General features: G+C 32.6%; 1 protein-coding gene and 1 long non-coding RNA gene across 2 annotated transcripts; one reads left to right on the plus strand and one right to left on the minus strand.

The window, feature by feature from the left end:
- Positions 1–22,759: 22,759 nt before the first annotated feature.
- LOC132721035 (A disintegrin and metalloproteinase with thrombospondin motifs 19-like) lies at positions 22,760–108,584 on the plus strand (the record flags this gene model as incomplete). The annotated part of the gene is given in 13 exon segments (XM_060705284.1): positions 22,760–22,880; positions 30,063–30,237; positions 40,588–40,790; positions 43,663–43,746; positions 69,210–69,342; positions 69,903–70,029; positions 96,172–96,259; positions 99,185–99,262; positions 101,596–101,738; positions 102,761–102,810; positions 103,214–103,352; positions 104,865–105,029; positions 108,446–108,584. Coding segments are annotated over 12 exon segments (1,473 nt in total), but the record flags the coding sequence as incomplete, so codon positions are not given.
- Positions 84,380–92,707, minus strand: LOC132721036 (uncharacterized). Its single transcript, XR_009624417.1, has 4 exons — positions 90,389–92,707; positions 89,201–89,311; positions 85,484–85,582; positions 84,380–84,871 (listed from the first exon to the last, which is right to left on the minus strand). It is a non-coding gene; the product is annotated as an uncharacterized LOC132721036 (long non-coding RNA).
- Positions 108,585–112,304: the final 3,720 nt, after the last annotated feature.

Consider the following 112,304-nt stretch of genomic DNA (forward strand, 5'->3'; position numbering starts at 1 on the left):
AAAATTTATCAAAACTTCATTTTCCTTAATATTCTTATGCTTATCTATAGTATAGCACATTATTATTTCTTATCTGTAGAAGAATTGCAGACCTAGAATATGATTGACATAAACTTGAACACAATTTGGTATTTATTACCAAATTCCTTTCAGACAGGACTCCCTACTCAGAAAAAAAGTATGCATCCAAAAGATGCACATTATTTGAAACTTTGCATCCACAGTAAATTTAATGAGTCCTGGACTCAGGATGCAGAGGTATAAAAATCACTGAAATTTCTTCCTTTTCTAGAAATTTCCGGTCTATGGATGTCATTGTTTGTAATCTTATCCGAAAAAACGGCATTTACAGAATTTATAAGAAGGGTCGATAGGCATATAATTGTATCATCATTAATTTTCCTATTTTTTGTATTGGTTATGATGCAAATAAACCTTTAATATGAATGTTATGAACATTTAACCTTGAGTTTTTCTCAATCATAAGACGCACAACAATTGTACAAGGGTGTCGAAATTGAACGATACTTATCTTCTCTGTTGGCCAATTTCGACACATAGTCATAGAAATATTAAAACTCTAAATTGACAAATTGACAACAGTCTTTGCTCTAAATACATTAATAAATAATCCAAATACGTTAATTAAAAAAAACAACAACAAATATTATGTGTAACAGTTGCCAAACTGCCGATTAATACAAAATACAATAGACTGTATTATCTGGCTAAAGTTAGATAAGTTTTTTTTCAATATTGAAGACGATTATTATTAATATATGTTTTACTTATATTGCTCCGGAATCATCTACGGTTCATAACGTGTAAAATGTTGATATTTTCACTCAACTTGAACAAGATATAATATTTTTTAGTGAACGTGGGAAAATATTTTTGTCTGGTGACCTAAATTGTAGAATTGGTAGTAAAGCAGATTTCATTCAATTTGATCGTAATATAGAGGCGAATGACGTAATTACCGTCGACACTTCGATCCCCTGCCTCGTTCCACGCATGCAAGATAGGTCATCAAATCGTTTGAGGGTTAGCTTGCTAGACATTTGCAAAGCAACCAATCAACGCATAGTTAGCGGTAGATGGCCAGGTGATCGTGCGAAGTTTACCTGCGTGACCTACAACGGGGCTGGTGTAGTTGATTATTTATTGGCAAGTCAAAATAACTTTGACCTCATTGCAAATTTCGCGGTAAACGAATTCACTACTTATTCAAATCATGCACCCCTATCTTTCTCTTTTAAAATAAACTCAAAATTAAGTTATGACAGCTGTAGTTATAAGGAAAAGTCATACAATAAGTTTGATGATAAATACAGGGAATTGTTTACACTCGATTTAACTAATAACATACAGTCTTTATTAAATATTTTAAATACAGAAATAAGCGGAGACGGAGATGTTGATACGCTTACTTCTATATTTACGAATTTTCTGTGTATTCTAAAATATGACAAGTATTTTAAAAGATCATCTCACGAAACGTCATATATCTGTTATCAAGTACGTAAAAAGAATGAAGAATGGTTTGATCATGTATGTCGGACTAAATATGACACATATAAAAAAGCAGTTACGCAATTTAACCTAACGTTTTCTGACGCGGATAGGGTTTCAATGTATAACGCAAAAAAAGGATTATCAATACCAATGCCGTAAATCTAAAAAATCTTTTAATTATTCACAAGGCCAAAAAATGAACCAATTACGAAGAAAATCTCCCAGGGAATTCTGGAAAATGTTTCAACATAATAAAACAAGTAAATCTGGGGAAAATATATCTAATCAAGAATTTAATGACCACTTTAGAAATCTTATGGGCGGGGATGTTCAGTGTGATGATGAAGGATGAAATTTTAAAAGCAATAAACAAGTTAAGGTCAAATAAATCACCTTCAATTGATAATATTTTATATGAGTATTTTAAGGTAGCTGCCCCTCTTTTAGTTAATCCTCTGAATTTATTTTTTAATCAAATTTTAAATTCTGGCAAGTTCCCTCGTGCTTGGTCCACTGGAGTAATTATACCTATATATAAAAAAGGGAACCAGTTTGATCCAAATAACTATAGGGGCATCGCTATAACCAGTTGTTTTGCAAAACTATTTACTGTTTTACTAAATGAAAGATTAAAAACATGGGTAGAAGTGAACAACGTTTTAACTGATGCCCAATTTGGCTTAAGAAATAAATATAGTACTGTAGATCCTGTTTTTATTTTAAACACATTAATTCAAAAGCAACTTCTGAACAAAAATAAACTGTGCTGTTGTTTTGTAGATTATAAAAAGGCTTATGACTCTATCGAGAGAAGTAGGTTATGGTATAAATTTATAAAACTAGGAATAAATGGTAAATTCCGGTCGGTAACAGCGAAGTGAAACTTTGTGTAAAACATTTAGGGAGCCTATTTGACTTTTTCAATAGTAATTTAGGTTTGTTCCAAGGAGGAATAACTTGGCCGATTTGCTTTTCTTTATTTTTAAATGATATAGAAATGCAATTACAGGAAAATATTGACGCTGGAATAAATATTGATCAAATTGCGATTTATTTGCTCCTATTCGCTGATGACGCGGTAATCGTCTCCGAAACAAGTACTTCATGGGTTACAGAAATCTCTAGATAGTTTACATTCTTATTATTGTAAATGTAACCTAACAGTTAACATTGAAAAAAACTAAAGTTGTAGTAATTAGCAAAGGAGGGAAGTTAAGAAGAAACGACAATTGGTATTATAATAATCATGAAATAGAAATAGTCAAGTCTTTTAATTACATAGGGGTTGTATTCTCCAGTGGAGGGTCTTTTATGCAAGCAGCAAACACATTAGCCGGGAAAGGGTTGCGATCCCTACATTCTTTGTGGGTTATTGTTCGTAGTATGACAGTTCCAATAAATATAATGTTTAATCTTTTTCATTCGTGTGTACTTTCTGTTTTTAAATTATGGCGCAGGGGTATGGGGTTATATAAATTCAGAGGTAATAGAAAGAGTACATAAGAAATGTTGTAAATGGGATACTAAATGTTAAGCAATCTACAAATACATTAGCTCTCTATAGTGGGTTAGGTAGATTTCCACTCTATAATGAAAGACATGTTCAAATGGTTAAATATTCTCTGATGATTAATACTGTCAAGTCTGAAAATTGCATACATAAGGCAGTTTTACAAGATCAAATCAAAAATCTAGAGCTAAACGAATCAATAAAAAATAGGTCTCATATATACGCGATATCCTTCAGTCTTCTGGTCTAAGTGAAGTCTGGTTATATCCAAAATCCGTAAAAAATAAATGTATTTGTTCCAGTCTTACGTTGTAGGCTTAGAGATATATACATAAGTAATTGGAGAACGGGGATAAAGGGTACGTTTGAGCAGTCAAATTATATCAGACTATTAGAAAAAAAAAATTAGAAACCCACTGGCTAAATTACATTTCTCTTCACATAAACTAAACATTGAAGTCAGCCGACACTACAATATTCCGCGCGATGAACGAAAATGTACACTATGTAATTTAAACGACCTAAAGGACGAATTTCACTTTGTTTTAAAATGTACAGCTTATGTCGATTTAAGAAGGCTCTATATACCCAGGTATTATTATACCCACACAAATGTAATTAAGTATATAATTATCATAAATGCAAAGTAGTAATAAGAAGATTAAAAAAAAGGGTTCTATGTTGTTTTAAAGCTTTCAAATTAAGGGATTCACTATTGTAATAATATAAATGTCGTTCTCAATCTGAAATCATTCCTTTTTTTGATATATATATAATTATATGTTCTTTTCTTTTCATTGTTAATGACGATGGGCTTGTAATGCTTAAGTCAAATAAAATAAATATTTATTCTGTTCTGTTCTGAATATACTCTATATTGTATGCATTTTACTATATCTTCTATACTGTTAATGAAAGAAATACAAGTCTAAAAAAATTCATTTTCACTATATGGGCCGCGTCATGACAAAACCAACATAATGGGTTTGCGACCAGCATGGATCCAGATCAGCATGCGCATCCGCGCAGTCTGATCAGGATCCATGCTGTTCGCTTACAGACCCTATTACAAGTAGAGAAATTGATAGCTAACAGCATGGATCCTGATCAGACAGCGCGGATGCGCAGGCTGGTCTGGATCCATGCTGGTCGCACCCCCATTACAATGTATGTTGGTTTTGTCATGACGCGGCTCTTATATCTATAATTATTGTCTGCGTTTCTTTGCAAGTACTATATATACTCTATATTGTGTGCACTTTACTAAATGTTATAAACTGTTAATAAAAGAAAAACATGTCTGCAAAAACGCAAAATACAGTATAGATATATTTAGTGAAAATGAGTATTGCAGACATGTATTTCTTTTATTAACAGTGTAGAACATATAGTAAAATGCAGACGATATAGAGTATATAGTACTTGTGAGAAATGAAGACAATATAGATATAGTGAAAATAAATTTTGCAGACATGTATTTCTTTTATTAACAGTATAAAACATTTAGTAAAGTGCACACAATATAGAGTATATATAAATATATATAGTAAAATGCAGACAATACTGTATATAGATTCTAGTACTTTCAAAAGAAACGCAGACAATATAGATATATAGTGAAAATGATTTTGCAGACATGTATTTCTTTTATCAACAATATAGAACATATAGTAAAATGCAGACGATATAGAGTATATATAGTTCTTGCAAAGAAACGCAGACAATATAGATATATACTGATTAGTACGCTCCATTCGCAGCTCACTGCTTTAAAATGCGTCGTTTTATGATATTGACCTTTACAGTGAACTTTGAACGACCAATGAAAGTTTTCCAAATTCCAAATCACTCAAAAAATCTTTATACGCATTTTCATTGGTTGAAACAGATGACGTGTGTACAGTACAGAATTATAAATAGACGGGTGTTTTCCTCACAATTTTGTAAACAAAAGTATCCGGCCAGACAACTCTACAGAAGTTTGTTTTTCGTTCAACCAGTGAACAAAATTAGGATACATTTGCTTGTTCTAAACATAGTCATTAAAGTAACTGTGTTTTTCAAGGAAAAGCACACCTGCATCGAGAGAAAACAATTTCCGCGATCTAGATCAAACATTGATAGGATGTATACTGTACTCTGAGTCTGATTCAGACAACTCTAGATCATGTGTGGGGAAGAATAAGATGCATCTGTAAGTGATGTTGAAGAGAATTGAGATTGTACTGTATTTGATAAAGTAGGGCTCCAACAGTACACCAGTCTGATCTGCGAATTTTAATTTATTGCAGTTTGTTTAAACATTTGAGTTGCGATAATGTGTTAGTAATGTGACATTATTTTTCACAGTCCAGAGAGGAAAGTTATATATTAGTCTAGTCAATCTGGCAAAAAAATAGCTGAACCTAGAAGTAATTGCAAAAGAAATGAAACTTATATTTTTATTTTCTTGAATCCTTTATTGGTGTGTGCGAAAAAGTTTCAAATGCTGTTTAAAGGGGAAAATTCTGAAAAATGGATAAAAAGAAGGTGTCTCGTTTCAAATTATTATATTTTCTTTATTTTCTTAGTTTTACAACTTTAACATAATCGTTAATGATATCATTTCAGTATACATAATACACATAGAAAATATAGTAGTGGTGATTCTAAAACACTTTTATTAAATAAAAGAACACAAATAGTCTTTATCATTTTTAAGTTTAAAATGAGGGGTCAAAAAATTTACCCCACCCACTTTTTTACAATATAGATCTTAAGTTTTGCCAGTTAACATTTTTTTTTCATGTGAAAAATTTATAGCTAAACTTTTTAGTAAACACATTATTAGGCAGTACTTATATAAGTGAATAACTGCTAATTAACATTAAAAGCAGAGGAAGTTTAATATTTTTTTCATTTATATCATGGTCCTTAAATCATATACATGTATTAACTTTCAGTCTCAACATTATTCTTAATCAAATATCATAGTTTATTTCCACCTTCCACATGTGAAGTAAAATTGTTAAATAAAGAGTTTAAGTTGTATTTTACCGTAAAAATCTAAACGATTTTAGATAACAAAACATTAATAGTAACTTGAGGGGTGGCGTTACCCCACCCACTCTGGTTCAGAGTAAGACTTCTAAATAAACATCCGATGAACCAAAGTAATGCATACACAAACTTAACAAATTTACCTCATATGATAAACATGTGCTTTAATTATAACAACAGAACTATAAAGTAGTTGTTCAACATAAAAATGTTTATCACACACCGGTGCCGATTTTGCGACTCCGTAAATATGGTATTGCACGGCCGTGCATATATTTTGACGTGACGTCATGAGCGTTATACAAACATAGTGTAAATAGAGGATATTAAATGAGTGTAGTTTAATACTAAATTTATTGAACGAGTTGAATAAAATCATATTATGCGAGCCTCTGGCGAGCATAATATTGTTTTATTCAACGAGTTCAATAAATTTAGTATTGAATCTACACGAATTTAATATTCTATTTATCACATATATAAATTAAGAACAGTAAACTGTTGAAATGAGTTATTTTTCAATGGCGCGTTTATAGTGTAACTCTAACATTATCGCGCTTTAACGCTATGTTTCTATATAGCGCAAATGACGTCACGTCAAAGTGTTATTACACTAGTGTAATATCGTTTTTATTAAATGGCTTTATTACACTGCGCCACGGTTTCCATAGACAGACTATTTGAATTGAGATTGAACAATGATTGTTGATCAGTTAATATTAAATAATAAAAAGACTGCCACACTCCTTTAATAAAATGACAGCCACACTCCTTTAATAAAATGACATCCACACTCCTTTAATAAAATGACAGTTTATGAAGGATATTTACAAATATTTTTGTGGATAATGGGATTAATACATTACTCAGTTAACATTTATTTTAATTTAAATTATCACAGAATCATGACAAATGCATACACGTACCTACCCAGGAAAACATGATTCAGCACCCTTAGCATTACTAGAGTGTCTACATCTCAGATTATCTTTCAATAAGGACTAAAGTATTTATCAATTTGAAAGAAACATCACACTTTGTAGTGACTGAAAAGTGAATAGTGCAGACCATGATCATATCTTACAACACAGATGTGCCTCTGCAATAGTTTTTAAAATTCTATAAAGTGTTAAAATTGTATAAAATATGTAACCATGCATGCAGCTAAACAGAAATTTAATCAATGTGTGCATGGAATATAGAAAATTAAGTAGCCATCATTTCATACAGTGTTTGATTTCTCTTAAACTCTTTTGCAATTGTTGTTGGTTTATTTTTTTCATTAACACAAATACAAATGTACATTTTTGTAATTATATTTAGAAAATCTAAAATATTCACTATATTGATATTCATTTCATTTGTAACAAGAATATGTTAAGCTGTAGAGGATATGTTTTGAAATTGTTACATAATATAAACATTTACAAGATAGCTTCCAGATTGAACACAATTATAGAGTAATTTATGTGGCTTTTAAATAAAAAAAATCTTGTAACAGTTATCATAATTGATTTCTTAATACACATGTCAGGGTTATGCAGGAGATTTAAGTGCTTTTCATGTATTAAACAAGAAATATCTTTAAAAAAGATAATCGGCGTAAATTCAGTGCAAAATGTCTCATAGCTTTAGAATATTGTCAAAATAATGATATTAATACTTTATAACAATATAAATGTCTAAAGTGAAATATATTTGGTGGTTACTAGTATAATCTATGAGAGTTGTCTAAACTTAGCTGAAACATGTATGCTCCTATAATGTCAACAAATTAGTCATGTTATTATAGATGCTAGCCGTGACTTTTGACTACAAAGTCAATACCAGATAATAACCAACCACACTACCAAATTTAGAAACTGCAAAGGCCACAATCAGCTGACAACTTGAATTTTATTGTTAAATAATATTAACTTATATGTATCTGACCTTCATTTTGTAAAAGCACTTATGTGCATAAAATGCTGCAATTATTAGGTCATGATAATAACACCAAAATCTTTTGTTGTTTATATCTTTTATTCATGAAAGAACGAATACAAACTTTAATAAACAATCAATGGAACATATCAACTCTGAACTATACTATTTATAATGCCTTCTTATCTATCTGGCAATGAAAATGAATAATTGAAGACTTAAATCAAAAGTTAAACATAACCTTACTAGTAAAAGTTATAATTATGTATTTTATAAAAAAAGGATTTCTCTGAAAAATTGCACAGCTTGACAAGTATTTTGATTTAACATTAACGAAGAAGAAATATGAAACCAATAGACATAGTCTTAGAAGTATTAATAAGCAGAAACTTCAATACGTTGAAATTCTCTATATTAACTAGAAATGTGTCCATAGGACACGGATGCCCCCACACGCCACTGTTCTGTCAATCTTATGACTGTAGGTCAAATATTTTTGGACTACATGTGCCACAAGTTGAAAACTAAAAATCAACAAAAGGCCATAATTTTGTTAAATTTGGTCGCAGCAAAAATTCCTTCCTTTACTACCATCTACACATTAAGGTTGTTCATCTCTGGAAGTTTAAGCAAAATTTGCCATCCGGTTTAAGAGGAGTTGCGTTCACAAGATGGCAGACGTATCTGACGTAAATCTATTTTTGGTGGTTTCAATTTACCCCAAGTTACTTTCAACCACCAAAACCATGTCTTAAGTAAATCAGTGCCCGACAAGTGTACGGAGCTAGCCAGGTCAGTAACTAGTCCCTCACCTAGATCCCACTACGATCCAAAAAATATATATGAATAAAACTATTTAAAACATAATAAATATTATTAAAATATCACAGATCATTTATACTATACTGGTTATCCGTAAAAAACATACATGTAAAAACGTGTTATAATATAGTATATTTTTACGGATAGATCTGTGTTTTTTTTAATATTTATTATGCTTTAAATTATTTTATTCAAATAGATATTTTTTGGGCGGGGGTTGTAGAGGGGTATGAGGTGGAGGTACTAGCTAGATAAGCCTTCTGGCATGGCTACGTACGTGTCGTACACCTACACAGGTTATATTTTACAATGTATTTTAAATGTGGAATGTAAAATATAAATGTTGTTCCATATATACAGAAATATATCTATTTATAAGTACTAAACTCAATTTTGTATAACCCATCAATGACACTGATTATCAAGTGAGACAGCTTCAGATTGAGGTAGTCAATTGGGGTGTATTTCGGTAAATTTACTTACCGGTGTAAACAAACGCCGAATAACTAGGAATAAATTAATTTGTTATTATTACGCATAAAAAATAATTATTTATACTTAAACTTTTGCGATTCTTTATGATAATGTTGCATTTTAAATATATTAATTTTCGCAATTCATATCAGCTCAGGAGAATCTGTTTGTTGATCAAAAATATCGTTCATTTTCATAGAAAACAGAAAAGCTACGGCAAATAAAGTACAAGTGAGTAGTATGCATCTGCGCATGCTGGTCTGGATCCATGCTGATCGCAAACCCATTATGTTTGTTTTGTCGTGACGCGGCTCATATGTATTGGTGCTGCAAGTTGTGACCTTTGTCAAGACGTAATGATGAAAATTGTAGAAATTTATTTTTACTGGTAATATGAAATACATGTGCATGTGCAATTTAAATTTTAAACAGTTATATATTCAGAATCTTTAGTTTCCTATCAACACTCACATCAAATGGCTGTACATAGGTTTAAAATTCTGGCATTATTTACCATGAAATTTAGATCTTTTCTTATACAATTTTGTAATTTTTGATAAATTTTAAAATTAGCTGTTTCTGAAACTTTAAAATTTACTGTGTGAGATATTGTGTAATGCGTTAAGGATGTAACAAGTTGAATTTTGTTGACCTAATTTCCTGCCCACATCAGGCACCAGTATTTTGTGAATGATATCCTCATTATAAATTTGAATATTAAGGGTATTTTTTTTATCTAACTTTATACTGCTGGCAAAGGCTAAATTTTGTGTCCTAAGACTTAAAGCAGCATGGCTCCGGGCTCATGCTAATTTTCATTAAAATTTTCAAAATGTATTTAATAATATCAAAATATTGTTAAGTGAACAAAGAAAGTAATTTACACATTGCAAAAATGGCACTTACATTCCACTTAAATAACCAAAAACAAGTGAAATATGCAAAAATAGTCCTTATAAGTCACGCTGAGAGAATATTGTGATTATAATGGAAAATCGAAAAGTATCTTTTTACTTTCCTAAAATTCTAAGTACAGTTTTTTTTTTATTTAAATAATTTGATTCATCTGCATGCATGAATTTTTAAAACTTATTGAACATTTTCTTTGATATGCTGGTATAGCTTATTTACAATCAATCATGAAAATAGCCAATTACACTGTCCTAAGGATAATGCTAAATTACGACCAAATAATATGACCAATTTTGAGTTTTAGCCTCATAAACCAGAAACTGTTCCGGCCTTCTTTTGGCAATTGTCAAAATATTTATATATATATATATAATTAGCTCACCTGTCACAAAGTGACATGATGAGCTTTTTTGATCGCTTTACATCGGACTGTCGTCCGCAAACTTTTACTTTAAACGACATCTTCTCATAAACAGCTTAGCCAATTTCATCCAAACTTCACAGGAATGTTCCTTTGGTAGTCAACTTCAAAAATTGTTCACAGAATTTAATTCCATGCAGAACTCTTGTGGCCATGGCAACCGAAAGAAAAAACTTAAAAAAATCTTCTTTAAAAAAGGGAAAGAGCTCGAGCTTAAATATTTGGCATGAAACATCGTCTAGTCAGTGTCTACCAAGTTTGTTCAAATAAAAGCCCTTTGGTCAAAATTGGCCCGGCCTGGGTGGGGGGGTCATTGATGTTCCTTATTTGTATATAGTAAAACATTTAAGAATTCTTCTACTAAAAAACCCAAAAAGCTAGAGCTTAGATATTTGGCATGAAACATCTTCTAGTAGGAGTCTACCAAGTTTGTTCAAATAAAAGCCCTGGGGTCAAAATTAGCCCCGCTCGAGGAGGTCATTGTTTTTTGCCTGTATGTATATAGGAAAAACTTAAAAATCATCTTTTAAAAAACCCTAAGAGCTAGAGCTAAAATATTTAGCATGAAACATCTTCTAATGGGTGTATACAATTTTTGTTCAAATAAGGGCCCTAGGGTTAAAATTGGCCCCGCCCCGGGGGTCATTGATTTTCCTTATATGTGTATAGTAAAAACTAAAATCTTCTTTTAAAAAACCCAACGAGCTAGAGTTAAGATACTAATCATGAAATATCTTCTAGTGAGTGTCTACCAAGTTTGTTCAAATAAAAGCCCTGGGGACAAAATTGGCCTCGCCCAGAGGGGCGGGGAGGGTCATTGTTTGTCCCTACATGTATATGTGTATAGTAAAAACTTAAAAAATCTTCTTAGAGCTAGAGCTTAGATATTTATCATAAAACATCTTCAAATGTGTGTCTACCATGTTTATTCAAATAAAAGCCCCTTGGTTAAAATTGGCCCCTCCCCGGGGTCTGTATACAGGTGAGCGTCTTCAGGGCCAGCATGGCCCTCTTGTTTTTTTTCTTGTGAATGATTTTCTATGTCATTATTTGAGAAAGTATCATTTGTTAGCTTGCATACCTGCTGATAAAGCTTAGAAATCCTAAAACAGTTTAAAAGAAAAAGAGGTTTTTGTTTACTTGTGTACAAGTAGATGGAATTGAAATACCATTAGTGTCTAAGTTACTCCAAGTAATGCTGGTCACATGACTATTGTGGTTTAATTAAAAACAAATTTGAAAGTAATTTGTTAAATCATTACCATAAGATAATAATATGTAGGTCCTTGCTTTGATTTAATGCATATTTAGTAAACATTATACAATGTAACAATGTGAATTGGTATCATGATTTCACTGAAAATAGTAACAATATGACTGGTTATCTGACTCAGACAGTTAAGTATTAAACCAGTGCTGAAGGCACAAATTGTACTTTAAAACCTGAAATATCCAAACTACCTTAAATATGCATTACCTACTTAATAGCTAGCTTATCCCAGCCTATATATATATATACATGTATATATATATAGTGTTTGTCAAGTTTGATAATGCTGTTTTTCTATTGCTACTATTGACTTAGGATGTTAATTAACTTCATAGGAAGAGAAATATTTGTCAATTTATCCCTGTGATTGTGAGTGACCTTACAGCCAACTTATGTACTCTTATTTTTTTATGTTTATGTGATCAAACCTTGATACATTATATTTAGGGCTGTGGTTATACATGTATGTTAAATCAATAAAATACAGCATTTGTAATTTCATATTACACATTGTTTTGAAAATCAAGACTTAGAGGTATGAAATAAATTATTGATGATCTAAAGTACAGTTATTTGTTTAATAGATTAACTATTTGAAGAAATATGGGGCTATCTTTTACACCTGGAATTCTTCATCAGTGTAACATTTTAATATTTTTCGTGCAACTAATGGCTTGCACTTCACCTTGGTTTGAAATCCGCAAGGAACATTGGACTCTTTAAATGTGTAAAAGACTTTGCACACTTTTAAGGATCATAAAAATGGTCACTTTCCAAGGCCAGTAACTCTAGCATGGATTTTGACTAACTCTAGCATGGTTTTTGACAGACGTATGACCCTCTAAACTTCTGATTCAATACAGGTTAAAGTTTTGCCTGCAAAATTAATCTTGAAACTTAATAATACTTTACCTTTGAGGTCACTGTCAAAGGCTCTTAACTAATGTGAATTTTAAATGAAATATGGCCTCATGCGAACATAAAAAAATGCAAGACTTGATCATATGTATATAAATGAAATATTTCTAAGTTAATTCAAACATTTTCCATCATGTTCTTTAATAGTTGAATAGAACAACTGTTCTATTGACAGCCTTTATTGATATTAATGGACAAGCTTGTGGCTCCTGCATGATTTGACTACAATATTATTAAATAGAAAAGCTGAATTTCAACTGAGTGCAGTTTTACTATACATGTAATTGATGTTTAAAATAGTGTTGATTAAGTCTGCAGATATCTGTATGTATAGTATGTATGTCACTTTGCACATACATGTACATGTACAGTACATGTATATCATGACTGTACAAAACCTGCCCATCCATGAAAAAACACAGGGTTAGAAAGTAGTAAGTACGGCCAATATGATCTTGGATATTATTAAAGACCATCATTAAAGCTAGATGATACTGAATTTGTATGTACTGTTCTATATAAGATCAGTCAAATTAATATTTTATTACTTTTTGTGCATAGTGTACACCTGCATGGTGTATGTAATATGTTGCAATATTAATAGCATGTGATAACTTCTTCCACTTTATTCATACATGTATTAATAATTAAACAATGTATATAAGAATTCGTCGGTCTTTCGATGGAGGGGTTGAGTTATTGTCGAAATGCTACTGATCATCTGAGAAAATATAAGAAAAATAATTTTAACGGCCTGACGGACCAATTTTTTGTATTGAGCTACCGTTTACGTAAACTCCATTACAATTGACTATCCGTAAATAATATATCATCGCGAATTTACCATTTTGGTAGCTTTATTGGGTCATTTTTAAAATAGAAACGTTTAATACAAACAATTTTAAGTAAAGTACAAATGAACACGCATTGTTTACATTACGGTGCGTCAAATTCAGGTATGTGACAATTTGTTACAAGTTTACAAGCTAGTCACTGATTGGCTGAAGTGTAGACACGGATTTTCCTGTCTAAAAATAGAAATACATTTGTGTATCGGTAAAGGGAGCGATAGTGGAACATTCGACCGATGCGCAGGAGAGTAAGTAATCTGATATGATAAACACCTGTTTTTTTAATGATATTTATATTTATATCTTTTCATCACATTGGTTTTTGGGTTTTTTTTTGGTTTTTTTTTGTGTGTAATAATTATAAATGCTTTATAACATTGCTTAAAAAAACTATTTGATGATTACTTTGTATATATAGATGGACTAAGTATAAAAACCAAATAAAATATATCGTCGTGCTAGTATAATAAGGTCCTAAGTGCCATTATGTAACATTGCGGGAAATCGAGCTTTAAAATTTAGTTAACAGAAAAATGTTACTGGACTATGTAATGGTGGAGATTTTTTGAATGAATCATTAATATGTTCTATCATAACTTGCAAACAAAGATTTTACACAATATCTTAAGAGATATTTTCTAAAACCGGATTTTTCATTTTGAGATAGAGCTTTTTGCTTATTTGTACTTAACAGAAGCTTAGAATTATGTTGCACCCGGAGATAGAGCGTTTTTAAACTGCCCAGGATAGTATGAACTAGGATATAGGATATTTTAAAACTAATAAATATGTTCAATTCTAATGAAAGCAAATAGGATTATTATGGTATTTGTATAAACAAACTTAAAATTCTGGTCAATAATTGTATTTTTATCTTTCAGATACACATTTTGATATAACTTGTGACAAAGAAATAAATTTGAATAAATTATTTCATCTGTTTGCATCAGTTACATACAGGTTTTGTAATAGATCGCAATAAACTACTTGTACTTTACCTGCATTGTGAATTTTTACAAAACTGAAACAAAAGATTTCAACACAATTGCTTTAAATATTTATCATATAACTATAAGGCAATAGTTTTTCCAACCTAAAAAAATTCTGCAATGTTAACGAACAAAAACACTTTATTCAATTAGTTACAAACAAAAACTGAATATAAAATCAACTCTCTGATAAAATGGAAATTTTAACATGTTTATCTGTTACTTTGTCTTGAATTAATAATTCTTGATTTTATCTCTTTCTGTTAAAAAGACCAAAATGTTTAAAAAAATGCCCTCGATAGATTTACAATAAAAATGCAACAACTCCTGTCACAATTTAATAGGCAGCACATACTACAAAAACATAATTATAGATTGGAGGATTTGCAAAAACTTATTTCACCTGAGAAAAAAACTTTACTCAATTTGAAAACTATGAAAGGAACAGTCAATGTAAGCATTTGCAATAAGTTCTTTAAACTATATGTGATCCTCCTTATTTGCCAATAAGAGTGAAATAAAACAAAGTTTTAAAGGAACTTGATTGTTCACCTGATAACATTTGCATGAGAAAAAATATATACTAGTAATTGACAGTAGTTGATGACAAAATCTAATCGCAGGAAAATCGAAGTCGTTTAAGTTTCTGCAATGTGAGACATTAAGTTTTATTCTAGATGTGACAATTATAAAATTGGATTGCCTGAAATATCTAACCAATATATGTTGATTTACAGTGACTGAGCGAACTAAAATCATTGGTAAAGTTTAAATGTTGAACAGGATGAATATTCATGGAATTAAAAATAGTTTAGCCCAAGCATGTTGGAAAATATTGTGGATGCCTCTATCGTTTAAGCTAAATGGAAAAGAAAATTCAAAATTTCTCATAAACGGCAAAAACATTTAATGCGCTGTTGTGGAGTCTTTAACATGTTAGTGAAACATTGTCAAGTAAAATTCTAATGGAAGAAATCACAAAATAAACACTAGTATATGTTCTGGCATATGCATTCAATAAAACACACTCTAATCTCTGAAACAATTAAAGTATCTTATACCACAACAACAGTTGGTTATATAGACGACAGTATATTAAAACAAGAAACAACAACTATAACCGAAATTCAATCATCCGAATATATCCATAGTTCAAAAGTCATATTTTATAAAATATACAACGAGTTTTTTCACGATACCTTATTATTATCTTTTTTGATAACTCAAATAGATGATTAAAAATGTTTAAGAATAAGTACATTAGCCTTAAACAACACTGCCTTCTTTTTATTGCCATGTTTTTGAAAATATTAAAACAAAATAAAAAATTTCTCTTTAGAATTACAATACCCTATCTCCAGGAGTAGTGTTTATAACCATTTATATTTTAAAGGCGGTAATCATATATAATGACATTATCTCTTTTAAAAGAATTAAAGGTTTTGCTTTGACTTGCTGGTAATATTTCCTAGCAATTTATCAAATATGATACTGAAAAACTAACTTACTTCTGTCAGCCAGTTTAAGCAATGGTGTCAATGCTTTTTGACAAAGCAAAATCTGTCACATGACCTCGCACACAATCACTGATTGGCTCATGGACATAGAGCAACATAATAATTAATTCAACTATTATTTTCGAAAATGGAAAATGATATACATGCTATTATATCAAGCAGGGTAACCTTATACATAAATGGAAACCACCTGGAGATAGATCTTTTAATTCTGAATCCAGTGGTATATCATACTCAATTTTCATGAAAATGGAGATAGGACCTTATAATACTAGCACGACGATATGTTCTATTCTTTAAATTCATTTTGAAATTTACTTTATTGTCCTATTAAAATTCTCCCTATTGAAGTTAACAAAACGTATATTAGACATTTATCTTAAAATAATCAAAGTTTATTCAAATCAAGCAAAGAATGTCAAAAAAGAAGAAAAAACTTTTTATATCAATATTTACTATATTCCACTAAATTATCATAAAATAAATTTCTATTCTTTAAAATTCTAATTCATTATTTTAATATCAATACCTATAAATCTCTAATATCTGAATTTTTTTATCTTAAAACTACAAATCTAAACAGCTTTGAAGGGTGTTATTTACTCCTTCTTGTTCTATATTGTCTGCATGCGTTTTGTGAAAACACTCTATATCTATATTGTCTGCGTTTTACTATATATCATATATTGTCTACATAAGCGTCTGCGTTTTAGCCTGTGCCGCAAAAAATCCTTTGTTCTCCAAGCCAGTTTGTAAACTAGGTCATCTAGTCATTCTAAATTATAGCTAACACGAACTGCCAATGTAAAATCAAGCAGATCATTAAAGAAATAGTTATCTACAATATAAATAAAGCATAAACAATCAATACTACAGTTTAAACTTGTTGGTATATATAAATTATCTGAAAAAAAAACCCCTCTCTCTTCGTTAATGGCTGTCTGTTTGTTGATGTTTTTTCATCGGCTTACATTGTCACATGATTAAATCAACGAAGGTGTGGACTAAGTTTATTTCCATTACAGTTATGCCTTTAATCGTTTTTATCACACCTTAATTCCTAAAAAAAATATGTTTAAACAACTCCAGAATTATAACAAATATTAAAATTATCGGAAACATAAAATGTCATATAAATTGTAAATTTAAGTTGCACATTTCACCCCTAAACAAAAGATAATGGACTCAACCATAAACAAGCGTCTAATTCTTTACCTAATTATTTATTTACACGACCATGATCAACAAAAGCAAACCTTCTTTAAGAGTAAAACTATTGTAAAATAATACTATGACAACAGCAGATTTCGTACAAAAAACTTCTCACTTCTCATGTGTAATGGTTTTAGAATAAGAACTTAGAACTGCGCAGGCTCGTTGTTTGTATGTGTATTTGCATTTATTTATACTCGCCACCGGTTACCTATATAGGCGAGTCCTCCAGAAGAGTGTTAGTCATTTTATTTTTTTGGAGGATAGTGCAATTACAGATACAGAAAGATGCCCCAATTCCAGAAGCTTCTCCTGGTTCTTTAGCGTGCCAAGTGTTTAAGCACCCATACACGGGACCTAGATTTAAAGTCTCATCCGAAAGACTGAATAGTAATTTTAGTTGGCCAGCCCGGGAATCGAACCCACAATGTCGAGATAACAAGTCTCGCGCTCTAACCGATTGAGCTATGCGGGCTGGCTCTTGGCTCGTTGTTGTTGTTACTGTTGTTATTTATAAATGTAAACTTCCGGAAGAAGGAGGAGTGACATTTGCATTGACCAATGAAAACATTTTACACATCCCGCTCGTTCGATATAAATATTAATGAAGCTAATGACGGAAAATTCCTCAGTGGCCGAGTGGTTAAGGTCGCTGACTTGAGATAACAGGTCCCTCACCGCTGTAGGTTCGATCCTCACTCGGGTCGAAATCTTTCATGTGAGGAAGCCATCCAACTGGCCTACGGAAGGTCGGTGGTTCTGCAGGTGCCCGCTCGTGCCTGAATAATGCCCGGAGGGGCGACTGGGGTCTTCCTCCACCAATAAAGCTGGAAAAAAAAATCTCGGCGGGACGCTCTAGGATGGCCCGACTTGAGTGTACGGTCGCCCATATGGGCTTTCCGGCGGCGACCTTAAATAAACGCAATTAAAAAAAAAAAAAAAAAAAAACAAAAAAAAAAACGGAAAATTGTTCAAATTCAGTTCAATTCTTTCGTTCCTTTTTTTAAAGTAATTTCTGTGTCCAATTTTTAACTCAATGATTTTTTTTTTGCAATTCACAATTTTGTTTTCTTTTTTTTTTTTAAATCATCTTATGACATTTTTAAAGGCCCATTATATGCCTAAGAAATTCTATTTTTTTTATTTACAAAATTTTAAGTTTTGCAAAGGGTATAATCATATTGCATTATCATTTTGTATAATATGGAAGTCAAAATACTACATTGTTAACATTTTAACCATCGATCATAAGACATTACTATACGTTAAGTGCAACTTTATCTTTTTTTTATATAAAAAGATATTTTTCTAAAGAATTAAAATAGAATTTAACCAGACTGTTTTATTTAAATCTTTGTCGTTGGTATTTGCAAATATAGAATCTTAATCTATTAAATTTCTTGAACCAAATTCAATGATTTTGTACATAATATTCCCCCAAAAATCAAAAACAAAAACAAACAAACAAACACAACAACCCCTGTTTGACTGTGATGCTGGAATACCCGTAAAACATTATACGGCTGTTATTAAAGTTACAAACTGGATCTTAGTAATGAAACACCATACTCGTTTACTAAAGTGTATTTTACATAAAACATGCTAAACAAATGTTCAAGATATTGTTTTGCTACTTGGATTTTGATTTTCTTTTTTTAATTAAATTACTCAGACGTCATCAACGTTAACTTTTTGCCGTGGTTATTCATGACGCCATGAATTTTTTGTCTGCCATGTTTTCTTTGAAATCTTTAAAAATATGGATTAGCCAAAATTCAACAGTGTGGTATGACTTGTATCTAACTGTTATTTTTAATATTTTTTAAACAAAACAATTAATACTTATAACTAAATGGTATTTGTTAAAAACATAAATATTTACATGGGCCTATATTTAGACGCATACGACAATCATCCGAGGACTTGAGTCCTGAATCATAGACAGTCACATTGACAAACACAGGAACAGCATTTTTACTACTTGTATCATCCCGGGTATAAAATATGAACACTCCTTTGAAAATTTAAATTTCTGATAAATTTAACTTCTGACATAAATTTTATGGGATCATCTCTAACAATTTTCAGCATTTATTTCCTCTCAAAATACTGTCAGTCCGCGTTTATGATGCAGTTAATTGTATTGATGGGACAAAATTAATTCAAAATCAATACTCAAAACTAAGTGGTATTCAGTATTATTTTATTGAGGACACCTCCAGTTAGCCCCTCCTAATCTCAAAGATTCTCAACGTTCCTGAGTTTACTTAACACTTACATTTTAACCTGAATACAACTTCACTGAAAGGTTAGGACCGTCTTGACTATGGGATTTACGCAATGAATGTGAGTGAAAGTATCGTTCTGAGTACGGGCCTTAGATTCGGTATAATATAACAAATAAAATATGGCCTTTCGGGCAAAATTCAAGTTTACGGACTGAGTGGTCAGATCTCGAAAGGTTTATTGCCCGAAGCGCATTTACCTTTCTTATTCTGACCAACCAGTCCGTACCCGAAAGGCCATGGTTTATTTGTTAAACAATGCACTCAGAATTGGTATCTATTTCCCATAGGAACTTGAAATTGTATCAATATTAATGATAATATGCAAAATATACCCCCTATATAGTATAAATAAACGTTTATTTATACTGTATAGGGGGTATATTTTGCATATTTTCATTAATATTGATAGAATTTAAGTTCCTGTGCTATTTCCTAAGTATAGACAGCTGCATACGGTGGCACAGATGTGACATGTGCGTGTTTTTATTTATCTCTTTGGCCCGAAATACTATGTCGTGGTGCGCACGAGAAACTATGTCGTGGCCACGAGATACTCTGTCGCGGCCACGAGTTACTAAATCGTGGCCACGAGGTAATAAAGGGATGCGCACTTGTGGTCATGAGTTACTCAGTGGTGGGAAGGAGATAACTAAGTCGTGCACGTGCACGAGATAATAAACCAATCAGATTATACTATATATACGTATACGTATATATGAATTTTTTAAACTTTAACTTTAAATTCCTGTTTAAAGTTTAACATGCATCATTCATCTTTGAAATTACTGAAGATATTCACTTTAAACTTGATACATGTCTTTATGATTATATTAGAAAGTCACCTTCCAAGGCCCATAAATCAGATATTAATTTTGACAAAGTTATAGCCCTTTCTTAGACAATCCTGTGATAGAATTGGTCAGTTTGTAATTCAACGGTCTGATAACCTTGTTTATACGATAACTTGAGAATGAATAAGTTCTGGTTTATTTTATTTGGCAGGGACATTGCCCATGGCCAGTAAATAGCTTTTAAGGATGTGTGAGGTCAATGCACTTCATGTAAAATCCTTGTCTGATGAATTATTTTGAAGAAAAAAGCCAGATTTCAGTAGATGACAACCTAATCATTTTTGAGGTCATTGGGTCAAAGATCAGGGCCACACTAACGCTAAAAGCAAAATCATTGTCCAATTAAAAACTTGTATAAATGGCACTTTGACAGACAGAGTTGAAGTTGGGGCATCATTGTTCTATAGCACATGTCTAGATAACCAGGAAAATTCATGCTAATAGTTTAATCTGATTTGTCAATTATCTCGTTCGCACGACTTAATTATCTCGTTCCCATGACTTAGTAACTCTTGGGCACGACATAGTATCTCGTGCGCAGAACTGAATTATCTCATTGCCATAACTAAGTAACTCGTTTCCACGACATAGTATCTCGTGGCCACGAAATAGTTTCTCGTGCACACCACTTAATTATCTCGTGGCCACGACTTAGTAACTCGTGACTACGACATAGTATCTCGTGCACGCCACTGAATTATCTCGTGGCCACGACTTAGTATCTCGTGCACACGGTATAAATAAAAAATAAAAAACAAACCCATGTGATATCTGTGTCCCTGTCAACACAATATTAGAAAAAAGAATTAGACAAAAAAATGTACCATTGCGTAATTTAGATCAAGTCATACCGGATAAAATTTTTTATAGATCTAGGAACTTCAAAAGTTTCAGAACATGGCTCACTCGGTCATATCTACACCTGTAGATCTAATATTGTAGCTAGATCTATATATTGAGTTATGTTCACTATTATATTATCTACTACTTTTCGGAAACGCCAAAACAAAGACGCTTAAATATATAGATCTATAAAAAAATAAATCAAGCGAAAAACAAAAACAAAAAATTTGCAAATGTCACTTTTATGCCACCGTCCGACCGTACAATTCCGAAAGCGGAATTATCTATAAACAGCGCGATACATTTTTGTTACGTCATATGTTAACAAAATTGCTTTCGTCATTATTCCATTTCCGAGAATAAACATTGTGATTTTAGAACAGAAACTGATGGGCAGTTCTTGAAATATGAATTATGATGTGTTTCATTAACATATTTCATTTGCTTACACAGATATAACTTCGCATATGGAGCAATTTTTCATCTGGATTAAAGTTCCGAAGATTAGGAGTCATCATGATTGTCATTCAGAAGTTTTAAAAGTTAGAAATAGGATTTACGGAACTGGATGGAGACTGGCAATGAAGGAATCTTCCGAATGTGGATTTGTCGTAGAAAGATCTGTTTCGAAATTCAACGGGATTCTATAACGCTTAAAACATAAAAGTAAGTGCAATTACTACTCCATGTGACTTGATGCTTTTGTTGCTTATTTTTCACGTTTTTGAAGTTTTACATCATATAGAGTCTGTCGCAACTAAACTGTAACCGTTTGTCGATCCAGCTTTGTAATATACATGAAACGACCCCGAGAACCTCAAGTACATTTTAAAAACATGACACGTGCCTTCATATGAATGGCGTCGGAAAATAAGCAACAAAGATTTGCCGTAGAGAAATCAAACTTTGCTTTTAGAAGAAAAGTAGAAACTTTAGAGTAAACATCTTAGAAAAATTTTCAAGAGGGGAACATTTTTTTAATTCATACCAAAAGGGTAATATATACTCACAGGAACTTGACATTTAATCAGATAGATCATAAAATATGCGTGTACTAGTGATATAGCCCTTATCTCCATAGATCATGTGATATACTGTAGACTATAATATTATATTATATTACTATAGTATACAGTATATATATAGGTGTTTACAATAGGAATGGACTTAGAATTTATTTCTGACTTAGGACTATATATAAATAGATTCTATATAGTGTAATGGGAATGGACTAAGATAACATTTATCCTAAGTCAGAAATGAATTCTATGTATAATCTACCATCAAATACATATTTTGCGAACATTCAATGAGCCGTCCCTCTTTGATTCATAAAAGGCACAGAATATCCCGCCATTTTGTTAACTATTAATATATCGTGACGTCACTATTAACCCAGTTTTTACGGGAAAACCTACTTTTTTTCATTTTGACGTCATGTAAACAAATAGAACGAATATTACAGAAAATATAACAAATAAAGATTGTTGAAACATTGAGATTAAAGAAATTGACAGAATTAAAGGTACACGAAGAAATATTTCTTCTGTTTATAGATCTACATGTATTTGCTTATTATGAAAGTAAAAGTTAAAAAATAATTAATTTTTTTAATGTTACAATGTTCTTTACTGTATTTCTCTCTACTGTATATTTTTTACAAATTCGTTGTAGATATTTTATAATCCTGACTTGGAACCGACCTGAAAAATGGTGCCAGAATGAAAAGAATATCTATTTAAAGAAATATTGATTTTATTGAATGTACACACACTGTATTACCGGCGCCAGTGATGGCAGATCACTGCAGTGCAGTGAAACTGATGGCAGATAGCTGAAATTTACCGCTCGGTACTAGGTTATAAATTTGGTTATATAAACAACGGCAGCATTTTTCTTCGACCGGACCAGATTGAACGTCTATAAAACTTTCAAGAAAAGACTCACGGGTTAGATATTTGGCTTGCGTAACCCCGATGGATGAACGTCTATATTTATAACACGAAAACCTGCCATTTAGTTAAAACTTGAGATATTTTGAACAAAAAGCAGACATTTATACGGATTTTTCCAAAGCTGTCACTTTAAACCTGCTCATAATAGTCTAAAAACAGGAAAAAACGAGTCCAAAATTACCTAATATTATAGTATCTCCAGTCAATGAACAATAGTTTCATAGCAATGACATGGGCCGTATTGTGTAATATAATAATACCAACCAAATTTATAACCTACCTGTACCGAGCGGTAAATTTCAGCTATCTGCCATCAGTTTCACTGCAGTGATCTGCCATCACTGGCTACAGTAAATTTATATGGTGTGGTAGCCTACAGTAGATATCGATTTAAAAAAAAAAATGATTTTTTTAAGTTTTAGATCTGCTGTTAAGAGAAATATCTAAATTTATTTAATTTTACCCATGAAATATGGTGCTATATCAGTCAAATATATTTCATATTTTTTAAAAAAAAATATGAATTATAAATATGAAAGTGGGCGGAGTCAAAACTCATATTTAGTTTAAGGGACTTCTTTAGACATTTTGTTTGAAAAAATTGATAAATACAAAACAAATTTCTCTTGAATTTTGTTATGAAAACTATCAAGACTAATAGAAAATGGTCTAACTAAGAAAATTAATCCGAACACCAATATCTTTAATTCAGTAATTAATGCTGTACAGACGTTTAAAGAGTTCTTTACATGACGTCACAATGTAGCGCCAAACAGCGGGTGCTTTCGCGTATAACACATGGGTTTGTGTGTAACAGTAAAAATATCATCCCTCGTAAAAATACTGTTACCCGAGGCGTAACCCATGTGTTATTAATATACTGTTAACATTAAATTACCCCAACGATAATCGAAGCCTATTAAAAATGATTGTATAAAAATACGTGAAAGAGTTCAAACGGCAAATGTTCGGGAGAATTGTCTACACAGTTTAACAAGCAAACGCAAACGTCTCGGGGAAGACGCCTTCTTGTATTAAATATTAATTTATTCATTCCGTAAGAAAGTATTTTCAGACACTTCCCACAAAACAATGCCAAGCAACATTTTAAAGAATATACCCCCGCCCCCGAAGAAACCCTTTTAATGTATAATCTTCCCTTTTCAGTAGCATAAATATTCACATACGGAAAAAATCGTTTCCATTATCATATATATATAAACTGGTTTATTATCTCACACGGGGGCAGATAACCAGATTATATATATAGAGAGAGAGCGAAACTATTTCAATATTTGAGCCGTGTCATGACAAAACCAACATAATGCGTTTGCGACCAGCATGGATCCAGACCAGCCTGCGCATCCGCGCAGCCTGATCAGGACCCATGCTGTTCGCTTACAGACCCTATAACACGTAGAGAAACTGATAGCGAACATCATGGATTCTGATCAGACTGCGCGGATGCGCATGCTGGACGGATCCATGCTGGTCGCAAACCCATTATGTTGGTTTTGTCATGATACGGCTCATTTTATGATGCTATTCTAAGGGAAGTTTTCCCGGGAAGAGGGTTATTCTTCGTGCATGGGTATTCATTATTTAGAAAATGGGGCTTGGAATACTTTTTGGGATAGTGTCTGAACATTTTTTTTCGGAATGAATCACATTTATCATAAATAATATGAAACTTTCTCGGCTTTACAGAGTGGGGTATTTGCCTTTTGACAGCGTGCTATATTATATTTATTTCACGATGACACCTTTTATAGAATAGATTGTAGAATGTTTATATTTCCGTTACGTAAATTTATATAACTTAAAAATTTAACTATAATTTTTCTTGTATACCAACTGTGCATGCCCAAGGAAGTCTATTTATAATTTATAACTAATGTGCATTGTAGGAGTACATTTGTCTCGGAGCACATAATGACATTTGTCACACGAAGTGTGACCGATGTGTTCGTAAACATTCATATTTGCGACAAATTGGAAATGAGACAGACTGATGTGTTCGACACACAATAGAAAGGACACTCGAAGCACATTTGTCTCGCATTTTTCCATAAAATTCTTAAAAGGTAATAAAATTTAAAAAATTATGCCCGTCCGTTTACCGGCAACCAGCCATTGTTCTGTGTTTTCTGTATTTATAAAACCGTTTTTAGGTCACTTCCGGTCAGTCAAAAACTTCCTGCCTCTGCATAGGTCAGGAGTCATATATTAAATTAAAGAATATCCCTGTTCTGCATGTCACAATGAAAATTTTTACAAGTGCAGCATCCAGAACATAAACACATATGCAGCAAGTCTACTGTTATTGTTATTATTTGTGACACGTTTATTTTTTAAAATGCTTTTATAAATGATTTATGGCACTAGAAATATTCTTAGCAAAAACAAGGTAGTATCTACGGTGGCATAAAGGGGACATACAGTTTTCTTATTTATTCGCTCATTCTCAATAAGACACAGCATTTGATGTTCCACTGGGTAACTCTTATACGAGTTCAAAATGTCGTTAGAATGGTGGCTGCCACTTTGTCTAATAGGGACACGCTCAGTTTTACATTTCTATCTGTTATTTTTCTTTTACAAGTACCATTAATGCCCTAAAATGTAACATACGTTACTGTCGCCACCTAGAATTTTCAACTTTGAAATTGTGTCTCAGAAAAATAAGTTCAAGAATAAACGAAACAGGTGCAATTAGTCATTGCTGTGTGTATATGAACTTTGATTATTGGTAAAAATTACATTTGACTGTTAAAATCTCATTGATATAATGGATGATCAAATGTCGCCAAATGCATATAAATAAATAGTGACAAACCTAAAACAATAATAAGTGGAACCGAAATTACATAATTGAATCGATGCATGCTTAATAATACAGCATATATATAATTATAAGTTAAAATAAGCTTGCAGCCTCTCAAAAATCATTATATTTTTTGAAATTTTCATTTTTTATTCAAATCTTTTCAATAGCATTTTAAAAAGAAACATATGTTACCATTATTTAAGAGCCAATCCATTCAAAGAAGAATCCAAACAAGAAAGAAAATTAACTCTGTGTAACTCTGATATATTAATCACAAATTATGGCGGGTTAAACGGTCTTGTGTCATTTTTTAACCCACTTTCAATGTAAAAATGAAACATACGTTACAGAAACATACGTTATCAACTTTTTAAAGTAATTTTATCAAAAGGGAAATTGAAGTCAGAAAGCACGTATAACAACACCATTAACTTCTATTTGACATTAGTAAGTTAATTTTGATAACTTTGGTCGAGTTTTAACTTGTTTAAGTAACCACAGTGTAACAAACGTTACTTTTATCAAACAGACTTTATATTGTTTACACATGATATATAAAAACATAAAATCGCATTTTTATGACAATAGAATGATGTACATTTGATTCTTAAATAAAACAGTCGATTTTACATGTAAGTTTCAATTCCGTGATTAAGTTCATAAATAAGCGAGTGTGAAACATACGTTACTCCAACTTACAATTCAACAATTTTTGAAAATTAAAGATAAAGTTGGGATTATCATGCCTGTTAGTAACGGTTACCTTGTATTAGATGTAAGAAGATACAAAATTATTCTTACAATGGAAAGATATGTTAATAATATGTTGATGTACTAGCAGAAATGTTAAAAATATTTTACAAGATATTGATGTTCTCAGCAACAACTAATTCGTTTCTGCAAAAAGCTTACTGACCGTATTTCATTCTATATATAATAATGTTAAAATAATATCCATAAATATACATTATTTTACAAAAAATTAAATTGTTTTCTCAACCTTTACTTGCATTTGAATAAAATGAAACATACGTGACATCCTATATGGGGATACATATAGAACTGCTTAGCAATAAATTTTCCAAATATTAAGAAAGTGAAAAGTTGAATGTTTTGAAACAAAATTGCTAATACAATGTACAACATTTGTGTATGCATTCGACCTCTCATATGTTATATATGATATATATCCTTTGAATGAAGACATAAAATAATCATTTCCAAAATTGACTATTTTTGCTTTCTACGAATATTTAACTTTGAAGAAATTAACTGAAAATTAGCAAGGTACCCAATTTCCTTGAATTTTCCTGGGTTAGAAAGTCCCTCTAGATAGAGAATTTACAGATTTTGATATATTTTAAAGACATTTGTTGTTAATATGCAGCCAATATGTTACATTATTAGATCTGAAATCTACGTTACCGAAGAAATACAGTGTCATTACCAAACTAAATGCCATCCTGTTATATCATAGTTTCTTGTTCAAAATATTTCTGGCAAACTTGCAAAATACCCTAAACTTTTACTTCAGCGATAAAAATTGACACAATGACAACATCAAATTTTTAATATTTTTCAATCTCAAATGCTTTATTTTATTGAGAATGGGCCTATTACGTGCGCACACAATAGCTTTTACGTGGCCACGCGATACTATTACGTGCGCACGCGATAGCAATTACGTGCGCCCGCGGATATGTATTCCGCATTTGGACCCTGATCGAGATCCTCGCATGAATAGTTCGACGCCCCGTGTATGTGTCGAGAGCCTACAGCGGTTAGGAACAAGTTTTTTTTTAATCAATCGGCCACGGAGGCCCTTAAATGATCTATGGAAGAAAATAAGAAGACCATTACACACGTATTTTGTTTTCATCAGAAATATATGTACTATGTAAAAAACGTCATTTTCCTAGAATTGCGGCTTTCAGATCCGCCATTGAAAAAACACTTACAACATGAATTGTGTGAGTTCCTAAAATAATCCGGGTAATGCCATAATTATGGAATATCGGACCGCTCAGAATCGTGCGAGACGCGACATTCCGATGAGACACGAAGCGAGGCACGATATTGTAACACAAGATCTCGCAATGTCAAAGTATCCTGTGCCACGAGATTTCAGAAATGAATAAATTTTTACTTCTTTAGATAGAGCAAGTATGAATCTATTAATATTCAAATAATGATTTCTGAGGAAGTTAGATGCTTGTAACCTAAAGAAATTCGCGATAAATGTGAAATAATGCATCATAAAAGTAGCAAAATGTAAACAATGTAGTATTTTGACTTCAGTACAAAATTCTTAATTACTTCAACTGTACAAACTGCAAAAAAACAGCAGATGAAAAATGCTTTAGATAATTAGCCAATGAGTAACTTTTTGGAGCTATAAAAGTATACCAAAAATACAAAGCTTTTAAAGAATACACATAAAAGTATTTCTCAGGCATAATGGGCCTTTAAGTGATTTTATGTAGACTATAAAGGGAATACTACTTAGCGGTATATGACCTGAAATCAGTTTCTTGTCTCGCGTCGACGAACGAGATGCGAAGCGAGACGCGAGATTTCGGCGAGATGCGATTTAATATCAAACAATTACGGTGGACATATGTAACATTTTTGACCCCCTGAACAGCTATGCGCAATGGTACAAAGGTGGAATTGAGATGGTACGATGATTAAAACACGATGACACGATGGTGAAATCACGATGATTCGATGACACGATAAAAATAATATCGCGTTTTCATCATCATGCCATCGCAGTTTCATCATATCGTACCATCGTATTTTTGCCATCGTAACATCGTCTTTCACCATAGTATCATCACGTTTTCATCATCGAACCTTCGTTTTTTCACCATCGTACAATCATTGTTTCACCATCGTACAGTCGTTGTTTCACGTTCGTACCATTATGTTTTACCATCGCACCATCGAGTTTTCATCAACGTAACATCGTGCCACCGCGCTGTCACCATTGTACCATCGTGAACGGGATTTAGTTTGTTTCAGTGTACACCTTCAGGTTAAGCCAATCAATTACTTGAATTAGAGATATTATGATTAATAGTTCACTTTAGATTTTCATAAAGAAAACATAAGCAAACATATTGATGATTACATCTGACATGAGGTATTACGGCGATCCTCGATTCTAAAAAAGAATTTCTGCCGTGGGAATAATGTGACAAATAATTCATAAAAATGACATGAGACAAATGTGCTTTCTTGTCCCTTAAAAACACACGAGACAAATGTGCTTTCTTGTCCCTTATAAACTTGATCGGAGCACATAAAAGTCATTTGTCACACAAATGAGTTTTTTGGGGTAGACATTTGAGGTCCCATTTGTCTCATCAGGGACAAATGCGACCGCATTGGTCTTACGTAAGACAAATGTGCTCGGAGACAAATGCGCTCCTACATTGCATGCCTACATATTTATAATATATTGCAAGCGACCGAGTGACCATGTTTATTGTAAACTACGGAGTGACTTTTTTTAGTTATATTTTATAATAATGTTTCCTTTTAAAAGGAAAGGCTTGTCCAGTTTTACCATCATCCCATTCCTTTAAAAATGATTCTTTAAAAAAAACAAACCTGGATCAACTCTTTAGGATAAAGAAATACTTATAAAAAATAATAATAAATTGACCTTATTTACCAGAAAAAACAAGGTACCTATTTTTTTACAGGCATAGAGGGTCAATTTATTATCACCATTTTTTAATTATTTGTATATCATAAAGGGTTTATTAAAGATTTTTTTTTCTAAAAATCTTATATTTAGCTTCATAATAAAACTAATAAAGAAAATAATCAATCGTAAAAATACTAACATTGGCTCTCCTACGTACAATGTACAATATTCAATATACATCAATTAAAACAGCTTATAACTCTTTTTCAGAATCTTAATTGACAAAGAAGATAAACTTGCTATAAATGATCCGCTGGAGAAATGAAGACTTCGTTAATAAATCACATCTTCCTTGCAATGGTTTTTGTTATAAGCTTGAATCGTCAGTCGTGCATTGCCAAAACCATTCCCTATTCACAAGGAAATGTAGAGATGCCAGCAACAGGTGGGATTTTTTTTTACAAATAGTTACTTATAAATGTTATTTCATTACACCCCAGTCAAACGAAGTTAAAGAGGGTATACTGGAGTCAGCTGGTGGTCAGTCGGTCGGTCGGCCCTTTGCAGATTTCTTGTCCGGGATAAAGCTCTAAAATTACAAGATATATCAATTTCAAATTGTGTAGGTAGATAGATCTTATTGAGTAGAAAAGCAGTCCAAAAAGAACCGTAACACTGCCTTGCCTAATTTTGGAGATATTGCCCCATATTTTTACACTTAAAACTTTTTTCCGGGACATAACTTTAAAATGACAACATGTATCAACTTGAAACTTTGTAGGCGGTATTTATAATCATTGAGTAGGAGTGCACTGCAAAAGAACCGTAACTCTGCCTTCCCTTATTTAGGAGATATTGTCCTTTGTTTATTTTACAATTTGACTTTTGTTCTTGACATCAGTCTATAAACAAGCAACTTTGTGGGTAGACAGCTCACATTGACGAAAAGTGCAGTGCAAAAGAACCATAACTATGCTTGCCTTATATTGGAGTTATTGCCCTTTGTTCACTTTTACACTTTGAACTTTGATCGGGACATGATCACAAGGTATCAAGTAAAACGTTGTAGGCATATAAACTCACTGAGTAGTGAAGTGAATAGAAACCATAACCCTCTTTTGGAATTATTGCCCTTTGTTAATTTTTAGACTTTGAATTTTGAAAAAGGTATCAACTTGAAACTTTGTAGGTAGATAGATGTAACTGAGAGAAGTGCAGTGTGGAAGAACCGTTACCCTTTCTACCCTTATTTTTGAGTTATTGCCCTTTGTTCATTGAAATACTTTGAACTTTGTCCAGGATATAACATGAGAACTATGAAAGGTATCAACATGACACTATATAAATAGATAGATCTCACTGAGTAGAAGTACAGAAATATCAGAGAGAATGACGTATTGCCCTTAAAAGAAGTCAAGAAAACTTCAAATCCAAACTTTAATTTATTTTATTGATGTAGGACAAAAAAAAAACATTCGAAAAATATCTATAAACAACTGCATTCTGCTTATCATCATCTTACGTGCAAAATTATTAAATAAAAAACACGTTTTCTGACAAGCACGCGCGCATGTGTGTGTGGGGGAAGGGGGTACTCGGCACTTGTGACAATTTCGTGTGTGTGTGGGGGGTGGAGGGGTGGGGGTGGTATTCGGCACTTGTGACAATTTCTAGTTTTTATTTGTTTGGGTAACACTGGAAACAGCAATGATGGCACTACACAAAAACAAATTGGTTTATAATCTCACAACCATCACCTTTCTGACATTCTGAGACCATATAAATTTCAGCGCCTTCTGTGCTTTGATTATTTAATTAAGTGATTTGGTCCACAATAAAATGTCTGTAAACGATGAATAGTTATGTTGATAGTATTTGGTACAAACCGTGACAACAAACCGTGAAAAATTACTTATGGATGTCCTTGGTTTAGTGTGAGAAACTAACATGATCACAAATGACATTTCAATATCGATGCCTTGTTGCGAAAGGGTTGTAACTCATAATTTCACCGAAAATGGTTTTATGGTATTTTTCAATGTAGGAGCAATATACACACATGTTGTAAAAATGTTGAACTTGAAAGCTAAAATTAAACTACCAAAAAGTATAATTATATGTCCAAAGGTTGTAACTCAAACAGACATATTTTGTTGGTGCGAAACGGTTGTAACTTAAGTTACAACCGTTTCGCACCAACATTTTGATAATATTTTGAATAAATCCTAGTGCAAAACAGTTCTATCTCAATATCTTATATCATATTCTGTGAAATATTTAGTGGATTATTTCTTTCAAACTAACTAACAAGTTTATAAAACAGTCTCAGCTTCTGATTCCTTGTTATTTACATTATAAATTGGTAAGCTTTCATTCAGACATAATACAAGAATTTGAAGAACTTACACATATTTCAAACATAAATCGATTCCAATGCTTGTTAAAGAAACAATATCATAGTACATTGCTTTATTTGACTAACAGTACTGTTATAGTGATTTTTTTTTCAACATAAAAATTGTCATTGGTATAATGTTGCATTGTTTGCAAAATAGCAAGTAAAAGTAATGGACTTATTTTGGTTTTACGAAAATGAAATTACCGTAACTCAAAATAAATTTATTATAAATAATTATTGTCATACAATATATTATGATTGTATCATAGTTTGGAAACTTTTGAAAACAAGTCAGAGTTAAATTGCATACCAATACATGCACATTGCTTTAACTCACTGTCAGTCTGGAGCTTGCTTGTTAACTGGTTCCCTATTCCTTATTCGACTTTAACATTTTTTTTTAAAAATATGTAGATGCTTTATTTCATGATTTTAATGATTGATCCTTGCAATTCTAATGCAGTTTTATAAAAAATAACTGCAACTGGTGTCTTTCTTTACGTATTTTCTTCTGTTCCTTATTCGGAGTTGAATAAGGAATAGGGAACTGGTTCCCTATTCCTTTTTCGACTTTAACATTTTTTTTCAAAAATAGTTTTATGCAGATGCTTTATTTCATGATTTTTATAATTGATCCTTGCAATTCTAATGCAGATTTATCAAAAGTAATTGCAACTGGTGTCTTTTCTTTAAGTATTTACTTCTGTTCCTTATTCGGAGTTGAATAAGGAATAAGGAACTGGTTACCTATTCCTTATTCGATTTTTTTCAAAATAATTTATGCAGATTCTTTATGCAATGATTTGAATGAGGTATAAATTTTATTTTAAACAAATACTAATTCTGCTGTTCCTTATTTAGATTTGAATAAGGAATCAGTAACTAGTTCCCTATTCCTTATTCGAAAAAGGAATACGGAACTGATTCCTTATTCCTTATTCGAAAAAGGAATAAGGAATAAGGAATAGGGAACTAACTTTATGCACATCATTTTTTTCTGGTTTTTACATATTGTGACGACAGGGAAGGAGATAACAGTAGAAAAGTCATATTCAGATGCTTATACATTTGGTACTTTTTCTTGGATGACTGGGAATGGGTTGTTTTTTTGCCTTAAATACAAAAGAGAAAGAACATCAAAACAATCGGCAATCTGATTTATACTCTCATACAAATCCGACAGCAGGGTTCTCAATAAGGTTCAGCTCAGCAGGCCAAATTTGAATTCTAGCAGGCCTCCCTAGGGGGTTCGGGGGCATGCTCCTCCGGAAAATTTTGAAATTAAGCACTTGATTTCCTGCATTCTAGGCCATATTTTGGCAGTTTAAAACTATTACAGAAGACCAAATGTAAAGGCATAATTTGAAAAAAAAAAAAAAAAAAAAAAAAACTATATAAAATTTCTCACATTATTAAATTCTATAAAAAATGTGTTACATTATGAGTATTAATCCAGTATTAAGTGTGTTGTCAAATACATTTCTGTGATTAATTGGAAAAAAGTGCAGTTTTGCCTTAAATACTGTTTTTTAATTCATTTTAAACTTAATGAAACACCATATCCTGCAATTCATTTTAAAATACTGGACCAATACAGTTATGTCGGGCATTAATTGCAGACAGGAGAAAAATATTAGAAAATTACTGCATAAAAATCACTCTTATTCAATAATAAAATATCATGTGCCAAATGCCAATCATTGTGTTTCATTTTTTAGGGATCAACACTTTCATTGAACAGAAGGGCATTTTAAAATGACTTGCCAATTATGTGAATACTCACCTGGCATTAAATGATTAAATAAAAATAAGCAAATTTTGTGTTGTCTGTTGCTGCAGACATGGCACTAACAAGATTCAATAGAGCTTACAGTTTCACATGTACATAATACATCAATGTACAGTTTTATGTTTACAAAATCAAAACAGGCCGAGTGTTCACAAAAATTTAAGGATCAGGATCAAATTAAAAACTAATATTCTTCATTGTTTATCCTCAATAGATTATATATCTAATATTAATTTGATGAAAACTTGTTGGGTTTGCGATGGCAAGTTTATGAAATTTTAGATAAATTTATTGTTATTTTTGTAAGATAAGGGAATTTTACAGTTGATCCAAATATTGATCCTGATCCTAATATTGATTCTTATTTTGAAGTTAAAAGCTTGAACAGGACCTAAATGTGTTAGTCATAAATTCTATAAACTTATTTGTCAGACATGGAACAGAGCAAATGTCACAAAAACTTTTACTATTTATGCCAACAAATCTCAGTACATGTAATTCACTAAAAATGTATCAGTTATTTGGTGTAAGATTTGAGTAGGAACATTGGATTTACATCTTTTGTCCCTGATTTGAACAACAAATTATAGATTTTAAGTCATTTTGATCAAAGTATATTGCCCTTAATTTTTATACCTAGGGTATCAAAACTTGTTATTCATATTATATTACTTGCAATAAAATTGCTTATTCATAAATAAGCATTGCATGTATCAGTGTATGAAGTTCAGTCAAAGAAAGATATTTTATTTCCCAATCCGTAATTGCATGTCCGAATAAGTTACATCCGAAATCAGATCTATTTTCGACAACACATGAATGTATTTTAGTACACATTATCAGTGTAAATGACAACTATCAACAATTGATTTTACGATTTATAGCAAACAAATCATGTGTTTTAAAGTTTAAACCCTTGAATAGTGTCCATGAGTTTTAGCAAGTATTTTCATTGCAATATTGCAGTAGGCTGGAAAAATCGGCAATGGAGTTGGACTACCGGTTTCACTTTATGCAAGTTTAATTAAGATTTATATGCTAATAAAAGTCTGTTTTCAGATTTATATCAATCATTTATTGTGTTTTTACTGAAAAATTAATAATTATCACGGAGCATCAGTATTTGACAGTCAAATTATGTTCTTAGTTTAAATGGTATTAATTGAAAATTTTACAAATTTCAGCCGGCCAAAAAGTGTTTTTAAACGGTCATTTCGGCCGGCGGCCGGCTCTTATTGAGAACCCTGCGACAGCCTCGTGTTTCGATGCTTTTTTAATTACTAAATATTAAAATAACTTAAAGAAATTATACAATTATTACTCAATTCTTTAATTGGTTTTAAACTTACATGAATTACTTTTATAACTTACATGTACATGTATTACTATTGAAATATTTTCATGTTTTGTCAAAGACAAATTGTATAAATTAATATTGTACTACAATTTATTTACGTTACAAGACAATGTCTGACTAGATATGTGAACACACTTTTCTTTGACAACATATTGTAAACAATAAGTTTAGATACATATACATATGTATAGACAAAAGTATTACAATATATTCTAACACGACCCACATTTTTCCCTAATGAACATAGAAAAACCGAAAGTGTGTGTTATTATGCATTAGTGTCCAACTTTATTTGTCTACCAATGAAAACACTGTTTTTCTAACAAATTATGTGCGTTAATTTTCACAGAACAAAAGTCGATACTATATATCGAATTCCGTTCATAGTCGACTTCTATTTTTCATAGTACTTCATAGAACGTCATAGTGACGTAATAAAGTGAGTGATTATAAGGCCAAATAAAGTTTGACACTAAATATGTTAGTATTCATCCGTAGCTGTTCTACAGAAATTAGAAACATTCTCCTGTCGCTATCGCTCCCGTCGCAGTTTCTAATTTCTGTAGAACAGCACGGATGAACACTAACATATACATAAAATTACTGTTTAACGTTGTATATGTAGACATGTGACGTAATCATTATACACCTGACGTAACCACTAAAGATGTGACGCGCTGACAATAAGTACGGAAACAAATCAGGCGCAATTTAGCTAATTACCATGTACGGCAGCATCTAATTGTTGATGTCGTGTTAGAGTCGAAATAATATATCCAAATCAGTGATTTTATTGTTTGTCATTCGGATGCTGATCATTATATATAATTCCCCCGCATCCGAACTCCAAACAGTGATGTTATTCAGCAATAAAATCACAGTTTGGGATATATTATTTCTTAAATAAAAGGTGTTTATGTGTAGATAATTAAGATAATATATCCCAAACTGTGATTTTATCGCTCAATAAAATCACTGTTTGGAGGTCGGATGTGTGGAATTACGAGGGGGCAGCCCGAGTGATATAATGATCAATGCACATTCAATCAACAAACAGTGATTGTATTAAGTGATAAAATCACCAATTTGGATATATTACTTTTGATTCTAACACGACATCAACAAATGAAATTTTAATGCTGTACCTTATATATAGCTAAATTGCGCCTGATTTGTTTCCGTACTCATTTTCAGCGCGTCACATTTTAGTGGTTACTTTGCGTGTATAATGATTACGTCATTTGTCTTAATCAGTGATTTTATTGCATAATAACTCACACTTTCGATCTTCTATGCTCAATAGGGAAAAATGCGGGTAGTGTTTGAATATTAAGTAAAATATGTTATTGACCCTTTGTTTAAGAAATAATATATCCCAAACTGTGATTTTATTGCTGAATAACATCACTGTTTGGAGTTCGGATGCGGGGAATTATATCACGAGGGCGTAGCCCGAGTGATATAATGATGCGCATCCGAACGACAAACAGTGATGTTATCAAGCAATAAAATCGCTGATTTGGATATATTATTGCGATTCTAACACGACATCAACAAATAAATGCTGAAGTACATGATAATAAGCTAAATTACGCCTGATTTGTTTCCATACTTATTGTCAGCGCGTCACATTTTTAGTGGTTACGTCACGTGTATAATGATTACGTCGCACGTCTAAATATAGAACGCCAAACAGTGATTTTATAGCATAATAACACACCCTTTCGCTTTTTCTATGTTCAATAGGGAAAAATGCAGGTCGTGTTAGAATTTCTGTTAGATAAATAGAGAATAACATGCTACTGTCTTTTGATATCAATTTTATCAGGCGAGGCTGATATGGGCTAGAAAGGGCGAGGCTTGCCGAGCCCTTTCTGCCCATATCAGCCGAGCCTGATAAAATTGATATCAAAAGACAGTAGCATGTTTTTCTATAAGTAAATTATCAGATATATTCTATCTGCTATTTAAAATCATTCTTAAAGATGTTAATCTCTTCCTCAGCTGTATGTGCGTTTGTGTGCACAGCTGTGAATTTTATTGGGGCGGGGGATTGCATTTTGTAATTGTTATTACTTGCAGGCCTTATTTTTTTCTCATTTAATTACTGACTGATTTATATCATAATAAACAATGAAATTTGGGACTGTAAAGAGTTGTAAGAATAGCATGAGCTTAGAAGCTTAGAACATCTATTATCATCTTTCTCATAATTTTGGCTTAATAGTAAATAAGATCCTGGATAATGCTTAAATAATATAATTTGTACACAAAAGCACATCCTGGAAATTATCTAAGTTTTCAAATTAAGAAAAGCCTATGTATACATGTAAAATAAAATGAGAGTGTTCTCATTTTCTAAAGGCTTATATTAACATCTTAGATGGTTTTGTCATTATGTAAGTTTACACTTTTTTGAACTTTGATTCTTGCAAAGACAAAACATATTTGGTACTTATATGGGTTTGACAATCTGAACTGTGTGTCACATGGAAAAAAATATTATATATAAAGTGAAATTTTTTAAAAAATTCATTTGACTGAAATTTTATTTTAAAAACATAAAATTGAAGGTTTTTTCAACTGAATTAATCCAGGCCATATTTTAATTAGTTTCATACTAAACACAACTTAGCTTAGATCTGTTCATTTAACCCATTTTACATTTATCAGAGATTTAAAGCAAAAAATTTTAGTTTACAACCCTTTCGCGCACCAAATCATTTTTTGAAATTTTTTTATTTTTTTGGTGCAAAAGGGTTGTTAACTGAAACTTTATCAATTATCTCTTTATGCTGACAAAAAATGAAATAACCTTTCCAATCAATTTTTATATCAGTAAAATGAATGAAAGCTCAAAAAACCAAAATTAAAGAAGTATTTTATTAGAACGTAAAAGAATAGATAAGTTTTTTTTGTCTCTCCTGAATAATTTCAAAATATTGAGTTACAACCCTTTTGCACCAAGGCATCGATATGTAAACTAGTAGATAATAAATTGTTCTAGAAAAATATCATTATTTATTACATGCTTTTCGGTGGTTTATAGAAATATATCAGTGATATATAGAGGATATTTGTTTGTTTTGCATGTAAGATTGAAATATAATTTCACTGAGTGAACACCAGATGTAATATTTTCACGAGTGGCGTAGCCACGAGTGAAAATATAATAGCTGGTGTTCACGAATGAAATATATTTCAATCTTATATGTAAAACAAATAAATTTTCTTTTTATCTCATGCGTTTTTAAGTGATTTTAAGTAATTTTTTACTGATTTTGCCGCGTAACGTCGCGCATTCTCCTTTGTGACGTTCATCACATCAATGACGTCACATCATCAATTTTGAAATATAGTTCTGTTAAATTTCTCTTAATTTTGTTACATTTTTAACATGATGTATGCTGACATCGACTTTCTTTTCCTACAGAAGCAAAATTTACGCATGGCGGCATTTATTTCTGCCTGTTATTCCATTTAGTTATGATTTTCTTTTCATCCGCATTCAGATAAAGTCCGGCTACAGTGAAAATTATATTTTATAAATTTCACTAGTGGTTTATCAGAATATAATCATCTGATATATTACAATAAAACACTGGAAAGCATGAAATAAAAAACTGGTAATTTCACTGTTGAAACAGTGAAATTACCACTTTGATAATTTCACTGTTTTGAATTTAAGCCCCTTACGTTGTTTCAGTAAAATATCAGCGTGCACAGTACTGGGTACCAACTTAATGACGTATTTACGACGTCACCTTGTATTATTATTTGGCGCGCTTATCATTCAGTATTAGGTTAAATGTCTTTTTAAAACGTTTCTTTGCATGTAATAAAAACAAAAAATTGTTTAGTTTAGTGTAAGATTGTAACATATTTCACCCTGTGAACACCAAAAGTTCATATTTCACTCGTGGCTGCGCCACTCGTGAAATATACCTTTTGGTGCTCACCCGGTGAAATATATTCCGATCTTACACTGAACTTAACAAATATCCTCTATTTAATCATATCAATACCCATACTAAATAACTCTGAAGGCTATCAATTGTTTAAGATATTTATTTCATGCTTTCCGGTGTTTTATTGTAATATATCAGATGTTTATATTCCGATAAACAACTAGTGAAATTTATAAAATATAATTTTCACTGTAGCCGGACTTTATTTGAATGCGGATGAAAAGAAAATCATAACTAAATGGAATAACAGGCAGAAATAAATGCCGTCATACGTAAATTTTGCTTCTTAAGGAAAAGAAAGTCGATGTCACCATACATCATGTTAAAATGTAACAAAATTAGAGAAATTTAACAGAACTATATTTCAAAATTGATGATGTGACGTCATGATGTGTCAGATGTGATGACGTCACAAAGGAGAATGCGCGACGATACGCGGCAAAATCAGTAAAAAATACATACATGACATAAATCACTTGAAAAAGCATGAAATAAAAAAAAATTATTTGTTTTACATATAAGATTGAAATATAATTTCACTGAGTGAACACCAGATGCAATATTTTCACGAGTGGCATGCAAAACAAACAAATATCCTCTATTTATTTCATGCTTTCCAGTGTTTTATTGTAATATATCAACTGTTTATATTCCAATAAACAACTAGACTAGTGAAATTTATAAAATATAATTTTCACTCTAGCCGCACTATATCTGAATGCGGATGAAAAAAAATCATAACTAAATGAAATAACAGGCAGAAATAATTGCCATCATACGTAAATTTTGTTTCTTTAGAAAAAGAGTCAATGACATCATACATCATGTTAAAAAATTATCAAAATTTGTCTTTAATTAGAGAAATTTAACAGAACTATATTTCAAAATTGATGACGATGGTGACGTCACAAAGGAGAATGCGTGACGTTACGCGGCAAAATCAGTAATAAAATATACTTAAAATCACTTAAAATACATAAAATAAAATGAAAATTTATTTGTTTTGCATGTAAGATTGAAATATATTTCATTCGTGAACACCAGCTATTATATATCTTTACTCAGGGCTACGCCACTCGTGAAAATATTGCATCTGGTGTTCACTCAGTGAAATTATATTTCAATCTTTCATGCAAAACAAACAAATATCCCCTATATATTTAATCAAATGATACCTTTATTGTTTTTATTAATATTTGTAAGAAAAACTTATGGAAAATGTGCCCATTGAGCCATAGACTAAGAGTGATTGTTCATCCAAGACTTTTAGTACTAATTTTCAGTTAAGGTGAAGGTTGTAGCTACAGATAAAAGACAAAGAAGGTATATCGACCAGTTTCCTGACCAATTAGATGTTGACGTGTCAACAGATGAATTGCATGAACATTTTCAAAATCTAAAAAGAAATCATCACGTTCCGCATATTAAGTATGTTCACATGATGGAAAATGGAACAGTTAAAAAGTTCAGATTTGAAAGGAAAGAGGTAATCCATTATTTTGTTGCAATATCTTCAGTCACTTATACGTAACTTTTTTTCTAATGTCTTTGTTTTTTTTTTGAAAACAAGGGATACAGGTTTGCTTCTTTAAAAAGAAGCATGCGAGAGGTCGTCTTTTTTGCAGCTGTGGAAAATTTGTTTCGAAAATATTAAGAGCATTTTTTTCGTTTGAGTGAAATATGGAATATAATTTCACGAAACATGATAAAGTGCCACATATTTTCAAGAGTTGGGGCGGCGATTAAAATTATGTGGCATTTTATCATGTTGAGTGGAAATATAAACCATCTAAATGATCTTATTCTTTCACGAAAAGCGCAAAAGTAACCTTTTTATTTAATTTCATTATCAAAGAAAATGGTTACGAATCCCTTTGCTTGCAAATCAACTGCAATTGTACAGCGCTCAGTAATATAAGGCGTGTACGTTGCAATATTCAATAAATTAAATTTTTGTTCTATATCCAATATTTATATTGTATACATGTGTAACTCTAATTTTATATGCTATATCATAATATTTATTCAATCCTGCTGAATATTTGTTCATCATAAAAAAATAATTGTGTGCGATAAGTTTCTTTATGTAGGTTCTAAATTTGAAAATATATATTGTATAATTAAAAAAAAAATTGTATAGCTCTACTGAAAAATATTTATTTGATAATTCGAATCATGGGACAGAACACTAAGCATACTAAGCCCCGCCTATAAAGTAAGCACGAGTTTCTGATAAAGCGTTATCATCCTGATTAAACTAGACTAGCGTAGCGGAAATGATCAGCGTCCCTGTGAATGTCACTTGTAAATAACATCGTGTATATCCAGTAACGCCGCTATGTAAAAATAACGCACGATTCGTGCAATAAGTAACGCAAAATTGTGCAATATATGGCGGATACCTGACAGGATTTTCAACGCGGTACGTAAGAAAACTGGCCAAATATATTTTTTATGTAATCGAACTGGAAAAAGGGATAGCCGCATATGGCTGCGAAGACGTTACTCTTTAATGGTAAGTCACGTGATCAAGGTGTAAACAGGTGTTTTTCCCGGTTCTTGAAAAAGATGAGAATTTGTTCAATTTTTGGATGTTAAAGATATAATATGTAGTAAACTTTTGTAAATGTGCGATCAGTGTGTTTTAGTGTTGTTTGGGCATATTATTTGGGCTAAATAGGTGGAAATAAAAGGAATAAAAAAGGAAAACATAGTGACAATTCAGTGAAAGATGAGCGAAAGTCAGGTAGATTTACACAATCACCAGAAAAGAAAATCATAACTAAATTGAATAACAGGCAAAAAATAAATGCCGTCATGCGTAAATTTTGCTTCTTTAGGAAAAGAAAGTCGAGGTCACCATACATCATGTTAAAAATGTAACAAAGTTAGAGAAATTTTCAAAATTGATGACGTCAAAAAGGAGAATGCGCGACGTTACATGGCAAAATCAGTTTAAAAAAATACTTAAATCACTTAAAAAGCATGAAATAAAAAGAACATTTATTTGTTTTACGTATAAGATTGAAATATATTTCATTCGTGAACACCAGCTATTATATTTTCACTCGTGGCTACGCCACTCATGAAAATATTGCATCTAGTGTTCACTCACTGAAATATATTTCAATCTTACATGCAAAACAAAAAGTATCCTATATATGAATCAACCACAATTATTCTCATCCCGTGAAATACACAGCTTTTTAAAATTGGTGGCCGCTTATATTACACAAAGTCTGGTCTAATATAAATTCGCCGTAAGTACATTTTTTTGTAACGTAACTTAGGTCGGAAGTTCTGCTAGAATTGTTTGCTTTTTCTAATAAAACAAGCGATCATTCATATTTTTTTAATAAAAAATCATTGTCATTTAACGTTGATTGTCGAACTTATTCTTCAGCTCATGATTTCTAGTACTTTATAAGAAATTCGACTAAAATGATGCTACCAGTGGGGAACACATATTTTAATATTTAAGTTAATATTAAGGAAATTTCATTTAAAGTTGTTTTTAAGCATAACTTAAAAGAAAATTTGCTAGTTTTGTGTAAGATGAAAAAGTATTTCATCGATTGAGCTTTTAGAGGAATATTCTCACAAGTGGCGCAGCCAAATATCCTCTATTTCTTTGACTTTAGAACTAGCAAATGTTGTTGATATTATATTTCAACCTTACATGCAAAACAAACAAATATCCTCTATATATCATTTATTTTAAATTTAGTAATAGAAAGAACATCGAAACATGAGGCTATCTGATTTGTATAAGGGACGTAGCCCCCAAGTATTAATCAGATTGCCGTTTGTTTTTATGTTCATTCTCTTTTGTATCATAGTCAAACATAAAACACGTGCCCTTTTGTCACAATATGAAACCCCGGACAAAACGGAACCAATGAACGAGCATCTGAATAGGATATTTTTGTCGCTTTCCCTTTCTCTGCCGTCAAAATAAGTTAACTTAGCAAAAATTAGCCGATCAATGGGCTTGCTCTGGAGTGCGGGTGCGCCAAGAAAAAAGTCCATTTCTCCGGCATATAATCTTTAAAAAAATATAAAAAATGTAGTGTAAAACAAACTTTCATTATGATACTCTATATTCAATACATTTAATAAATTCTATTTTGTTGAATAATTGTAGTTTATAAAAAATATCCCGAAATATTTTCGAACCACAGCAGCAAAAAAACCTCTCGCATGCTTCTTTTTAAGCAAACTAGTTTCATTCCATAAGGGGCGTCGCGCTTTGGCGCGGACGCCAATTATGGCTACCACTGTTGGCAAAGGAGGTAAATATTGTAAAACACGGAAAATATCTGTAGGTATATTTTTAATTGCTGTATCATCTATTTCAGACAATGGCGTATTATATTGACGTTGAGCATGGTGCCGCTTTTGAAGTTTCTTTGGCATCAGAGGGATCTGAAGATTTTGATATTGTGAGTATTGTTAAAAACAACAACAAGATCATACGACAAAATCAGTGACACAGTCACAAATGAATAGATTAACATTTTTTTTTAATGTTTTTCAGTGGATTACTGATTTATCTATGAAAATATGTGGAGGATATTTGGTAAGTTTAAAGTAAGATCGGAATATATTTCACCGTGTGAGAACTAAAAGGTATATTTCACGAGTTGCGCAGCCACAAGTGAAATATGAACTTTTGGTGTTCACGGGGTAAAATATACGAGGTATGTTCAAAAAGTTCGTGGATTTTTGCTGTCATTTTTTACTTGGTTCATAAAAACACTCTTAGTGGATATGAATCGAAAGAGTGTCTTTATTTCTAAAAGTAGATTTACTTTTATTGTTAACTTTTATTTCCTTTAAGAGTTAGGTGCACTTTAATAACCATGGCAACGCAACATCGGCGCACGCCGAAATTTTCATATAATGTTTAAATATAAACTAATGTTGAAACAAACAGAATGATTGTTTTATGAAGTAAAATACAAATAATCATCTATTAATATCTAAATGACATAAATCTGAAATTTGACGCCGTTTGGACGTTGAATAGCTTAACAAACAGGTTTTGAACAGCAGTAGACAGACGGGTAAGTTAGAAAGTATAAAGCCCGTTTAAAAACTAGAAATTCGCTCTTTTGGAAATTTTTACCAATAAATGTGGGATATTCCTTTATATTTTTTAATGAGGTGATTAAATTAACAAAGAGCAATGAGTTGGCGAGCAAGTCTCTTGGTTTCAGGTCGCGCAAGCGATTCAAATACGGCAAATACATGCTCACAGACAGAAAAGGCGATGGATAATTTTTAGCGGCAAATTGTTGGGACGTTTGTAACGTCAATTGCAAAAGATCTACAGAAGTCCAGACATTATGAAAGTTTTGCGAGATGTCCGACATGTTTAATTTCTGCATCAAGTCTATGCATTCAATTCTGACAAAACAATTTAATTTAATGAAAATACTTTTTTATTTTATTCATCAGGAAAAATGCGTATTTACAATAAATAATTGTAGTTATTATTTGTGTTACGTGTATTTACCCTGATCCGTTTGACAATTAATGCTAGCCGGTGTTCAGTAGATTTACCGCATAGAGTAATTGTCAGTTAAAGATAAACTATTTTTCTTTATCATTGATAATCATTTTGTTTAAAGATTGGACGAGGGCGGTTTCAAATTGATAATATTAATCAACCATTGAATTTACTTATTAACACTGTCCTTTAAGTGTCGAAATTACTCAAAAATCCCGATAAAGAGCGGAAAGTATGCGTGACTCGGACCGACCTTTATACGGAGAATGGAGCGAAAAGATGACCACTTCATATCTCGGGTCATCATCACAAACAGAAAAATGGTTTTGGCATTATTGTTTTGTATACATGTTATGTGGTACTTTTAGTTTCTTCTTTTTGGACATTTTCAACTTGGGTGGTTCCAGTATTCCTACTTGAATACTGTATAATCACCCTTTTTTGACATTATTTTTGACATTATTTTTGACATAATACATGTTATGTGGTACTTGTAGTTTCTTCTTTTTGGACATTTTCAACTTGGGTGGTTCCAGTATTCCTACTTGAATACTGTATAATCACCCTTAGGATATGTTGCCTGCTTTTTAAATTTGTCTTTTGACGTCTTATCTGTGATATGCAGGCTACATAACCTCAGATCCCCTTTCAAAATTCCATTTTATTTGGTTCCGCCCATTGTTTTCTCGTTTAGGGCAAAAGCATTCTTTTACTTGGGGACCATACGCCGCTTTTCATGGAATGGCACTACTGTGTCACATTGAAGGTTCCATGATGACCGCCGTATGAACACATCTGCGGATGTTTCTAAATTCAAAATTTCGCCATTTTCGTGTTAAATGTTGAATTCTGCTTAAGCCGGTGCTAGGGGGCGTGGACGGTAACTTGCACTTTCCAGTACCGTCCATGAACAGGCTCAATCAAACCGAGCCTGCAACATTTTCAATTTTGTTGTGTTGGACTTTCTTTAGGGATTCTGTTTTTCTCTATTGGTATATTATCCGCAGATAATGTAATGTAACACTAAAAAGAGTACTTTCAGAACCAATGACGCTGGTAAAATTTTTCATTTATATTGTGACGTCACGAACGTCATTTTGTTTCATCATGAGCGTGCGCCGGATTGTGCACCCCTTGTTATTTGTAACTGTCACAGAATTGTTATTTGTAAACATATTTTATTGATTTTTTCACTGTTTATTAAGGACATATTTTCATATAGATCTCTTGTAAAATCATATACGCAAATTAAAAGATGTAAACAGTAGAGCCGCAGTCCACGAACTTTTTTAACAGCCCTCGTATTTCGATCTTAGACTTAATTAAACAAATTTTCTTTTTTATTATATGCAAAGAAACGTTTAAAAAGACAATTTAACCTAGTACTAAATGAAAAGTGCGCCAAATAATAATACAGAGTGACGTCATTTACAACGTCACGTCATTAGTTGGTTTCCAGTACTGTGAACGCTTGTATTTTAATAAACAAAGTAACGGGCTCAAATATTCAAAAAGTGAAATTATTAAATTGATATTTTCACTTGTTAAAACAGTGAAATAATAAGTTTTTGTTTCACTGATATATTTTTATAAACCACCGAGAATCACGTAATAAATTTTATAATTTCACAATGAAAATTATCAAAATTTATCACATAAACCGCGGCGCAGGAGTGTAATAAAGCCATTTAATAAAAACGATATTACACTAGTGTAATAACACTTTGACGTGACGTCATTTGCGCTATATAAACATAGCGTTAGAGCGCACTAATGTTAGCGTTGCACTATGTGCGCGTCATTGAAAAATTACTCATTTTAACAGTTTACTGTTCTTATTTTATATATGTGATAAAAAGAATATTATATTCGTGTAGATTCAATACTAAATTTATTGAACTCGTTGAATAAAACAATGTTATGCTCGCCATAGGCTCGCAAAATATGATTTTATTCAACTCGTTCAATAAATTTAGTATTAAACTACACTCATTCAATATCCTCATATAATTTCGACGAGGCTACTTTTTCAGGTTTCCCCATGTGACCTCATTCATATTTTTGCTGACAATAATTATTCTGACATTGTCAGTGCTGTTAAGAGAAAAGCAAAGCTGAAATTAATAAATAACTTAAAAATTCAAAAGTAATAAAAAGAAGAAAACTTTCTTCAATTCTTTCAAATTACCAATCACCAAATAGCGTCTCAAAATTTTTTGTTTCATTTTTACAGTCTAAAAATTACAATTCCTCCCACATTCAACACTGCTCTTGATGACATTTGGACATATTTAGGTATCCTACCAGCAATAACTGCCTAGTGCAATATGAAAACTTGAAAAGCAATGTCAGCCATCAGCCCGAAGAACAAGTAAACAGCCCAGTGTCCGTTATGCAGCTTTTCAACAATTCCATGTTTCCCAATTTAAATTTCACTGTTACCAAACTATATCTGAATGCGGATGAAAAGAATATCATTACTAAATGAAATAACAGGCAAAAATAAATGCCATCATACGCAAATTTTGCTTCTTTAGGAAAAGAAAGTGGATATCATCATACATCATGTTAAAATGTAATAAAATTAGAGAAAGTTTAACAAAACTATTATATTTCAAGGATTTAACTCAATACAGGATTGGAACAGTACGTCTATACGCTTGCAGAAATCATGTTCACAAAATAGACAAATATTGTTTTTTTCGCAGATTTTTACATTTTTCATTCATTATCATACATACATCGGATTGAAAAGATGAACTAGACCTTTAAAAGTTCATTCCGTTGAGTAAAAAGGCAAGATTTTAGCATTTTATCATTCAGACGCTTTATCCGGTATATACCTGAATACGGTATTTAGTGTGGTGTTCTAATCCTTATTTGTCTGACTAAATATTTAAAATCGCTTTAAAAACATGAAATAAAAAGAAAATTTATTTGTTTTACGTATGAGATTGAAATATATTTCATTCGTGAACACCAGCTATTATATTTTCACTCGTAGCTACGACACTCGTGAAAATATTGCATCTGGTGTTCACTCACTGAAATATATTTCAGTCTTACATGCAAAACAAAAGGTATTCTTTATATGAATCAAACACAAGTATTCTCCTCCCATGAAATACACAACTTTTTAAAATGGCGGCCGCTTATATTACACAAAGTCTGCTAGAATTGTTTGCTTTTACTAATGAAACAAGCGATCATTCATATTTTTTTTAATAAATAAATAATCATTGTCATTTAACGTTGATTGTCGAACTAATTCTTCAGCTCATGACTTCTTGTACTTTTTAAGAAATTCGACTAAAATGACAATGATACTACCAGTGGGAAACACAGATTTTAATATTTAAGTTAATATTTAGGAAATTTCATTTAAAGTTGTTTTTAAGCATAACTTAAAAGACAATTTTTTTTGGTTGTGTGTAAGTTAAAAAAGTATTTCATCGAATGAGCTTTAAAAGCAATATTCTCACAAGTGGAGCAGCCAAATATCCTCTATTTCTTTGACTTTAGAACTAGCAAATGTTGTTTAATGCCACAAATTGAGAAATATGTAGTCATGTCAGACTGTGTGTACATTCAGGCTGCGTTCCGTGATTGTAACTCTTCCATCTTGGTCTTTTTCCTCATGTTTAATATTGGGTGTATTGTCTGTTTCAGTTCTAGCATTGTATTTTAAGAGACACAATGACAATGACAATGTGTTTATTCGTATTATTTGGCCTTCAGCCCAAAATACAATCATATTTTCAATTTAACAAAAAGTGAGATATTATATGTTATTTTGGTTTCGGAGTGATATATGTGGATATATTACCTGTCAAGATAGGCGGGGGTGATATTTTATCTTGGCAGGTAATATATCCACATATATCACTCCCAAACCAAAATAGTAATTTTATTACCCTTCCCCTGCCGAGTTAAGACGATTTTAAAATAACTAATTGCTACTTCAAATGAAACGTCGAAATAAGATCCCCTTTAGGATACCCCTTCATCACTTCATGACGTCACATAAATACATGTGGTAGGAGTAGTCTGTTGGACGCACTTTTTTGGAATTAATATCAAGCTTTCACAAGATCATATTTGTTTTCAATACTGATAAGAATATGTATGATTACTCTCATTTGGTAAATATTTATCATTTGACAATTAAAAAGTGCTTGTAAATCGGAATTAACATCGCGTAAAATGAAACCGTACGCGCATCGCCACAGCGCATGTTGTTTAGAACGTGGGTTACCAAACAGGGAACTTTAGTGTGTATATTACCCGCGTGGCTCGGTAATATCAATTTCTTTCGGGTATTTAATATCCAATCAAAAAGGCGGAAAAAATCTAGAAGGGTAATAAAAATGTAATACTATGTAATATACATAATTATGAGAATATTTATAAGTAATTAGTATAATGGTAATATTGAATATTTAAGTTGAAATAAAGGTAATATTAATTAAACATATAATGTACAAATGCCAATATGATTAATATCAGTGTTTAAAAGGTAACTATTACTTTAGATATATTATTTAAACATAAAGGTAAATGGTTACATAGAGAAACGGTCGTTTCAACAAATGGAGTAACTGAAATTTATGGCACATTAAAATAAATTAAAAACATGACAATATACATGTTTAATTTTTTTAATTATTTGAAGTTTTCTTAAACTATTTTGCTTCATAGATAATTTTTGCCAATTTTCTAATATTGTCTTTCGCTGTTTCTGACATTATAGTATAAAAGCGTTCATTACTGTTTACAATCACATTCCAATACAGACGTTTAAGTGTCTAAGGTCGATGTACAGCTGACAGTCAATAAAACAATGCATTTCATTTTCCACAACATTCACATTACGTTTAAGACAAAATGAACAAATCTAAAGTCTCTGTCAATATTTAAGTGCCTTCTTGTTTCAATTTTCAAATCATGGCCACTGCATCTAAAATTTGCCAATGCGCGTCTATATGCATAAGGCATACTCAGTGACAAATAACATTCGTTATAAATAGAGGATATTGAATGAGTGTAGTTTAATACTAAATTTATTGAACGAGTTGAATAAAAACATATTATGCGAGCCTCTGGCGAGCATAATATTGTTTTATTCAACGAGTTCAATAAATTTGGTATTGAAACTACACGAATATAATATTCTATTTATCACATAATATAAAATAAGAACAGTAAACTGTAAAAATGAGTAATTTTTCAAGGACGCGCACATAGTGTAACGCTAACATTGGCGCGCTTTAATGCTATGTTTCTGTATAGCGCAAATGACGTCACGTCAAAGTGTTACTACACTAGAGTGTTACTACACTAGTGTAATATCGTTTTTATTAAATCGCTTTATTACACTCCTGCGCCGCGATTTATGTGATAAATAGATGTTTTATAAATTCTGTAACTAATCGCATTAGGCGATGAATTAATTAATGTCAGACATTATCTCTTGTCAACAGTAGTCTGAGACTCGTGTCCTAAATACTTGCATGAATGTATTAACATTTCCGACTCCGTTCGCTGTCCATGCGTAACCAAGGCCTAATTGAAATAACATACGTTTAACATGAGTTGCCCATGTGATTCGTCCTTGTTCATCTAAGTTTCTAAGCATAATATAGCATTGTCTTGGTAACCGATATTGTAGCATTTCCGTTAATTTCAGCCAGTACTTAACACATTTAGACATATATGTGACACTAATTGGAAGGCGTCCGCATTCACTAATGGCAAAGAAACTTGCAACGTTTTTATTTAAACATGTTACCCTTTAAATTTGCAAAATGATATATGCACATTTTCGATCAGTCGACATGTGTTATATCCCCAAATCTCAGATGAGTATGTTAAAATTGGTTTAACCATAGCATCGAATAGTTTGAAAGCATCAATAACACTAAAATAACCAAAATGTTTCTGATAAGCATAAATAACATTAACCATTGTAACACCGCACTTTGAGAACAAACTCAGTTTAGGGTCCGAACCCATTGTGCGTTACGTATTATGGGGTCCAACCCAAAAGTACGTTACGCATATTGGCCTCACCCCATTTGCTCTACGCAGGAACATATGCATTGTGTGACAAACGACCGCACTTTTGGGTCATACAAATTCAATCAATAAGAACGAATTTTAGTGATATCTAAGAAATAATATATCTCAAACAGTGATTTTACAGGTCAATAAAATCCCAGTTTAGAGTTCGGATACGAGGAATTATATCACGACGGCGTAGCCCGAGTTATATGATGACATGCATCCGAACGACAAACAGTGATTTTATCGAGTGATAAAATCACTGATTTTGATATGTTATTTCGATTCTAATACGACATCAACAAAATAAATGTTGCCATTTTTGATATCAAGCTAAATTGCGCCTGATTAGTTTTCGTAATTATTTTCAGCGCGTCACATTTTTTAATAATTACGTCACATATATCACCTTTGGCACAACTGTGACGTGCATTAATGTAATTAATACACTTGGTAGATCTAATAGTAGCATTTTCGTAAAAAAAGAAAAACTTTGAAATTTCTTTCGTTGAAATTCCTGTCTGCATTTCTGTCGTACTGTAGAGTACAGTAACTTCTACAGAGTTGTTTACTTTTGATGTGTTCAAAGTACTCTACTGAGTAGTATGTAGAATCTAGAAACAATTGATATTTTCATTTTTTTCGGAATGAATTTGTCCTTTTATTTCTTTAAATTTCAATTAATAGTAAAAAAACTGTGTTTAAGCTTTCATTATAAAATCAAGCGATTCGTGCTTAAAACCTACTTTCACTTTTACAGTTAACTGTTTGATTACGTAAAATGTGACGTCATTGTTTCAGTTTGTGCACGTGCACATATTCAGCGACATGATAACGAGTTCTTGGCCCCGGGCCGCCTACTCATAATAGGTCACGTGACACTCATAATGAGTTGAAATCATAGGTGATTTTGTTACCATATTATATAGTAACAAGTGTATTAATTCATGTAAAAGACGTTTTCCGGAGTTTTCATATAGACATATAGGCAAAATTAAAACTGTGCAAAAGAATTTCTTTGAACTTGGTATGTTATTAGAATATGATAGCAGAAACAATTTAAAGGGAAAAATATGGGGTCACCGTTCTCATTAATGAGTTATCTGCCCTTGAATTGGACTTTTCCGTTAAATTCAGGGGCAGATAATTCACAATGAAGCGAAACAATACTTTTTATTTCATCTTATTTTCATGAAGCTTACCTTCGTCTTAGTCAATATGCAAAATTTCAGTGGATAGTGTTTATTGATATTCTAACAACATGCCAAGTTTAAAGAAATTCTATAGAACAGTTTTAATTTTACATCTATGTCTATATGAAAACTCCCCAAAACATCCTTAAGTGAAAATATACTCCATATTTTACGACAAAACGAAAAAATGACCTTTTTATTTAATTTCATTATCAAAAGAAAAATTGTGATGAATCCACGTGCTTGCTCGCAACTGCCATTGTACAGCACGCTGTAATATAGTACTATGACTGTTTTTGCACGCGCTGTTTGGCGCTACATTGTGACGTCACGTAAACAACTCTTTAAACGTCTGTGCAGCGGTAATGACCGAATTAAAAATATTAATGTTCGGATTAATTTTCTTAGTTTGTCCATTTCCTATCATTCTAGACAGTTTTAAAAACAAAATTCAACAAAAGTTGTTTTTTATTTATCATTTTTTCAAACAAAAATGGCGAAAGAAGCCCCTTGAAATTAATATGAGTTTTGACTCCGCCCACTTTCATATTTATATTTCATATTTATTTTTAGCAAATATGAAATATATTTGACTGATATAGCACCATGGGTAAAATTAAATATCTTATAATTAACCGAAGTAGGCGAAATGTATTCAGTTGGGTAACAATAGCAGACGATTGGTTATTTTAATTTGTTATATCTAATGGTTTCAATTTATTACACTTTTTTTTATATTCAATAATTTGTCTCATAGGATATTGGTCTTAAAATAATAAGAGATATTGAAATGTATGATTTGTATTGTGTTTAATAATACATTAGATAACATATCATTATATCCATGAACTAGCGTTAGTTGTCGATAATTGTAAAGATTACATGTCACACATATTTCCATCTAATCCAGTTTCTTATACGATAAGATCTATTTAGGATCCATTAAGAAACCTGGATTTACCCTATTTCTAGTTAAATTAAACGGAGGCAACCTTTCTGAATTGATTAATTATAGTGTTTTTCTATATTGAAAGGAATTCAGGCTTTCAGAAAACTTTTGCACGGGAAAAAGTTACCTTTCTAGCATGTAATTCGAACAAAGCTTTTTTTACTAACGGTATTGTTAAACATTATACTATGTGGACCTGTGACGAAGTTTGTAGAGCACTCTCTTTTCTTTTAGACAACATTTATGTCAGGTTTGGTAATACCCTATTTAAACAGATCATAGGAATTCCTATGGGTACTAATTGTGCACCCCTGGTCGCCGATTTGTTTTTGTACTGCTATGAAGAGACTTTATGTTGAGTCTCTCTGAAGAAGAAACAACAAGATGTTATAGTCGCATTTTAATAATACTTCCAGATACCTTGATGATATTTTTAATTTAGATAATCCTTATTTTGATAAAAATGTTGTCTGACATTTATCCGCATGAACTACAACTTAATAAAACGAACTCTTGAAATTTTAGTACATCATTTTTGGATCTTCATATTACTATCAACAACAATTTCTATTCACACGAAAATTTATGATAAAAGAGATGACTTTAACTTTTGTATAGTTAATTATCCACATTTGGATGGAGACGTACCCCATGCAACATCCTACGGGGTTTATGTTTCTCAGTTAATTAGATTCGCTAGAGCTTGTAACAACGTAAAGGATTTCAACGAGCGGAATATTTTTATTACCAGCAAGCTTCTAAAACAGGGCTACCGCTATCATAAATTACGGAAATATTTTACTAAATTTTACAATCGTAACTTTGATTTAATTTCTAAATTCAATAGTGATTTAAAAAAACTCTTCTGCGACAAGGGATTAGCCAGCCTGGTTTTTATGGCGATGTGGTTTACAAACTTCGTAAGATTTTGGGTCATGGTAATTTTTCTGCTGTTTTTACTAAAATTATTAAACGTTTTATTAAAAGAGGTTATGACCCTACTATTTTAAGACATACTGCATGTTTAGTGTTCAACCCTTTTACAGTTGGACACTACGCTTTCCTCTTTTGATTGCATCTGACGGACCAAGTGGGAGACTCTATGATGGATAGTTCGTAAAGCCCTTTGGGACTGAATTGTCTTAATGTTCGTCTTCTGCCTTGCTTCGTCGGGCCCTTGTAGGTGATTTTCTTGTTGCTCTGTCTTCCTTTAGGACATTGAGTACTTTTGTTATGGTCATTGGGTTTACTTTTATATGTTTCTACATGATCATTTTAGTGTTTTACTTATTTAACCTTTTGTAACCATGACAACTGTTAGAATTTCACTTGGCGGGGATTCATATTATAAAAATTCACCATGCTTAACAAAATAATAAGCGTCTCATTATTTAAATGAAATTCACGTCCAATTATGGCAGGAATTATGTTCAATCACGTGTATTTTGTAATTTTCGGAAAAAGACATTTCGTCTCATTCAAAAAATGACAGCTGTTTTGGCGGTACATCAAACAGATACGTTTTTTAAAACCTGAAGTTTTACGTAAGTTTATTTTGATTCACAGTATAAACTGTCCCGTGCTGTTTGTTAACGTTTACAATTTTAACATAAAACTTTATTCCTTTCAATTTATTTTTCAGTCTAAGGTCAGCGTCAAAAATGGCCACAAATTAAAAATAAGTCGTTGCAGAATTATAAAAGTATATTTAAGAAAAGTTAGAATTTATTGATAGTAGTATTACTTTCATAAAATAACATTACCTGACAAACGTTAAAATCATGAAGATTTACGGGAAGAAAACCAAAATTTACTCTAAGGCGTTAACATATGTGAAAAAGGTTTGATGTAACCGTCACATAACTTTATTCATTTTGTTATAAATTCTATTTCTAACTTACTTGTTACAAGTCATTAAGATAGAAATTAAAATGATGAAATTATATACTGGAATCAGCTATTCCGTCCGGCCATCACCTCGTCCGGCCGTCCGTCGGTTTTTCCTTATCGCCCGATAACTTAAAAATCCTTTGATCCACAGTTTTCATACTTAGTAGTTAGATGGGACTTTAACAGTAAATGATTTCTATTGATTTTGAGGTCACTGGGTCAAAGGTAAAAGTCACAGGGACCTTGATTTCAAAAACCTTGTCCGCCCAATAACTTAAGATTCCTTTGACCTACAGTCCTTGTATTTAACATGGAGGTTAGTCATAATGAGTAAAGGACCCCTATTGATTTTTAGGTCACCGAGTCAAAGTTCAAGCTCAAAGGAGCCTTGACTTTAAAAAGCTTGTCCGCCCAATAACATAAGACACATTTGACCCACAGTCTTCATATTTATTATGAAGGTTAGTCATAATGAGGAGAAGACCTCTATTGATTTTGAGATCACTGGGTCAAAGGTCAAGGTCACGGGTCTGGATTAAACTATCTTGTCCACACAATAACTTAAGATTCCTTTGACCCATAGTCTTCATGTTTGTCATATAGATTAGTCATTATAAACAGATGAGCCCTATTGATTTTGAGGTCACTGGGTCAAAGGTCAAGGTAACAAGGGCCTTGACTTCAAAAATCTTGTCCGCCCAATAACTTAAGATTTCTTTGACCAACAGTTTTCATATTTGATTTTTAGATTGGTCATGATAAGTTGGTGATCTCTATTGATTTTGAGGTCAAAGGTCAAGGTCATAGGGGCCTAGACTGGAAAAAGGTTGTCCGCCAAATAACTTAAGATTCCTTTGACCCACAGTTTCGTATTTGGTATGAAGGTTAGTCATGATGAGTAGATGACCCCTATTCATTTTGTCGTCACCAGGCTAAAGGTTTAGTCACAGGGGCATGGACATCAAAAAGTTTGTCTGCCTAAAAACTTAAGATTCCTTTGACCCAGAGTCTTCATATCTGGCATAGACGTTAACCATGATTAAGGTAGAACGCGACACTTTGCGAACTTTCGAGTAGCGTATTGAAAATTGGCATGCAAAAAGTTGACCATATATCTGATAAGGTTCGGTTGATTTTATTTGAATAGTTTCAGCCAATTTTTGAACACACGGCGTCAAAGTTGACCATCAATGCCCGTTTTTGAACATGACGTCGTTGCGTATCCTTGGCAACTGTTACGGGTATTTCAACGCCATTTGCAGACAAAATATCTTAAATTCTACAGCATCTAACGGATTTTTTTCCCTATAAGGTGATATAAAATTAATCGTTTTAGGCCCAAAAATGTTTGCAAACTGGAAAGAAAATTGTCAATTTTGTGTAAAATTTGACGTTCAGTTTAGCCGCAATTTTCGGCTTTAAAACGGCTTATTTAAAAATTCCTGAAATAATTTTTTGATCTTTTTCTTTAAACGTACTTATATATACTTAGTCTTAATGACTATAAACAATAGGGGGTCACCGACTCAATTTTTTCGGAATATGTGATTTTATTTCCCCCACCCCTTCGGATAAAAGTCACGCTATCACGGGACGTTGTTATTTTTATGTCATTAAAACGATCGCCCTGTGTCAAAATCCCGCTATAAACGGAATTTTACGCCATTATGACCACTTCGGAAAATATATGGATACAATAAAGGATACGGAATTCCGAAGCAAAATTAAGTGAAATTTCAATACTTAGATGTACGGGACCGTATATCATGCAATACGTATATGACCAATATACCGTCATCCGTACATTTGAAATATACGGGGACTTTGTATGATGTCCGTATTTACTAAAATACGTATTTATTTTAACTACAACGACAGATATTACCAAAATATTATTTATTTTTATTCTTGTAAATATACATTTTGTAGATAAAACAGATAATAAGGATGTACTTCAGAATGACCCACTTTCTACAAGAGGAAAGAAATAATAGTCTGATCTGACATTTGTCAGAATAACATTTTCAAACTTTGGGTAAAATGTAATATTTCCCGATTTTATCAACATGTCAATTGCATACTGATTAAATGGTCGGTGTACAGAACATATAAAACATCGACAGATCCCCGACAGTGCCAGTAGCATATACTGATACAAAATGACAATACATATTTAAATATATTTATTTTGTATAAAGATTTACATCGCAACACTCCTTTGTTCAGTATCTAGCTCAGCCTGGTTCGCTATATAAAGTTAGTTATAAAGATCGGTTCGCTATATCAAATTAGTTATAAAGATCGTTGACAGGGTATATGGCCCTATATAAACGGCTATTTGTAAATATAACCCGAGCCGTTAGGTGAGGCTTATATTGCAAACAGTCGTTTATATACGGCCATTTAACCTGTCAACAATCTTTATAACGAATTTATAATACAGCAAGCATCATTTTTAGAGAAAAAAGTAAGATTCTTCATGAATCGACAGCAGCCGTGTATATTATACAGCGTTCGGCTCGGGTGATATAAAATCTTGACAGGTAATATATCCACATATATCACTCCAAAACCAAAATAATAATTTTATTACCCTTCCCCTGCCGAGTTAAAACTATTTTAAAATAAATCATCGCTACTTCAAATGAAACGTCGAAATAAGATTCCCTTTAGGGAACCCCTTCACCACTTCATGACGTCACATATATGCATGACGTATATTCTTTCGAACCTAACGAATGTAAACAAGAGAAAAGGAGTAGTCTGTTGAACGCACTTTTTTGGAATTAATTTCAAGCTTTCACAAGGTCATATTTGTTTTCAATACTGATGAGAATATGTATGATTACTCTATTTTAGCAAATATTTATCATTTGACATTTAAAAGTGCTTGTAAATTAGAATTTACATCGCGTTAAATGAAACCGTATGCGCATCGCCACAGCGCATCTTGTTTAGAAGTAGGGGTACCCAACGGGGATATTAATGTGTATATTAACCGTCTGGCTCGGTAATATCAATTTCTTTCGGGTGATCAATATCCAATCAAAAAGGCGGAAAAACTCTGGAAGGGTAATACAAAAATATATAAACGTCACGATTATCCAATGAAAAATGACGTTACAAACGTGCAGTATTATAAGTTCTGCTAAACATCAGCAGACGTGTATTTACAGCGTAACTTTTATTATATTTCATGACTATTTAAAATACTGTTTTTAAGTTTTCCTGTTCAAATTAATTATACCGTAAATTTGGCTATACAGTGAATAATGAATATTTGCAAAGACCGATATTAACCGCCTCCGTGGTCGAGGGGTTAGAGTCGATTACTTCTAATCCAGTAACCTCTCTGACGTGGGTTCGATCCCCGGGAGATGATTTGGTAGATTAGCGCGGAGGAAGGCAGTCTAGTACTGGTGTAACTCTCCAGGAACGATGGTTAGGAAACTACCCGCCTTTATGACTGAAATACTGTTGGGAAAAGGCGTAAAATGAAACAAACAAACAAAGGCCGATTTGATAGTGATGTTTTTAATACAGCATGTATGGTGAATCCTCAATTAAACGTTATTTTTAACATTACGATATTCTAAAATTATAAGCAAAACGAGAAAAAATGTATTAAAAATGTTTACTTACTTGTAGAATCGAACGTGCTTCATCTGTAACCCACACCTACTGAGCTAACGTTTCAAACATGACTGTTGCATTACGCTAATATAATTGACTAAATTCCATTTATGAACCGTATATTTTGTCAATATTTCGCACAGTTATTTAGCATAAACTCTGTCAAATTGTTGTAATAGTTTTAGCTTACAAATGAAATTCAAAGTCTGGTTTTTTATAGGTGAAATAAAATACATATCACTCACAGTATATCACTCATACTGTGTGATAAATGTATAGATAGCTTTGCAGCATTTTTTGTAGACTACGTACATGTGTTAATTTATGATTGAATTTCCGAAAATTTCTTAATTTACATAAACATAATATAGTTGTTTGTTGTTCATTATGGCATATTTCTTCATTATTAATTTTAATGTATTACAATATCTAAAAGTTACACCTCAATGATAACTCTCCGCTGTACTTGTTTGCGCAGCGTACGCGTTGCCGTTGAACGCCTGATGTCATTTTCTGTACATTCGTCTGTTTGCAATTCCATATGCAGTATCTAATCATGCTTAAAAACAAAAAGAAAATTTGTTTTTCGTACATTTTTTTTTCAGAAAACATAAACGTCACAAAATGGAAAAGTTATAATAAATTCAATAAAATTGCACTTGATAAGCCCATGATACCGGTAGTTAGACAAATGTTGTTACATATATAGCAAGCTTCGTTCACTGCTGACGGTTCCTTTTTGCTCAAGAAACACGTTATATTGAAATATTCCTGTATTTAAACTTTACTAGTCTGGGTTCCAGTCTTTGCTTCTGTTCAGAAAATCGAGTATATATCAATCAGAAATTGCGACGTGTTCGTAAAAAATAGCGCGTATGTTATGAATAAGCAAACATATCAACGCCTAAATCCCAGGCTAAGATTTTAAATATAAATATGCTTTTTCATCGTCAGGTCTCATTTTAAATTTTAAGCATTTGCAAAGGAACATTGTTGTTGTTGTTTCATATGTATAAGTGAAGCTCTAGAACAATTCTCCTGATAAGATGAACATTATTGCCGCACTTTGAAGTCTCAAACGTATCTACACACGTCGAATTTCGTTACAAAATTATTCAAGGGGTGGGGGAAATAAAATCACGTGTACCGATAAATTTGAGTCGGTGACCCCCTATTTTTTTAGTTATTTTGACTACATTTACATTTTAAAATACGTTTAAATCAAAAATTTATATCAGCAATTTTTAAATAAGCCGCTTTAAAGCCGAACATTGCGGCTAAACTGAACGTCATAAATTTTACAACACAATTGACTTTTCTTATCCTTTTTTGAAACATTTTTCGGCGTAAAACGAAATTGTTCACTGTTTAGCCAAGGAAAAAATAATTTCCGTTGGATGCTTTAAAATTTAAGATAATTAATCTGCCAATGGCCAAGGACACGCAACGACGTCATGTTCAAAAACGGGCTTTGATTGCCAACTTTGACGCCGTGTCTACAAAAATTGGCTGAAACTATTGAAATAAAATCAACGAAACCCAATCAGAAATATGGTCAACTTTTTGCATGCCCATTTTCAAGAAGCTACTCGAAAATTCACAAAGTGTCGCGTTCTACCTAAATAGATGATTCCTTTTGATTTTGAGATCACTGGGTTAAAGGGAAAGGTCACAGGGGCCTTGACTTAAAATACTTGTTGCCCAATAACTTAAGATTTCTTTGACCAGAAGTCTTCATATTTGGCATAGAGGTTAGTCATGATAAGTAGGTGACCCCCATTGATATGAGGTCACTAGGTCAAAGGTCAAGGTCACAGGGACTTTGACTTTAAAAAGATGGCCCGCCAAATCATTTAAAACACCTTTGACCAACAGTCTTTATATTTGGCATGGAGGGTGATCATGATCTTATATTGACCCCTATTGATTTTGAAGTCACTGGGTCAAAGGTCAAGGACACAGGGGCCTTGAATTCAAAAAGTGTGTCCACCCAATCATTCAAAAACCTGTAACCCACAGTCTTCATATTTGGCATGGATGTTGATCATGACCATTAGGTGACCTTTATTGATTTTGAAGTCACTGAGTCAAAGGTTAAGGTCACAGGGCCTTTGACTAAAAAAAGCTTGTCTGCTCAATTGGTTCAGAATGCTTTGGTCAACAGTCTTGAAGACATACTTAATATTGAGATTGTCTATGATTAGTAGATGACCCTTTTGGATTTTTACGTGACTGTGTCAAAGGTCAAGGTCACGGGAATTTTACTATAATAAGCTTGTCTGCTCAAATGCTTAAGAATGCCTGTCCGCAGTGTATTGATTTTTTTTTTACCTTTGAAGCATGTATAGCACATAACTTAGAAATGCACTGGCTTCAAGTAACCTCAGATTTGGCAGAGAGTTTGTCCTTGAGCTTTAGATGGCCACTGTTAATTCTGTCAAAGTGGTATGAAAGGGTATTCACGCCATGAAAGTGGCAGTTCTAGTTTGCATTTTATTACACCCACATTATGTATTAAATATGAGGTTCAATATGACATTAAATGGCTGAAAGAACAGGATATTTTTATATAGTCTGTCCCATTAAAAATGGAAATGAACTTTTGCCTGGTATGAATTAACAAAACGAGGTTGAATAAAAATTAACATATTTTTGTAAACTAGAAAAAAGTCACCCTTGTGATTTTTAAGGATTTTTCTCTAAAGTGTCTACTTTTCTTGTGAAAACAAATTTTGATTTCTCTATGGTAAATCTCTGTTGTTTATTTTCCGTAGCCATTGCCGAAGTACTCTTCATTTGAAGATGAACGGGAGAAAGCACGTGTCATGTTTCTAAAATCTACATGAGGTTCACGGGGTCGTTTCATGATTATTTAACAAAACTTGATCTACAAGATGTAACAGTTTAGTTGCAATGCATGATAGAAAACTTAAAAAAAAGAAAAATAAGCAACAAGAACATAGTCACATGAAGTAGATCTAGAAATTGCACTTACTTTTTAGCTGAAAAGAATCCCTATGAATTTCGAAATAGATCTTTACAAACGTCACGACAAATTCGCATTCTGAAGATTCCTTCATTGCTAGTTTCTATCAAGTTCCGTAGATACCATTTTTGTGTCGCCTCTACGGAGTAGTGGCGACATATAGGGATCACTTCTCCGTCGTCTGTCTGTCCGTCTGTCTGTCCGTCTGTCTGTCCGTCCGTCCGTCACAAAACTTGTCCGGACTACTCCTCATAAACTACTGGTGCAATTTCATCCAAACTTTACAGGAATGATCAGTACCAAGTCTAGTTGTGCATATTGTCAGGATTTTCCGGTTCAATGATTTTTGTCAGAGTTATGGCCCTTTAATAATTTTTAATTTTAAAGTTTGTCCGGACTACTTCTCTTATACCACTTATGCAATTTCAATGAAACTTTACAGGATTGATCTGTAGCTCAAGTCCTTGCGCATATTGCACGGGTTTTCCGGTTGAATGATTTTTAGCCGAGTTATGGCCCTTTGATAAAAAGGTTTCTTTTTCTGTGTGTTGCCAGATACACATAAGCTTGTCCGGACTACTCCTCATAAACTACTGGTGCAATTTCATCCAAACTTTACAGAAATGATCAGTACCAAGTCTAGTTGTTCATATTGTCAGCATTTTCCGGTTCAATGATTTTTGTTTGAGTTATGGCCCTTTAATAATTTTTATTTTTAAAGTTTGTCCAGACTACTTCTCTTATATCACTAATTCAATTTCAATGAAACTTTGCAGGATTGATCTGTAGCTCAAGTCCTTGCGCAGATTGCACGGGTTTTCCGGTTGGATGATTTTTGGCTGAGTTATGGCCCTTTGATAAAAAGAAGTTTTTTTCTGTGTGTTGCCAGATACGCAAAAGCTTGTCCGGACTACTCCTCATAAACTACTGGTGCAATTTTATCCAAACTTTACAGGAATGATCAGTACAAAGTCTAGTTGTGCACTGTCCGTCTGTCTGTCCGTCTGTCACAAAATTTGTCCCAACATGAAATTGGCCATCATGAGGCGACACATGTGATTACTGATCGCTCTTGTTTTATTCAAAACTCCTGAAATATATGACTCCTACACTTTTGATGAACCAGATTTTTGTAACTGCTAATCTGTCTCAGTTCAATTTGTGGAGTTATCTAGGTTAGCAAATGAAATATGTAAATGAAACACATCATAATAAATCCATAATTTAAAATGTTTATATAACTCTTGAAAATGGATTCCTGACAAAAAACATTTTTACGTTAACAACAATTTACGAAATATATGACGTAACAAAAATGTCTCGCGCTTTTTATGGATGATTTCAGTTGCGGCATTGACAGAGGGCGGTTAGGCATATGTAACCTCATACAGATAATTTTAAGCGTTGAGATGAATTTGTCTTGATGATTGCATTTAAAATAAGTTTTGTATACCAAGATTTTGCAGCCTAACTGTTACAATTACACCTTCAATTCATATATTTATAATAGATCCAATACTTTTGATAACTTTTAAATAATTTTAAACACACTTAATGACATGAATCTATATAATAGTAGAATTCTTCTTCCATTAATTCACATATAACCTTCGTTTTGATTTTATATTTTTAAACTATTTTTTATATTTTTCAGAAATGATTTCCCTATGTATTATCTCGTTATTCAAGACTTCTGTAAATCATACTCTTTTAGCTACAAAATATAGGCCTACAATACGCGGTATTTTTTCTCCCGCGAAAAATATGCTATTGTTTTTTCACTGAATATTTTCAAATTTTAGGAAGACTAAAATTATTGAATAACGTCACTCGATGTTTCTCTTTAACTCGATCTCCCATTCATATTAACATAATATGTAACACTTTGAGTCTACAAAAACACACACACACAAAGTCATATTGTCGCTTAGAAAACGCCCCAATTAAAACTTATTCTTAATAATAACAAATCACTGCCAGTATTTCTGGACATTTTGTTGACTTGTGAGACGGAAAGTTAAATCTTTTTTACGAGCTTAAAGTGTATAGGCCTACGTTTAGGAAGTATGATATTATATTCTTATAATTTACATTTTCCTCGAACGCGAGATGGTGTTCTCTCATTAGCGAGCGAGTTAGTTATAGCAGACACTGTGGTTACAAGTAAACCAATGCTGAACGTATGGTGAATCTGATTCAGTTCTCCTTTCTATATATTCTTGTCAGATTTGCATGATAAGATAGTATTTTTGTTGGCGATTCCTTGTGAAAGTTGAACCTACGAAAGTTTTAGCATACGAACATCGCACCCGAAATAAGACGGGTAACATATTTTTGTATCCCATCGATATACCTGGTCAATTTGATTATTTTTGAATAGACGGGATGCACACTAATGGACAGAATTCAGACAACTACAGAATTATGTAAATTAAACATTAATGTGCGAAGAAGCATTTTTATAGTCTTCTAGCTAGTGTTCCCGTTCCCCTATGACGCGTTGCGGTATTCAAGATACGCGCTTGATTGAAAAGCTATCTAGCTAAACAATTCATTTCACTTAAAAAGAATATTAAGTACGACAGTATAATATCATGGTAAATTAATAATATAAATCTTTATGTGTTAGAATTTATAAAGCGGTTACAGATATTTTCACTTCAAATGATTTTGATTATTTTAAATGATGGTTTGCTAGTAAAATTGTCTTTTTGGCACAATTTTGTTCTCATCATTCTTTTTAATGATAACATTTAGCTATTGAGTAGTAAGTAAATAAGAATAAGATATTTTTTATAATTACTGAGTACATTTCACGATAATTGTGAGACGAACCCTAAGTGACGTCTGTATGGGCGCCGCCATTTTGAAATGGACGTCACGTCAGGTTACAACGTAAGTCAACGGGGAAAAATATAATTTTAACATTTTGACCATATTACTGACTTGATGAAAGAAATGAAAAACATGCCTAGAGATATTGACGTCAGAGTTAAATTGACATTATCTTTAAGGTGATTTTACTATTATATGAAATAAAAAAAAGGAATATTCAAATTTGATGGAACAGATTATAATTTGTAGGAATTCATTGGCAATTTAAGTACTATAGTAGTTTGTTACATAGCCGCAAAATTTAGATATTTCAAGTGGTAAAATAAATAAAACACTTAAAAACATTTACCAATTAAGCATCAAAACACATTTTTATGTTATACCTCCTGGCGTCCTTCCGTCCGTCCGTCTGTATGTCTGTCTGGCGAACAACCAATGGTCTATGAGCTTCATTCCGTCCATTATTTTAGTTTAAAAAAGAAGGAAATCCTGTAAAACCGACTGGTTTTGTGGTACTTTTACTGGTTTATGGGGAAAAGTGCCACATAAAGATCCAAGAAAAGCACATAAACCATAAATGTTGACAGGTCCGTCCGTCCGCCCGTTGGCAATTTGGTTTCCGGAGCATAACTTAAGTTTCATTCGGCCAACAATATTCATACTTCATAGGATGATTTTCTATATTGGGTAGAAGAACCCTATTGATTTTAGGGTCACAACGTCAAAAGGCAAGGTCACTATTACCTTAAAACTGAAAACACTTTCCGGAGCATAACTTAAGTTCCATTTGACCTACAATATTCAAACTTCATAGGATTATTGTCCATATTAGGTGGAAGATCCCTATTGATTTGGGGTCAACAGATCAAAGGTCAAGGTCACTATTACCTTAAAACTAAAAACAGTTTCCAGAGCATAAGTTAAGTTCAATTTGGCCCACAACATTCATACTTCAAAGGATAATTATACATATTGGGTAGAAGATCCCTATTGCTTTTGGGGTCAACAGGTCAAAGGTCAAGGTCACTATTACATTAAAACTAAAAACACTTTCCGGAGCATAACTTCTGTTCAATTTGGCCAACAATATTCAAACTTCATAGGATGATTGTCCGGATTAGGTAGAAGACCCCGATTGATTTTGGGGTCACAAGGTCGAAGGTCAAGGTCACTATTACCTTAAAACTGAAAACAGTTAACGGAACATAACTTAAGCTCCATTCGGCCCACAATATCAAATTCATAGGATGATTGTTCATAATGGGTAGAAGACCCCTATTGATTTTGTGGTCACAAGTCCAAAGGTCAAGGTCACTATTGCCTTAAAACTGAAAATAGTTTCTGGAGCATAACGTAAGTTCCATTCGGCCCACAGTGTTCAAACTTCGTAGGATGATTGTCAATATTGAGAAGAAGACCCCTGTTAATTTTTGGGTTACGAGGTCAAGGTAATTATTACCTTCAAACTGAAAACAGTTTTTGCTCAATAACTTTAGTATAAATCAACCTACAGCTGTAAAATTTTATAGGATGAACAGCCATGTCCAATACATGACCCCTATTGATTTATGATTCATGAGATCAAACGTCACAATGACCTTAACACTGAAATTTGTACTTTCCGGAATGTAATACAACTTCCATTTGGCTTACAGTTGATGATTGCCTATATAGAATAAAAGATCCATATCTATTTTGGAGTCACAAGGTCAAAGGTCAATATCTAATGACCTTAATATTGTTAAAAGTTTTACAACTGTCAAACTTCAAAGGACGATCACATATATTGAGCACATTAACTATATGTTATATTATATGTTATTTTGGTTTTGGAGTGATATATGTGGATATATTATCTGTAAGATTTTATATCACCCGAGCCGTTAGGCGAGGGTGATATTTTATCTTGGCAGGTAATATATCCACATATATCACTCCAAAACCAAAATAATAATTTTATTTACCCTTCCCCTGCCGAGTTTAGACGATTTTTTAAAAAATCATTGCTGTTTCAAATGAAACGTCGAAATAAGATTCCCTTTAGGATACCTCTTCGTCACAACATGACGTCACATAAATACATGACGTATTTTTCCTGTACCTTACGAAAGTCAACAAGAGAAAAGGAGTAGTCTATTGAACGCACTTTTTATACGCCCGTTTGAAAAATGGGACGTATTATGGGAACGCCCCTGGCGGGCGGGCGGTCGGGCGGGCGGCGTCCAATTTTGTCCAGAGCATATCTCCTACATGTATGGAGGGATTTTAATGAAACTTCAAAGAAATGTTCACCACTATGAGGAGCAGTGTCGCGCACATGAACCAGGTCTCTAGGTCAAAGGTCAAGGTCACACTTAGAGGTCATTGAAAAATGCTTGTCCGGAGAAAAACTTCCACATGTATAGAGGGATTTCAATATTACTTGGCACAAATGTTCACCATTGTGAGGCGGAGTGTCGCGTGCAAGATTCAGGTCCTTGCGGCCAAGGTCAAGGTCACACATAGAGGTCAAAGTTCAGATAAAAATATGAAGATGTGTATATGGACCATTTAGTCATCATTTATTGAGGGATTGTAACACAAATGGTCATTATCAAGACTATGGCTGTGATACATATAATTTAGGTCAATATATACAAGGTCAAGGTCACTAAAGATGATGAAATATCCAGATTTTGTAAATAGAATTTAATCAAAGGGCGACAACAAAGTTATTACTTTGTTCATAAATGACTTACACAATTACTCCCCTTGATCTACTTTCACTTTCAATTCTAAAAATAGAATTTAATCAAAGGGCATAAAATAATCCTCTTTCTTGGACTTGAGTATGTTCTAAAGAATGTAACATTTATTTACACATGTTGCATTCATTGGTCAAGATTCTTAACTGTGATAACTATGGTGTTCTGTAGACTTGGTATTTGTTCATAAAGATCATACAGTAATTACCTTCAAATGTAAATACTTTCTCATAGAAATTTAATTATATTTTAATTTTCAAGTAAATATCAGTTCAGCTCATTCAAAGATTAAGAATTGTAATGAAATTTATTCCCTAGAATAAAATCTTAAATCAGAATTTTTTAGTTATTAAATTACAATTACATGTACTTTTTATCTTCCCTACTGATTTGTTTTAAGGTTCATTTAACAACACAGTGCCAAGGATAAAAACTTGCTTGCTAGATAACACTTATCCATAATGCCCCCATCTCCATCTAAAGTTTTCGTAAACGGGCGTATTTTGTGACTATGGCACCCTTGTTTGTAATTAATATCAAGCTTTCACAAGGTCATATTTGTTTTTGATACTGATGGTAATATGTATCATTACTCTACTTTGGTAAATATTGATCATTTGACAGTTAAAAAGTGCTTTTAAATCGGAATTTACACCGCGTAAAATCGAACCGTACGCGCATCACCTCGGCGCATGTTGTTTACAACGTTGGGTACCAAACGGGGAAATTTAGTGTGTATATTACCCGTCTGGCTCGGTTATATCAATTTCTTTCGGGTGATCAATATCCAATCAAAAAGGCGGAAAAAATCTGGAAGGGTAATAATATGTTATATCCCTGGCATCATTCTGTCCATCCGTCGTAATAAAATAAAATTATTATTTAATTACCATGTCTTACAAATGCTTCATTTTTTTAACAAAAATCACTTTCGGGCATATAATGCTCCGCCTAGCCGTGTTCTTGTTATAACTGTTACATCAGCATTTAATGAAATGACACTATGAAATATTGATGTATATATTAGTATCGACAGTCATCTTGAACTCCGCCTAAAATATTTCAGTGTCGCAGAATTCGAATTTAAGTCAGTACTCAGTATTTAAGCAGAACTCAGTTGACACCTTCAAAACTCTGAAACCCAAAGTACGTTTGACCCCAAAGTGCGCTGTGAAGTTTACCGCACTTTGGGGTCGGATCCCATAGTGCGTTTGACCCCAAAGTGCGGTGTAACAGACCATAAAGGAGTACATATGGTGTTTTCATTAATATTTTTGATTTAACTGGTTGCTTTGTTGGCTTTTCAACGTTATTAAAATTAGATTTAGTCTTCCCACGAACATATACACGTAAAAGACTTCATACTGTTACGTTAGGGTTTCTTTACAGGTTACGGATATAAGAATTTTTGTAATGATTATTTTGTATAATTGTTGCAAACAAAAGTCGTCCACAACAAACCACCACAGTCCTATGCAATATTATACAAAATTCATTTATATATTGTACAAAGTCTTAGCATCATTTAAACGTTTAAAAGCAAATATAACCAAAAAAAAAAGAAGTTTTTGTTTCGAAGACGATGCAAGCTTTATTATTTATTATAAGAAGGTGACCATTGTTTGATTTTTTACTTTATACATATTTGATTCCTTTCATTTTATAACAATAGATTTACAATATAAATTAATAGAAAAAGTATAAAAATACTTTTTTTAAAAAAAAAGGATGGGGTCATTAATTCATATAACATTAGTAATTCGGTTCGTCCCTGAAACAATAAAGAAAAATGATACTTTAGATTACATAGAAATGGCATTGAATAATCCAACAAAGAATTTACAGTTGCGTTGATTTTGAAGCGCAAAAATCAAAAGCATTGAACAGATTTTAACAAAAACGTTTCGTATGCTTAATGCATCTTTGAACTGAAAAAAATATTAATGAATTGCCTTTTTCGGAATAAGCAACATTACCAAAAAGAAGAGTATCCGTATTAAGAGGATGAAAAATGCGACAGCATTAAATGTTGTATTCGCTGTGTTTAGTTGTTATGATGTATTCATAATATCTGTTATATAATAGCGATTGATGTGTTTCTAGTACGGAACATTCGTATCCAAACAACATAATTATTTGGTACAACCACCGAGGGATAACCGAAGTACTTACACAGTAGCTCTAATGGAAGAAAAGCTGACAACATCGTTTGATAATATTAAATTGCCAGACAAAGGTAAGGTTTTAGTTGTATAACTTAGTCTTTAGAAGATTTATTTACATGCAAATAAATAACTCGTATAAACTTCCAATATTGATAAATTTCATTTTTTATTCAACGGTTGCTGTGTTAGTGTAAATATGTGTTTCCTTATCTGGCATTTTTTACGATTGTAAAGTTAGGAGTAGCTCGTTTGCTGTCTCCCATCATTTGATATTTCTTTACCTTCAATGCATTTTTTTTTCTGATTAAAGACTTAAAACAATATATAAATCAAAGGACACAGGTTTTTCAAGTGATAAAAGTTTATGTTGTTAAACTAAATACATAAGCTGATTCCCTTTGTTTTCTAAAATAAAATCGTTAATATTTTATATCAATAGTGAAGAAGATCTTCTTTGAATCTCGAATTTGACCTGATATTTCTATTCTGTGAATACGCAAATGTAATGATATATGGTTATATAATGGTATATGGTATATGGTCAAATAATAGTATATTTATGGTTATAGCTTGTTTACGGATAGTGATCCTGTTCAGACACCTAATTGTTCAAACTATCCATTTTCTTCAGACGCTAAAATTACTGAAGAGAAGATGCAGAATCGCTCAGAGCAGACAATAAATACCAGAGAAAAGCGACAGACGACCAACTACGAGATCGAAATTTTCTTTGTGATTGACTTTTCACTTTACGAATGGTATTTTTATTTATTTATTTTTATACGCCCGTGTGAAAAACGGGTCGTATTATAGTTCCCCCCTAAAGGGCGGCTTGGGGACATCCGATTTCTGTTCGAAGCATATCTCCTACAACCATAAAGAAATTTTGATGAACTTTAATACAAATGTTCACCACTATAAAAAGCCCTGTCCCCTGCATGAACCAGATCTCTAGGTCAAAGGTCAAGGTCACACTTAGAGGTCGTAGAGAAACGCTTGTCCGGAGCAAAACTTCTACATGCATAGAGGGATTTCAATAGAACTTGGCACAAATGTTCACTATTGTAAGACGGAGTGTCGCTTTACAAAATTTAGGTCCCTGCAGCCAAGGTCAAGGTCACACACCGGCGCCAAAACTCAGATAAAAATATAAAAATGTGTGTAGGGACCATTTAGTCATTATTTATTGAGGGATTGAAACATAAATTATCATTTTATGACTACTGATGTGAAACATGTAATTTAGTTAAATATTTGAAAAGCCACAGTCACCTAAGATAATTGTCAATGTCACTAAAGATAATAAAATATAGAGATTTTGTTCAGAGCATAACTTCTACATATATCGCGGGATTCTAATGAATTTTCATACAAATGCTTACAACTTTACATACCGTGTCGCGTGAAAAAAACAGGTTTCTAGGTAAAAAATTAAGGACAATATTAGAGGTTATTGAAAAACGCTTTTTTCCAGAGCAAACCTTCTATATGCATAAAGGGATTTAAATATTACTTTGCACAAATGTTCACTATTGCAAGGCAGAGTGTCAAATTTCAAATAAAAATATGAAAATGTGTATTGGAACCATTTAGTCATCATTTATTGAGGGATTTGAAGCACAAATGGTCATTCTTATGACTGCTGGTGTGAAACATGTAATTTAGGTTAATATATGCAATGTCAAGGTCAGTAAAGATGATTGTCAAGGTCACTTAAGGTAGCTCGCTACTTTCCGACCGAAATTTGACAACATCTCAGATCTTGATGATTTTTTGTATGCAAACATATAGATATGTGAGCTTTACTTCTGCAGTATTATTTTATAAATAAACAGCGTTACTATGACGTCAAAGCGCCCTCTATCGGTGGCGGCGAAACTGCGTCTTTTTTCAGTAAACCAATCTGTTATTATCAATTTTCATCCGATGTCCTTCGTTTTAATTTTATAGTGTTCAGTAAATGTATGTCTTTGTAATGATACCTTTCTTTAACATTTGCTTAATTGTCTGCGATTCTACGTCATTTTTCTCTACATTCTGACGTCCATATCTGATGCAAATACCGCGCGATATCGCAATAAAGATTGTGTAATAAAAAAAATTCAACACGGTGAACTTTGCTATAATTTTTCGAGCGTGTAGTAAGAAAGTGAAGGAAAATATTTATGCAATAAAAATATAGGGTCAACGCGTAAGATATTTTGATATTACTGTTTTAAAATAAAATAAAGGGAATGTAACGTAATGGTTTTGGTGGCGTTAATAGACGTTGGAGTTCAAAGAATAATACCAAATAACAATTTTCTTACGTCAAACATTACGATTGTAAGTATAAACAACTCAGGAACTTGATGAAATGTATATTTTTTAAATTGTTGATTATTTTCTCATTGAAAGCATGCGCTAGAACAGCAAATTTACAATGTTTAATCTTAAATACGTTTCTAATTTGCAGGACGCAGTCTCATACATCTTTTAATTTTTATTTTATATTTTGATGTTTGTAATGAAAGAGCGAAAAGTGTTATATTATTATATGAATCAACTAGTTTCAGCGCAAAAAAATAAGATTCACATATTGCTGTATGAATGAAGTAAGAATATTAGGTCGCTTAGCTTATACCCGTTAGAATATTTATTTAAGAAATAACATCGGCCTGAGAGGTGTATATCGGCTATTTAACACCGGTTTGGAGTTTTGATGCGTAGGAATTGACCACGAAGGCCGTAGGATCCATACTGTTCGCTTTTAAACATTTTAATAAGTAGAGAAACTGATAGCGAACAGAATGGATCCTGATCAGACTGCGCGGATGCGCAGGCTGGTCTGGATCCATGCTGGTCGCAAACGCACTACGTTGGTTTTGTCGTGACGCGGCTCAAATAAATTTTTATACGAGTAGAAAAGTTTTAAAATAAATGTCTGCTAGATTTATATAATTAAGACTACCAGTGAAACATGACTTACCTACAAATCGTTGTTACTTCGAGTTGATCATACATTTTTAAAACGTAAATTTGATTCATTTCCTACTAACTGATATATACAATTCGAAATTGTTACATACGTATGATAACATGGAAGTTTATATAGTACCGAGATACACATAACATGATGACACCGCGACTGCACCAGCCTTTTCATTCTTTTTTTCTGACATTCTTTGCAAAATTTATGTTTGTATTATTTCCACTTAGGTGGCCTTTTCATTATATCTTTCAATATTCTGAATTGTCTTTCAGTCCTCGAGGTATTTATAACCATTCGTTTCAGTTTTTTAGAGATTGATACACACTTTTGCAGACAGTCATACCCTGATTTGTTGTACATGTATATAATTGAAGTTGTTCATCGAAATGCGGGCACCTGACAGGACTTTTAAAAGAACATTTTACGGAATATGTCTAAATACAATTGTTGTTGATGGTTTTCACACATTTTAATTCCAGTCAGTATACTGTTCATCGGAAAAGTCGTGACAATTTCCTTGAGAAAAATATTTGACGTCACCAAAATCATTACGTTTTACTCATCCTTTATCTTATATTAAAATAGTAATAGCAAAATATCTTACGCGTTGACCCTATATTTTTATTGCATAAATATTTTCTTTCATGACTTCACTACATGTTAAAAAAATTATAGCAAAATTCACCGTGTTGATTTTTTGTTATTTTACAATCTTTATTGCAATATCGCGCTATATTTGTATTATAAATGGACGTCAGAATGTAGAGAAAAACGACGTAGAATCGCAGAGTATTAAGCAAATGTTAAAGCAAGACATTATTTCAAAGACATACATTTACTGAACATTATAAAATTAAAACGAAGGAAATCGGATGAAAATTAATAAGAACAGACCGGTTTATTGATAAAAAAGACGCAATTTCGCCGCCATCGATAGAGGGCGCTTTGACGTCATAGTAACGCTGTTTATTTGTAAAATAATGCTGCAGAAGTAAAGCTTACATATCTATATTTATGTATACCAAAAATCATCAAGATCTGAGATATTGTAAAATTTCGGTCGGAAAGTAGCGAGCTACCTTAAGATGATAAAATAATTACAGAGATTTTGTCCAGAGCATATCTCCTAAACGTACGGAGGGATTCTAATTAAACTTCCCACAAATGTTCACATCTATGAGAAGCCGTGTCGTGTGTATAAACCAGGCCCGGCTTTCACAAGTCAAAATCTCAAGCTCAAACTCCTCACAGCGGTTACGTCACGCTTAGCTACTTTAAATACTGCCACTGAAACCAACGTGACGATAGTTGTATCATGACCAGTTTTATAATTCGTCGCATCCAAACTCCAAACAGTGATGTTATTGAGCGATAAAATCACTGAATAGGATATATTATTTAAGAAATAATATATCCCAAACTATGATTTTATTGCTCAATAACATCACTGTTTGGAGTTCCGATGCGGGGAATTATATCACGAGGGCGTAGCCCGAGTGATATAATGATCCGCATCCGAACGACAAACAGTGATGTTATCAAGCAATAAAATCATCGATTTGGATATATTATTTCGATTCTAACACGAAATCAACAAATAAATGCTGCCTTACATGATAATAAGCTAAATTGCGTCTGATTTGTTTCCGTACTTATTGTCAGCGCGTCACATTTTTAGTGGTTACGTCACGTGTATAATGATTACGTCACATGTCTAATTATAGAACGTCAAACAGTGATTTTATAGCATAATAACACACACTTTCGGTTCTTCTATGTTCAATAGGGAAAAATGCGGATCGTGTTAGAATCCTTAATTTTACACAGGCTTTCTTGTTTTGATGCGAAAAAAGTACACTGTAAATGTCCAAGAATAGAACACATCTTGAACGCCTATTTGCAACAGATATTAATCGCCAAGACGCGTTTCATTTCTTAATACTAGTGTTCAATTTTTGTCTCCAACCATTCCATTATTGAACATGTTATGAACATTCAGGTGTTCTTCTTTTAAATGCCAGGCGCGTTCAATTTAGATCCAACAGATATTGAACGCATAGAATATGTTCAAAGTTAGGTTTGTTAAAAGTTAGAACACTGATGAACACTTATGTTGACATTTGAACACCTGATAAAACAACAGATCTATGTCATAAAATGAAGAAATCATATTGAGATTTTTTAATTATAATTTAGTTATTCACATTTAACAAATTTTATACAACAGTTGCATGTAAACTTGTTGAAGAGTTGCCATAAAGTATGCATAAATTTGGTACGAAATGTGTTAATACTTTTTATGCTAATAAGGGTGTTTTTGCAAACAGTTTTTCTTTTTCCATTGTTTCTGAAAGTAAGTTCTTAAATACTTAACTTCATTAGGTGTCAAAAAAGCTAGTGGCTTACATGGTATACCTTCACGTTTTATCAGAGATTGATCCCTAGTTATTGCTAGTCCATTAGCTCATATCATAAACTTATCCCTTACCCAAGGTCAAGTCCCTGATGATCTTAAATTTGCAAGAGTTGTTCCCCTTTATAAAAAAACGACAAATTGTCTGTTGGTAATTACCGGCCTGTGTCCATTTTAAATGTTGTATCTAAAATCCTTGAAAAAAGGTGGTTTATGACCAGGTTGAAGCTTATTTAAGGATAAAGATCTGCTGTATAAATTTAAATCAGGTTTCAGGAGTGGCTTCTCTATTGATACTTGTCTGATTCACCTTACAGACTTTATCAGGTATGAAAACTAGAAAAGTAATGTTGTTGGTATGGTTCTGCTGGATTTGCAGAAATCGTTTGACACAGTCGACCATTCCATTCTTTTAATGAAACTGCAAGCATCAGGTCTTAGTATTGACGTCCTAAATTAGTTCAAATTATATTTATCAGATAGACAGTAGCTTGTAGAATTCTCTGGTACTTATTCTTCAATTCCAAAATAACACGTGGTGTTCCTCAGGGCTCAATCCTTGGACCCCTTCTATTTTTAATTTATGTAAATGATATGTCAGCTGTGGTCAAAAATAAATTGCTTTTGTATGCTGATGATTCTGGCATCCTTGTATCTGGTAAAAGTGTATCTGTTGTTGAAAAGGCATTGACAGATGATATAGAATTAGACAGCCAATGGTTAGTTGACAATAAGTTGTCATTGCACTTGGGTAAAACCTAGGCAATTTTATTTGGGTCCAGGCAAAAGCTTAGGTCACAATCTAACCTGCATATAACCTGTTCTGGTACAACAATTGAATCAACTTCATCTATCAAACATCTTGGGATTACTATAGACCAAAATCTGTCATTTTGCGCCATGGCCGAGTCTGTTCTTAAGAAGACCAACTCTCGGTTAAAATTTCTTTACCGCAAGAAAGAGTTTTTTACTCAGCATACCAAGAAACTTCTGGTTATGTCTCTTATTCAGTGTCACTATGATTACGCATGCTCTATTTGGTATAATAGCTTGACACAGTCTTAAAATGATAAGTTACAAACTTGTCAAGACAAAATAATAAGATTTGTACTTGACTTGGATTCCAGCAGACATTTTCACAAAAAATCTTACGACAATTTTTTATCGTAACATAAACCTTACGATAAATCTCCTTTTCTCAAAAAATCTTAAGAAAATCTTAAGTGCAAAATCTGTCGTAACTTTACGATAGGTCTTCCCCGTTCGTAAGTGTAATTTTTTCTCTCTTAAGGGTAAAATATCATGTATCTCTTACCTAAACTGAATAAAAACAAACAAAAAGTTGGACATATATATATAAGCAAACAGTATGCCATAAATTACACAAATTGAGGTTTAATTATTTTTCAACATAAACATTTTTGACGACATGACTTGATGACGTCACGATGGAGAGGGTTATAAATAGTTTAAACGTGAACTATACTGTAGTATACTGTAGTATTATTGAAAACTAACAATTTGTACATTTCGAAGGTTCGATTTCATTGCCAGCATGTCCTTTTTATTGATTAATAACATAGTAGACTTTCTCTCTGAATCTTTTAGATATTTACAATTATCTTCAATCAAGATATAAATTATATCAGTTTGAATCATTTTTTTTTTGTTTTTATTGAAATTTGATTGTGTTTAATAGATATTTCAAGCTCTTTATTACTTGATTTAAAACCGGAATAAAATAAAGAGCGTGCACATCAATATCAAATGAACGTTGCTCGGGATGTTTTTATCGTAAGATTTATCGTAAGTGAATTTTCTATCTTAAGATAAAATTTTAACTTACGAGTGGCTTTGTGAAAATGACTTTAGATTTAATTTACGATTATCGTAAGTAAAAAACTTAAGAAAAAATCGTAAGATTTTTTGTGAAAATGTCTGCAGAGCCCATATTGACCAATCCCACTTTAAGTCCCTTAACTGGTTACTGGCCCACAGAAGAGTTGAACAGATAATGTTGTGTCATGTTTTTAAGATAAAAACTGGCCTGTCTCCGGATTACATGTCTGAACACTTTATTTCGCAAGATTCCATACATATTTATAATGCAAGACTTAGTCAAAAGGGTGGGTATTGTCTACCTAAGTCAAAGGTCAGGGTTCTAAATCCTTTGCTTTCTCTGGTATCAAATTATGGAATGATTTATCTGTAGAGTTAATGGAGATCAACAGGTTACAAAGTTTTATGGTTGCCATCAAAAGTCATGTTATGAACAGTATTTATTTTTTTTACTATGTTTTTACATATTTCGGGTCAGGATTTTAAATTGTCTGCTATTTATCTTTTTACAATTTTAGTAATGTGTTTTAAATCCTAGCTGTAAACAGGAGTATCATTAACTCAAGATTTGACTGTGATATACATTTTTATGATTTATAAGTATTTTTAAACATGATTATATTTAGGTCTTCCTCTCTAGGTCATGCCGCCAATACAAAGGACCACAATAGCTTTTTTGCCCATTTTTTTGTTATCCTAGGTTTTGGTGAGCATGTCATAGTTTTCTCGTATGTGATATAGTATTTAATAATGCTCATTATTTTATCCTATGTTATATTGTCAACTATGTATATGCTTCCTTTGCCGAAATAAATCTATCTATCTATAATAACAAAATGAATCAGTTATCCAAAATGTCTTATCATTTACTAACTCTAAGCCTTATTAACAGTTATAAAGTAAATAATGAAAATATTATGATCAAATTGCAATAAATTAAATACTGTTTTACACAGTTCTGTCAGCAATTGTTTGTACATGTTAACATAAAACTTGCGTTTCATATCAGAACACAAAAATATGAGTAATAATCACACAGCAACATAATCTGTCTCTCAATTTACTAGCATTGTTTCACTTATTGTTAATACGTGTTGTAGTTTTATGTGTTATATTCTTGTGTGCACGAATGGAGTCTTCTTAACATGACACATGAATTAAGGTTAATTTCCTACATTTCTTCTCAAATACAAACTGCTGCGAGAGTCTTGAAAACATAAACAATAAACAATATTCTATGTCGAAAACAAAGTTTCAAGTAACTGAATTTTAAACACCAACGGACACTCTCCAAAGCAATAGTGCTCCCCTCTGTATGTCATCAGTTTGTGCGAAGTGTTTTCATTTGTCTCCAATTTAGCAGGAAAGTCATATTCTTCATTATCCTGGAAAACAGTAATGGAATTTATTAACATACTGGTGATTTAAAGGCTCATAATTGCTTCCTATGAGATAAATCATTTTTTACAGTTCTGATATAGAGTAAAACAGCGTAAGTGATTGACATACATGTATATATATAATACATATATTATGTATAAGCATTATCCAACGATTTATCAGACACCACATCCAAGTCAGATTTATCTTAATACATTTCTAACATCACCAGGGCCATGCACTGTCTCACAAAGTCGATTTGAATCTGTAGCTACGTCTCTTGTACGACACAATTTATTTGTGACACAATGTCAGGTCATCTTTGTAGAACAAAAATGATTTGATTAACAATCAAAGCTCATTTTTGAAATGTTAGAATTAAAAATATTATCCACCAAATATTGTTTAAGGAAACAAACCTTAAAGATCTATAAGGAAGTCTTGTATTACATCCTCTTCTTATTTCTGTAAATATTTTGCTCCAGTTTCTGTAGATCTACCGTATAGTTCAAATCTTTCAGCACTGCTTGAAACAACAGTACTTACTCGCTATCCTATTAAAATATAAGGCAACAAAATGTATCATACAAATATCTATACACAGTTTTTAAATATTTCAATCTAAATAACCCCGATGACACAGAAAAATCTACATTAGGCTAATTCATTATCACATATGATATTCGTAAGAGACGCTTAAGAAGTAAAAGTTTATACCGTATTTTTCTTCAATTTTAATGTAAAGTTTGTCTCTTTTCTGCTTGCGTTTCGCCAACGCTTACTTGATGTTGTTGTACTTGAATTGGTGCCTTCGTGTGGATGCTCATTTTGACGTCAGAAATTGGCACACATCTATTTTTAGAAACGTTCTCAATTAGAACATTCGATGAACATTCAATGAACGCTACTGTTCATATCATGTTCCACTTTATAATGTTTAAATTATTAAAGCACCATTATTTATTAAATTGCTTAAATATAACATCAACTGACAATATATTGACCAAAAAACTTACCTTATATTCTCAAAAACTCAAATTCTCTTATGTTCTCTAGTTAGAATAACTACCATTGAACACTGACGTTCAAATTAAAAGTGTTCAACTCGTAAATAGAACGCCTCTTCTGAACACAGGCATTCAAAATATAAACGTGCAATGTTTAAAATTTAACAAGTGTGAACGCGTCCGGTGTTCTCCTCATTTACAGTGTAACGCCTCAGGCCTACAGCTTTCGTGGTCAATTCCTATGCATCAACACTCCAATATACAAGTAGTCCGTCACCAGAGTTTATTGACAGTTTAACCCCGGCTTTATTTTTCTCTGTCTATAGTGACAAAATCACGAAGAAAGTCAGAATATACTATAATCAACGAAGATTCAATATTTATTTCCATTCTTGCACGTCAAGAAAAAAAATATTATATTTATTATATGGTTGGACTTTAGTTTTGTTGGTTAAATGTGTTTTCGCCTCAGAGTATCCAATAGAAACGTTCTTTAAAACGCTTTTCCAGCGTGTGTAGAAATATTTTGAGAATAACAAATTTTTAAAACGTTGATAAAACTTTGTTTGTTTATTATATTTCACTCTATAATTTTTAAGTGAACTCAAAACTACTTATAGTGAAATAAATGTGAAATTAAACTCTTTTGCGACATTGAAATAGTGTTCTTGATTTGATTGTTTTTGTTAGTGCTGTTCGGCGCTAAATTTTGACAACAACTGAGTGTTCGGATTCTTCTTCTTAGTAGGACCAATTTCTTTCAGTCTAGATAGTTTTTACAACGAAAAAAAATTTTTTTTTTAATCAGATATTCGAACAAAATAGCGACAATGCGTCGGTTTGAAAATTCACAGGGAGGTTATAAGAACGGCGAGTGCATTGTTGTAGAATAATGCACGCTTCCTTCTTTGTTTATATAGAAAAAAATGCGATAGTGTTATAGAATATAAAATATCACAAAAATTAATTCTTATTGATTGTATTTTGATGATACCAAAAGGCGGTCGTTTCAAACTTTGACACCAAAGTGCGTTACGCACGTTGGGGCTGTACACTCTAAATCTCTTTTGATTCCAAACACATGTGAAAACACCTATCTGTAACAGTTTTAAAACATGTTGCGGTGTTTTCACAAAACACTGATGTTTCACAATAAAACACGGGTGTTTTTCTAGAAAACGTATTTAGGTGTTTTGTCTGAAAACACCTAACACGTGTTTTGGGACTGTAACAGATTTAAAACACGATTACACGTTTTAATAGTTTCCATGTTTTATTTCAAAACATGATCAACAAAAAAATGTGAACAATGACATTAACCATATTATACAACTTTTAATAAAATTTTTAAATTGAGGTTAAATACTAATTGTTCTTCATTGCTGCACATAAATGTTAAATCGATAAAGAGCCTCTACCATTATTATAATAGTATTTTTAGCTCGACTATTCGAAGAATATGAGAGCTATTGTAGTCGCCCCGGCGTCGGCGTCGGCGTCCGCGTCGGCGTCTGCGTTGGTTAAAGTTTTTTGTAAAGTCAAATATCTCAATTATTGCTTGAGATATTCAATTGAAACTTACAATACTTATTTATAGTAACTAGGTACATCAGATTGACAAGTTGGATAACTCTACCTACAATATTGACAGAATTATGCCCCTTTTTAACTTAGAAATTTTAGTTAAAGTTTTTTGTAAAGTCAATTATCTCAATTATAGCTTGAGATATTCAATTGAAACTTACAATACTTATTTATAGTAACAAGGTACATCAGATTGACAAGTTGAATAACTCTGCCTACAATATTGACAGAATTATGCCCCTTTTTGACTTAGAATTTATGTTAAAGTTTTATATTTAAATATCTCAAATATTTTCAAAGTCCATTGACATATGGCTTTGAAACTTTGCACACATGTTCACCATCATGACCCCAACCTGTAGACAGGAGGAGGTAACTGTATCCAGCATTTTGACAGAATTATGCCCCTTTTTCGTCTTAGAATTTATGTTTTAAGTTTTTGTAATACCTCAAATATTTTCAAAGTCCATTGACATGTGGCTTTGAAACTTTGCACACTTGTTCACCATTATAACCCCAACCTGTAGACAGGAGGAGGTAACTGTATCAAGCATTTTGACAGAATTATACCCCTTTTTCAACTTAGAATTTACTTTTAGGTTTGCATTCCACCTCAGATATTTTCATATTCTATTGAAACAAGTTGATATTTTATACTTTGAGAACATAATAGGACTCTGTCCAAGGCCTTTAACTTTAACATGGATTTAAAGAAAAATTTTGTCCTTTTGTTATTAACTCTGAAAATTTTACATTATCAAGGCTCTTTTACTATCAAGCACTTAGAATAGTCGAGCGTTGCTGTCCTACTGACAGCTCTTGTTGGTATAATAAAATTAATATTACATGCCTGACAGAGTGTTAGTAAAGTTGACAACTTTTGGAAAAACACTGTCAACTGAGGTAGCATTTCCTACAGTTGACAATTTTACTGTCACCTTGTCAGTCCTGTTACAATTCAATGCAATATACCCGAAATTCTGGTGTTACCAATAACAAAATTATAAAGAGCATTCTCATATTAAAAATTCAAACAATTAAAAACAAGGCAGTCTGAAGGACAGCTATATCCCATTCACAGCGGACAGTAATCTGTACTTCTTGATCTTTAACAAACCATGTCTTTTAGAGAAAAACCTGGCTATTGTGTCATGGTCGTGATTATTAATGCTAAAATATTTAAAACCTTCCATGTCAAAAAGTTATAAACAAGAATATTTGACCTCTACCTGTGACCTTTGGGCAGTGACCTGATTGCTGCGCTCTGCACATCCTCTTATAATGGTGATCATTGTTGCCAAGTTATTTTTAAAACTTTTCAGCAGTTTAAGTAATTAAGCGGTCACAAAATGTGGACCATTAACATTTGACCCTTATGTGTGACCTTAACCTTGGAGGTAGTATCTTTGTTGTTGTGCTTTGCTCATCATGATATAAAGGTGATCATTTGTGCCAAGTTATGTTAAAAACTTTTCATCAGTTGAAGTTTTGGAGCGGAAACAAAATGTAAACTTTTAACCTATGACCTTAAGTTGTGACATTGGCCTTAGAGGTAGCGACCCGATTATTGCGCTCTGCACATCGTCTCATACTGATGACCATTTAAGCCAAGTTATTTCAAAAACTTTTAACAGTTTAAAAAAGTTATGGAGTGGACATGGAAGAAAGACTGAGGCCATTCCTGTAATCCCCTCCCCTCTATGCAGAAGGGGATTAAAAATGAATGTATAAAATAAATAAATAAAACAGATTACAGTCATATTTAGGCAAACAATTAAGTAAATAAATAGATAGACAAATAAACAACAAAAACAAATTGATATATGGATATCAGTATAATTTCAGGTAAAATGAAAACATATATAATTTTAAAATGGATTTAACTTCTCTCTACAAGATTAAAAGCTTTTTACACAGTAAAGCCTACCTCCCTGTAAAATGTAAAAAAACCCGGTTTTGGCACAAATATGTATCATATTTGGGTTGGAAAAAAAAACAACAGTATTTTCAGACAGTGTCAAAAATTGGTCATTCAATGTTGACTGTCCCCAATAATGTGTCCGAGTACTGTCAGACAAATTATAATACACTTCATGGTTACAAGGAGAGGGGGATCAAAAGTCTGTGCACTAGTGCTCTATTTTTTATCAGTTTCATTTTATTTCTAGTAATGTAGGCCTCAGGCCGAAAATACAAAGTACATAGAGGATATTGAATGAGTGTAAGTTCAATACTGAATTTATTGCACGAGTTGAATAAAATTATATTATGCGAGCCTCTGGCGAGCATAATATTATTTTATTCAACGAGTGCAATAAATTCAGTAATGAACTTACACTCATTTAATATTCTATTTATCACATACCCAAAATAAAGACCGTTTAAAGTGAAATAAGAGTCATTTTCATTGACGCGTCTATAGTATAACGCTAACATTTAGCGCGTCTTTACACTATGTTTGTATAACGCTAATGACGTCACGTCAAAATATATGCACGGCCGTGCAATACCATATTTACGGAGTCGCCAAATCGGCACGGTTGTGTGATAAAACAATATATCAAACAGTAGAGTGATAAATTGCAAATACATTTGTTACTAGATGTAATGAATTGAATTTGTAAATAATTATTCAGTATTTATCTCTTCCTTTCTTACATTCATTGCATAATATATATATTTAGCAATAGATATTACTTCATTTATTATTGTTGATGACATGAGAGAATAAAATAAATGGTGGGAATGATGATGTAACCATGTATCTTTAAAATAGACAGCTCTGATATTGTTATATAGTGAACATTCAAAGAAAAAATGATATTCATCCTCAATAACATAAATATTTGTCTATAGGCAATGAAAGCAATATCTTAAATCTCTATCTATTCAAATATGTCTACCTTTCTCTATCATAAGATTATGACATGAACAGCGAAAATTAGAAAAAGCTCTTCTATACTTATATGCTAAATCTAAACTTAAATATCGTTCAACATTAAGTAAAGTCTTAAAGTACTTGTAATGTAATGCTTTAGGAGAAGAATCAACAGCATTATGCCAGTTTTGTGAATAACAATCAAATAAGCATTGCTTAAACATATTAATGAAATTTAAGTCATCACAGACATCATGAGAGATCCATACGTATCCAAAACCAAATTGAAAAAGCATATCTTTAATGTTGCCAGCCCATGTTTTCCGTCCAGATTCGTGTAGTCGTTTATCAGTAGCAGTATATATCCTGATGGTTCATAAATAACTTTTGTTGTGGTGCGCTTAAGGATTAGACAAACAAAATGGTACACTTTAGCATTCTTAAAAGTTACAATGCAACTTTATACAATATTTTGATAAATCATTTCTTTGACTCCGAAAAAATAATTCTGCTTACCACTTGAAACCAGTAAATGGAAATTGAATAAATCTGATATGATAATGAAGTGAGCATGTGTTAAAGTAAGACAGTAAAAATCAACAAAATACAAATTATTTTTAAAAATCAATGCAATATATTTAAAATTCTACATAGCATTACAAAATAAAAAGCAATTAACATTTCAAACAAAAAAAATATCACTAATACTTCTTAACTGTAATAAACAATTTATAATATATGACATTTTAATGCTTCATTGACATAAAAATGTCACAGTCTGCAATAACATACTGATGTCATAAATAATAAAATTAGTGTTTAAACACTGCATTATAAAGTCAATCTTTTCTGCTAGTGAATAATAATTTGAAAAATCACTGGATTTAAAAGTTCCTAAAATACCTAAATAGAAGCATAGTCTTAGCTGTTTTGAAAAATATCGACACTTGAAATTTGCTATTTCAAATACAGCCAAAATTTACATCTACAAGTTCAGACAAGAGGACTTAAATGTCTGATTAAGGAAGGTGAGGGATTGCACTATCTATGCAGCAAAAATAAAGGCACTGATCAGCTAATGGTTACCACACAGCTATTCTCCACCTTTGTTTTTGCAAGTGCAAAAAAGCAGGTTTTTTCATGGTAAAAGTAAGCTGTTAAGCAGTCAATAATGTGTCCATGACACAAAAGGTTGAATTTAATTTAAAATGTTGGTTCTATTTGTTCCACAAAGTGTAAATACACAGCCGACTTGTGACTAAGAAAGGCTTGTTTAAATACTGTTTGTTGCATGAATCCAAGGAGTTGTGAAAAGCATTGGGATTTTCTAGATCCATTATAAAATACCAGCTTATTAATCAGAATAGCCCTTCCATGAAGCTATCTGTCTCAAGTGGTATCTTGCACTGGTCTCCAACAATATACTGTTTGTCCAGTTCTATGTTGTTAAAAATAAAAACAAGGCTTCACTTGGAGGAGTATTAGGCTGTGATGACAGGACCTTTGACAGATTAGCTTCTTCAATATCCTGCAAAATGAACATGGAATAAAACAATGAATGAGTACCATCCTTCATAACAGGATCAGGGAAATCTTCTACCTTAAGCATTTCCAACCAGCACATAATAAAGTGTTAGTTAATGTCTGCTTCTGGAGCAGTAGGTCAGAAATTCGATCTTCTGCCATGCCATGCTGAGCAGGGCCAACATTCGTCTATTTTATATAGTGACAAGACAGGCAAAAAATGAGATACCATGTTTGACAAAGAGGCATATCTATAGACTGAGATACTTATCATTTACTTAAATAAGTTTACAAGTCAATCCATTTATTATGCTATTTTGACAAAATTGTAAGTTGAAAAGGGGCATAACTCCAAAATATAGTTTTTAGAATAACTCCCCTTGTCTGAACAGTATGTCTTGTTATGTAAAGCAAATATAAAATGAATTTATCAAAGTATTGTGCTGATACATTTGATAGTTTTGTCATTAATTCATTTAATAAATTTCAGAATGTTGTCCCTTGTCAGTTACAAATGTGTCTTGTCATGATTAGCGGCTGCAAGTATTCAAGTTAAAATTAAATTCAGTGGTATTATACAAAACTGACAAAAAAAAATCCGGTAAATTTACTATACCTTATGTAGAACTACAATTTATCTAGTCTTGCACCCCTTTCCATGTTTGAACCCTGTATTACTTTCTATGGCTCTTATAACGTCCAAATCATCTTTGCACTGCAACAGAAATCAGTAATTCTAAGTAAACAGAAACGCACACAATCAGATCCTAAACACAGCTTTCAATATGACAAAATGAACACAATTTTTAACAATTTTAACCATATTTGCATTAAAAGTGACAAAAGCACTGTAAAAACAAACATCAGCCACAAAACAAGATTATGCCATGTTGGATTTCCTGCAATAGATCTCTGGATAAAGTCGCAATTTTTTTAAGTCCAGTTAGACAATGTATTTCAAAGCACATTAAAATTAAAAATTACATATTTTGTATTATAAATCAGATATTTTATATTTTAAAAAAAACAACAACAACAAATAACAAGAATGTCGAACGACACATATACCCCCCTTTCTAGCCATTGACTCACATAATTGGTAATTTTATTAAAGAAACTTGCCAAAAATGGGTACATGGAAGTGTTCAATTATGGAAAAACCAACGGAAACCATTTTGACATTTAATGCCCATGTGACATTGACCTTTGACCTAATGACCCCTAAATCAATAGAGGTCATCTAATACTTATGGCCAATAACTAGGTGAAATATGAAGACTTTGTGATGAATACTTTTCAAGATAATCAGCTGACCCTTTTGATATTTAAGGCCTCTGTGACCTTGACCTTTGATCTAGTGACCCCAAAATCAATAGGGGTCATCTACTAGTGATGACCAATCACTATGTGAAATATGAAAACTTTGTGATATATACTTTTCAAGATAATCAGCGGAAACCATTTTGACATTTAAGGCCCCTGTGACCTTGACATTTGACCTAGTGACCCCAAAATCAATAGGAGTCATCTACTAGTTATGACTAATCACTATGTGAAATATGAAGACTTTGTGATGAATTGTTTTTAAGATAATCAGCAGAAATTATTTTCACATTTTAAGGTCCCTTTGACCTTGACCTTTGACCTAGTGACCCCAAAATCAATAGGGGTCATCTACTAGTTATGACCAATCACTGTGTGAAATATGAAGACTTTGTGATGAATACTTTTCAAGATAATCAGCGGAAACCATTTTGACATTTAAAGCCACTGTGACCTTGACCTTTGACCTAGTGACCCCAAAATCAATAGGGGTCATCTACTAGTTATGACCAATCACTGTGTGAAATATGAAGACTTTTGTGATACATACTTTTCAAGATAATCAGCGGAAACCATTTTGACATTTAAGGCCCCTGTGACCTTGACCTTTGACCTAGTCACCCCAAAATCAATAGGGGTCATCTACTAGTGATGACCAATCACTGAGTGAAATATGAAGACTTTTGTGATACATTCTTTTCAAGATAATCAGCAGAAACCATTTTGACATTTAAGGCCCCTGTGACCTTGACCTTTGACCTAGTGACCCCAAAATCAATAGGGGTCATCTACTAGTGCTGACCAATCACTGAGTGAAATATGAAGACTTTTGTGATACATGCTTTTCAAGATAATCAGCGGAAACCATTTTGACATTTAAGGTCCCTCTGACCTTGACCTTTGACCTAGTGACCCCAAAATCAATAGGGGTCATTTACTAGTGATGACCAATCACTGTGTGAAATATGAAGACTTTGTGATACATACTTTTCAAGATAATCAGCGGAAACCATTTTGACATTTAAGGTCCCTTTGACCTTGACCTTTGACCTAGTGACCCCAAAATCAATAGGGGTCATCTACTAGTTATGACTAATAATTATGTGAAATATAAAGACTTTGTGATGAATACTTTTCAAGATAATCAGCGGAAACCATTTTGACATTTAAAGCCCCTGTGACCTTGACCTTTGACCTAGTGACCCCAAAATCAATAGGGATCATCTTCTAGTTATGACCAATCACTGTGTGAAATATGAAGACTTTTGTGATACATACTTTTCAAGATAATCAGCGGAAACCATTTTGACATTTTAGGCCCCTGTGACCTTGACCTTTGACCTAGTGACCCCAAAATCAATAGGGATCATCTACTAGTTATGACCAATCACTGTGTGAAATATGAAGACTTTTGTGATACATACTTTTCAAGATAATCAGCGGAAACCATTTTGACATTTAAGGCCCCTGTGACCTTGACCTTTGACCTAGTGACCCCAAAATCAATAGGGGTCATCTACTAGTGATGACCAATCACTGAGTGAAATATGAATACTTTTGTGATACATACTTTTCAAGATAATCAGCGGAAACCATTTTGACATTTAAGGTCCCTCTGACCTTGACCTTTGACCTAGTGACCCCAAAATCAATAGGGGTCATCTACTAGTGATGACCAATCACTGTGTGAAATATGAAGACTTTGTGATACATACTTTTCAAGATAATCAGCGGAAACCATTTTGACATTTAAGGTCCCTGTGACCTTGACCTTTGACCTAGTGACCCCAAAATCAATAGGGGTCATCTACTAGTCATGATCAATCACTGTGTGAAATATGAAGACTTTGTGATACATACTTTTTAAGATAATCAGCGGAAACCATTTTGACATTTAAGGTCCCTGTGACCTTGACCTTTGATGTAGTGACTCCGAAATCGATAGGGGTCATCTACTAATTATGACCAATCACTAAATTAAATATGAAGACTTTGTGATGAACACTTTTCAAGATAATCAGCGGAAATCATTCTGACATTTAAGGCCCCGGTGACCTTGACCTTTGACCTAGTGACCCAAAACTCAATAGAGCTTATCTAATAGTCATGACCAAACACTATATGAAATATGAAGACTTTGTAATGAATAAATTTCAAGATAATCAGCGGAAACCATGTGGTATACCGACGGACAGACCGACGGACCGACAGACAGACAGACAGACAGACAGACCGACATTAGCAAAACAATATACCCCCTCTTCTTCGAAGGGGGGCATAATCATTGTCAGAACTATTTGATTAATGTACAGGTCGGATGCATTATCATCTTCTGACTGGGTCTCCTTGGTTCAACACAACCTTGTTATAACATGGTAGTTTGAATCCTTTATATACGTAGACCATGTTAGTTAACCACATTATATCCAAACAAGAAAGTATTTATTATATATTTAAAAAAATATGGATTTTTTTTCTATTCTATACCTTTTGTGAATACAATTGTTACCATCTTTTAAAAATTATGATATCTTAAGCCGCATTATAACAAGGCTGTGCTGTGAGCATAGTAAGATTGCAATGATATTTTTTTTTCCTTTTTCCACAAGTTGCCTGCCCTTACAGTAACCCAGTGATTTTTTTTCAATTTTCAAAACAACCTGTGTCTTTCTGAAGGAGAAAATATAGCGTGATAAATCAGAAAAGGGGAAAATCAAATTCTAACAACTGAGAATAGTTTACCCACACATATTTTAGAATATTCAATTTCAATTCAATTAAACATCCATGATACATGCGGGGGCTATCTGTAGGAACAGTGTTTTGTCTTGAGCTGATATAAGTCAGCTGCTGTTAAGTCAAGGCCCTAGTGAAAAATGTGCAAAGGGCATTTAAGGGGAAAAAAAGTAGTATTTTTAGGGGAAAATATACCTATTTAGGGCTTGGGGAAACAGCCTGTATTCGGCTGTAATATGCAGGAAATAAATCACTGTTAAATCTTAACTCATACCTCTTTTCCTCCAGGTCTAAGTGTAGCTTCTGCTTCAAACAATATCTCTAGATTGTCAACAAATGGTTGGATGTGGCCTACTGCAAAAATTAATTTAATTTCCAGCAACATCTGAAAAAAACAAAACAAAAAAGAAAACAATTATTATCATTAACTTATTTGATAATCATATGATAATTAAAAAAGGAAATGTAGCAAAACAGCAAAGATCACCTGCCTTTAAATTTCCTTTTCCAAATATTTTTATAACCATTAATGTTAAATATGCAACTTATGAAACAATTAACAGCCATTTGTGTATGCTCATATATGATGTAATTTATAATTAATTTCATTTTTTTTTCTTAGTTAATTTTTTTAGTGTATTTTCCTCCACATTCAGGAAAAAGTTCTGTTCAGCAACAAATATGTAACATGGTTGTTAGGGCCAATACGAACCTCATGTTAGTTTAAACGTCGCATTTATGATTATACATCCAAACAATACTGTAAATATTACAATAATAACCATTCATGGTTATTTTATACATACTCATAGTCTACACAATTTAGGAATTAATCTTTGAACTTTATTATATCCAAAGGACTTGCTAGAAAGAACCTCATTATAAAGACTTATAATGTGACATGTAAATATGCATAAAATGATTTTGTAATTTTAGTACAACATATAAATCTTTGAAATTATTTAAGCCATGGCATGATACACCTGCAGTAAGGATGTACATCCACCAAGGACTCAGACCTGACTAGCTGCCTGCATGGTTGGGTCCTGGCTATCCACTCAATGAAGTATAGGACCTTTGGGTAACCATTGAACGCACAGTTAACATCTGATTGGATAAAGGGGTGGATGGGATGATCCAGGTTTTTGCTGAGCATACATGTAAATTAATGGTCATGCCCCTGCTCATATAAAAATTACTCAATGTGTCACATGTATTATATGACAACTCATTTAAGATTCTTTATATACAATATTGCATTTTCCAGTGTTCAAATTTAAGTTCTGTTATCAGCTTAATTGTTCCGTTCTCAGAAATATTGTTGGAGTTTAACACCTGTTTCAATAGTTTATCAGTTATATTGCAGGCATTTTTGACAAGAAATATTATACTATATATCAGATTTTAATATTCAACTGATAAGACAGAAAATTCAAATCTACAATTTTTCCACGCAACTTACAAGATGGTGTTACAATTTCTGTCGTTGTGGTAACAGTTGTGGACTCTGTGTCTGTCTTTGACATGTTGGCATCTTGGGTGTCTGCCCAAACATTACAACAGTGTCTTTTGGAATATCTGGTTCTCATAATTGTTGGTCTTCTAGAAGCATCAATACTTAGTTTTGAATATGTCAAGGATGGCGTTTTCTTCCATTTCTGTCACATTTTTTTTTCCAGCACAACAATCAAACTTCCTCCTTGCAACTGTTGCTTGTCACCAGCTAAATTATTGAATAGAACTTTAGTTAGTGTTTCTGAGAAATAGTCATCAATAACAACTACATCGAAGTATCAAACTGTTTGAATTATTTATCAAACTACAGATCTTTTCTGTAAAACATTAGACAGCCATTCTAACATAACAATTATGTATTGTAGCTATCAAATATTAGATAAATGAGATCCGTAGTTATATTCATGCAGATGATTTCTGCCATCACAAATGGATCTCAACAGCATATATAGAACTCAAATTAAATTTTGTCAACTGTTCCTTTTTTTTTTAATGAAAATTCTAAATAATATCATCAAGTATGGCTTGTTTTACATGATTATTATATTTTGTGAAAAGTTTGAGCTTTGAGTCTACTTGTTTGAATTTTCTTTATACTGTGAAATCAGATATTTTTGCAACGCTAAAATTTTGTGAATAATTTGATTAACATTTAGGGTTCACCATGTTAAATGTTTGTGAAAATCAAAGTGGCGGACAATAGTTATTGCAATTAGGTATTACTTACATTATGATAATTTATTGAATTTGCATATGTAGTGAAAATTAAACACAGAAAGGTGGAATCACATTTCTTGTTTTAAAAAATCAATTTAAATGTAAATAAAGCTATGATACTGTGAAATGTCTATTTTTTTTTCTATTCACATATCGGTTTTACTTGGCATCTTGATCACCAGACTTTCACAATCAACTGTGGCTGTACATTCCTCGTTTGAGCACAACCTAACACTGTGTTGTAATTGTGCTGTAGTGTGTAAAAATTATTGCCTTTCTTCAGAAGGTCTTCAAGACTGCTTGCAAGGACAGATATTCTCTTCTGCCATGTAGTGTAGTACCTCCAAGATTGTGTACTCATTAGCCATACTAGTTGTTAAATATGTAATTATGAGAAGAAACTTGTAGCGTAACGTGTACATCTGACAGTACCCAAAATTACATTTTATTGAAGTACCTGTATTTATCCATAATAACTGTTCTTCCATTACAGATATGCAAGACAGGGACAAAACAAACTTGAGATTTTGCTATTTTTTAGCAACTGTCTTTGTATCTGAACGTTTTACAAAGTAAGAGTCGATATGTTCATCACACTCTATAACCACAAGAGGAGTAAAAACAAAACAAAAATCTGGTAGAAATCTAGTCAATGACTAAAATTTTAACAACAACCCAGTGTTTTCCTTATATAACTGATACCGGAAAACGGCACCGTTCCCAATAGAAAATAGACAGCAACTTTTCAAATTCATGACTGATAAATTCCAAATTTAACACTGAAAATTTCCTCTAAAAAACAGTAATGGATGCCTCGGAGCCTTCCGTATTGATAAGTGATATACAATAAAAACCAAGTAAAAACACATGAGTGATATTCGTACCCAGTTCATTTCGTACTTAATGTTTCACACTTAAACATTATTTATGTACAATTGTTATGATTATCAATTTTTTTTTCAACCTCAAGCAGAAAAAATGAAATCTTTAAAGTTAATAATTCATGGTTTTAAAGTGTATAATAATGCAAAATTTTCATCACCTCCCTGGATAAAAGAAATTCCCAATAAATATTTTGCATCTAAAATAAAATTCCCAATTTGAGTCAAACCGATGGATTTTTTCCCAATCTGTCCGGTACCGTTATCTGTACCAGCACCATTCTCAAAGTAGGGGAAAACACTTAGGCTTTTTGATATTAATTGAATGTTTTACATTTAAATATAATCAAGCGTTTCTTTACTTGACAACGTGTCTTCGCTTATCCCATCAAAACACGTTGAATGTAACATGATATGGTTTCTGTTTTCTAGCTATGTTGTTTAAAAGTTTTATTCAGTATGTTTTTGTTTGCTGTCCTAAATAAAGTTTAAGTGTAGTTAAAAATTATTTTCAAAGTGTTCCCTATATCAAATTCATGTTAACTTAGCCTCAATAATCAAATCGAAATTAATGGATTAAGAATCAAATTCAGATAAAGAGAAATAGTTTCACCCTGAAAAAGGAACGTTTATTATAAATGTGTGATAATAATATAGAACTATCAGTGATTTTTAACCAGGTTTTCAATTTTGAAAATCCTGGTTATTAGATTGGGGTATGGCGGGCGGATGGGCGGATGGGCGGGCGTCAAACGAAATTGTGTCCGCTCTGTAACTCTTCAACCCTTTGAAGAATTTTGATGAAACTTCAGACAAATGTTTACCACATCAAGATGACGTGCAGAACGCATGTTCCGCATGGCTGGCTCCAAGGTCAAGGTCACAGTGACATTAACATTGAAAATCCTGTCCGCTCTGTAACTCTTCAACCCTTTGAAGAATTTTGATGAAACTTCAGACAAATGTTTACCACATCAAGATGACGTGCAGAACGCATGTTCCGCATGGCTGGCTCCAAGGTCAAGGTCACAGTGACATTAACATTGAAAATCCTGTTTACATGATTTTAACCTCGGGCGTCAAACGAAATTGTGTCCGCTCTGTAACTCTTCAACCCTTTGAAGAATTTTGATGAAACTTCAGACAAATGTTTACCACATCAAGATGACGTGCAGAACGCATGTTCCGCATGGCTGGCTCCAAGGTCAAGGTCACAGTGACATTAACATTGAAAATCCTGTCCGCTCTGTAACTCTTCAACCCTTTGAAGAATTTTGATGAAACTTCAGACAAATGTTTACCACATCAAGATGACGTGCAGAACAGACAAATGTTTACCACATCAAGATGACGTGCAGAACGCATGTTCCGCATGGCTGGCTCCAAGGTCAAGGTCACAGTGACATTAACATTGAAAATCCTGTTTACATGATTTTAACTTCGGGCGTCAAACGAAATTGTGTCCGCTCTGTAACTCTTCAACCCTTTGAAGAATTTTGATGAAACTTCAGACAAATGTTTACCACATCAAGATGACGTGCAGAACGCATGTTCCGCATGGCTGGCTCCAAGGTCAAGGTCACAGTGACATTAACATTGAAAATCCTGTCTGCTCTGTAACTCTTCAACCCTTTGAAGAATTTTGATGAATGAAACTTCAGACAAATGTTTACCACATCAAGATGACGTGCAGAACGCATGTTCCGCATGGCTGGCACCAAGGTCAAGGTCACAGTGACATTAACATTGAAAATCCTGTTTACATGATTTTAACTTGATTTGGCAGTCAAAGGTCATATCATTTTGGAGGTAATTTAAAAAAGATATGATATATTATTTCATGTCTACTTTGTAACTTGTTTTTCATTATACAGAATTATCAATATAATTATAGTGAACAAATTCTTCTGTGCTGAACTCGTCCTACATTTCTCAACGGATTTTTGTTCAAACTTTCACAGAAGCTTTGTCATCAAGCACCCTGGCACATATTGTCGGGGTTTTGGGATTGGATAGTTTTTGACCTAATTATGGCCCTTTGTTTTTTTCCTTATACATAATATTATAGTGAACACTTCTTCAGTGGCAATTCCTCCTACATTATTCATGTTTTACATTGCACATAGTTACATTGTTTGTTGCTTGTATTTGTATTTCAAATACAACATATTTATCTACAATGGTGATAATTGAAAACCTGGTTTCATGGCATTGCCATGTTTCTTGTTCTCACTTCATTTGGAAGAGGCCTTTGCCTCTTGATTTTGGGAAAAATCATCGCTAAAATTGTTGATTTGGGAAGTAAAAAAGCTGGTTTAAGTTTAGATTTTTGGGAAAACTGCATGATTGTAAAGAAAATTTCAATTTGGAAGAGGCCTTTATTCGGAGTCTGTTATATAAGTAGGGAAATCACTGACTATATATGTTTATTTGTCTTTTCATTCTAAAGTTTATAAAATATTAAAAATAAAGAAATTTAGGGGGTGGGGGTTTGTAGGAAATTTCCATCAAAAGATTTATACAGTTACTGTTAAATGACAATTATTAATACCTGCCCATCGTGCTTCCATGACAGGGATATAAAATAACAGCGACCAAGTCGCAATGGTCCTAACTTTTGGGTAGGACCCCAGCTTTTTAGAAGAAATGCCTAAATAACTAATGTAAAATAGTCTGGGCCCCTAGATAAAAATTGTTAATTTATATACCTTCATTATCAGACAGGTATATGAAACATGGTCACTCCCATAGCTGATCATTGGACATCATTCGCCATTTCCTACATCACTAAATGTAAAAAAGATTTTACTTCAATTTGTTGTTTGAAAGTGTGTGTGGACAGAAATAGTCCTGCCCTGGTGGACCAATTGAAAGACAAATTTAAATTATTTTAATCCTTAACAAGGAAACAAACGATACAACTTAAAACTACCCCAAAGTGCTTTGAATACAAATCCGTAAAAAAGAACACCAACAGTTTTAGTAATTTTTGCGCAAACAGAAATAGCTGACCACTCTAATCACGTAACGTAAACAGAATTCCCAACCCACCTGTTTCAATTCGTCAATCGAAGCGAAAATGGACTATATAGTACATAAAACCTAACCATTCACCTGCAAAAAACGTTAAAAATATTAACAAATCTATTTAAGCAACTGGTGTACGTATCTGTTATGGAAGACACAACAAAAATGAGGCAAACAATTTCTGGCGGTTTTTGTCGTCTGATCTACAATGTACTACATCGCCAGGCGCTTTACGGAGATATCAATCGAAGCGTACTCTTTACATGCAAGCTTCTAGCTGCTATGATTCGAATTTATTTATTATTAAATATTTTATGTAATTGAATGCATCATAATTTGTTTCTGGATCTAGATATTTTAATATTGGGATTGTACAAAAAGAATTCTAATTACATGTATAAAAAAGATTATTACGTCATGTTTTTAACCTCAGCTGCTCTTAGCGTTTTCGGCCAAAACACGTGTTTTCAGATTTCCGGATGACAAGTATATACGAATTTTCCGACACAAATGATGTTTTTGTCTCATTTTTTTTTACATGTGGCCTATTCACAACACTTGCGTGACTTCGACTCATTCAATAATGTTAAATTATTTAATTATATATGCTAGGTTGTCCTGTGAAAACACCACCGTTTCTGGGCATCGAGCGGAAAACATGAATAAAACATATGTGTTCTCACTGAAACGTTTACAAAACATAAGCGTTTTATATGAAAACGTCAGTGTTTTTGTGTGAAACACTGGTAAAACACGTGTAGTGTTTCCAAAATTTACAGTGTACCTAACGCACTTTTGGGTCGGACCCGAAAGTTCATTTGAGTGCGTTGTTTCACTGCTTATTTGAACTTTGTGACTAGTCTTTGCTGCATGCATTTTACCTTCCAAGCAAAAATGGATAGTTCTATTTAATTTATATCTAATGTTTTCATTCAGTAAAGAATAAATTTGTTGTTTTGTTCTACTTCCTGTATAAGAATGATTTTAATTATTTTCAATCATTTGTCATTTCTCGTCCGAATTAGATTAAAATTTCCTTTTATATTGAAACCTTGGTTAACAAATAAAGAAACGGGATATCGAACTGTTTTCTCTCTGTTTTCAGGACATATGCTTTGACTGAAGGAGAAAATGACAGACACACTGCAACAGTTAATAAACTGTTACAATTCACCTCTTTTATATTAAACGAGGTAATATCTGATTTCTATATGTCTTATCTATCTCTTGGAAAATACTTTTATCATTATTGCATTGTCTGTGGCAATTCTTCGACAATTCACTCGTGCCGATTTTGCGACTCCGTTAAAATGGTATTGCACGACCATGCATATATTTTGATGTGACATCATTAGCGGTATACTAACATAGTGTAAAGACTTTTTGGGGGTATGCGATAAATAGAATATTAGATGCGTGCAAGTTCATTGCTGAATTTATTGAACACGTTGAATAAAATAATATTATGCTCGCCAGGGGCACGCATAAAAATATAATTTTATTCATTTATTTTACTCGTGCAATAAATTAAATTTTGAAGTTATAAACCTTCAATATTCTCTATATATTTGACCGAGTAAGTACGAAAAGGAATATTTCACGACTGGCACAGTGGACACTTTTTGTGTTTACGAAGTGATATATATTTTGATCTTATACTAAATTATTCACATTTTCTTTTTATTATATGCAACATAGAAACGTTTAAAGACATTTTAACATTTTAACCTGATACTAAATGAAGTTGTGCCAAATAATAACTACGTGACGTCGTTAAGTTGATTTCCAGAACTATGCACGCTGGTATTTCACTGAAACAACAGACATAAATCGAAATCAGAGAATGTATCAAATTGCTTATTTTACTGTTTCAAACAGTGAAATATCAGTTGTATATTTCACTTATAAATTTGTATAAACCACCTAAAACATGTAATAATTTGTTATCAAAATATTTTAATTAAGAAAATTCATTCATAGGTAGATCTCTTTCCATGACTATTATTCATTTTAAGGCGATATCTTGTTGCTTCTGTCTATTCAACTCCCACACTTAATGTTTAAAGCTGCAGATGAGCCAAAAAATGTGAAGAAAATTAAATATAATTGATGAAGGAAAATGTTCTTAGATTTTAAGAACGGTAAAATAATCAATATTAAAGTAAAATTTTAAAGTAAAGTGCGGTTTATAACTGATCATTATTATTTCTTCTGCGTGACTTACTCATTAAGGACAAATTGTGCATTTTTTATGACTCATTACGTGTACTGTTAGTGCCGATTGCAATGAGTGAATAGTTAACTTTCTTTGTTCACTTCATTATATTTTACTTTCAAATATACTTTAAAAAATAATCGTTATAATTAGTATGCAGCATAGCGCCTAAAAGCTTTAGCAAGCCATCTCTGTTTCATTAATAACAAACGACATAAATTTATTCATATATTTCTTATTATAGCGACATTGAACGGTATATTTGGTGTCTATATTGTCATGTTTTATATTCGGAGACGGAACCACCTTAAATTAAGCAAATTTCACTCATTTAAATGGCATATTAACCAAGTACCTTAACAGGGAATTTTAACATGTGCTATATTAAAGAAATAATACATTCAAAACAGTGATTTTATCGTTCAATAACATCACTGTTTTGAGTTCGGATTCAAATTATTCTACGAGGGCGAAGCTCGAGTGTTATAATCATACGCATCCAAACGACAAACAGTGATGTTATCAAACAATAAAGTCACCTATTTGAATATATTATTTCGATTCTAACACGACATCAACAAATAAATACTGCCGTACCTAATATTAAGCTAAATTGCGCTTGATTTGTTTCTGTACTTATTTTCAGTGCGTCGCATTTTTAGTGGTTAAGTCACATGCATAATGATAACGTCGCATGTCTAAATATAGAACGTCAACAGTGATTAAATATTGCATATTCTTACATTCCTGATGATTTTGTCACTATTGACAAAGAAAAAACAACCGGTGTACTGCTAATAAACACTGGTTATGGACTACTTGTATATGAGGATCTTATGTTTTCTCCCTCGATTATATAGTTTACAAAGCCTTTTAAAGCAACAATAAAAACATTGTTACTAATATTTTCAGTTCTTATAATATTTTCTTTTTCATACAATACTAAAATAATATCTCACGTATAAAGCCACAGATTTGATCCATATCAGTTAATAAATATTTTGACACTCGTAAGCAGCGTAATGACGTCATCCTAAGTACACAACTCATTCATAAACGCAAAAGAATGACATCATTTCAAACATACAAGAACGATTAATCAAACACTGATGCAAACACAATACAATCCAGTCTGAGACGTAAGTTTTAATTATTGAAAACTTGCTTATTTTTTTAATGTATTGTTATTTTTTTCTATATTTTAACAACAGAAGAATGCGAAATCGAACAGCGTTATACGAAAATCAGCACCGGAAGTAATCTCCGCTTGAAAAAATAACATTAGTGATCTTCCTTAATTTCTCTTGTTAGAATCGAAATAATATCTGTCTGGGCGGTGTTTATCGGCTATTTAACATCGGTTTTATCGTTTTGGTGCGAAAAAAATTAACCACTCAGGCCTACGGCTTTCATGGTCAATTCCTACGCATGATAAACACCGCTTAGACAGATATTAATTCTTAAAGGGACTCCAATGAGGTTTAAAAGCCTAAAAAAACATAACATTAGAATTTTTACATAAATGAACTTTTAACAGAAATATATGCAAAGATAGTTAATAAATATACTTTAAAATAAATCGAAAATCGTAGTTTTATGCTTTTTTTAGACTAATTTGAGTGAAAGCGTTTAAACGCTTTTCATTATGGGTCATTTTTTTACAATTTGAATAATTATTCTGGTAAAAACGAAGTGCGTGAATGATCTGAAAGTTTGCACAAAGATTTGTGGTCCACACATACATCAAATGGTAAATTTATCTGGAAAAAAAAATTTTTCAGTCCCATCATGTCAAAAAAACCTCAGTGAAGTACCTTTAAATAACACACACTTTTGGTTCTTCTATATTCAATAGGGAACAAAGTGGGTCGTGTTAGACTTAGCAATATATTACATTTTTCAGGTGGATCTAATATTTCAAAGTATGACAGACTACTCGTATACAATATCCTGTCTTTTTGCTGGAATTTACATAGCTGACGTAAGTGTTCATACGGAACTAACCGATTAATTCTTCGTGTTTTTTTTTTCTACAAATTAAAGCAGCCCGTACAAAAAAGGAACTAGTAAGACTTGTACGATATGATATTGAATTGCCTAAGTGACCAATAATCTTTATTGTTCTCTACTTAGATGAAATTAACCATAAAATCCTAAGCCAACACAAATTTTCAAATTAATAATATTTTCAGAGGCATTTGCAATTCATCCCTTTTGTTTGTCAGCGTGGCCGAGTGGTTAACGCGCTGGACTAGTCTTAGAATTGCTGATCGCTTTGGTCCAAACCCTGTCAGGGGCAAGCCGTTGTTTCCTTGAGCAAGAAACTTTACATTCATTGCTAAGTACAGGTTGGTTCAAGGAACGGATTCGAGAGTGTCACTATAAGCTTATAGCTTTCAACACAATCGAACTAAAATAAATTTGTATAAACTAAATTATCCCTTTTGTGACATATTAAAAAAAGGATGTTTCAAATGTTATTACATATACACATTCATGTAAAAAAAAACCCTGCTCTGTCTGATATTTGTAGTGTAACGATACCCTGGATTAAATTCATGAATAAGTTACCGGTAAGAAAATAGCAGTGAGCAGTAGCAGTAGCAAATTTATAAAACGTGAAATTGGCAGTAGCAGAGCAGTAGCAGTAGCACAGCAGTAGCAGTAGTACAACAGTTGCATTAGCAAAGTTATAACGTGAAGTAGGCAGTAGCAGTAGCACAGCAGTATCAACATTATAAAATGTGAAATTGGCAGTAGCACAGCAGTAGTAGTAGCACAGCGGTAGGAGTAGCCAAATTATAAAGCGTGAAGTTGGCAGAAGCAGTGGCAGATTATAAAACGTGAAATTGGCAGTAGCATAAGCACAGAAGTAGCAGTAGCGTAACAGAAGCAGTATCAAAATTATAAAACGTGAAGTTGGCAGTAGCAGTGGTACTGCAGTAGCAATAGCAAAATTATAAAACGTGAAGTGTGTCCGAGTGTCCGAGAATCAGTCGCATACAAAAGAAATGAACTATGGCGTGTGCCTAGAAGTAAAAATTGTCATAAACGCCATTGGCTATACAAAATTACTGAAAGACTGCGAGTGTCACAGAATCTGGCAGGTCCATAGAAGTCTGAAAAGTCATTATTTGCATTGGTACCAAAATTCCTTAAAGTCTGTGAGTATAAAGCATTAAGTCTCAGGTCAAGCAAAAAGACACTTTGAGGTCCCTAGAAGTAAGAAATTCATTATTTCTATTGGCACCAAAATACCTGAAAGTCTTCAAGTGCCTCAGATGTGCCTTAAAGTCGAACATGTCAATAAAACATTGGCAACAATGAACCCTGGAACTCTGCAGGTGTTCCAGAATCAGTCTGCTTCTGCTGTGCTACTTCACATGCCAACTTCACGTTTTATAACTTTGCTACTGCTACTGCTGTATCACTGTTACTGCCAACTTCACGTTTTATGATTTTGCTACTGCTGTGCTTCTGCTTCTGCAAACTTCACGTTTTATAACTTTGCTACGGCTGTGCTACTGCTACTGCCAACTTCACGTTTAATAATTTTGCTACTGATGTGCCGTTGCTACTGCCAACTTCACGTTTTATAATTTTGCTACTACTTCTGCTGGAACAGCAGTCAACTGCTTCTGTCAACTTCATGTTTTATGATTTTGCTACAGCTGTGCTACCGCTACTGTCATTTTCACGTTTTCTAATTTTGCTTCTGCTGTGCTACTGCTACTGCTAACTTCACGTTTCCTATTGATGCTTCTGATACTGCCTACTTCCTATCTGGAATTGTAATGCATATTCCCACACAACCTGTGTCTGAGATATAATATATCTGCAAGTATCAAACGATGCTCCTTCTGTAGAAAGTCATTTCTCATAATGTAATAGTATGCATATTCCTACGAATCATGTGTCATATGTATCATATATCCGCAGGTATCAAGCGATGTGCCTTTCATAGCAAATTATGTATCATATTGTAATACATATTCCCGGGAATCATGTGTCACATGCATCATTAGCCGCAGGTATCACGCGATGCACCATTTGTAGAAAATCATGTCTTATATTGTTATGAATATTACCACACAGCATGTGTTATATGTATCATGTATCTGGGGGTATAAAGCGAAACCGTATATATTTGTAGAAAATCATGTCTTTTATTGTAATGACTATTACCACACATCATGTGTCTAATGTATCTTGTATCTGCGTTTATCAAGCGAAACACTATTTGTTGAAAATCATGTCTCATATTGTAATGGATATTCGGACGCATCCTGCGTTAAATGTATCATATATCCACAGGATCCAAGCGATTCGCAGTTTGTAGAAAAAAATGTCAACGATGCCGGACAAGCAGAAGGTTACAAAATACTATATGATTTCTATTATTGGGGACAGACTTCAATGCGTCATTTTAATTATGACCAAGCTACATTGCTGACAAAGTAAGAAAAGGTTTCTTCTTTTTTCCTCTGATATTTAAGAAATAATATATCCCAAACAGTGATTTTATCGCTCAATAAAATCACTGTTTGGAGTTCAGATGCGATGAATTATATCACGGGGGCGTAGCAAATATGCTGCCGTGTGTGATATTTATAGTTAAATTGAAACTGGGTTGCGTTTCACTAACGCACTTACGTTATCAGAAATCAAATTTGAACGTAACTGTTTGTGTAAGCAGAACTTACGTTTTACTTTCGTTTCACTTAACTTTCTTAGTTACGCATTTGTGTAGGTTTAAACGTAAAGTAACGCTCATTTACTGCTGGCACGTTGCAAGTTGCACGTTCTGTTTAGTGAAACGCAACTAACGTTAATTTACGTTTCGCGTAATTTCACGTGTGACTTACATTTGCAGTATCTTGTAGTATTTTTGAATATTTTTTTCAAACATTTTGAACAAATCTTTTCGTTCGGCTACGCCCTCGTGATATAATTCCTCGCATCCGAACTCCAAACAGTGGTGTTATTGAGCGATAAAATCAGTTTGGGATATATTATTTCTTAATTATACTTAATATTAGTGCAAGTTATGTACTCGGTAGCTTGAAGTTTACAGTACCGCCCCATGAACAAGCTCAATAAAACCACGCTTGCAATATTTTCAGTTTTGTCGTTTAAGACGTTCTTTATGGATTCTGTTTCTATATATTTCATCAATAACGCAAAGATTAATCCTAAAATATGTCAATTAAGCGACATTACTTACAAAAGTATTATTTTATCAAATAATTCATTACTGTTAAACAAATATATCAAATGCAAATGAAGGTCTATGTGTTATACTGTAAACCATTGAAAATGAAAAATTTGGTTTTCAGGAGGAAAAATCATCACGTGGTCACAATTTCAGATTTGAATTAAATATAGCTGGTTCACCCTTATTCGATAAGAAGTGAAGAAATTCTAGTTCAGAGTCTACTATTTTATCTTGATATTTTGTTTTCTTTATATTTATATTAAGGCGCGATTTTGGACAAACAGTTGGTGATCAATTTATGAGTAGTCTTCAAGGTATACACACTAATACATAATAATATATTGATTTGTTTCTATCAAATCTAATCATTTTTGTGTTTCTCAACACAACTGTGAGATAACTGTTATATAACTATATTTTTAAATACTCAAGTCTTGTTTACATTAACATAAGCAAATTAAGAAACAGATTGTTTCAGTTTTCAATGTTCGGAAATGGTTACACCGGTGCTTGGAGTCTGGGTGGTAGCATGGTTTTACTATTTCCGTTCGTGAACAGGCTTACCAATTGTGAAACCGAGCCTGCAACTTTTTTTTGAAATTTAGCATGTTGAGTGCTCTTTAAGGTTTTTAATTTTTCTATTTCATAAATAAATATATCTGCTCATTCTTTTTTTAATAAATTTTCGTATAAAAAAGTTATGATTCGTATTTTAAGGTCTTGCGTATTTGCCGTTTTATTTAAACGGTGAACTGGTCTGGCCCGCTGTTTGTGGAAGTAAGGGATATTCTATCAATGAAGTTACAAGTTTCAGACCGTCGGTGGCACAAATTGTCGCACATGAGCTTGGACATAAGTAAGTTAATTACACTGTTATTTGTTGTTTTTTTTTCTGTTAGTAGTTTGTAGAAAGTGATAAGTTAAAGGATTTCGTCGGAGTCAAGTGATACAGTGTCTTTAAGAACCGCACTAAATGTAACTCAGCTTTTTCTTGCATGTCAGACTGGATTATCTACTGTTTAAATCGGTGCTAGAAAATCCTGTCTTTCACCCCATGTAAGATAAGTCTCAAGCTTTAAATGACGGCATATCTGCGTGTCTTTTTGCATGATTTGCGAAGTTATAAGTTCACACGCTACTATAAGAACAAAAGGACGTAATGAGAATATCAGTTTTCGTAATTTCTGTTCTGAAAGTATTTGATATGCAATATGCAAGAAAAAGAATCAAACACCGGCTGTCAGTACAGACGGGAATATCTAGCTCCCGGGTCCCTTTTTAACAGAAACACTGCCAAGCCTCGTTACCGCCGTAAACAGTCACCCTCGAGCTTAGATATTCCTGTCTGTACTGGTAGCCGGTGTAAGATTTATATATTATCCTGGCACTTGTATCAATTTCAGCCCGATAACAAGGTGCCGTATATTTTTAATGATCTACGACACTTGATCACGTGGTATGCATGTTTGCCGGACTACTTTTCAAGAAAAAAATATAAAAACTGTCCTTAAATCTTCTGTGTGTAGAATAACGAGTTTTGGAAACGTTGATAAAACTTTGTTTGTTTATTTTATTTCCCTATATAATTTTTCAAGCGAAATAAAAATTATTAAAAGTGAAATAAATGTAAAACTTAACTCGTTAACGACTGAATAAAAGATATTGGTGTTCGAATTCATTTTCTTAGTTAGACCATTTTCTTTCATTCTAGATAGTTTTCACAACAAAATTCGACAAAATGGCGCCCTCAATGTGAAAATACACAGGGAGATAATAAGAACGGCGAGTGCATTGTTGTAGAATAATTAGAGCTTTCTTTGTTTATATAGAAACATTTCCGATAGCGTGATTTAAGGTAGTTTGCCTAATAAAATTCTTTAAAAAAACGGTAAGAGAATAAATAGAATAATAGATTGGTGCCGGAGATGGAGAAAGTTTATCTGGCTCTGCTCCGGAATTTTTTGGGTTCGCCTTCGGCTCACCCAATAAATTCCTTAGCCTCGCCAGATAAACTTTCTCCCTCCACGGCACCAACCTATAGTATATTCTCTATATCTGGTCGTTTTGTTTGTTACTTGAAATTTTCAAAAAAAGTTAAATATGAAACTGAGAGGTCAATATTAGCCAAGTGTTCATTGGGATGCTTATCGGGTGCCGCTTCCCCTTTGTTATGATATCAAGATCAGATAACTCTTCACATGTTTAGTTGTAAAGTTAATGGTTGATTCCCTTTGGTTGAATCTTCATCCTCATCATCATCCATGCAACATAACATTGTTGAACTTTGCATATTACATTGAGTGGTCAGCTACATACTTTATTTCATTGTTTAATATTTTTCTCATTAATCGTTTCGTTTCGGTTTCAGTTTCGGAACAAACCATGATAGTGATACAAATAGCTGTTCAAAAGGATATGTCATGTCACGCTCTATTACCATAACCAAGGATTCATCCACGAACTATAAACTCTGGCAGTTTTCGTCTTGTTCACAGAGAGATTTTGACTCTTATATCACCAATTTGAATCAAGCGTAAGTTTAAAGTTTAGTAGTTTTATTAGTGGTGAATATAATTAATCATCTTTATTTCATGCTTTCAAGTGTTTTACTGTAATATATCAGATGATTATATTCTGATAAAGCACCAGTGAAATTATAAGATGCAATTTTCACTGTAGCCGGACTATATATATGTGAATGCGGATGAAAAGAATATTATAATTAATTGGATTAACATGTAAAAATAAATGCCGTCATAAAGAAAAAGGATGTCATCATACATCATGTTAAAAATGTAACAAAATCAGAGAAAGTTTAACAGAACTATATTTAAAAGTGATGATGTGACGTCATGATGTGATGACGTCATAAAGCAGAATACACGACGTTACGCGGCCAAATCAGTAAAAAATATCTAAAAGCACTTAAAAAGCATAAATAAAAAGAATATTTATTTGTTTTACATATAAAAAGAGGATATTTTTTCGTTTGAGTAAAATAATTATGGAATATATTTTCACGAAACATGATAATATGCCATATATTTTCACGAGCCGGGACGGCATTTTATCATGTTGAGTGAAAATATATATACCATATATCACGAAAAACTAAACAATAACCTTTTTATTTAATTTCATTATAAAAGCAAAAAATATGACGAGTAGTATGACAAAAAAATATCATGAGTGGCTACAGCCACGAGTTGAAGTATGATGATTTTCATAACACAAAATGAAAACAAATCTATGTTTATAAAAAGAGACTTGGATTTTTTGTTTATTATGTAGAGGATATTTGTTTAGTTAGTGTAAGATCGGAATATATTTCAACGAGTGAGCACCAAAATATATTTCACGAGTTGCGCAGCCACGAGTGAAATATGAAATTTTGGTGTTCACGAGGTGACATATATTTCGATCTTAGGCGAAATTGAACAAATTTTCTTTTTATTATGTGTAAAATAACGATTAAAAAGACGTTTTAACGTCATGCTAAAAGTAATAATAATACAACGTGACTTCATTTACGACGTAACGTCAGTAAGCTGGTTTCCAGTACTTTGCACGCTGGTATTTCACTGAAACAAGGTAACGGGCTTTAACTCAAAAATGATAATTTCAATGTTTCAAACAGTGTAATAATATTTTTATTGCACTTATTTATTCTATAAACTATCGAAAAGCACGATATTAATGATTTTTTATCTTTTTTTGTGCCCCCCACCATAAAGGGCATTTTTAGTTGATGTTTTTTTTTATATGCCTGAAAGAATTTCGGGCATATTATGTTATACACCCTAGCGTCCGTCCGTCCATCCGTCCATTAGCAATTTGGTTTACGGAGATTAACAAAGGTTCCATTTAGCCAACAATATTCAACCTTCATGGCATGATTGTCCACATTGGGTAGAAGACCCCTATTGATTTTGGGGCCACCAGATCAAAGGTAAAGATCACTTTTACCTTAAAACTGAAAACAGTTTCCGGAGCAAAACGGTTAATTGTTCATATTAGGTAAACAACGTCTATTGATTTTGGGGTCACAAAGTCAAAGGTCAAGGTTCTTATTACCAAAAAACTGAAAACAGTTTCCGGAATATATCTTAAAGTTAATTTGGCACACAGCGCTCAAACTTCATAGGATTATTGTCCATATTTGGTAAAAGCTCCTGTTGATTTTTGGGTCACAAGGTTAAAGATCAAGGTCACTAGTACTATTACTTCAAAACTGAAAATAACTTAAGTTCAATTTGGCCCACAATGATCAAACGTCATATGATGATTGTCCATATTAGGTAGAAGACCCCTATTGATTTTGGGGTCACAAGGCGAAAGGTCAAGGTCACTTACATTTAAACTGAAAAAAAGTTTCTTGAGCATAATTTAAGTTTCATTTGGCCCACAGTATTCAAACTCCATGGGAGGATTGCTATTTGAAGGGTGGAATACTTTATTTAATTTCCATGTCTTACAAATGCTTGATCCTTACTAAAAAGACACAATTTCGGGCATATAATGCTCCGCTTAGCGGTGCTCTTGTTTTTATTGGATCTTGTTTATTTAATAAAACCTCACAAACAACGTACTTGCACCCCATAGGCAACCCTTTTCCCCACAATAACAAGTCTGTATGGAATGAACATGGATGACTGTCCCATAATGTCACTTAAGTTATGCGGACGTACGTCCGTCGGTTTTTATGTTGTGTCGCACATAGCCCAAAAAGTATTTGAGCCGCGTCACGACAAAACCAACATAATGGGTTTGCGACCAGCATGGATCAAGACTAGATTGCGCATTTGCTTACAAACCCTATAACAAGTACAGAAACTAATTGCAAACAGCATGGATCTTGACCAGACTTCACGAATGTGCAGGCTGGTCTTGATCCATGCTGGTCGCAAACCCATTATGTTGGTTTTGTCGTGACCCGGCTCATTTGACTAAGACTCATGAAACTTTACAGGAATATTGGTAAGCATGTGTAGTTGTGTGCACCTGAGTGTTTTGCGTGTGTATTTATTTAGTATATGTTGAGGTATAATAAATTGCAATTTTCTACTTGTGTCGCACGTAGCTCAGAAAATATTTGACCAAGGAACATGAAACTTTACAGGAATGTTGCTCAATATGCAAGGTTGTGCATCTGGTGTTTCGCTTGTGGATTAATTATGTTTTGTCAGAGAGATTGCTATAAACTTAGTAAAAAAATCAATTTTCAATTTGTGTCGTGCGTAGCACAAAAGTTTTTGACATAGGGTCTTTTTGGTCAGCATGTGTAGATGTGCACCTAGGGGATTTGCCTGTATAGTTAATTAGTATTTGTAGAGTTATTACCCTTAACTTAGTAAAAATTGTAATTTTCAATTTGTGTCACGCGTAGCTAAAATTGACCTAGTGTCATTAACCTGATCAGCATGTGAAGTTATGCACCTCAGGCCGTATTCTCAAAGAATCTTGAGTGAAAAAATTCCCTTCACTCACAATTTTCCCTTGTTCAATGGTATTTGATCAGTAGTCTTGAAAATTTCCAAGAATGTCGGTCAGCATGTGTAGTTATGCACCTTGGGATTTGCTTGTGAATTTATTCAGTGTTTGTAGAGTTTTTGCTTTTGACTTAGTACAATATGTTCAGTTTCTAACTTACGTCGCGTGTAGCCCAATATATATCTGACCTATAGTCAGTAGATTAACAAAACAGTGGAATTTTGGGGCACCGTGTCCTGTGGATACATTATTACAATTTGAAATACTTTCCTATAAATTTTGTGTGATGGCTGAATTAAGAAGAAAGAAGTGAGGCAAGACACCAGTTAAAATACGAAAACTATGTTTTCTCTGCAGTGAAAATTACGGGAAATAAAAATACGTCTTTTATTTTATCAATATCTAACACATTTCATTCACAAAGCTATATTAAATGTAGTTATTTGTTGTTTACTAAAGGTCTAAAAACTGTATGACTGCAAGAACAGCGACAGGCAATGATGACCTTGACCCTTATGCAAATGACCTTCCAGGTCAACTTTACAGTCCTGACACCCAATGTGATATGACGGTAGGAAAAGGATCGTTTTTATTCAGGGTAAGGATACTATGATGTCATTTGATAATAAGTCAATATTAACAAGATTTTATCATGCCCATTTTGAAGACAAAATGGTATATTGCTTGAAAGTGTCGGTCGATCGTTTGACCTCTTCGTTTCTGGTCAACAATGCGACAATCCTTCAGACTGCATAGGATAATCAACTATATTAAGTAAAGACATTTAATATTACAATTACCTTGATTATAAACACCGGCTCCGCTCATCAACTTGTCAACTATTTAAACAAACAGATTATTAAGAAGACCATTATTGTTTCTAAGCGTCATTACAGGTCAAAGTCTCTTGAATGTTGAATTTTCAGCAACATTTTGTTTCAGATATAAATTTTCAATTCTTAAGAAAGATCAATCTTGAGTTCTATAATGTTTAAATAATGGTTTTAAATTATGTTTGATGCTTGTTATATGAAGAAAGTAGCGATAAATTTGAAGTTATTTGTCATATAAGGAGCAAAATGCAAACAAACTAGTAATTTGACTTCCATACAAAAACATAACTGTACGTATTGGCAAAAAGCACAATATGAAAAAGATGATTAAGGTAATTGGCCAAGGGGTTACCTTTTTCACCAACAATAAAACGTTTTGATTAATAAAAATTATAGCATTCTGATGTATAATAGGCCTTTAATGTGAAAAACATTTAGTACGTAATCATTTGATCCACAGCCCTCAAATTTAAAGGATGATCAAATACAAAAAATAAAAGAGCTATGCTGTTTTTAGTATTAAGCTGTGTTGAACCTCAATATTCATAAAACCGAATTCGTCGCACGTGTTAAAATGCGCTCCGATTCCTTATACGTGTGTGACAAGTGCGTACGAATTTGGCACACATTTGTGAATTATTCGCTCAGCACCTTTACCACCCCATCCCCCGGAAGCAGAAACGAATTCGCCACGTGAAAGAAAAATAAAAAGCGACATGTTAAAGTATTGTCAAACGTAATTTTCGCATATTCACGGTTAATATCACCAAGTAAGATCGCTGATAGGTTGTTATCCCGATGATAGAATCGGGAAGTGCGTTGTCCGTGTATGCGTCCATCTGTGCTTCGTGTTAGTTCTTGAAAATTAATGGCTAGATTTTAATGAAACTTCTTTATCAAGGAAGATGAGAATATCATTTGATGTTACCGGGTTTCGGCCATTAAACACAAATTTAATACCCCTGATTGGTTAAACAATAATATGAAATAATTTTCGATTCCGAAGTATTTCCTGAAAACTATTGCTTGATTTAAGTCAAATATGACGTTGTACTGTGATAAAACAATCGTGGAAAAACAAAGAAAAAAAACAAATATCATCCGTAAAAGCATAAAAGAAACAGCAAATGTGTTAAATTCAGTGAAAGATCATTTGTAATTTCACATGTGATCATATATATCAATATTTTCACTCGTGGCAGCAGAAGCCACGAGTGTCAGTATTTATTTTTATGATCACAAGTAAAATATCAATCCATCTTCCATTGAAATTTTGTTGGAGCTTTTGTATCATAGGTAAGGATAATAAATTATCTTTATCAATATCTGATGTACATACTACAAAGGAACCTTAGTCAAGTGATAAGAATTATGCGGCGGGGGGATACCAATTTAACTAGTTTCCTTTAGGGGGCGCAAGTTCCAGTGTAATTACGATAAATTCAGTTTACGACCTTTTGAACGCATCTAGGCTATCTAGCTGCACTGAGCAAAAATAGTTCCAATATTTTGCCATAATTTTCAAATAATCACTTTGAAATTGGCAGGTCATTTTATTACTAAATTTTAAATCCTTTTATCACAAATTTACATAAATCATTCCTTTATGCGTTTTGGATATTACTACGCCAGCAGTCGATAAAAATTTAAAGAGAACCAATTTATTTTTCTAACTTCTGGTTCTTGATGCATGAGAGCTAAGGCACATGCATAAATTTAGTGCCAATTTTATTAAGTCATAAATTAACTATCATAGAACACCATAATTCAGGAAATAAAGGAATACGAATTCAATTAAAGATAACTTTTATGCTTAAAATGTTTAAAAAAGTGTGAATGTCAGAGAAAAGAATTGTAGTCTGATCGTTTGAATACGAACTAGTTTCCTTCTGTCGCCATTTTCCCGCCTTCATCATCTTGGTCAGTTATTCCGAGAAAGATTTGCTATCGAATAGGAAGTCCCAGGTGTTTAAAATAGTTGTAAGTTTTATTAGCTCGACTTTTTTTATTTTGAAAAAAAAAGTAAAAAGGTATTGTTATAGTCAGGTCGGCGTTGCCGTTGCCGTACCCGTTGCCGTTGCCGTCCGAAAACTTGTACCTGGATCATAACTTCTTTATTTCTAGGTGTATTGTCTTCATACTTGGCCACAACAACCCTTGGGACAAGACCTTTCAGTAGACCACACTAACCTTGACCTTCATCCATAAATGACCTTGACCTTCAAGGTTAAAAGTCCAATTTTTGCTTGTTCATGCTGTTATTGTCTGTTACTTTGTTATTTTTGAATGGATTGTCTTCAAACTTGAACATAATAATCTTCAAGGATATCCCTTAAAAATAACCAGTCAGACCTTGACATTCACTCATCAATGACCTTGACTTTGAAGGTCAAATTATTGAAATTTTCATTTTTTTGGTTATTATTGGCTGTAACTTTGTTATTTTTGAATGGATTGTCTTCAAACTTGAACATAATAATCTTCAAAGATAACTGTTAAAAATATTCCGAAAGACCTTGACCTTCACTCATTAATGACATTGCCTTTGAAGGTCAAATTATTGAAATTTTTATTGTTTTGGCAGTAACTGACTGTAACTTTGCTATTTTTGAAGGGATAAACTTCATATTATAACAGAACATTCTTAAGGACCAGACCTTGTTGTTTATCAAACCCAAATTTGCTTGGGCTCTTTAATGACCTTGACCTTGAAGGTTATATTACTGAATTTTCTCAGATTGTGCATTTATTGGTGTGTGTGTATGTATAGTATATGTATTATATATATATATATACATGCATATATATATATATATGCATGTATATATATACACACACACACATACATATATATATATATATATATATATAATATATATATATATATAAATTGCGTCATTTTTTTTATTTTTAGAAATTGCGTCATTGTTGCTATTTTTAGAAATTGCGTCATTTTTTTTCTATTTTTAGAAATTGCGTCATTTTTGTTCTATTTTAAGAAATTGCGTCATTGTTTCTATTTTTAGAAATTGCGTCATTTTTTCTATTTTTAGAAATTGCGTCATGTTTTTCTATTTTTAGAAATTGCGTCATTTTTTCTATTTTTAGAAATTGCGTCATGTTTTTCTTTTTTTAGAAATTGCGTCATTGTTGCTATTTTTAGAAATTGCTTCATTGTTTCTATTTTTAAAAATTGCATCATTTTTTTTATTTTTAGAAATTGCGTCATTTTTTTCTATTTTTAGAAATTGTGTCATTTTTTTCTATTTTTATAAATTGCGTCATTTTTATTCTCTTTTTAGAAATTGCGTCATTTTTTTCTATTTTTAGAAATTGCGTCATTGCGTCATTGTTTCTATTTTAAGAAATTGCGTCATTGTTGCTTTTTTTTTTAGAAATTGCGTCATTTTTTTCTATTTTTAGAAATTGCGCCATTTTTTATGTTTTTAGAAATTGCGTCATTTTTTTCTATTTTTTAGAAATTG

Source organism: Ruditapes philippinarum, unplaced genomic scaffold (assembly GCF_026571515.1).
Source record: "Ruditapes philippinarum isolate M1 unplaced genomic scaffold, ASM2657151v2 ctg1870_1_1_1_1, whole genome shotgun sequence".
NCBI lineage: Eukaryota > Metazoa > Mollusca > Bivalvia > Venerida > Veneridae > Ruditapes > Ruditapes philippinarum.